The 120266-nt window shown below is 45.4% G+C and overlaps 1 protein-coding gene, 1 long non-coding RNA gene and 1 other non-coding gene across 3 annotated transcripts; 2 read left to right on the top strand and 1 right to left on the bottom strand.

The window, feature by feature from the left end:
* The first annotated feature begins 5089 nt into the window (after nucleotides 1–5089).
* LOC140216835 (uncharacterized) lies at nucleotides 5090–17199 on the top strand. Its single transcript, XR_011893532.1, has 2 exons — nucleotides 5090–5377; nucleotides 8406–17199. It is a non-coding gene; the product is annotated as an uncharacterized lncRNA (long non-coding RNA).
* Nucleotides 17200–19335: 2136 nt separating this feature from the next.
* Nucleotides 19336–64299, bottom strand: Sbat (LSMD1 domain-containing protein Sbat). The gene is made up of 3 exons (XM_050172648.3): nucleotides 64140–64299; nucleotides 40981–41169; nucleotides 19336–19552 (listed from the first exon to the last, which is right to left on the bottom strand). Exons 2-3 carry the CDS (start codon nucleotides 41138–41140, stop codon nucleotides 19452–19454), a joined length of 261 nt encoding a protein of 86 aa, XP_050028605.1. The 5' UTR covers nucleotides 41141–41169; nucleotides 64140–64299; the 3' UTR covers nucleotides 19336–19451.
* A 186-nt stretch (nucleotides 64300–64485) lies between these two features.
* TRNAP-UGG (transfer RNA proline (anticodon UGG)) lies at nucleotides 64486–64557 on the top strand. The gene has a single exon. It is a non-coding gene; the product is annotated as a tRNA-Pro (tRNA).
* The last annotated feature ends 55709 nt before the right edge of the window (nucleotides 64558–120266 follow it).

The raw sequence follows: 120266 nt of genomic DNA, 5'->3' as shown, positions 1-120266 counted from the left end.
GCGTTACCTTACAAGAGGCACCCACAAAGTAAGTTACAATTTACTTTTAAATGAAGCATGGACATCAGAAAAAATATATTTATATTGCTAGTTAGAGTGGTTCGCAGAGTTTTTCCAGATGTGTACTATCCTTTGTTTCTTAACTCATTGCAGCACAGCGTTCTGTTTCGTATACTGGTGTAAGGCTATTGTGCCCCCTGTAGCTGAAAACGGTGTAATTTTTGCCTGAACTGCAGCATCACTCACAAAATTTTTCTTTGCTAGAAACTATTTCAATTTGGTGGAGACCCAGCAGGGCGAAGTTTTATCAATAATGACGTGCTTCATGCAGAGATGTTCTTGTTTAGGTCAGTGGGTGAACATTGGAATGATATCAGCATACAATACAGATCTTCTTTTATTTGCAAAATAATTCTGACAGGCGGCATGCAATTGATTGGTCTAATTAAAAAGCACTAATTGACCAATGAGGCTGTACTACACTATTCCCATGGTTCATATCTGGAAAAACTACCTGTGTATCACTCTATCCGACAACATAAATTTTTTTTCTGATGTCCATGCCTCGTTTAAAATAAATTGTAACTGTGGGCAAACGTCGGGTTACTGTAACAGCTGCCGCAAAAATTTGAGGGAATGTCTAATAAAAGTCTTCAGTTGTTCTTGTCAAGCTGTCCATTAGCCAACTTTTAGCGTAACGTTAGCAGGGCTTACTGAAGTACTTCTAGACGTCCATGGCTACAAAATGTCTTGATCAAGACAGCTACTAGGCTTTTGAATTAGCCGTTCAAGACATTTTTTGGACATCAAATAGCTGCTTGCGTGTTTCGTGGGACCTTTTGTCCTTCTGCTGCTCGCATGAGCATAAGCTCGAAAAACCACAAAATACAGACTGGGCTTGCTGCTGGTTGATTTCTAGCTAGCATTTCGAGACGTCCACGTTGTTTGCAAAAAAGAAATCGGTGAAGTTTCTCGCCCTAGGACGCGGTTCAAAAGGCAGCGTGACCACCTATAATTAAGGCAGTCATAAGCGGCAACGAAATCCACACAAGGTACATCAACTTCCACAAAGCTACTGAGCAACGCCACCAATAACTGGCACAGGGGCCACCCAGGAGCTGGCAAACGCTGCGATGACATCCACACAAACCACGTCGCTTTCCACAAAGCTATTGGGCAACACGATCAGCCACAGGCACAGGTGAAGTCCGCAAAACACTACATGGGCAGAACTACTACGGCCATACTCAATCACTTCGCCACAAGCTCTCACATTTAACGACATCAAACAGCTACAATCACTTCTCCACAGCCACGGACACAGGCGAAGACAGCACGGGCAGAACGTTCATCGCTTTAGCGCCACCTATTTAAAAATAATATACGGAGCCAAGCCAAACCATTATTTAGCGTCTATTTGGGGGAACCTAACGCTTTCGGGCCCTAAGCGTTCGAACGACCAGGGCACTATAACGCTTACCCCCCCCATTCCACTCCGTCGACCGGGTCGCAGGAACGGCGGCCATTGAGATTCTCTCTCAACAGCTCAAAAGTCAACCTCAACCATAGCCGCCTCCCGCGCATGACGCCTGTGTTGTGTTTCACTGCTTTAAAGAGTTTATTTTGGTTTGGATGAGGGACACTTGCATCTCGGCATCAGCCAACACTGTTTTTTGAGCTCAATTAAGCTCCTTCAAAACGGCGGCAGCACGCTTCCTCTCCCGTTCATTCGCCCCACGGACCATTTGAAGCATCTACTTGGTCAGTTGCACACTCCACGTCCGAGTTTTCGATCTCCTTAGGGGCCGCGAAAACGTCCGAAAAATCGGCCAGTTGTAAAGAAATAAATGTATGTCATTACTGCCCTTAAGGGCTCAGACCGCCACAGGCACAATCAAAAACGCCCTGAAGTCCTGTCGGTAAACTTATTAGGCATATCGGTGCTCGCACTGTGAGAGGAAATACAGGGTACACGCGTGTATAATTATATAAGGAATGCATACTGTACGTATCCTGTGGCAGTAGCCCCTTCCCACGCTTGTTATGCTTCACCAAGTGACATTCATGTACGGAGGCATAGCTGACTTTCGGGAACCGGCATTATGCAACGCAACGTGCTTTCCAAGCTTCTAAGCCAATCGCTAGGACCGTAAAGGCAGAGTCCGTGCCATTGCTGACAGCAGCGAATTCTTTCAATAAAAAACACGGCACCCAAGGGCAAGAAGCTTCATAGCGAACGTCGAAGCAGCTAGGCCTAGCGTTGCCGCAGTGGTGGCTACGGCTACCAGCGGATCTGCGTGCGAGAACGCCAGTTTGAGGGGCGAGGAAATCAAAATGGCAGCAGTGGTGGTTTTAATTAATGCCGTTTCGGACCTGCGGTCACGGCAAAGCGTCTCGAAAATCGGACGGCGAAGAGTTTTGCGTCCGGAATTTCAGACGTTTTGATACATTCTCTATGGGGTACTGGCTGCCGTGAAGCCGACCAAATGATCGGGAATCCGGATAGTATGTCGGTGACTGTACTCTGGCAACTCCTCCAGCCGACGACAGGACGTCAAAGACGATTCATTACTATTTCTACTCGAGCGAGCATTACCGCGACTTTCTACCCTTTCAATGAAATTGCAGCTAATTTTCCCTGATAGAGGCACAAATTCCCCCAGTTTTCCCTGAGTTTTTACAGACTACTCAAAATCCCTGAGAATTTCCGGTTTTCCCGGTTGGTAGACACCCTGAAATATATGGGCCACAATCGAATGCCTAATTGGGCACTTAATGTGGCTAGCGAAGGAATATAGAAGAAAACGTGAGACGCTTGGTCCATATAGAACCATATGCATGCTGCTCGTTATCCTACACTGGCAAGGCAAAAAACTCCGGAGAGGTTGCGATAACATCGAAGTGAGGGTAATGCCCTCAAGCGAACGTGTTGCAATCCGTCGAGTCCCCACAGTAGCGGCGTTGAGCGACCATTGCTTCTTTTTTTGGTCTGCTAGCTAGAAAGCGTCCAAAACTCAGTGAGGCCAAATTCACTCGGCCAGAGAAAAACTAACGCACACTGAAGTGCGCCACGTGGTTGTCAGGGCAATACGAGAAAAACGCATGTGCTCTGGCTGGTTCAGCAGCCCGCGGGTAGCGAGAACAAAAAAAGAAAAAGGAGAGGCTCAATGTGTCCTCGCGAATAGAAAAATAACAACGTAGTTACCTTTGCTGGCTCTAGTGTCTTGACATATGGATGCTTTGGTGCAGGTGAAAAAACTGTTGATATTCTTTTCTGTGAGATGACGGCACAAATGAACCATCACACCGCTTCGTCTCATCGGACCTCGCAGCACGCTTTGTCAACTTGTCTGATAGTGAGTTGATTTGGCTTGTCTCGTTGTATGGTCCGATGAATAGCTTTAGAAAAGTCAATGCACCTTTGGAGTCAAATGTTTATAGGCACATTAAACCCACAGAGATCTGGAATTGAAAATCTAAAGCACAACTCTGGAAATGTCAATGCACCTTTCACACCAAAGATTATGTGATCTTTATACCCATAAAGTTTCAGAATTGAAGTCCATGTGCTTCACAGATTCCGCTGCCTCCGCGAGGTGCCGCAACGACACCGCTCACCATCAATATGCCCTTCAAACTTTGTGCTCGGATGGGGCTCTTTGCGTTATGTGACTCCAGGTGCATGGGCGTTGCCACGAAATCCTACCCAAGTTCACAATCTTCGCCCCGAAATGTATTTTCGAGCATGAAAAACACATTCTAGACAAAATGCAGAATGATTTCTGGTGCCGGGGTTGTTTTGGTCGGCGGAGCATGACAGCATTTCGGGGGGAGGCTGAAGCCCCATAAGCCCCCCCCCCCCCCTGCTGTATGCCACAGGCAAACGGGAGAAGTCCCGCCCATCAATAAATAAAAAACAGCAGCAAAGTGTTTGCATGGCAGTTTCGACTTTTTGAAGTCAAAGCATGTGCAACTTGGAGTGATAAAATTCACCTCATGAAAGACTGTTACTGAGAGAATGAGAAAGGTTCCTTCACTGCAAACTTCCACGTCTTTGGGCCTGTAATCAGACACTCGTGGGAACCGTTCCATGATATGTCTTGTTATAACAGGGTGCTTCCCATGGAGGAACTTGGGCACAGCATGATGATGAAGGTCGTACCTGGACGAAAAACAGAAGGAACTGCATCTCTTTCTCTGGAAAAACATTTTCTGCCGAAACTCTCAAAAGCCCTTGCAGGCTACGATAACCACTATTTCCAGCTAAGTAGGCCTTGAGTTCCTTGTTTTTTTTTATTCTGTTGTGTTGTTTTGTGCCAAAAGGGAGGTCCATCCTATACATCTTTACCCACATTTCTTTTACTGAGAGCCATTTACTGCTTACATAGGCTTGTAACTTCTCGTTTTCTTTTCATTGTGGCGACTGCTTCAAGGTTTCTAATGCTTTCGTTAGGTCATCCTCATTCGCACTGGCTGCTACTTGTCTGAGCACAACGTCGACATCTTCCACTTCATTTTCTTTTTTGGAGAGCCACCTGTACCAAGCCTGTTCTCTATGAAAGTCGCACAGGGCTGGCCAACTGTTCGGGAAGGCAGCAGAAAGTGCGCCGGGCTATAGTCCACCATCCAAAACATAGGACTCAGATTTGCGTTCCAGGCCTTAAAGGGCCCCTCACCAGACCCCATAGAAAGTTTTGGTTATATGCTGGAAGTTGTTACATGTCCTCTAGGGAGCGTTCTGCCACCAAAATTTTCAAATCGTCTCATTAATAGCCTAGATAGACATATTTCAGTGCCGTGAACCCATAATTTCAGCAGGCGGGCTCCACTGCCAAGCAAGACGCTCTCTTCACTTGCCCCGTCTAGCCTACGGAAGCGAAATGCCTTCCCTGCGTTCTCCCATACCGGACCTCGAGGATCGCGTGACGCATACGTCACAGGCCCCGCCTTCATTTTTTTTTTCTCCTCAATTTTGTTTCTGCGCTACGCACTTCCGCTGACAGCGTTGCCTGCGAGCTGTTGTCTCGTTGGCACACTGCACGGTGCGAAGAAAAACAAAAAAACACGTAGACATTCTGTTTGTGTTTTACTATTTCTCTAAACTTCAATTCGTCAATTCAAGCAACAGATTGCAGAGATAACAGATGTCTTGAATAATTCTTGCTCGGAAGTCACGTGTCACCACGAGCGAAGTCACACTGCGGGCAGGCACCATCTGGCTTGGAGCATGGCGGCTGCGAGTGAAGAGGGAAACGGCGTTCGGATTGAAATTTCAGATCTTTCCGCGGCGCGTAGTGATGTAATACTTTGCTTGCAGACACGATTGTTATTGCACAATGTAAGCTCTGCGCTTGTCAGCTCAAAATGGCCAGACCTGGTGAGTGGCCCTTTAAAGATGTTTAGTGCCCCTTAGATGCCGTGAGCTGTTTCAAATCGTACAATGAAGGCACCTGCAATAGCATAGGAACTTGCTGTCTTCACCACTATCAGGAAGAGTGGAAGGGCATAATCCGTTGTTTTGTAAGTAGCATCAAGACATGCCACATGATCACTATACTTCAGTATTAACTCCTTCATGAACTCAGTTTGAACGCGAAGCAGCAGTGTCTGCTTGCATTGCTGTGCCACAGTTTTCAAAGCGTCACAATCATGTAACTCGGCCTGTGGTTCCATTTGCCCTTCTGAATCATTTTCCGCAGACTTGATGTCACAGCGTCGAAAGAAAGAATTTGTTCCTGGTGCTTTGTTATTTTTCTCTTTCAGTTGTGCCACGTACTTTGCCACATTCTCTTAATCAACTGAACTTGTGAAGTGCCTTCTGGATACGAGTTTTTGTCTTTCGTCGTAGGGTAAAAAATCTCTGCATGTGGTCAGGGTCTGCTTGTTCGAGAACAGAACAACTTGGCAACTACAGCGTTGATTCTAGGAAAGCTAGAGAGATGCTGGTAGAATTTGCAGAGAGGAATAAGCTGAGAATAATGAACACCCTTTTCAAGAAGTGTAGCAAAAGAAAGTGGACCTGGAAAAGCCCGAATGGTGAGACAAGAAATGAAATTGATTCTGCTGATCCATACCTTCTGCTGATCCCAGCATAGTGCAGGATGTAGAAGTGTTAGGTAGGGTAAAGTGCAGTGATCATAGGTTAGTGAGGGCTACGATTCACCTCAATTTGAAAAGAGAAAGAGTAAAATAGGTCAAGAAGAAACAGGTCCACCTAGAGGCAGTAAGGGTAAACGCAGACATTCAGGCTGGTACTTGCAAACTAATATGCAGCCTTAGAACAGAGAGATGAAGATGACACAGAGGTAATGAATGAAACCATAACTAGGCTGGATTCAGAGGCAGCAATTGAAGTGGGAGGCAAGGCAACCAGTAGGCAAGCTCTCCCAAGTAACAAAGGACCTAATAAAGAAATGACAATTGAATGAAAGTGTCCAACTCAAGAGATAAGATAAAATTCGCAGAACTGTCAAAACTGATGCAAGAATAAGTGACATTCAAAACTATAATGCGAGAAAGACTGAAGAAGCCATAAAAAATGGTCGGAGCCTGAAATCAGTACGAAGGAAACTTGGCATAGGACAAACCAAGATGTGTGCACTGTAAGATAAGCAGGGTAATATTATCAGCAATCTTGAAGGCATAATAAATGAAGTGGAAGAATTCTATACTGACCTGTGCAGTACCCAGAGGACACGGGAGAACTCCATTCGGAACGATAATGAACAGGATACAGAAACTCCTCCTATAACTAGAGATGAGGTCAGAAGGGCCTTGGGCATAACATAAAGCGAGGAAGAGTGGTAGGAGAAGATGGAATAATGGTCGATTTAATCAAAGATGGAGGAGACATAATGCTTGGGAAACTGGCGGCTCTCTATATGAAGTGTCTATTGACTGCAAGGGTCCCAAAAACTGGAAGAATGCAAACATTATACTAATCCACAAAAAGGGAGACCTTAAAGAATTGAAAAATTATAGGCCCATTAGCTTACTCCCAGTATTATATAAAATATTTACCAAAATAATCTCCAATAGAGTAAGGGCAACACTGGACTTTAGTCAATGAAGAGAGCAGGCTGGCTTCAGGAAAGGATACTCTACAATGGGTCACATTCATGTCATTAATCAGGTTATCGAGAAATGCGCAGAGTACAATGAGCCTCTCTGTATGGACGAGAGGATAGATGACGAAAAGGCATTTGATTCAGTAGAGATACCAGCAGTCATAGACAAACTACGTAATCAAGGAGTAGAGACTGCTTACATAAATACCTTGGAAAATATCTACAGAGGTTCCACGGCTACCTTAATTCTACACAAGAAAAGCAGGAAGATGCCTATAAACAAAGGGGTCAGACAGGGAGACACAATCTCTCCAATGCCATTCGCTGCATGCTTGGAAGAAGTATTAAAGCTATTAAACTGGGAAGGCTTAGGAGTAAGGATAGACGGCGAATATCTCGGCAACCTTCAATTTGCCGATGACATTGTTCTATTCAGCAACAATGCAGACGAATTACAACAAATGATTGAGGACCTCAATAGAGAGAGTGCGAGAGTGAAATTGAAGATTAATATGCAGAAGACAAAGATAATGATGGATAGCCGGGCAAGGGAACAAGAGTTCAAGATTGCCAGTCAGCCTCTAGAGTCTGTGAAGGAGTATGTTTACCTAGGTCAATTAATCATAGGGAACCCTGATCATGAGAAGGAAATTCAAAGAATAAAAATGGATTGGATCGCATACGGCAGACATTGCCAGATCCTGACTGGAAGCTTACCATTATCATCGAAAAGGAAGGTGTACAATCAGTGCACTTTACCAGTGCTCACATATGGGGCAGAGACTTGGATACTGACAAAGAAGCTTGAGAACAAGTTAAGGGCTGCACAACGAGCAATGGAATGAAGATTGCTAGGCATAATGTTAAGAGACAGAAAGAGAGCGGTTTGGATCAGAGAGCAAATGGGTATAGCCGACATTCTAATTGGCATTAAGAGAAAAAGATGGAGCTGGGCAGGTCATGTAATGTGCAGGTTAGATAACTGTTCGACAATTAGTGTAACAGAATGGGTACCAAGAGAAGGGAAACGCAGTCGAGGACGGCAAAAGACAAGGTGGAGCGGTGAAATTAGGAAATTCACGGGCACTAGTTGGAATTGGCTGGTGCAGGACAGGGGTAATTGAAGATTGCAGGGAGAGGCCTTCATCCTGAAGTGGACATAAAACAGGCTGATGATGATTTCATTGCATGAAGCATTCCTGAGATTATAAATGTATACTGTCATGATATAAAAGAAAAATTGATCAAGTGGTTACGTTCACAAACTGAATATTGAAGAGTGGGCTCGTCGGTTGGCCACCTGTCAACATGACCAACCCGTTGCTTTTTTACATGCAGTTTTTCCGGCATGACAGCGGTCAGCGCATTGCAAGATTCAGCGTCCTTGGTCATCACCACGGCAGCTTCCTGCAGAGACTGCGCGTACGCACCGCCACACCATGGCCATCGCTGGGCGTCAACGCGTCCAGGTCTACTGACATCATCAAGAGCGCATATAAGAAGCCAGCCACCACCAGCACCTTCCAGTGGGCTCGTTGACTGGCCGCCTGTCAACATCACCAACCCGTTGCTTTTTTACATGCAGTTTTTCCTGTTCGGCACGACAGCGGTTGTAGCAAGTTGTAGACGCTCATTCACACATTGCAGTACATTTTAGGTTTGTCTTTCTCTGGTGGTGTTCCTTTTCACATATCTCGCGTATGTATATATCTCCTTCTTCTGCAGTTAGCGAAGGCTTTGCAGCTAGCCCGTGTTCGCTCCACCTCTCCGTCGTGGGCTTGGGTGGCAGCTCGAAACCGATGTGTGTTCGAACTGCAGGCCATTGATCTAAGAATGCAGTGATTGAGGCACACGATGGTTCTCCAACCAATGTACACACGTACATTGGCTTACTGCTCTCATGATCGCGATCAATGTTTTTTGCGTGAAACGTTTCGCTGGTCACAGGCAGCATGCATTTTCATGTGCCAGCTGCATCCCCAGCTCCTTAGGGTCAAAATGAGAAGCACCATGAGCCATAACAAACTTTATGAAATCAAAGTCCAAGCAGGTCGGCACGAAATTTTACGCGTATGAGACGTACCCGACAACCTGCTTTTTCATGTCTTGTGAAGTAATGACAGCTGCCAACTCATCAATGGTGGGCGACATGATCGCTGCGAGCAGGGATCCTCGAGCTATTGCTTTCGAGTATACAATCACTTACGTGCGATTTCGCGTCTTGTCATTGGACGTGTCAGAAGCCATCTGTTGCGCTGCGCAAAGTGAGGTTGGCCCAGTGTGCGTCCTGCGCAGAGTCGCGCCGCAAAAGTGATCGTATCCCTGAATGCAACTATATATTTTCAAGCTGGCAACGAATAAATGGGCCGACTACGCCGAGCACGCGCTGGCCTCGCCGGGCGCTGCCACGCTGGCAGCATGTTTCCATTTGGCCAGCTGTACTGGCGTTCGATTTTGCAAAGTTTGGGCAGGTTCGGGTTGTCTTGGGATCCCAGCCCACATGACTTCCTATTTATTTATTTATTTATTTATTTATTTTACATGTACTGCCAGCCTTGTTACCAGGCCTTAGGCAGGAGTAGGCATTTGAAATAAAAAACATATATGAAATAAGATCAAACAAGACAACAGACACTGAACAAAAATCTGCATAAAAAAACAACATAAGAGAAACCTTTCACAATCATGATTTGATTAGTAAAAACGAGAGATGAACGCTATGGTTTATTCACAAAGTGCAGAAAGAAAGGATGAAACCGTTGGACATTCGACAGTTGTGGCAGGTAGTGCGTTCCATTCAGATATCGTGCGCGGGAAAAAGGAATTTTTAAATACGTTAGTCCTGCAGGTAAAATCTCTAACCTTTTTGTTGTGATAAGAGCGCGTGTAACGGTGACTAGCCGTTACACGCGATCAGGACTGGAACTAGCTGGCTGCCAGCGGGCTGCCAGAACTCCGAAAATAGAAGAGGCCCAGTGACAAAGGCATAGATTAGTATGTCGCGAACTGGCACGATCAGCATGTTGGCTCCTCTTCTTAGTTTGCGCTTCACATACCTTTTGCTGCACTGCAAGCAGATTGTGACATGGTGTATGATTCTGCGGATTACCGACAGTTTCTATATCTCTGTTGCAGAGATGTTTGCCAAACACAAAGACCTGAAGTCTCTCACAAGGTGGCATTGTTGTACACAAACAGAGGTAACAGAATATAAATACCTTGGTATATGGATAAACGAAGGCAATAGATATATGGAAAAACAGGAAAATACCATAACAGTAAAGGGGAAGAGAAATGCAGCCATAATGAAGCACAGAGCGCGATGGGGATACAATAGGTACGAGGTCCTCTGAGGTATGTGGAAAGGTGTAATGGTTCCAGGACTTACTTTTGGAAGTGCGGTTGTTTGCTTTAAGTCAGGGGTACAATCAGGACTCGACGGGAACCAAAGGTCAGTGGGTTGCCTTGCATTGGGTGCTCACGGGAAGACTACAAATGAAGCTGTGCAGGGTGATATGGGCTGGACTAGTGTTGAAGTGAGGGAAGCTCACAGTAAAATTGAGTATGAAGAACGGCTGAGGAATATGGAAGAAAGTAAATGGGCTGGGAGAGTGTTCAGGTACTTGTACAGCAAAAACATTGATTCACAGTGGAGGAAAAAAACTAGGAAGCTTACCAGCAAGTATACGGCCTGTGGGGTGTGCAACACAGCAACAAGGAAGGTCAAGCGGGAAGTCAGAGAGGCTGAAATAATCGCATGGGTGGTGGCAATGGAAAAGAAACCTGCCATGAGTAACTACTTAAGAGGAAAACACAAAATCAGGAAAGAAACCATTTATGATAACTCGAAGGGAAGCTCAATACTTTTCGAAGCGAGATCGGGATGCCTTAGAACACGCACCTATAAAGCAAGATATAAGAAGGAAGAAGAAGAATGTGCTTGCTGCGGTAAAGCTAGGGAAACGACGGAGCATGCTTTATTAGTTCGTGAGCCAAGTTGCGAGTCATTTTTTTTTTGCAGCTAACAACCGCAGACGCCTTTTCTCTATCATTCCACGTTTTGCAGCATGAATAGAGCACAGTGCGTTGGCGAACCCCGACTTGCATTTTCAACAGCTGATCGCACAGTTACAGGGCAGAAGCAGTAATGGTTTCGTATTCGTGTGCAACCCCTGAGGGAATGTGCGGTGTGCCGCCGAAAGCGTAATGTTGTTCCTGTAGAGCAAACTTCTCCGCAAAAATGGTTAATAAAGCGCGCCATATGAGGGATTCCGGATTAGTTCTCTTCTCTTGGGGTTCTTCAACGTGTGCATCGAATTTATGGTACGCAAGTGCTTTTGCATTCAACAATAATTAGAATGCAGCTGCCGCGGCTGGTATTGAACCTGCGACCTTCTGCTCACTAGGTTTTCTGTGGCGAGACTTTAAAAAAAAAGTTGGCAGTCACTTTAGCATACGCTAAAGAGGACGAAGGCGAAAGCCTGCCAGATCACGAGGCATTCATTACATTACTTGACATTTTCATTCTAATGCGTTGTTACTTCCTATTACTTGTTTACTCCCACCAAAGGTTGTGAGTTCAAGTGCCTTAATTAACTCTGTCTCAATTAACTGTGCCTCGATTAACTTTGCCTTAACACCAGAGGTTGTGCATTTCATTCCAACCAAAGGTCTGGTTCGAGTGCCTTAATTAACTGCTTTAACACCAAAGACTGTGGGTTCGACTCCCACTCAAGGTCGTGGGTTCGACTCTCGACCTTCCCAGTGTTAAATGGTATCCAACTTGGAGATATAGCTGGTTCGCACATATCTCCAAGTGGGTTCGACTCCCACCAAACCTCGTGGGTTCAAGTGCCTTAATTCACTTTACCTTAATCAACACCACAGGTCATGCTGACACTTCCTTGCCTCGGCTTCACGCTTTCTTATAAAGAAAGTGATGGCCTTATTCACCCTAATTAACACCAAAGTTCGTGGGTTCAACTCCTACCAAAGGTCAAGGGTTTGACTCACTACAAATTAAGGCACCATAATGCCGGACATTCGATTTTTCAACCCATGAGCCCTCTGAAGGTTTCTGCCTTAATAGACTTTTTCCCATCGACGTTTTTCTGTTATAAGAAAAAGATTATCATGAGGCTCCGCTCCACAAGTACGCGCCTGATTTTGTATGTGCCTGTAATCTTGTCTTTCGGAGCCTCTGTATTGGGTTTTGCCAGAGAAATGTTTGCATGCTTTTGCTAATCTCAAAGGGATAATTAACTTCAAGCTTTCGGAACACTTATTCTGTTCAAACATTGAGAACAAAAGGCATATGATGATGATGGTGAATCCTCAATTAATGGCACAAACCTACATACATCCAGGCACAAATACCAGTGACGACAAAGAAGACAGGGTGAACTTGTGCGTGGAAACCTACTTCCTTGATGAAAAAGCTGAAAATTCCTTCCAGCAACTTGGCTCACGAATATGAAGCCCACAGCACGCAGTGCGTTGAAGAACAGGAGCTTAATTTCAGCATCTGCAATAAGCTTTTTGTATTTTGCAGTCAACCTAAGATAGTTTAGAACAAAGGTATGCGTTATATTACGATAGCAACTCCAAGCGCATTTCCACCATCGGCGTGAGGTTCTGTATAAAGTCCAAGGGCGATAACACTGTTGCCTTACGCTGCATGTGCGAGTGAAGGCGTGCGAGGGGAGCCGACAATCTCGCCCACGCAAAGAAGACGAAAGCAGGCAGGAAGCCCAGAACCAGCTGTCGGAGGTTTGGACATCTGGCAAAATACTGTCATGGGACATGTTGATGTAAAATTTACCCAAGGGAACCATGAGCATGCTGAATGCAAGTCTGTGAGACAGCCTAAATGTGCAAATTGTGCGGGTAATCATGTGGCTTCTTTCTCAGGATGTCCACAGAACGAGGCCGCATCCATGCTACGCAAACATGAATTAATTCATGGGAAGCAACCACAACACAAGGAGCCCCTTCCGAATCTTGATGCAGTGAGCCCAGCGAATAATCGCCAGTTTACAGCAACTGAACAAAAATCAAAAGAACTATTGTATTCGTCGGCATTAAAGCAGCAAGTTGTGCAAGGGTCTCAGAGACAGTGGAGTCATCATTCTGGTATGGCCACTGGAGGCCACACATCCCAACAATATCAGCGGCCTAACCTAGGTCAACCTCAGCGATCTTCTCAGAACACTCCTCAACGATCACCGCAGACGGCAACTGGAACATCGGCTTTCCAGGATAACACCGCACCACTCAGTGTTGGGGTAGATGATCCTACCCATGCTGTTCGCTGCAGTTCGAGCAATTGTCACAGCTCTACCTCAGGCAAACAAGCTTCCAGAGGTAAAGGCACTGCTGTCTATGCAGCCATTAATGAGCCAGCTGTTCACATCAGTGCTACCAGATGGCAATCCTGAATAGTGCTTGCAAAAATGTCGCAATATTTCAGTGGAATGCTAATAGCCTTCTATACAAATCTGCTGATTTTTGCAAGTTAGTTGCACATTACAGCTTCCTTGTGCGTACAAGCGGCTGGAGTATGTGATGACTTCCGTCTTGCTAATTACATAATATATGAATCCTCTCGTCCAGCTGGAAACAGTAGAACAATGCTCTGCATTCGAAAAAATTTGCCTTCTCACCTCATTCAATCAAAAAGTTCAGATTTTCCTGAATATGTATGCTGCAAAGTATATCTCACAAAACTATGTGTAACAGTCGTAAGCACATACCTACAAGCATTGAGACATATTACGATTTATAATTTGGTAAATATTCTTAGCAACACAGGATCAAACATTACCATATGTGGGGACTTTAACGCACACAACATAACACGGGGGAGTAAACACTGTGATGCCTGTGAGAATTCATTCAATGCGCCGCAGAAAGACGCAATTTCTCAGTATTGAATGATGGATCTGTTACATTTGTGAGGGGTTATCGCTGCGCCAGTTGCACAGACATAACACTGCTCTAATGATCTTGTTACTGACGCTGGGTGGACAACAGATGCAGAAACATGTGGAAGCGATCACTTCCCAATTCTTATATCACATCCGCATTTAAAAAGTAGTGCGAAATGAAGATAAGTAGATGCAACAAACTGGCAGCTCTTTCATCAGCACTTGTCCAGTCGAGTAAATTGTGAAGCTGACATAGAAAAACTCACATCAGCGATACAAGAAACAATGAAAATGTGTACGAAACAAGTACCCCTTCCTGACGAGTATACATCAGTTGATGGAGAATGTGAACATTTGAGAGCTGTAAGACGAAGAGCAGGAAGAGCTTGTCACCAGAGCGGAAAAACAAAAGCATATAGAAATTCGCAGCAAATACACTCAGTCATGCGGAGACTACAAAAATTAGGGAGATAAGATGGAGTAAACTTTGCAACACGTCTCCCCTGACACCAGTTCCACGAGTATGGATGACTATTCATGCATAAAGCGGCCCTGCTGTTCAAACACAACCATTTCATGCTCTTGCAATAGCCAAGGATACTTCAGAATTAGTGACTGCTGAAGAATTCTGCAAAGTTATAACTAGAACAAGCGTATCTATTACTAGTGCTGAGCTTCAATGTTTGGTTGAAAGGACAAAACAAAAAGTTCTTGCGTGTATTCATGCGCAGCATGTAGAATTCGACTACGAATTCTCTATGATGGAGCTAAAATGTGCGCTTGCGTCTTCTAAGACAAAGACTGCTGCAGGTCCAGATTTCATTACATGTGGTATGTTGCAAAACATGGGAGCTAATGGTTGATTGGCGCTTTTGGAATTACTTAATGACTTGTGGAAAAATGAGTCTGTCCCCGACTCTTAGAAAACGGCACATGTGATACCTATATAGAAGCCTAGAAAAACACCTCTTTCTCTTGAACCTTTCCATCCTGTAAGTCTGACAAGCGGTTTATGCAAGGTGATGGAAAAAATGATTGACACTAGGCTACAATGGTGGTGTAAGCAAACAGAAGCACTTCCGGATCACATGACAGGATTTCGAAGGCGGCGATGTCACATTAGCTGTTTTTTTTAGACATTAAATGAGCCTTTGACACAGTCAGCCATGCTCATATATTATGTGGCCTGCTAGAACTGGGAGTCTCTGGAATGGCGCTACAGTGGATATCCAACTTCTCGAATCTTAAGTCCGTTTCTCTTTAACTGTGTGAGGGTGGATTTACCGTGGGGATTTCCACCTGCACTACACTACTCTATATGTGCAGATGATGTTTGAATTTGGGCCTCTGGTTCAAGTACCAGCCTTGTTCAATCGACTTTGCAGGAAGGCCTAAACATTGTGGACAAATTCTTAAAGGAAAGAGGAATGCAACTGTCTTACAGTAAGACGGCTGTGTTGCCTTGCACCAGAGGACATCGAAAGGATTTTCAGCTATGCCTTGAGGGACAACCTTTAGACATAGTGAAACAACACAAATTTCTGGGCGTTATACTAGACAGGCAACTTTCTTGGAATTCTCATATTAAGACCCTGGAAGAACAAATAAACTTGTTAATAAATGTTCTTCGCTGTGTAGCAGGCACGACACGGGGAGGGTCGGTTTCATCCTTACGAAGAGTACATAAACCACTTATAAAGCAAAAGATAGCATATTCTTCACCTGTTCTGCATGGAATCTCCCGTTCATCTGAAGAGAGACTCTAATGATTAATAGCTAGGAGCCTAAGAGTATGCTTAGGCATTCCTTGAGCAACCTCAAGTTCCTTAGTAATTGCAGAGGCACGTCACCCTCCATTTCCTATTATGAGGATGGTTGAAACCTGTTGACATTACTTTTGCGTTTCAGTGCAGCACAAAAGGCACCCACTAGCAAGTGCACTAATTGAGAGAGACAGGGCGAACATCAATTCGGCGATTCAGGTGCACAAAGATCTACTACCACATCACGAATTTTGGTTCGCAGATATGTTTTAGACTCCATGGCGACTCATAGCTCCAAAAATTGAACTTTCGGTTGAGGGAATTATTTGCAAACGAGATATCTTAATGCTAGCAACACAACATCTGGCGTTATACCAAATATACTTTTGATACCCTGACCATATTCAAGTGTACACAGATGGTTCTTGCCAAAGAAATTCTTTATCATTCCAGAATGGAACCAAATACAAATGTTTAAACTATCTCACACGACGTGTTTAACAACAGCAGAGCTTTTTGCAATATTGTCTTTGTTACACTGCATAAATTCAATGAAGATAGGGGAACAATGGGTCATCCTTTGTGACTCGCAGGCAGCTTCGTTTTCACTTCATAGTGACATCATCAATTCACAAAACATGGCATTAGTTAACGAGATACTTAAGAAACTCACAAAAGCAAGTGAAAATCGCACAGTAATGTTCCAATGGATACCTGGCCACTGCAATATCCCTGGGAATGTTGCAGGAGGTAAGGCAGCTGGACAAGCACGTTAATAACGCCACATGAATTCTCCCTCTAACGCAAGGCGAATTGCACCGCACACTAAGACAGATATCAGCCCGAGGTTGCAAAGTGACATGGTTTGATCAGAACACTACATTTTCCGATTTATTTCACATTGACCCATCACTTCAGTTTAAAATCCCATCCACATTAAATATAACCAGACCCTTTGAAACACTCATTCACCATCTGCGGCTCGGTATTGCGAACACAAAACACTTTCTACATAAAATTTCAAGAATAGGGTGGGATGCACTTGTGGCCATGAAGATGTACAGCATCTTCTGCTAGAATGTCCGTGACACAACACACAGAAATAATGCTTAGCACTTGATTTAGTGGCGTTATATCACAGGCTTTTCGACTTCAGGAAGATCTTGGGTCCTTGGCCAACATACTCATTGCAAAGACGAGCGTCACTGCCCCTTCAAAGATTTCTAGAAGCAAGCAATATTCTCAGAAAGTATTGAGTAGAGTGTTTAAGCGTGATAGCGCATTCTATGTTTTTCTTTTAACCGACTTTGGCCAATCCAATGCCTGGTTTTTTGTAACTTCATAAGAATGTAATCCGTGATTTCTTATGTGCCCTTATTTTAGTCTAGCTAAGTGACCAGACTTTGTGTTTACTTTAGTGCACATATGTGACTGGACATTGTGTTGCTGTGTTTCGGAGTTGACTTTCAGTTTTAGTGTCGCATTAGTCTACTCACGTGACTGGACTTTGTGTTTTTATGATTTGGAGTTGACTTTCATTTAGAGTGTGTCATTCGTGACTTATGTTACCGGAATTTGTGTTATGATTTCACTATTTTTGTTACGAGTTTTTTTTAATCCCTATGTGAAAAGGAGTAGCCGGCGCCAATTAAAGGCGACATCTCCTAAATACCATATAATAATAAAAAAAGATACGTGGTAACACTCAGCCAGTACAGCATTCACGTTTGTAGATTTATTGCAGGATGCCTTTCTATATAGACGTTTTTTCCTGTTCAGTAGAGATTTGAGACGTTTGGAAAACCATGGGTTGTTGGAATAAGATTTGACAATTATTGTTGGAATGTATTTATTTTTTAAGTTGAGAAGCACATTCTTGAACTCCCAGTTAGTATTTATGATTGAAGTCAGATACCAGTGTTCAAGACTGTCAAGAAAAATTGCAAGTTCAAGGTTAATAGCATCAAAATTTCTTCTGTTGTTGTCACAATTAGTTTATTCATAAGCGACCGCTCTTTGATTGGGAGTGAAATACAGATGTGCAGGAAATTATGGTCACTAATACCTGGTAACTTGTTGATTCTGGTAATGTCATCAGGATTGAATGTTGATAAAACGTCCAGGATATTTTTGCCCCCACTAAGGTGTGTTACTACTTGCAGCAGATTGAAGTCGTGCTAGGTTGAGGAATCGTTGCGCTTTGTTAGACAGTGAAGTGTTCGGATCTCAGAGCACGGTCCAGTTGATGCCAGGGTAATTAAAGTCACCGAAGAGGTAGATTGGTGCATTGGGAAACTGCATTTTAATTCTGGTTAGGCTGTTGGAAAGGTTATCACAAAAGGACAGTTGTCTATAGGAGGGCTGATAGCAGATACCAAAGACCACTTTCGACGACCTGCTGCGTACACAGACAAATGAAAGTTTGAGGTGATTGGGTGATTGTCATGGAAGATAAGTAAAGATGACAATGTGCTTCTTACAGCAATGAGGAACCCTCCTCCTCTCTTACGACTCCTGTCATGGCGATGTAGGATGAAGTTTTCATAAGTGGGGAAAACCTCATGGTATGCAATATCTGGATTCAACCCCGTTTCAGTTAGCATAATAATGTCGGCATTGGTGTCATCGATGAGGTTGCTAATCTGATCACACTTGTGTATTATGCTGCGAATGTTGGTAAAAGCAACGTTAAAGAGCTTGAACGATGAAGTTCGGCAGCATGGAAAATTGAAGATCCTCATGGTTGGTGATCATGGCTCATGATTGAACACTTTTGTTGAACTGCATTTATTCTGTTGTTTTCCTTTTTCAAATGGCTGTACCATTGTTTACATGACGTTATTCCTAATTATGCACTTTCGTTTGCACCTGTTTTATGTATTCATTTGTATTGTATAGCTTGCCCGCTCCCCTCTGTAATGCCATAAGGCCCCAAGGGTACAATAAATGAAATGGTGGCCATCATGCCGCTTGTTCATGACATGAAAAAAGTGAAACTCCAGCTGGCTGTTGAAAACTGCCTCGTGGCACAACAAAACTCTTTCGACTTCGACAAAGTTTTCAACTGTAAGAACATTTTAGACAATGTAAAATGCCTAATTAATTAAGACAGTACGGCTATAGAAGAGCCTCCATGCAAAATTTGACGCTTGAAAACGAGCTGAAGGGCCAAGAAAAGCTTGCAAAAATAGCCATTTTTGATAACCAAAACTGAAAGTTTTTTTTAAATGCGGCCATAACAGCTTGCCAGAAGGGACACATGACCCTTTAGAAGGCAGCGTTCCTTTCAATAGATGAAGCGCAAATAGTGACGGCACACTAGGAAGGAACAAAGAAGGCAGCACCTGCATTGCCTGCTTTGGCGCTGTTTAAAGGCTGCTAACAAGACAACAATGCAATTACCAGCCCCGTGGCTTTGCCAAGATTGCTTTTATACTACTCATTTATGACAAATTTAGGCAAAGCGAAATTTCTTTGCAGTTGGCCTTTAAACTAGGCTTTTTATGCAGTTTATCATTTCATTTCAGCAGGCCTTTAAAGCTTGTGCACACCGACATAACAATTCACAAAACAGTGACATCAGGCATATAAACAACTGAGGCAACTTTATATATGTCCATTCCAAGCACTCAAACAACAAAACAGGTGCCGAGGTATGTACAGCATACGACATGTCCCACGGTGTGAAGTCCTATCTAGCCACTGCACTGTTCATCCACATGCACTGAGATGATGTGCTGGCCGGGGACCATTGCCAGACCAAGGATGCGTGGTTCCACAGTGCTGCTGCTGCTGTCTGCACGGAATAATAACGTGGAGTGCTCATGAGCATATCACAAGTAGGCCAGTGATGTGCGTGTAAAGGAGTATTCAATATCCAACAGCGAGTGAATTGCTAGATGATCCTCAAGTAGCATAACCCTGCGCCGAGTGGACATAAATGGAGAATAAACATGCAGCACCAAGGGCTTAAGAGGAAGATTTACCTCGGGTGCTCCTATCTAAATACATCTAAAAGGAGAATTCGTTTTTCTCGGCAACCACTGCAGCAAACTTGACGAGGTTTGTTGCATTTAAAAGAAAGAAAAAAGTTCGTGATTGTTGGCTTCGAATTTTTTATTTAGATCATATTTTTTACTGACAATTGGCAAAAACTGCAAACTTTCAGAAAACGAAACTAATAAGTTTACAACTCTGTAACTCGGCAAAGAAAAATGATATCACAATTTTGTGAATTGCATCTGATAATACATCTAAAGTGGACAAAATTGATATGTAACACATGAATGTCAGAACATTTAGGAATACAGCTTTTGCAGAACCCTTGTACACAATGTAACAAATTCACGTAAGATATAAATATACACATCGAATTTGTCTGCTTTGAGTGATCTAATGGTTGCCGTTTACAGAATCACGATATCTGTTCTTGATGGTGAGCTATTAAAGGGACCCTGAAATGATTTTGACGATTTTCTACAAACGTGCTGAGTCGTTAGAGTAGGTCCTTCTGATCATTAATTGACACATCTAAGTGCTCCACGTATAGTGTGTAATTTATTATAACATTTTAAAAATGCACATCGCTGCCGATCGCAGCACACTGCTCGGCGGAATTTTAAGCCCCCCCTACCCATATGACGGAAATCGCCCATATGGCGTCAGTGGGGCGAGCTATCCGATTGGCTGACCAGGGCGCGTGATCGATAATTTTTCCAACTTTATGGTAAACAAATGATGGTTGTAATAGTTGGAATGTTAGTTAATTTGTTTTTATAAAAGGAAAGTAACATAAAGAGAATGCACAACAACAATTTTTCAGTACACTTAAGCACTTCCAGCACACAGCAAGTGTCGTCTGCTTGTGTTACAACGTGCTCAGTCTTTGACGAGAGCTCCACAGTCAGTGTCGGTTGGTCTTTTCGCGAGCACTATGATTCGACTTTGTTGCGTTGTGGACTGCAAACGTAGCGACTGGCAATATGTCAAGCCGCGACATCGTGTCCTTCTGCAAGCCAGTAGACGGGCAGACTGGCTGCAGCGCATTGGACAGCCACTATCCGACGGGCGCCAGCATTTGCGCGATTGCGGCCGTCGCTTTATACCGGAAGATTACTAACACAAAAGCGTTTCGCGAGTCCGGCCGGTATTAGGGTAAAGGCAAGCGCAAGGGGACAGGGCCTCGCCGTGTCCCCTTGCGTGTCGTTTCAGGGGACGAACAGAAGCGCAAATGTGAATGGTCTGCACGGTGCAGCTACCTGGTGGCATAGAGCTCAACCACACACAGTAGCAGTAACAAACTGTATTCTTCTTTGCTGCTGGTGTAAATTTTTCGCGGGAGTGTAATCATTAACACATTGTTTTTGTAAATGTTTAAAATATTTTACACTTGGTTAGAGCAATATTGGCTCTTTCTTTGGCTGGTTAAGCTCTGCGCCAGTGGGTGGCTGAACCATGGAGGCCGATCAGGCAGCTCACGTACGTCTACGCTAAAGTTCCTTCATCAGCTTGAGTTTATGCCTTCACCGTTCCGTCGAAACGTTCTGCTAGTGTGTGAATACCGGAATACGAGACACGTTCGACGCTACGACAGAATGCTTACAACGCACACTGCTTCGATAGCTCTCGCTTGGGGTTGACAGCCAAGCCGCTAGGGGAGACGCTTCGCGCGGGCGGGCTCCAAAACAACCGGAAGTGGACGATGTGATGTCGCATTGTGACACAGAACCAGTGAAGGCGGAGCTTAGCCCTGATCGCTCGGTGAACGAGTTGAGGAGGAAAAGCATGGCTAGGGAGGAGGGTAACTTGCAATCGCTTGTAGCTCCATTAATACGTAACGCTTCACTTAAATTGTGGTGCGAATATTCTACTTAAGCTGTACCCTACGCGTCTACAAAATTTGGCCGGACCGTTTCAGGGGCCCTTTAATTTGTAAACTTCATGCTTCCATTTTTTTTAACTTTCAAATTTTTGAAAACTTCCAACAAAATTCAAGCCCTAAATCGAAATTCCGTTTTCGACTGTCACTAGAATTTAACTTTCTCATTTAAACGCAACAAATTTCATAAGATAAGTCCAGGGGTTACTTCAGAAAAACGTTTTTGCATTTTACAAGTATTTGAATAGGCCACATCAGATTTGCGCCCGAGCTAAAGCTTCCTCTTGATCTTGCAATTGACAAAAGTTTTACCGATGCCAGTCTGACAACTAATCCGTCAAAGACAGCAAAGCTGTACAAGCCAGTTCTCGCACCCTTTGGAATTACTAGGCATCTGTTTGCTGGCTCACAGTCTCACTCGTGGCTGGCTGTTCTTAGTGATGACTCCCACACAGGCTGCGTTGCAGTGCCATGGCATCGACCTTCACCGCTGCAGCCGTACTAACTCCTAGCTGACGTCCGACATGGAGCAGGTGTAACGAGATGTGAGATGTTGCATTGCAGTTACACTTCGTATCGACAACTCTGTTGCACAGCATGCAACATAGACCGGTTTGGCCTATGTAAACTCTTTTGCATGTGAGAGGGTCATCGTGTTCTGTCGATGTATTAATGACCACCTGTGTAAGCACCACTCCTCCCTGGGGTCCGATAACGGTGCAAACTTGCCTCGCCATTGCAATGAATGTGGCTGTTACCCTTTGTTCAGCAATGCAATGATTCTTGGTAGGGGCAAGGGCAAAGAAGAGCGAGAAATCCTGGAACCATACTACATCAGTCTATTAGGTGACGGCTGCATTAGTACAACTTCGGTGTGCTTACTCGAAAAAGAATTTGCCTTTTTAGATCGGTTACAATAGATGGAATAACTTGACTTTTCATGCTCTATGATTTGTGATGGTGTTGTTGTGCATGCTCTGCTGGCCTTGCTGGGACTACACTGTTTCTAATAAAGCTCAGTTGATAGTCCAGTCGTTGTGGTGTGAACCTCACTTCTTGTCCTTTGTGTTTTGTGACTTGTTTTTTCTTTCAACTATGTACCAACTGGCCCCAATTTCAACCCTTCTGCATAAGATTTTGCTGGCTGGTTTTCTAGAGGGTGCTGCCAAATACAGCATTTACAATGATGAACTAGTGACATTGCTTCATTTAACTAGTTATTCCTTTTAAATACTCATCGACTCAGTGTGTCTTGTGTTCGTGAACCAGAGCAGCCATCCTACCCTCTATCCACCCAGTTTACCCAGTACCTCTACCCAGTTTTAATATTTATCAACTTCTCTACGTTAACTCCCATTAGCTGCACATTGCACTGTAAGGATAATGCACATGTGTTCACTTTGTGTTAGCAATCCATGCATTGGCTCCTAGCTTGTGCACCAGATATTTCTTGTGAAAGAGCTTCCTCAAACCAGAGTGCAGGATTGTTTACCAGTGTGAATAGCAAAGCTCATCATACCAACTTGTCATTTGAGTATTTGTAGAACACTAGCTTGGCTAACATACATCCTAAATCACAGTACAGAACAGTAAGCCACTACGTAAGGTGTGTTTGTAGACCATTTTATCCAGGCCTGTATGAACCTCTATGAGCACAAATGAACCATAATCAATGACATTAACAAAAGGAAATGCAATAACAGCTCAATTTCATGACAGATATTTGTTTCCAGCTTGATCACACAGTGAGTACGACACAATCATACCAATACTTTATTCCATACACAGCAAGCGATGCTGCAGAGACTACAGCGGTAACTTCCTTTATTCATATTCACAATCAAAAAACAGTATGTGCTATATAACAGCAATAAATAGGAATGTGCCACAAGTTTGGCGCAAGGTTGACTTCATACATTATGGCCACAATACATGAAGCAATTGTCACGCAGGAGACACAGCAGATCTGAACCAATTAACCATGGAACGACAAGCAAAGTGACATGTTTTAAGTTTCGCACAGCAGCACTCAGCCTGCACAGCGCACTGCCAGCATTCAAGATCAAAATATGATGCATTACATACTGCAAGCTCAAACATACAAACAATACATTATTTGATGTGGCATTAACTCGATACATTATAGTTCTAGTGTATCAAGAAGTTATCCTGGAGAAAGCCCATCGTAGACCATAGGCTAGTTCACTACGAAATGCGTGAAGTGATAAATATCTGTGACCACCTTACTTTCTTGCACAACTTCAGCAGCACTACTTGCTATGTATGAAACAAAGTATATAATTTACAGAATCGACAAAGTATAGAATCAACAGCAGTACTGGTCTCCTCAGTGGTGAAGGGCGAAGTCAATGACGGGTCAAGAATGCACTGGCAAATGCCTATAGGAGAAAAGTGGTATTCATTCACCAGGCAATCATTGCTGTCCATAGATTCTCATGTTCCTGTATCATGAAAAAAACCATTCATCGTCCCTCTTTTCCTACTTGCTGATGTGTACCATAAGCACTAGTTGAAATGCTTGACATAAAAATTGTTACAGCACAAACACATGCAACCACAAAGTATCAAGGACGGGACACAAGCGCTGACTGTCAACTAAATTTTATTTACAGAAGACGGATACCTTATATAAGGGGAAAGGCAGAAATGAAGGGGGAAGGGAGTGATACAATCGGGGAAAATGACATTGCGCATCCATGAACGAACGTGCCAGCAGATAACGGAATCAAGCGCAGAAAAAACAGGAAAACGAGAAAAAAACTAGAGAAACACTAGAAAAAAATTTGTTTTCTAGTGTATCTCTAGTTTTTTTCTCGTTTTCTTGTTTTCTCAGTGGAACCCTCGACGACTGCCCCGTTCGCTGTCGCCAGGCCGCTACCTGTCGCCGCAGCGCCGTCCATACACTGGGCCCAGCCCGGGGCTGGTCAGTGAGCCCATATTCGGAAAACTAAAAGCAGCAACCAATGGAGGTGCGGTTGCTGTTCGTCGAACTGACGAAGATCCTCCGCCGACGAAACAACCTCGATGACATAACAACACGCCGCCGTCCCGACGAAGTGTGGAAGCAAAGAATACGACGACGAAAGACGACCTCCCATACCAGCCACAGGTCAACACGACACACCCGTGATTCGACGCCAAGATCTAACTGTAACGCAAGATAAAGAACCACTGACCTCGACATGCTTCTCGACGGCCACGCAGTCACCGCCTTAGTAGACACTGGGGCCGATAACTCCGTCATGAGTGGACACATCGCCGCCCAGTTGAAGAAGGTTAAGACTGCATGGGAGGGCCCTCAAGTTCGAACCGCTGGAGGGCACCTCATTACGCCGACTGGAATCTGCACGGCAAGAATTACTGTTCATGACCGGACTTACCCTGCCACCTTCGTTATCGTCCAACAGTGTTCATGAGACGTCATTCTCGGCATGGACTTCCTGAACCAACACGGCGCAATCATCGACCTGAAGTCGAAGTCGATAACACTGTCGGAAGATCGAGCGACACCGCCAGAGAGCTCTCGTAGTCACCATGCCTTAAGCGTGCTCGAAAGTCAAGTCAGCATCCCGCCTCACTCCAGCATTGTCATTTCCGTTGGCACCAAAACACCTGCCGACGCAGAAGGCGTCGTCGAGGGTGACCAACGTCTACTGCTGGGCTGCGAAATTTGCGTCGCCAGAGGGATTGCTCGACTGCACGAAGGAAACACTAAAGTGTTGCTGACAAATTTCAGCCAGGAGTTCAAACACATCAACAAGGGCACTACGATCGCATACATCGAGAAAATTCTGGATACCAGTAATGCGTTTGTTCTCTCCGGTTCTGCCGCATTTACCCCGATGACCATAGTTCCGGAACCAGACTTCGACGTAAATCCAAGTCTCCCCATGAGCAAGCAGCAACAGCTCAGAAGTCTTCTCCGACGATACAAGGACTGCTTTTCGATGTCATCGAGGATTCGACAAACACCAGTTGCAAAGCATCGCATAGTAACGGAACAGTGCGCACAACCACTCCGCCAGAGCCCTTACCGAGTTTCGACGCGAGAATGTGAAGCTAATAGGCAACAAGTCGATGAAATGCTCCGTGACGACATTATCCAGCCGTCGAAAAGCCCATGGGCATCTCCAGTTGTCCTGGTGAAGAAAAAGGACAGGACCCTACGTTTCTGCGTCAATTATCGTCGACTGAAAAAAATCACGAAGAAAGACGTATACCTCCTTCTACGGACAGACAACGCATTGGATTGGCTCTGCAACGCTAAATACTTCTCGTCGATGGACCTCAAGTCTGGCTACTGGCAAATAGAAGTCGACGAGGGAGATAGCGAAAAGACTGCCTTCATCACGCCAGATGGCCTCTACGAGTTCAAGGTCATGCCATTCGGACTGTGCTCGGCACCTGCAACGTTCCAGCGCGTGATGGACACGGTGTTAGCTGGATTGAAGTGGCAGACCTGTTTTGTTTACTTGGATGACGTCGTCGTCTTCACCGGAAATTTCGACGATCACCTTAGACGGCTTGCGACAATACTAGAGGCCATCAAATCATCAGGGCTCACTCTGAAGCTAGAAAAGTGCCGCTTCGCTTACGATGAGCTTCTGTTCCTAGGCCACGTCATCAGCAAATCCAGAGTACGCCCTGACCTGCAGAAAACAGCTGCCATCGCAAAGTTCCCGCAGCCCATCGACAAGAAGGCAGTGCGTAGATTCCTTGGCATGTGTGCCTACTACAGGCGCTTTGTCAAGGATTTTTCACGCATTGTGGAGCCGCTAACACATCTAACGAAATGTGATGTCGAGTTCAAGTGCGAAACGCCGCAGGCCGACGCATTTCAAGAACTCAAACGACGCATGCAGTCGCCACCGGTACTGGCACACTTCGACGAGGACGCCGATACCGAAATCCACACTGACGCCAGTAGCCTAGGCCTCGGTGCGTCCTAGTCCAGAAGAACGACGGACATGAACAGGTGATATCTTATGCTAGCCGGTCGCTGTCAAAGGCGGAAGGCAATTATTCTACGATTGAAAAGGAATCGTTGGCAACGTTTAACGCTAGAACGTCATCTAGTGAGGAGAGTCTAGCAGTGCTATTGGAGGAATTAGAAGGCAGTAAATGGGATATAATAGGGCTCAGTGAAGTTAGGAGGCCAAAAGAAGCATATACAGTGCTAAAAAAAAATGGCCTGGCTTAGCTTGGTTAAGCCAAAAATGCGTTGCATATTGCGCGGTCCGTGACATCATGCACCGGCGCAGCGCCCCTAGCGGGAGGAGTGGGAGTCAGGTGGTGGCTGCGGCCGCGCGCGACCGCGCGGGTTGGGGCGCAGCTTTTCCTCCATGACGTCACGCGCCGGTGCAGCGCCCCTAGCGGGAGGAGCGGGTGTCAGGTGGTGGCTGCGGCCGCGCGCGACTGCGCGAGTTGGGGCCCAGGTTTTCCTCCGGCTGTCGTGACGTCACGTCACGTGGTTGCGCTAAAGGTCAATGGTGGCTGCCCGGCCGCGCCCAAGGGCTGAACTGAGTGATTGCAATATGCAACGCATAAAACTCTAGTGTAGGGGTATGAGCCACTATGATGGCTCATACCCCCAATGGTGGCTGCCCGGCCGCGCCCAGGGGCTGAACTGAGTGATTGCAATATGCAACGCATAAAAGCGGGCACGTCCTGTGCTACCGGGGCTTAGCGGAGAGACGAGAACTAGGAGTCGGATTCCTGATTAATAAGAATATAGCTGGTAACACACAGGAATTCTATAGCATTAATGAGAGGGTGGCAGGTCTTGTTGTGAAACTTAAGAGGTACAAAATGAAGGCTGTACAGGACTACGCCCCTACATACAGTCATGATGACAAGGAAGTCGAAAGCTTCTATGAAGACGTGGAATTGGCGATGGGTAGAGTGAAAACAAAATACACTATACTGATGGGCGACCTTAATGCCAAGGTAGGCAAGATGCAGGCTGGAGACAAGGCAGTGGGGGAATATGGTATAGGCACTAGGAATAGCAGGGGAGAGTTATTAGTAGAGTTTGCGGAACAGAATAATATGTGGATAATGAATACCTTCTTCCGCAAGCGGGATAGCCGAAAGTGGACGTGGAGGAGCCTGAACGGCGAGACTAGAAATGAAATAGACCTCATACTCTGCGCTAACCCTGGCATCATACAAGATGTGGACGTGCTCAGCAAGGTGCGCTGCAGTGACCATAGGATGGTAAGAACTCGAATTAGCCTAGACGTGAGGAGGGAACGGAAGAAACTGGTACATAAGAAGCCGATCAATGAGTTAGCGGTAAGAGGGAAAATAGAGGAATTCCAGATCAAGCTACAGAACAGGTATTCGGCTTTAACTCAGGAAGAGGACCTTAGTGTTGAAGCAATGAACGACAATCTTGTGGGCATCATTAACGAGTGTGCAATAGAAGTCGGTGGTAACTCGGTTAGACAGGATACCAGTAAGCTATCGCAGGAGACGAAAGATCTGATCAAGGAATGCCAATGTATGAAAGCCTCTAACCCTACAGCTAGAATAGAACTGGCAGAACTTTCCAAGTTAATCAACAAGCGTAAGACAGCTGACATAAGGAACTATAATATGGATAGAATTGAACATGCTCTCAGGAACGGAGGAAGCGTAAAAGCAGTGAAGAAGAAACTAGGAATTGACAAGAATTAGATGTATGCGTTAAGAGACAAAGCCGGCAATATCATTACTAATATGGATGAGATAGTTCAAGTGGCTGAGGAGTTCTATAGAGATTTATACAGTACCAGTGGCACCCACGACGATAATGGAACAGAGGAATTCTAGTCTAGAGGAAGTCTAGAGGAATTCAAAATCCCACAGGTAACACCGGAAGACGTAAAGAAAGCCTTGGGAGCTATGCAAAGGGGGAAGGCAGTTGGGGAGGATCAGGTAACAGCAGATTTGTTGAAGGATGGTGGGCAGATTGTTCTAGAGAAACTGGCCACCCTGTATACGCAATGCCTCATGACCTCGAGGGTACCGGAATCTTGGAAGAACGCTAACATAATCCTAATCCATCAGAAAGGGGACGCCAAAGACTTGAAAAATTATAGACCGATCAGGTAACTGTCAGTCGTCCAGAAACTATTTACTAAGGCAATCGCAAATAGAGTCAGGAACAGCTTAAACTTCTGTCAAACAAAGGACCAGGCAGGATTCCGTAGAGGCTACTCAACAATAGACCATATTCACACTATCAATCAGGTGATAGAGAAATGTGCAGAATATAACCAACCCTTATATATAGATGAAGGAAAAAACCAGTAAAGAAACACAAAGGACAAGAGGAGAGGCTCATACCCCAACGACTGGTGTTGTCAAACCACAACAGTCGTTGTGGTGTGAACCTCTCCTCTTGTCCATTGTGTTTTTTTACTGGTTTTTTTATTCAAGTATGTACCAACTGGCCCGGATTTCAACCCTTCTGCCTTATATATAGCTTTCATTGATTACGAGAAAGCGTTTGATTCAGTCGAAACCTGAGCAGTCATGGAGGCAATACGGAATCAGGGTGTAGACGAGCCTTATGTAAAAATACTGAAAGATATCTATAGCGGCTCCACAGCCACCAAAGTCCTCCATAAAGAAAGCAACAAAATCCCAATAAAGAAAGGCATCAGGCAGGGAGATACGATCTCTCCAATGCTATTCACAGTGTGTTTACAGGAGGTATTCAGAGACCTGGATTGGGAAGAATTGAGGATAAGAGTTAATGAAGAATACCTTAGTAACCTGCGATTCGCTGATGATATTACCTTGCTTAGTAACTCGGGGGACCAATTGCAATGCATGCACACTGACCTGGAGAGGCAAAGCAGAAGGGTGGGTCTAAAAACTAATCTGCAGAAAACTAAAGTAATGTTTAACAGTCTCAGAAGAGAACAGCAGTTTACGATAGGTAGCGAGGCACTGGAAGTGGTAAGGGAATACATCTACTTAGGGCAGGTAATGACCGCGGATCCAGATCATGAGACTGAAGTAATCAGAAGAATAAGAATGGGCTAGGGTGCGTTTGGCAGGCATTCTCAGATCATGAACAGCAGGTTGCCATTATCCCTCAAGAGAAAAGTGTATAACAGCTGTGTCTTACCAGTACTCACGTACGGGGCAGAAATCTGGTTGCTTACGAAAAGGGTTCTACTCAAATTGAAGACGACGCAACGAGCTATGGAAAGAAGAATGATGGGTGTAACGTTAAGGGATAAGAAAAGAGCAGATTGGTTGAGGGAACAAACGCGAGTTAATGACATCTTAGTTGAAATCAAGAAAAAGAAATGGGCATGGGCAGGACATGTAATGAGGAGGGAAGATAACAGATGGTCATTAAGGCTTACGGAATGGATTCCAAGGGAAGGGAAGCGTAGCAGGGGGCGGCAGAAAGTTAGGTGGACGGATGAGATTAAGAGGTTTGCAGGAACAACATGGCCACAATTAGTACATGACCGGGGCTGTTGGAGAAGTATGGGAGAGGTCTTTGCCCAGCAGTGGGCGTAACCAGGCTGATGATGATGACATGTTTACAGAGCCTTGCCAGCTTTTCCGGGGCTGACAAAACGACTGCGATTCCTGCACGCTGCCCAACCTTTTTTAGCCTATGTGAGACATTATACACATATGGTAGCACTGCAAACCTGATAACATTGGGTGTAGAAATAGTATAATTCATTTCTTTTTTCAAGTGATCATGTTTTTAGTACAATGACTTGCTGTTAGAACACCCCTTGTGACTGCCTTTCATTTTCTGTGCATGCCCCCTTTTGTATATTATATACATGATGTGGCAACACAATAGAATAGTGTTGCAAGTCAGCGCAGTGTATGTCGTTCTCTCACAGTCCTTGTCCTTCGCGCTCTACATTGTCTTTATCATGGATTACCAACTTGCCCAAGCAACCACCCTAATTCTGGGGTTGTACATGCGAAAGCAACGATCTGATAATGAGGCATGCCGTAGTGAGGTACTCTACATTAATTTTGACCACCTGGTGATCTTTAACATGCCCCTAATGCACGGCACATGGGTATTTTTGCATTTTACCCCCATCGAAATATGGCCGCCACGGCTGGGATTCGATCCTGCAACCTCATGCTTAGTAGCGCAACCCCAAAGCCGCTAAGCCACCACAGCGGGTTCAGCCGTAAAAGGTCCGTCTTTAAAAGTGCGGCACTTTGGGCGAGTTGGTATGTCATGACTTTTTTAGGCTTGTAGCGCAGCTCAGAACGAGGAAAAAAGGAAGGTGGAAGGGGTAATGGAAAGGAACGAAGAACAGAGTGAGCGCTAAAAGAATGTCTTGCCCCCCTTGACGTTACCCACGAGCTCCCATAGAATGACGCAATCTGGTTTTTGGATCTGTGCTTAGCTTGTTCCGATATTCACACGTGTTGGTACCATGAACCTCATGCCAACAAACCACTTCCGTTTCATTCTGCTCATTCTAAGTTGGTCATGAGAGGCATTGCTAAGCTTTGCCTAAATAACGCTTTGCAAAAATTGTGCCATCACACCATTTTGTATAGCTTTGCTTCTCAGTGCGAATGGCTTTCGCAGGCTGGCTATCCCGTGTCCCTACAAGTGTCAGTAGCAGAACGGATTCTAAGAGAGTTTAGAAAAGACAAGTGGCACGAAGATAATCCTGCAACTACTCGGGGTAGGACTAGCATCATTCCTTATATTCACACCATCTCACATAATCTTAAGAAAACGCCAAGCAAGCGAATATTCGTGTAGTGTTTTCTGCCCCTAACAAGCTTATGAGGATTTGCAAGCTCACTAATTCGAATAAGGAGTCCTCCTAGCTGTGATAAGAATCACAAAAAGAAGTTCATTAATTGCATACATTGTGTTGTTTATTGTTTTCCACTGAAGTGCAGAAAACGTTATGTCGGTCAGACTGGCCAATGTCTGAATGATAGGCTGCGTGAACATTGTTGCAATGCTAAGAATTGTATTACAGCTGGGCGGTTTCTTGTGCAGCACTGCAAAATGTGTGGATGCGTACCTGTTTTAGAAGAATGCACCATTCTAGGTCGTAGTCATAATCAGCTCACAAGAGAAATTATTGAAGCAAAAGCTATCGTAGGCCTTGGGATGTGTAAGCCCACCTTCATTATCGTTATCAAGCAATGAATCAGCGTATCTCGGACTGTCGCCACAGGCTGTCCGAATGATTTTTCACATGGTTCCTTTTGCTTTTGTTGCTTAGTTTTGTGTTGTTGTCTCTTCATGTCACATGGTTCGCTGAGTGTATAAGTATAGCCTTCTGAGTCCCAAAATAAACCATCAGTTGGAAGTTAGCGCTCGCCCTGTTCTCCGTTCCTATTCATTACCCATTCCACCTTCCTTTTTTGCTCGTTCTGAGCAGCGCTACAAGCCTAAAAAAGTCCGTCTTTAAGTTTGCGTACACTATTTCTGCTGCTGTAATTCCCAGGGCATCTATTATAAATATCTTGGCATTCATCACTGCTCTAATATTTCTTGGTCTGCTCATGCTGAGAAGATATGTGCTAAAGGTAATACTGTAAAACTCTAGGATTTCTACATCAGCCTCTGGGTCAATCTACACCTACCAATTGACAACTGGCCTGCCAAAGCTGTTCGTCCACAACTTGAATATGCTTCTTGTCTTGAACTTGTCTTGTCAACTTGAATCATCTTGTCTCCTCATCAAATGTATTCAGTAGATAAGTTGAAGTCCATCCAAAATCATGCTGCCCATTTTATAACAAGCTATTACAACTGCCAATCTACCATTAGTCAAATTAAATACCATGTTATGCTTACTAACCTGGCATTCCTGGCATTCTATTGCTATTCTGTTCTTTTTCTAACAAGTACTTGTACAACTTGTGGCCCAGTCATCTCTCGCTTGAAATACCTTCGTGTACATCTGTTCAACTCCATAGTAATCTCAGGTTCAGGTGCATTTTTGGTCCTACAAAGTCTGTCAACAAATCAACAATGCCACGCGCCATAGCACTATGAAATATTCTACCAAATGATACTGCATCAATAAGTGATCCTGTTAAATTTCGCAAACAATTGCAACTTCATGCGTTATTTTGATTTTGTTGAGCAATGCTTACTTCCATTTCATTTGTTCTGCACTTGCATATACTTTCCTTCTTTTTTTTTTCAATGTACAATTTGTTTCTTTGCTTGTGTGAATGAATTTGCACTTCCTGTACTTTTACATGTTGTTTGTTCTTTTTTAGGGGGGGGGGAATTCATTGTTAATTATTTTGCAATTGCCCCCCCCCCTTCCCTTCTCAATGCTCCTTTGGGGCCTGTAGGGTAGCATAAATGAATGAAAGAAAGAATGAATGAACAAATGAATGAGTAAATAAATAAATTTGTGTGCGGGCATCCTTCTGCTTCTCCTGTTGCATCAACACAACATGGTAACACATATGCACTTTGTTCTGTATCCTGATTCATTTGAGTCAGTGTAGAGAACTACCCGATCTCTATCCCTATATGGTGCCAAAGGTTTGCTCATCCTTATTTGTGCACCATGCAACCTCTCAATTTAAAAATACTACAGTCAAAACCAAGAAATACTAAAAATTTTACAAATTGTACTAAAAATTTGTATGCTACTCAATATGTTTGTTTATTAAAGAATCATTGCCAAAATGATATAAGTCACTGCAAAATATAAATTTTTATTAACCCTTTGAGGGTCGACTTTTTTTGCCACATGCAACCGCCCAGGGTCGATTTTTTTTATTGCAGATTCCAATTCTTCTTAGGGACTTATTTCGAAAAAAATTGAATGTAATTTTTCTAGGGTGATCGTAAAGTGAGAAAAAAAAAAATTTGCGTTGGTATGCGTTGGTAATGCCGCGAAAACTTGGTCACATTCAAGTTGCACGCCCTTCGTATTGGACACTGCACGCCGAACAGCGGTGTTGTTCAGCAACAACAGGCAGCGATCTTCGTGGCACGAGTAGCCGGTTGGACCCGGCTCGCATGCGCCACCCGCGCATGAGGTATCATGAGGGAAGAAAGAAGAAGACGGTTCGTCACCAGTTTGAGAACACGACTGCTGGGGATTCTTCACGACCGCAGTGACTTTACGTTCTGGGCACAGGTTCGCCCTTAATAAATATTGTTGTTTTGTTAACCTGTATTCCTCAACATAGTTACATTTTTGGTGGAAGTGCGGGGTATGAGTCGAAGCCCCACGAACTAAAGTCAGCGTAGCCCCGACCACCAGTGAGTCCATCCCGCGGAACTGACACCTGTGCCCACAACTTAAAGTCACTGCGGTCGTGAAGAATCCCCGGCAGTCGCATACTCAAACTGGTGTCGAACCGTCGTCTTCTTTCTTCCCTCATGATACCTCATGCGCGGGTGGCGCATGCGAGCCGGGTCCAACCAGCTACTTGTGCCACGAAGATGTTGTTGCTGAACAACACCGCTGTACGGCGTGCAGTGTCCAATACGAAGGGTGCGCAACTTGAATGTGACCAAGTTGTCACGGCATTATGTACTCTTCATTCAAGAATAACAACAATAAAATAGGAAATAAACTTATAAGAATAAAAAATTTGATGCATTGTTATACATATAGTTCAAGGCTTTGAAACTGCGCACACGAGAATATTTCGCAAGAATGAAATTTATTTATTTATTTCACAATAACCCTAAAGGCCCTCAAGGGAGGGTATTACATAGGGTAAAGGTTACATTGGTGAGGCAAAGAAGAGTGCGTAAATGTAAATACAATACAAAAACAAAAGTGGGACAATATTAATTACAGTGCATCAATGTATAAACACAATAAGAAACAAAAATATTAAAATAAAGATAGTTATCAGTACAGCAACTTTAAATGATTTGCATAAACTATGACGTCTCAGAGGCTTTGGTTATCGGCTCATGAAAAAAAAAAAAAAAGTCAGTTTACAAATCAGAGAGTGAAACATTATATATTAGGTATGCATGGTACTGCATAAGGCGCCTGTAAATTTCGAGGCATTTGTTTCCGTGACAATGTGTGATGGCAGATTATTCCACTCTATCGTGGTGCGAGGTATAAATGACTGACCAAACGCGAGGGAACAACACATGATGCATTTGACTTTGCAACAATGATCCCGACGCGGAAAAATGGCTGAGGGTTCACACATGAACTTGTTATGAAGAGATACGTGATAGTAAAGCTTATGAAATAGTGTTAAACAAGATATATTACGACGAAGGGACAAGGCTTCAAGCTTGGTGCGATTTTTTAATGCTGTTACACTGGTTTCTCATGAATAATCTGAAAAGATGAAGCGTACAGCACGATTCTGCAGGGCTTCCAAGTCAGTTATTAAGTATGTCTGATGGGGATGTTATATGGCTGCCGTGTACTCTATTTTAGGGCATATTAGTGTTGCGTGTGCCAATACGTTAAGTGTACGGGAGCATGTTTGAGGTTATGTTTAAGGAAACCAAGCGAATGGTTTGCAGATGCGAGGATATGGTTAATGTGATTATTCCAAGTCAAGTTAGGAATTAGGTGTACGCCAAGATATTTGTAGCTGGAAACTTGTTCAACAAGGCTGTCGTTTAAGATGTAAGACGTTGAAGTTCAGGGTGCCTGATTAGTAAAGGACATGAATTTAGTTTTAGCAAGATTTAGAAGCATTAGCCAGGTTGAACACTATACGTTTATTGCGTTTAGGTCAGATTGAAGAATGTCATGATCACAGTTAGAGTGAATATTACGATATATGACGCAGTGGTCAGCAGATAGTCTGATATTGGATTTGATCCTGTCTGGTCGATCATTAATATAAATTAGAAAAAGTAGGGGCCCAAGCACACTTCCCTGTGGTACACCAGGTGTTACGGGGACTAGAGATGAGTTGTGTTTGTTAACTGATGTAAATTGCATCCTGTTAGAAAGAAAGTCTTTTATCCAAGTGACAACAGTAGAGTCGATGTTCCGCTGTGTAAGCTTGTGAATAAGTCGACGATGAGGGACACGGTCGACTGCTTTTGAATAATCTAGGAATACAGCATCTACTTGAATTCCGGTGTCTATTGATGAATGTATGTCATGAATAAAGCCAGCGAGCTGAGTGTCACATGAATAGCCTCTGCAAAAACCGTGCTGTTGCTAAATATGAGGATATGTTCTTCAAGGTAGTTAATGACCTGGGAGTGTATAATTTGTTCAACTAATTTACAAATGTTACTTGTTAAAGAAATTGGGCGATAGTTAAGTGGTGAAGAACGATCCGCAGACTTGAAGAATGGCACTACCTTAGCCACCTTCCAATCGTGAGGGATGACACCTGTTGATAGTGATTGTAAAAATAAGGCGGATAGTATTGGGAAGATAATTGGGGCTATATTTTTAGAATTGTTTTATTTAAGCCAGTATTGTCAGCGGAAGATGAAATCTTTAAGATTAGTAAGGAGAGAATAAATTCCAGAATCAGTAATTATTATTTCTGGCATAAACGAATCAGTGCAAGTTATGGTAGCTAACCGCTCTAAACATTCACGCTTGAATACCGATGAAAATGTTTCGTTCATTAGTTGGGAACAATCAGTCTCAGTTAACGCTGTGCTGTCATGATCAGTAAGGATGATGTCAGCATTATGCTTGGGATTAATGACACGCCAAAAGCGCCGAGGGTTAGTTGTTAACATCGATGACAGATCCTGTTTATGGAATTGCCTGTGTGTGGCTTTGAGTAAACTTTCGTATTCTTTGTCACATGCTTGGTACCGACGCCAGGATTCAGATGATTTATTTCTGTCAGCTCGCCTGAATAATTTTTTTTCTTGTTATTTAGGCGATGAAGGTTCTGCAAAAACCAAGGAGCAGTGTTATAGGATTTTATGGAAATTATCGAGATGTATTTATCTATGAGATTAGTGGGTGCATTTTTAAGTAGTAACCACTTTTCTTCTACTGTCTGTGACAAGTTATCTCTCAGAAAGTCAACAGAAAAAAGCGATAGTTCATCGTTAATACGATCAAAGTTAGCTCTTTTGTAACACCTAATCTGCTTGCTGATTGGTCTTCGTCGTCGGCGGAGAATCTTCGTCAGTTCGACGAACAGCAACCGCACCTCCATCGGTTGCTGCTTTTAGTTTTCTGAATATGGGCTCGCAGACCGGCCCCGTGCTGGGCCAGTGAGTGGTTGGCACTGCGGCGATAGGTAGCAGCCCGGTGACGGCGAACGGGACGGTCGTAGAGGACTCCACTGAGTGGTGGCGAGGTAGTTGGCAATGTCGCGAGGTTGTTCACCAAGCTGTGGTCGCGGCGCGTTAACGGCAAACCCTCGCAGTCCCATCTCCTGATATGGGCATCGGCGGTAGACGTGACCCGCTTCTCCACAGTGGTAACAGAGCGGGCGGTGGTCAGGAGCGCGCCAAATGTCCGTCTTCCTCCCGTAGCGGCGCTGGGCAACGGGCGGGCATGTTGGCAGTGGCGGATGACGGAATTGTGGCATTACAGGGCCCTGGTGCAGTTGTGCAGGGGGGCCTTGATGGCAGGCGACGGCGGCGTAGGTCATCGCTTCTGGCTGGGGCTGCGGTGATTCTGGTTGCACCTCAGGAACTCCAAGGGATCTCTCAACATCATCTTTGATGATTTCGGTGAGTGAGGCTACTTGAGGCTGTGACCTGGGGTACAACTTCTGCAGGTCCTCCTGTACGACCGCACTGATAGTCTCATGCAGATCGTCAGTGGCCAGTGATTGAATTCCTACGTAGTTTGCAGAGTTCGTGCTGCAGTTGAATTGCCGGTTCCACATTTAAAGTGTCTTCTCAATGCTGGTGGCTTCACGGAGGAACTCTTCTACGGTCTTCAGTGGGCTTCGCATCATCGCGCCAAAAAGTTCTTCCTTCACACCACGCATGAGAAGGCGGACTTTTTTCTCCTCGGGCATATCCGGGTGAACGGGGCAGAACAGATGGCTCATTTCTTCCGTATAGATCGCAACATTCTCATTAGGTAGCTGCACTTGGGCGTCCAGCATGGCTTCGGCCCTTTCCTTGCGCACAACGCTCGTAAAGGTGTGCAGGAAGCTGCTACAGAACAGGTCCTATGTTGTCAAGGTTGACTCCCGGTTCTCAAATCACGTTCTGGCAGCGTCTTCTAGCAATGTATACGTGTCGCAACTTGTCGTCGGAGTCCCAGTTGTTGAAAGTTGCGGTTCGTTCGTAGGTCTCCAGCCAAGATTCCAGGTCTTCAGTCGCTGCTCCATGAAAGGTCGGTGGGTCCCGAGGTTGTTGCAGGACAGCGGAAGATGCTGGGGCAGCCATTGGGGTTTTCTTGGCCACGGTCTTCTTGGTCGTCTCGGGTAGAAGTCCATGTTCCGGGGGTAGCTGTTGCAGTCGGCGACTTGCTCGATGAACCGGGACAACATACCGTATTTACTCGCATAATGATCGCACTTTTTTGTCAGAAAAATTGGCGCAAAATCAGGGGTGCGATGATCATTATGCGGGTTAAATTTCCCGCGAAAAGAAAAAGACAATTTTCGTTCGTCCCGCGTTTGCTGCGGGACACCAAAACAAAAATGACGGCCAGCAGAGCAAGCCGAACACGCCGAAAGCGATTTTTTTTCTTTTCTTCTCGTGAGTACATTACGTGCATTGAAACAGTTTCTTCCGTATCAGTAATGAATGATATTGTTAATATCGGCAAGTCTGCGGCAATAACGTAGCCATGTCCACTTTGAGGGGACAGAAACAGATGGGCGCGCTTAGCTGCCAGTGACATAGAAACACATGGCCGGCATGCTGCGGAAACTGTGGCATCTGTCTTCACTACTATCCTAATACGGCATGTTTCCGCTAAGGGTGGGTGAATATCTTAGCTGTGTTACAAGCGTCGGCGTATGAATAGGGTACACTTTTAACGTATCAGTGTATACGTGGCCACTATCGTTGCCGCTCGCGATTTGTTGCGTGCCCACGAGTGCTGATGAGAAGAACCGAAAGGCGCCTTTTTTTTGTTGTTGTTGACCACAACCATTATAAAGCCTACACATAATAAAGGCAAGTTTGGTTGCAGCTTTTTTTCTTATAGTCAGGGAAGTGCGGAAAGTGATGAAAGTAATAAAATGAGGCATCTACTTAAGAATGTTTGGTACGTGCAGACCGCTTGGTTTGTCTAGGAAGAGTCGTTCGCGTAGCATTTGACAGATGGTAAGCGCGATCATTATTAGCTAGACTTGGCACACGACATACTGCTGCGGCAAGTTCGGGGTGTGATCATTACACGGGAAATAAAAAAAATCGAATTTTGACGATAAAATTCAGGGTGCAATCATTACGCGAGTGCGATCATTATGCGAGTAAATATGGTAGGTTTTGTCTTTGCGGTCCGGGCTTAGATCATGGCTTGTCAGGGGCGTGCGGTACATGAACGAACCAACACCTCCACCAGATGTCACGTGGTAGTGATGGTTAAGAAGGCAGCCAAACTGTGATTAACGAAACTAGCGTTTTATTGGGCGAACTTGTGCCCTCAAGAACAGGCTACACTCAAAGAACAACGATAGCGGCGAACACACTCGGCGATCGTCGAAAATCTCATCAGTGGGTCAAGCGCGTCGGCTTTTATACATCAGTCGTGGAATGTTCCAGAGTAATTGCTAGGACCCGCGTGCCTTCCACAAAGTTCTACACTATTCGCGACGCGCATACATGCAATCAGATTACACAAGGTTCAGTGACAGACATTAGATGGAACCATCGATAACATTCCAGAAACTTCCTATACATGCAGGCACGTCTTGCACTGTGCGATAACATTTGTTAGGCGGTGAAACGTGGTCGCCCGATAAAGACAGGCAAATACATGTGTCAATATTCTCTGGCTGTATCTAGACCTTGTCTGATTCCTAATGTTATTTGACCTTGTTATCCAAATAAATGTCTTGCTTTATGTTTGCCATGGTCTACACAACCCATGTACCTATAAAGCACAACTGTTGCAGCTTGTAACACCCAACACAAATGTGGCTGCCATTCACACTTCATGCAAACACCCTTGTGGTTGTTCCATAAAAAGACTTGTGCCACTGTGTGTGGTCTGCTTTTGAGTGATCAATCAGATTGTCTTCCATCTGGCTAAAACAAAATCTCACATGAAAGGATAGAAAATCTAGTGTAAACACTGCCATTCTTTTCACAGCCAAATATTTTTTGTCAACGTCAAGTAATGCTACTAGTGCAGGTACAAAAGAAGAGGGAAGGAAAGTTAGACAGGTCGGGCCAGTACATTTCATATACTATATAGGGGTGAGGCTGTATGTGTGTGCAGCAAGTTCTTGTATAAGCAAATATTGGATACAGCTTTGCACATGATTCATGCAGCTATAGTCATGTGGCAATGAGTGTGTTACAAAAGCTGAGTAAAATCATTTATCAATGAGACAATATGCATAAAGAATACGCAGTATAAGCATGAAAATATTTTGTAGATTGAAAGATGTTAAGTGTTTCTTTCTTTGCACTCTTTCAGTGTGCACTTATGCTCAACAAGCTCAGAAAAAGCTAGCATACATAAATTTGTCAACTTCAGTGCAATAGAATCATAGCTCTATCTGTCATTGCTCAGATGTCAGTATGTTTTGTCGTTGCAGCAAGCAATGGTCCCACCATTGTAATTTTACAAAATCAATGTTACTAATATGACTTTGCCAAAGAGCATGTGCTTCTCATTTACTCTAAATGAAAAGGGCGAGTAGTCGACCGAAACGTGGTAATACACTGCATGCACCATGAAATGCCACCTCTGTCCAAGGTTTGTGCATGACCATGCTTAGCCCAAAGATTTGTGCAGTATACCTGGTGATTCTATTTGGCAAAATTTGGTACAGAGGACAGGGACGGTGCCATGTGCATCTACCCTGCTTATTTTTGTTCATTTCATGGTCTTGGATTTGGAAGCCTTGATGCCATAAGCTAACCCAAGAGGGTTGATTGGCCTGTTGCCTTTTCTTTGCATGCATGATTGCTGCACTTGAACGGATGATTTGCCTCTGCTGCCATGACTGAGTGGTGCTGGCTAACACTCCCCGGGCTGTATCTAGCACCTGTACACAAATACACAAGAAAGAATAGGGTAGGATGGCTGCCACGGTAGCTCACTACGTAGAGAATCGCATGCGTAATGCAGAAGATGTAGGTTTAGTTCCCAATTGTGACAAACTGTCTCTCTTCCCACTCTCATTTCAGTTTCCTTCATTTAAATTAAAAATAAATGGTCAAATTCCCCCATGGTTTCCCTGGCCTCATTGTACGTTGGCTTCAATGAACCGAGCCCCTCCCTTCTGACCTGGCTGCAAGTACTCCGAGCAGGATCCAAGGATGATGTTCTGGTCACGGTCAGTGCAGAGGAAGCTGCCCACCAGGGTGCGCCCATCACTCATCTCCACCCGCAGGCTTTGGTTGAGCCACCGGCGTAGCCGTGCTCGACGTTCCTCCCCCGCGGCCATGCTGCCCCCCACCAGCCTCGTCGGTGGCCCTGCATCAGCACAAGCCGATGGAAACAACATCAGAAGCCAAGCAAAGTATAATCAAAGGGTGTGTTCCTATTTTGACCAGCATTGAAGACAGTCTACAATGACAGGTCGAAAAACAATTCTGTCTAAAGTATGTAACAAGGGTGGAGGCTTGGGCCAACTGGTTATTCATAATTCATATCGCGTACAGTGTAAAGGACAAGGGCTAAGAGAGACAACACTCCAAGTATGATGGAAAGCATTTGGAACCCATGTCGTGTCAAGGAAAAAAATATGAATTCTACACTTTAAAGTTATGTGCAAACTGAAGGAAAATGCAATGTGGCTTACCGTTATTGCAAAAGAAAGACAGAAAAAACATGCAGGAAAAGCTTGGTTACACTTTCTTCTGCACAAACTAACTTTTACAATGCTTTTTTTTCGGGCAGGCTTGCCATCGTGGTTGCACAGCAAAAATAAGCCTGCATAATTTTTTACTTTGACGCTGTCCCCTGTAAGCTGCCTCTTTCACCGACTTTGTCGAACTGGAGACTTAAGATGGCTGCTATCCACATAGCTGCTTATTTAGCCATCTACGGTGGGTATTAGACTACAGCCATAATTGATGGTGTCGTATGTAGCATAGCCCACAGCTTGGCTATGAGCATAGGACGTTGACCACAGCACAGTACACTCGTGAGTACACTGACTCGTACTCGCCTCACACTAGTATCACAGGTGGGAGATTGAGCGTTAATGGCTGACAAAGGATCTGAATGGACACGAGTATGACTGGGAGTGAGTGCCGGTTAATGTGAGCATGAGCGAAACTTAGTCACAATGATGTTGAGTAGACGCCAGTATGAATGCAAGTTGTAGGCGATATCTGGTTATCGCTTCTGCCACAGTGGCAGTATCTGAAAAACCTTCAGCTGATTAATTCACCTCATCTTGCAAAACTTACCATTAAAAATAGTTATCTAACAATTATATGCTGCAAGCAAAATTCTTCCAATTCATTATTCTCTGACGAATGCTCTGATGGTGCGGAATGTCAGCAAGTGTGTATGTGAATTCCGGCAAGTGGGGAGTTGATGTAAGTATGAGCATGAGTGGGTGCTGGCAAGAGTGAATGGAAATGAGTACGAATGTGAGTGAGTGTTGCTGAGTACAAGTTGGCATGAGTAGGAGTGAGTGCACAGCCTGTGAGAATATAGGTGAACGAGTGTAAGTATCAGCTTATTTCGCTGGCCTGTGGCTATGAGGCATGCTGTAGTGAGAGCACACAGATTGAAAAGATGCTTTACCTTGGAAGCTCCTATTTAAATACATCTGAACACAGAATTATTCCGGTATGTATTCACTAAGCCAATTTAATGAGGCTTGTAGCATTAAAAAAAAAAAAAAATCATGCAGAAACACCTCTGGGAGTTGCCTAACTATGTGTAAGCATTGTGCTACTTGCTCGTCTCCACACAGCCCAGTGTCATTATGAATGTAATGAAACTTGACCCGGCGAGTACAAATGACAGCACTGCGGCAACACGAAGTGTTACGGACGGCGCCACAATGAGCATTGATGGCGCAAGCAAAGTACTACAGGGGGTGGCGCCAGTTGCGCTGATGAAATTCCGATCATTATGAGCTGTTATAGCTCTTGAGTGTCTTATCGATCTGTGTTGAACCATTGCGAACCATGATCAAACGTACTCGGACGGGGCACCGCCACGTGGACCGTACCTTGAAAGCGATCTGCAATGCCAGCAAAGAGTGCTGACTGCTGATAGCTTCGCGTGCTGTGTTCTCACTGCTTACTTAGCTTTAGAGAAACGCGGGCCCATATCCTGAAAGCGATCTGTGAAAGTGGCTGAATGCGGCATGTGCTGATAGCTCCGTGACCACTGCCTTCTCGTCGCTTTGTTGGGGTTGAAGTGAGAGGCAGAACGAAGGTGAATTCGCTCGCTGCTGTGGGTGTTATCTTGAAAGCGCCTGTCTTATGGGATGAACCGTTTTCTCGTAGGGTAAGCACAGAAATGCTTACGCATTTAAAAAACTTAAAATATACCATCTGTTGGGGCAGATTTTTATTTCTGCGATTGAATTTCTTTTTAATCGTAAATTGCCACTGCAAGTTGAAAAATACAAGGAAAGGGATATCAAGCTTACAACACTAATTCGGCAATAAAAAACCATATTCTAAATCTGTAAACAGCATCCATTAAAACATCCAAAGAAACTAAGACACTCCAAGAAACTAGTACACTACTTTGAAACAACTCTAATTTGTGAATGGAAGTTTGCTAATATTCACATAGAAAATGTAACAATTTTGTGTAAGTTGAGAGCTAGCACATGATATTTTTCCAATTTAGATTATCTAACAGGTGTATTTGAGATGATAGTGATATAGGACTCTGGTGCAGAGTTACAAAGCTGTAAACTCCTGTGCTACCTTCTTTAAGTTTTACTAATCTTCAGCCATTTTTCCCTAAAACTTTAAAACCTGAAATCAAACTTGTGGTTCCACCAGTTGGTAAAACAGCTTTCTTCACTAAAATGCAATAAATTTTGTTCACATATACTAGGGCAAAACTTCCTATGGCAATATCGGGAGAGCTACAGGCAAAGCGCACACAAGTAAGAGTGTTCCTGGAAACAGTCCCACATTTTTATCCACACTAGTTTAAGTTGGGGAAGAGAAAACATAATAGTCCTATATTTAAAACAGTAAAATAAGATGAAATGCACGGCGCAGTGTAAGCTTTGACTTACTTTCCTGCTTTTCTCTTCCGTGTTCAAGCGAATGTGAAACTGTCACACTGGAAGCCACACTGATTCAGTATCTGTTCCAGAAACAAAGTGTTGTTAGATGCTGCCGGACTACTTCATGTAGGGAAACATGCGCTTTCCCTTCATTGCCGCAGAAAGTTGCCCACGAGTATAGATTTATCATCATCTTCAGCCTATGTCTTACATCCACTGCAGGACGAAGGTCTCTCCCTGCTGTCTCCAATTACCCCTGTCTTGCGCTACTTGATTTCAACTTGTGCCCGCAAATCTCCTAATTTCATCACCCCACCGAGTTTTCTGCCATACTTGACTGTGCTTTCCTTCCCTTGGCACCCATTCTGTAACCCTAATGGTCCACCGGTTATCTACCCTATGGATGCCCAGCTCCATTTTTTTTTCTTAATGTCAACCAGAATACCAGCTGTCCCTATTTGTTCGCTGATCCACACTGCCGTCTTCCTGTCTCTTAATGTTACGTGTAACATTTTTCACTCCATCGCTCTTTGCGCTGTCCATAGCTTGTTCTCCAGCTTCTTTGTTCATTTCAAGTTTCTGCCCCATATGTTAGCACCAGTCAAATGCAATGATTGTACACATTTCTATTCAACGACAGTGGTAAGCGCCCAGTCAGGATTTGGTAATGCCTACCATATGTACTCCAACCCATTTCTACTCTTCTGTAAATTTCCTTCTCGTGATCACGGTGCCCTGTGAGCAATTGACCTAGATAAACATATTCCTGTACATACTCTAGAGGCTGACCAGCAATCCTGAATTCTTGTTTTCTTGCCAGGCTATTGTACATTATCTTTGCCTTCTGCATTTCAATCTTCAACCCCACTCTTACAATTTCTCGATTAAGGTCCTCAATCATTTGTTAATTCCTCCCCAGTGTTGCTGAACAGGACAATAGAGAGTTTTAGCTTGTCTGGTACTCTGGCTAACGCAGGCGGACTAGGCATTTTACCGGAGGAGCGTAGGCGTAAACGTGAGGGGCCAAATTGGTGCAGCCACCTGGCGGCGCAGAGCTCAACTAGACAAACACAGAGCTAATACGCAGTAACCAAGTGTATTCTTTTTTGTTGTTGGTCTAAATTTTCACAGAGGCGTAATTGTGTGCCGATTCGCCTCTGCCCCACGAGGTGACAGCACCTGTCAAGTCGCTCACATTTACGCCTCCCGCCTGTCTGGTAAAATGCCCAATTTGCCTACATTTACCAGAACGCTGGACAAGCTAAAACACTCTAATGTCCCCTCCAAACTGAAGGTTGCCAAGATATTCACTGATGATTCTCACTCCTAAGCCTTAAGAGTCTAATAGCTTGAATACTTCTAAGCACGCAGTGAATAGCATCGGAGAGATTGTGTCTCCCTACCTGACCCTTTTATTAATACTGTTTGGACTTGTAAGGAACGCACCCCTAAGTTGGCAGCCCAATATTTCGAAAAAAAAAAAAAAAACATCAGAAGCAATTGTGTTTGGTGATGCATTGCAGTGCACGTGCACTGGCGAATTGCCACCCGCTGCGCACTTCCACGCACTCCTACTAGATGGCGAGAGCTGCATGTTGACCTCTGATACAATGGTTTATTTGGGGATCTGGAATGTTCAGTAGTTGCCGGCAGCACCGACACCATTTAAAAGATTCAGTCTCGTTGGGCACTTCATCAAAATTATGAAACATAAGTGCGGCCCTTACATGAGTCTGTATGGTAGGTAACTTTCTACTTTTCTTGTGGAATCCTTGTACAGTCAAATCTCGATATAAAGAATCACGCGGGACCACCGAAAATCTTTCGTTATTTTGAAATATCGTTGTAATGAAAAACTTGCGGTTATAAGCCAGTAGACAAACCTAGTAATCAAAATGATGTACCTTGGCAGTAGATGCGTGTGCAGACAAGCATACTCTCAAATATGTTTCACTCATTTCAAAGCTGCTTTATTCGAAGAAATCAGTGATTTTCTTTGGCACATGCAGCACACACGACTGGTTAGGAATGCGTCTGTGTCTTCCTCTTCGTGCATTACCTCATCGGATATGTCATTGCACCAAGCGATGAAAGTGTGGACTTTGTGCATGTGTACTCAAACATCAATGTTCGACAAGATCTCATCTTCTGTGTTCCGAAGGAAGACGACTGTGGGTCGTCTTCCTTCGGGTCGTCATCATCACTGGGGACGTCGTGAACGCAGTTAACAATCTCTTTGGTTGTCAGGTCCACCGACGTTAGTGCTATGCTGTCGCTCTCCACATAGTCATCAAAGAAAGAGACGGCGGGCAGCAGTTCCGCAACCTCCATCCACAGGTCCCCTGTGTTGTTGTCGGTCGCCTCCAGGTCATCTTCAAGCAGCACAGGCGCTTTGACAAGCCCTGCTTTTCGCCATCAGTTGCTAATGGCGAACACCTTCAAGGTCCACCAAGATCCTGTGAGCATTTCCGCTGCCTGACGAATATTGATTGCAGTCGGTTGGTTTAGATGGAGGTTGATAATCAACCGCTGCACCAGGTGCTTACGAAATTCTGCTTTCACACTCTTTATAATGCCTTGGTCTAGGGGTTGCAGCAAGGACGTGTTGTTTGGCGGCAGAAACTCCAAGCGAATGTGCGTCAAGCGAACATTCACAATGTGAGCAGAGCAGTTGTCGACAACCAGTAGAATTCTTCGCTCATCCCTCCTCATTTGGTCGTAGAATTTGATGAGCCACTTGGAAAACAGTTCTCTGGTCATCCAGGCTCGTTTGTTGGCGCGGTAGTTGTACGATAGCAGATTGACATTTTTCATGCAGCGAGGCTTCGCGTACTTGCCGATGACGAGCGGTTGTTTTCTTCGTGCCTGTTGCATTGCAGCAGAGCGGGACAGTCATGTGAAGATGAGACTCCTTCCCTCCTTTGCACTGCTGCCCTTTGAAGTGCATCGTCCAATCTGGAAGGAGCTGATAAAACACATGTGGTCTCATCCATGTTGAAAATATCCTCTTCAGAGTACGATTCAGCCACCTCTAGAAAACGATCATTGCACCAGGAATCCGCGCCTTCTCTGTCAGCAGCCTTTTCCTTGCCCGACACTACCTGCCAAGTTATTGCATTCCTTTGGTGTAAAACGAAAAAGCCAACCTACACTGGCATCGAACCCAGTTATTTGAATTGAATAGGCAAATTCGCGGGCTTTTTCTTGGAGCATTAGGCCAGACACGGGAGCGTTTTGCAGTCTGGCATCTTTGAACCACATAAGAACAGCTTGGTCCACATTTTTGAAAGTTTCCCAGTCGCAGCCATTTCCTTGTAGGAGCGAGTTGCGATACCCAGTGAAGCTTGACAATCTTATCTCGGTCTTTCAAAATGGTCACATCGGTCGATGGGGCAATGCCACGCTGTCTGCACACATAGCTTTGCTTTTTTCCCTGCATCGATTTCCTGCAATACGTCCAATTTGTCCTGCAGCGAAAACTGCTTTTGCTTCTTCTTGGCGCCTTCGCTAGCTGCATTCATCGTTAGAACTCGCGCGAACATCGCCATACCTTGCCCTCGTGGTTTCTGTTTCACGCGAGAGTTGCGGCGCTGTTACTTTTAGCCAAATTCGTGATACTGATGTTCCTTGGTTATAAAGGGGAAAATAAACTATGTGCGTCATTCTGAAATATGCGCTGTACTGAAATTTGTAGTTCTGAAATATTTTTACACTGAAATTATAAGCAATCTGGAGGGGATTTTTAAAATATTTGTAAATTTGAGAAATTCGTTCATGTGGGGTTCATAGTAACGAGATTTGACTAGATATTTCCTAAGATATTTACAGCGCAGCTGCATATGGCTAGCCAATTCATCTGTCTGTCGCCTGTATGCTGAAAACTCCTCCGGCACAACCCCACGCGCATGTGCAAAAGAGAGAGGTGTGCGTTTGGCTGCACCAGTAGTATCGTCGTTGCTCTCCATCGCAGCCAAGCACACATGCAGTACTTCTCTCCGGCTCCGAATCAGGAGGCCACGCATCCTACGTACTCCTGAGGAACAGTAGCTTTACAGTAGTAACCGAGCAGTAGTAACCGAGAACGAGCTTGTTGACGCCGTACCAATGCTGAAGCCTGGACACAATAACAGGCTCGTGCAGCCGAGCACAAGCAGCAACTGCATACCGAAGATCCAGCAGCCTACCAAGCCCTCGTTTAATGAACCGTCGCGATTAACCAACCCAGTGATGAACACTGGGGCTGCACGTTTCAGCTTCGCTAGTTGACTATCTGTAAGGATTACTTGGGAGGTTATTTTTTTTCATGTATGCCTCCTGTACTTCTCGATTACACAATGCCTCTATGACTGCTGGTGTCTCTACTGAATCAAATGCCTTTTCATAACCTATGAGAGCCATATAGAGAGGTTGACTACTCTGCAGATTTCTTGATTACCTGACTGATGACGTGGATGTGATCCATTGTAGAATATTTCTTGCCGAATCCAGCCTGTCCTCTTGGTTTATTGAAGTCAAGTATTTCCCTGGCTCTACTGGAAATTGGTGAATATTTTATATTATACTGAAAGTAAGCTAATGGGCTTATATTCCTCAATTCTTTAACGTCTCCCTTCTTAGGGATAAGTATGTTGTTGGCATTCTTCCAACTCTCTTGTATACCTGAAGTCGTGAGGCATTGCATATAAAGAGCCGCAAACTTTTCAAGCATGTTACTTCCTCCATCTTTGAATAAATTTACTGTTATTACATCTTTTCCTGTGTTTATCCCCAGGTCACGTCTTGCAAGGCCCTTCTAACTTGACTGCTAGTTATAGAAGGAGCCTCTGTATGCTGTTAATCACTACATCGAATGAAGGCAGCATGGCTGCTCTAGGTACTGTACAGGCAAATCTAGAATTCTTCTGCTGCTTTTACTATAGATAATAGTATTGATTATGAGATGCATAATGTGAGCATTTTTGCGTTTCATGTCTATTCTGACCACCTGAGAATAAGCACCCAGGCTCTATACAGGTGCATTTTTACATTCCACACCTACCAGAATGCAGCAGCTGAAGCTGGTGATCGACCGCGTGGCATCGGCAGAACAGTGCAGCTACTGGTCATTGCAAGGCTGCACTTGAGTATGCTGATGTTGCGTGGAATCCACACACCAGAAAACACATAAGATTTTAAAAATTCAGCTACAATCAACATGGAATATCTGCAATTACTATGAATGTCATGCCACAAGTTGTGTTAATAAAATTTGAATAGCTACACATAGAAATGATGACCAATGAAAAAGAAACTCAGCAGAGTATGCTGGGAAACTGAAGCTATTATTTGTCCCTGTGGCTTCGTGACTGCTTTATTTTCACTTGTGAACTTCTCCGTGCGGGGATTTTTCTGTCAGGACGAAATGGGCTGATCCCAAATCTTGAATAGGAAGAAAGTGAGTACAAAGGCTCGAGTTGCCCGATAAGTTTACCTGAATTTGGGATTTATTTATTTATTTATTTATTTCACGTACTTTCAAGGCCCGGAGGCGTTACAGAAAGGAGTGGAGTCAAAACAAGAAGTAATCCAGAAAAAAATACAAACAAAAAAGTATTAACAAAAATACTAACAAAAGGCATTTCGAACGGCGGTCTTGAAGTTAGTAGGGTCGGTGATGAGTGCGATTGAGGCGGGAAGGCGATTGCAGTCCGTGCTCGTCCTGGGGATGAATGAGTCACTGTACCGGTTAGTACGGCACAATGGCACCCCGATTTTAAGGCTGTGGTCAGTGCGGGCAGAAATATAAGACGGAGGGGCAAGAAGGGTCTCTTTTAACAGGGGGTTCAAGTGAAAAACTTTGTGAAAAAGGGAGAGACGGGAAGATTTGCGGCGTGACGAAAGATCAGGTAAGTTAAGAGTTCGTTTCATTGAAGAAATACTTGCATAGCGAGAATAATTAGATAATACAAAGCGTGCACTTCGATTTTGAATACTTTCAAGAGTAGAAACTAATGAAGACTGAGTCGGATCCCAAATGGCTGAAGCATACTCCAATTTGGAGCGAACTAAAGTTTTATAAAGAGTTAGCTTCAGGGAAGAAGGGGCAGAGCTAAAATTACGGCGTAAGTAACCAAGCATGCTATTAGCGTTTTTAGTAACATAGTCAATATGCGAGTGCCAAGAAAGGTTATTTGATATGTGAAGGCCGAGATACTTGTAAGAGCTAACTGACGTCACAGGTGCACCATTAATAAAGTAGGTGTGTGTGGCAGCGTTACGAGATATACGCATGGCCTTGCATTTATTTGAATTTAGTTGCATGCACCAATTAGAACACCACTCAATTACGCGGTTAAGGTCGTCCTGCAGCTCTTGCGAATCTGATGGATTAGTAATTTTACGGTAAAGAACACAGTCATCCGCGAAAAGCTTTATGGAAGAGTAAAGAACGCAGTTCGGAAGATCGTTAATATAGATTAGAAAGAGAAGTGGACCCAGGACTGACCCTTGAGGAACACCTGCTGGTACGTTAGAAAACCGAGAATTACAGTTATTAGTGTTTACAAACTGCGTCCTGTTAGAAAGAAAGTTTTTTATCCATTCGAGTACATTAGCGTCCAAGTTAAGTTGAGACAGCTTAAGCAGAAGTAAATCATGGGTCACAGAGTCAAAGGCTTTGGCAAAATCAAGAAATACGCAGTCAATGTCGGTACCTAGATCAGAAATTGCAAAGAGATCGTTAGTAAATGTTAAGAGCTGTGTTTCACAGGAAAAGAACTTACGGAAACCATGTTGACAGGGGTTGAAAAAGGAGTTTGATTCTAAAAACTCAGCCAAATGAGAATATATTATATGCTCAAGAATTTTACATGAAATGCTTGTTAGTGAGATAGGCCTGTAATTGCTTGGTAAGTGTGTGTTACCTGATTTATGAACTGGAATCACCTTTCCCACGCACCAGTCGTGTGGAAGAACAGACTGCTGTAATGACTGAGTGAAAATGTGCGACAAAATAACAGCAGAAAATACATTAGTACACTTCAAAATTTTTGAGTTCAGGCAGTCTGGGCCGGCAGAGGAGGACGTTTTGTGATTGTTAATTAGGCAGCTAACACCAACCCAGTCAATAGAGATTGGATCCATGGGCGAAAAACCAGAATTGGATACAAGCGGTAATCCACGTGGCATTGTGGTAACATGTGAAGAGAAAACATCATTAAATACATTACAGCATTCTTCAGGAGCAACAGGTTGATCATTTGGGTATGTTAATTGGATTATTTTGCTTGGTGTACCGTTAACTATGGTCCAGAATTTGCGAGGATTAGTTTGTAAGATGGGCGGAAGGGTAACAGAATAAAAATGCTGTTTCGCACTAGCGGAGGCTGTGTTGTAGTCATTTTCAGTGAGGTAGTAAGCGGACCAAGCAACGTCACTGCATGAAGCTTTTGCGCGACGAAACAACCGCTTTTTTTTGTTACGTAGTCGCTTCAAAAAGGGGTTGAACCAAGGGGACCGTGGCTTGCAAGCGACTGTTCTTTGCGGTACGAAACGTTCGATTAATGACAACAATTTATTTTTGAAAATGCACCAGTTTTCTTCAACACAGCGCTGATCGCAATTAGTGATGTAAGAAGCTGCGAAATTTTCCATTTCAGCGGTGATGGAAGCCAAGTCGGCTTTGCTGTAATCGCGGATCACCTTCGTAGTTTTCTTAACAGGAGCCCGTGCGTTGATATGAAAAGTGAGTGCAAGGTGATCACTTAAGCCTTTTATGTAAATAATTGGGGAAACTGTGTCAGGGTTCGTAGTGAGAATCAGATCTAGTATGTTAGATGAAGAGGCAGACACGCGCGTTGGTTTCAGTACAAGCTGGGTGAAGTGGAAATCCAAACAAGTGTTTATGAACTGGGTACTCTGAGAAGACTGGGACGTTGCCATGTCGTTACGCCAAATGATATCGGGAAAGTTAAAGTCACCAAGAAGAAAAAGGGGAGTGTTAGGGTATCTGACAACTAATTTGTTCAATGCGTCGTGAAGGTCATCGCAAAATGATGTCGAAGCAGTAGGAGGGCGATAGCATGTGCAAAATATAACATCTCTGTTGTCGAGTACAACGCGCACGCAAACAAGTTCAAGTGGTGTTTCTATGGAAACTGAGCTTGAAGTGAGCGTTTCAGATACTGCAATCAAGACACCTCCACCTGATCGCACACCACGATCGCAGCGATAACATGAATACAATTTTTCACAATCAAAAATTTCGCTATTTTTTATCCGAGCAGAGAGCCATGTTTCAGTGAGACATACTATGTCAGCAGCGCATGAATCAATCAGTGAGGACACCGCAGCACGTTTATTTAGTAGACTTCGCACGTTAGTGAAAAAGACAGATATGGTGTTATTAGATTGCGCATGTGCTAGCTATGTCGAACCATTTCCTTCGATAGCTTGACGCGACTGAACAGAAGAGCGTGCTGCACGTGGCATGTTGACTTCGCATACATTGTCAGTGGTAGAACAGTAAACGTAGCACTTCTTGTTCAAAAACAACTTATTTAGCCGTATTGAGTATGTCTGTCCTGATGCCTTAGCAAAATCAAGCAGCTTTTTCCTAGACTGGCGCGTTGCTCGGCAGAAATCTTCGCCCACAGATACCCCGGTGGATTTCAGATTAGATTTTAGTGCCAGAATTTTATCCTTCAGTTTTGAGCAAGAAAATTTCATTATAATCGGGCGAGTCTTATTAGCAGTATACGAGCCAAGTCGGTGGGCTCTACATACCATATTCTCGGGGACCTCAAACTTAAGATGATGAGATAAAAATTCGCACACCAATTTTTCGGACTGCGCCCATGTTTCTGACGGAGTGTCAGAAATACCATAAAATATTAAGTTATCCCGGCGGGAGCGATCTTCTAGATCATCGAGACGTGTCAGGAGGGAGGCATTTTCAGTTTTAACGGCGTGAGCTACAACTGCAGGTATGTCAGCTGACGATGGGTTAAGCTCAAGTGATTCAACAAGCGATTCAACTGTCGTTAATCTAGTGGTTAAATCGGACACTTGATTAGTTAATTGAGCCTGTTTTTCCTTTAATTCGGCGAGACCACTCATTACCTCTGTGTGTCGTGAATCTATTTTTGCTGAAAGGGCAGAAATGGCTGCAAGAAGTTCTTTGTACTGCGCGTCAGTTGCGGGTCCCGGATTAAGTTCAACGTCACCAGATAGGATGAGTAGCCTTGCAACAAACGCACATTCACACAGTGAGGCAAAAAATACACTTGGGCACGGGAAAAGCAGCAGACAGACGTTACTCGTACGTTTAGAGTAAAGAGACGGAGCTTCACAGACCTGCATGAAGAAGCAAAAAGGGTTTAGCGGCGACTGCATGGTTGCCGCTATCCCGTGCCCACTGAAAGTGGCCGGACGAAGGCAGCTGCTTAAGTAGAGCCAGAAGGGAGATGTCGCTCCTGGCGGCTGTGAATCCGTGTGCAAAGGTATGAAGATGGCGCCCTGGATTACTTGCTGGCACCAAAGATCTTGACTTGCGTCAGATAGCCGGACTGGCAACGGTGTCGGTGAGTCATTATAGATGAGCACTGGTGAAACCGCACATGCGCAGGTCGAGGGATACAGCCATACTCCAAGGAGCACGATGAACTGCATGAAGAAGCAAAAAGGGTTTAGCGGCGACTGCATGGTTGCCGCTATCCCGTGCCCACTGAAAGTGGCCGGACGAAGGCAGCTGCTTAAGTAGAGCCAGAAGGGAGATGTCGCTCCTGGCGGCTGTGAATCCGTGTGCAAAGGTATGAAGATGGCGCCCTGGATTACTTGCTGGCACCAAAGATCTTGACTTGCGTCAGATAGCCGGACTGGCAACGGTGTCGGTGAGTCATTATAGATGAGCACTGGTGAAACCGCACATGCGCAGGTCGAGGGATACAGCCATACTCCAAGGAGCACGATGAACTGCATGAAGAAGCAAAAAGGGTTTAGCGGCGACTGCATGGTTGCCGCTATCCCGTGCCCACTCTTGACCTGACAGTCTAGAAAACAAGCAGCAAGAGTCCTTTGTCACAAAAGCATGCATAATGCCAGATCCATGCTTCTTCCCACTGATTTACATCATGGTAGGCAACTGATCAAGTAACTGTCTGATTAATATATTAATGCTTTAATCACGCTTAATTCTTGTACTTCAAATAATTGGTTCATGTGATGTGAGCAAACTCACGCAAGTTTCAGCACCGATGTCCCCACTTCACTAGCTCAGTGGCAAAGAAGGGAATGACCGACTGAGCTAGAAATTTCAAACAAAGACAGCTTCTATGATTTTCTTAGGTCAAAAGCCACTTCTGCTGGACTAGAAAAAATTGTCTCTACGGCCAGCGCATAATTGCTGAACAAAGGGCCAATGTCATGCTAAGGCTAGGGCGTTCTACGATGAGACTGGAAGAGAATATTAACATGCTACTTGAGCTTGCTTTGCTTGGTAAACCCTGGTTTACAAAACTGTTGTACAGACTAACACAGAAAAGGCAGAGATGCGATGGCAATTTTCAAGAGGTACCTACAGAAGAGAATAAAAGAAAATTGCAGGACATAACATGTGAAGTGAAAGTTGCTATTCACAATGCAAAGGACTGTTATTCCAGCTCTATGCACTTTAGATTAAAACGAAATCCCAAAGAATTTTGGAAGCATGTTAAAAAAAACTGGTAAGGACAAGGTAGCTGTTCCATTGTTGGTCGTTGGCGGTAACACGGTACATCACGACATTGCCAAGGCCGAAAATTTTAATCAATACTTCTGCTCTGTCTTCACCCCAGTGGTCAGAACTGATGGGAAGACACAGGACCCTCGAAGCGAAATAGGAGAGATGGATAACATTAACTTTTCCGCATGTGGCATTGAGATGTTTTTGCTGGGATTAAATGCGTCAAAGGCCTGTGGCCCTGACGACTTGCCTAACAGACTTCTCCAGCTCTGTGCAATATCAGTCTCGCCATATTTAAAGATAATTTATGACAAATCTCTAGAACAGTCCTGTCTTCCGGACGAGTGGAAAGTTGAGAGCGTTGTGCCCATCTATAAGTCGGGCGCACGCAGTGAAGTAGCGAATTACCGGCCAGTGTCCTTGACATGCATTTCTCGCAAGATTTTAGCACGTCAACCAAGGACACAATAGCAGAAGCACGGGCTTGTCCAATCGACATATACAGGTGTTGTGAACCTGTGCGAACCTATCTTCGCCTGCTAACCAGACACCCACACCATCCACTGTCAACACTTCCAAGCACCAACCTTGACTGTGGTTTTTCTAAAGCTATTGCATGTCACGCAAGTGTTATACCTGCAAGATTCCAGGCCACCGATATTCCCGCAACACCTCCATGGACATTGCCAAGACCACTAGTGAGGCTTCAGATACCCGGAATCATGAAGAAATCTCATGTTTCCTCCATTGGCTTGAAACAGCTCATCCTGTCCCATATATTTACATTATATAGTGGGACTGTACAAGTATATACCGATGGTTCGGTCACGCCATCTGCCACAACGGCCGCATTTGTCATCCCACAACTTGGAATTACTCAACGATTTAGATTAGACCACAAATCGACATCTACGGCTGCGGAACTTGTGGGAATACGGGAGGCTGTCCGTTTTATGAGAACGCAGACACCTCATAAATGGACGATATTGTGCGATGCCAAATCGGCGCTACAGGCGCTAAAATGTTTTTTAAAGAAAGGACCATACTACCTGCTCGTGCTGGAAATCGTCGAACTTCATCACAGTGCCGAGTTAAGTGGCCACGTGATCACCTTTCAATGGGTGCCTAGTCATTGTGGTGTTTTTGGCAATGAACTCGCTGACAGTGAGACAAGATCGGCGTCCTCTTCCTCTGATGAAGTACGGATTGCCTACTCGCGACCTGACACCAACTCCATGATTAAGGCACTCATGCAGGACCTTACAAAAGCTTACACAGCCCACTATAACAACGTTCACAGATGTCTACACATGATTGACCCAGACGGTAAATTCTGTTTGCCCCCGAAGCTTACACGGAGCAAAACATCACTGTTACACAGGATTCGGCTCGGCATTGCTTTCACCCGTCGCTACGCACACCTTATGGGCCAATCGAACAGCCCTGATTGTGATCACTGCCAGACGCCTGAAACACTGCAACACCTACTGTGCGACTGCCCAGCATATATGCTGGAGTGAAGGACGCTAGAAAGTTTCTTAGCCAGCGTTGGCAGGCAACCACTGTAGGAGGAAGCTATCCTCGGCCCATGGCCTGACACTGCAACTTCAATACGTGCAACAAAAGTATTGTTGAAGTTTCTGCAGGACACCAAGCTCGACGAGCGGCTCTAGCAAGACAGCTGTCTTATGTACATAAGCACTCACCACTTCTCTTATCATCATCATCCATCCCAGTACTTTCACTCCCCTTCCCTCTTCCCCAGTGCAGAGTAGCAGACTAGAGCGCACTAGCTCAGGTCGACCTCTCTGTCTTTCCTATCAATAAATCCAATCTTCAATCTTCAATCTTGCAAGATTTTAGAGCATATTTTGTATACTACAGCTGTAGTGCATATTAATGAACATTGTCTGTTTAATCCAGCCTAGCATGGGTTTCGGAAAGGCCTTTTCTGTGTTACACAATTAACAGAATTTACACACGACATAGCAGAATCCCTCGATCATCGACTCTCACTAGACTGCTTTCTTGGACTTCCAGAAGCCATTCGACACTGTACCCCATGCTTCCTTAATTGAAAAACTTGGAGCTTCCGCAGCATATTGGATAAGATCATATCTCGCATCACGAAAGCAGTTTGTCATTGTCAACGGGGCTCAGTCCCAGATCGCGAGTGTCACGTCCGGTGTACCTCAAGGATCTGTGTTGGGCCCACTGTTATTTCTATTATGCATAAATGATATAACTGATGATATCCAGTCTCATATGCACTTATTCGCTGATGATTGTGTGATATACAGGGAAGTAAAATGCGTTGATGATGTGGCTGTTCTCCAACAAGATCTAGACAAAAAGTCATGGAGGCATTGCGGAATCAGGGTGTAGACGAGCCATATGTAAAAATACTGAAAGATATCTATAGCGGCTCCACAGCCACCGTAGTCCTCCATAAAGAAAGCAAAAAAATCCCAATAAAGAAAGGCGTTAGGCAGGGAGATACGATCTCTCCAATGCTATTCACAGCGTGTTTACAGGAGGTATTCAGAGACCTGGATTGGGAAGAATTGGAGATAAAAGTTAATGGAGAATACCTTAGTAACTTGCGATTCGCTGATGATATTGCCTTGCTTAGTACCTCAGGGGACCAATTGCAATGCATGCTCACTGACCTGGAGAGGCAAAGCAGAAGAGTGGGTATAAAAATTTATCTGCAGAAAACCAAAGTAACATTTAACAGTCACGGAAGAGAACAGCAATTTACAATAGGTAGCAAGGCACTGGAAGTGGTAAGGGAATACAGCTACTTAGGGCAGTTAGTGACGGCGAATCGGGATCATGAGACGGAAATAATCAGAAGAATAAGAATGGGCTGGGGTACGCTTGGCAGGCATTCTCAGATCATGAACAGCAGGTTGCCATTATCCCTCAAGAGAAAAGTGTATAATAGCTGTGTCTTACCAGTACTCACCTACGGGGTAGATACCTGGAGGCTTACGAAAAGGGTTCTACTTAAATTGAGGACGACGCAACGAGCTATGGAAAGAAGAATGATGGATGTAACGTTAAGGGATAAGAAAAGAGCAGATTGGGTGAGGGAACAAACGCGAGTTAATGACATCTTAGTTGAAATCAAGAAAAAGAAATGGGCATGGGCAGGACATGTAATGAGGAGGGAAGATAATCGATGGTCATTAAGGGTTACGGACTGGATTCTAAGGGAAGGGAAGCGTAGCAGGGGGCGGCAGAAAGTTAGGTGGGCGGATGAGATTAAGAAGTTTGCAGGGACGACATGGCCACAATTAGTACATGACCGGGGTTGTTGGAGAAGTATGGGAGAGGCCTTTGCCCTTCAGTGGGCGTAACCAGGCTGATGATGATGATGGATAATATATAAGTGCAATACACAGTTGAAAAACTGTGCACTTCTCTCAGGCCTGTAGTCTAATTTCTACTGCTATGTTGAAAGATTGTGATTGATTTTGTATCGTCTTCTTACTTCGCATTTCTGAAAAGAAACAAGCACATTTGTTGCACTAATTTTGTTCATTTCCTTGGAACCACCTCGGAATTTGATTGCAGTGCTAGAATGCTGACCACAAATAACAAGAATGCCAATCTGAACTCTCTCACAAAAACAGTGAAAAAGTAAACCAAGCATTGCAGGAAGTGAAACAATTATTAGTTCATGCAAAATGAATAAGCCCACACAGCTCTCTCTGTCTGGCACTGAAACAATAAAAACAGGTGCAAGAGTGAAGGATTAGGAAAGTAAATGCACCCACAACAAGATTCATGAGTAACAACTGTGTTGGAAATACACTGTACAAGAACCAACAGGTAGAATACTTTGCACAGCTGTATGGCCTAATAATTGAGCTCTGTATTTAAGGGAATAATGAAAAACATAGATACCGGTAGAACGCATCTTATGATGGATTTCAACGTTAATGCGATTAGCATTGAAGCAATGTAGCGACAAACCGTATTGCCGCCCCCGCAGTGTGTCGTGTATGAGGTGCCACACTTCGCACTTCGTCGAAGTGTCGCCCACACCCGGTGGCACATATTCAGTGGCCCACACTGCCATCAAAGAAGCTGCACACATCGAGTGACCCAAGTGGCCTGGAAAGGAATGCGGTTACACACCAGAAAATATGTGAAATACGCTAAACTCAAAACAAGTGTTCATTATGTCAATGTTCCAGCTAGCGCCTGACCTTTCTCAAGACCATATAACAAAATATATCGGAAAGGGATTTCATTTTCATACCATTTTCCATGGGTAGAAAAATGTGACAAGACAAGGTAGAGGGAGGATTCACGCCAACACTCATTGAAGAGTAGGAAGGCTGAGGAAAGAAGGATGCATTGTCGTAGACGCACCAGGTGCACAGAGCACGGTGCTCAATAAGATACGTGGGTAAAAAGCCAGTTGTCGATGTTCAGATGGGCTGGTGTGGTTGATTGTGGCAAGATGTTTGTGAAGCTGAGGACAAAGGCAGGCCATGGTTAGTTTAACAAGTGTGCAATTTTGTTTTACGAGAGCCACGTGTTAGTCTAAGAAGATCAACATGCACCAAAACAGGTCTCGACATATTGTATGTTTTTCATCTGATAACCATAACGGACACTGTGAAACACAACAGTGAATATGGCTAAACAGTGGGGGAGTGTTATTCTGTAAGTGTCCACCTAGTGGACTGTCTATTTCGGCCGCTGCTGATTGGGTGGAGCTGAACTAGCGAGAAAGAAACTGACTGTAGGTTCTGGTGTCCTTCTTGCTGGTCCAGCCAATCAGCACTTCAGAAGTAATCGAAATGAACCTGTCCGCTAGGTCATCACTTCCTATATTCTTTTCAATGCCAGCCAGGTGTGGCTGATCCAACCGTTCACCACCCTCTCCTGTCACCTCTCCTACTCTCCCCGGCAGCTAGCATTCGCACCTGCTTTATGGTCGTGGAGAGTACGGCCTGGGTGGCGCCTCATGACGGAAGTTGGAAGACGACTGACAGACGCATGATGCAGGGACAGTGCATCTACCGCTTCCCTAAAGGAAAGGCAGTGGCACACACTCAGATGCACCCATGACGCAAGCAGTCGTGTGCCATCTGCATAGCACCATATTGCAGCACTGACTAAGGCGCACCAATGGCTTGCACTCACTGGCATTGAAAAAACAGACGAGGCAATGACTAGGTGGACATATAAATACCCACCGCCATAGTTTTGATGAAAGGAAAAGATTGTCATCAGAGTCAGAATTTTCCTTCAACTGTGTAGCTTTGTGCTAATTGGGTGCAGGCACGTACCCAGGGGGGGGCCCGCCCCACCCCCGCCGAAATTAAGCAGCATACGCCCCCCCCCCCCCCTCCCCTACTCCCCGCCCACACCACCACTTCTCACGCACATTCCTAAAGCACTGACAAATCAATCTATTCGGCAGTCAACATTTTGATGCCTTTTACAGCGAGAGCTGTATATGACTAACCTTACAGAGTTTTTTCATCATCCATCAACAGAAAAAATCATCATGTGGGCCAATCCTGGTGATAGTGCAAAAAGAGTCCAAGATCAATGGCAGATACCCCTGTGGACTTGGAAACCTGTAACGCACCCTTCGAAATTTTCGGGATGGACCCACTCAGGCTGAGCGCTCAACGCCTGCTTCACCTCCGCCGTGGGTGGACCCGGCATTGCACTACCGTCGGGCCGACCCGCGGCGGAGGTGAACCAGGCGTTAAGCACTTCCCATACGTGGGTGAAGCCCTTTGCTTTTCGTTTGAGAGCTTTGACTGTCGTCAGCTCTTGCTGCCATTCCATCTTCACAGAGTGGAATGGTTGTCAATTCTTTCACTCCTTTTGGATGGTGATAGTTATCGGCATCTCCTGGGACGTGAAGGCCAGTTTTCTCATCGATTCGGTGCCCGCGCAATTACCTCGAGACGAGTTCAGTTGTCACCATCTATTCAAGGATCAAACGCATCGCTGTTGCTTTGTTGATTCAACCTTCTTTGTTTAGACTGATCCAGGGATCAGGAAAGGGATTCGGTTCGTAGTCAGCTGGTCTGTATGCTCGAGGAACGAGTTGCGGCCAGAGAAAACACCAGTTGCGTTAAACTTTTCCTTTTGCTTCATTATTTCCTCAAGTCACGGCTCGCCGCGATGCTGGCAGATCCTCGGAAGTATATACCCACGATATGGGTTAGATAAGGTGGAAAATAAGATAATGTCAAACAGCGTCCGTCATCAGACCCTGCAATAACCGGCAAAACTATCAACAATATGATGGTCACCTGTTACCTCATCTGGCTTTTCCCCAATTGTACAGCACTTTTCGTGCAAGATTGGCAACTGGAAAGAACTGTCGCAGAGAGTTGAGAAATTAAGCGATCTACTAAGGGAGAGAGCCAAGGCAACAGCTAAACAAGAAGAAAAACTGAAAAGTAACGAATTTAACTGTTGTTTGTGAAAATATGGACCAACCTCTCTTTATTGAAAAAGGAAGTAGAGAAAAGGCCGCTGGAAGTGGAGACTAATTCCGTGTGTTTTGAATCACACTTCTACAGTTATCAGTAGAGCCGCCTGACGTAGCCACTTCTCTGCTGTTCTAGTGTGAGTGTTTTTCCAACCTTCCGCAGTGGGCACAGTACATCTAGAACCGCAGCGTCCTGCATACGACGCGGTTGTACGGTACTGGTGACCATGCAATGTTATGCAACTTCCCACATAGCAACACGGGTCGGTTTTGGCACTTAAATTGGTAGAGCAGTAAACGAGGGATCCAAAAGAACTCTGATTCTTCCGCAAACATATATATTTCTCTATAATTCTTCCGGGGCTAATTAAAAAGACGCTACTAGAAATCTTAATTTTTTACTTTCGCTTGTTTACTTGTTCTTGGCAGCGTTCTTCCTGCGCTTCTGTCATGTTCAAGTCCATTTGATGTGCTTCCTTGTTTGCCAAGTAAAGGAGTGGCGTATCTCACAGGCGTACCTGTGAGGTACACCTTATTTCAATTTTATTTTGCAGATTTATGTGCCTTCATGGCGAATGGTGGGCATTATTTGCATTTGTACTAGTAAAGCTAGCCCCCCTCATTTGCATAGGAAGTTACCTTTGGTTGGGCCCCCCCGTGAAAAAATATCCTGGGTACGTGCCTGCTTGGGTGGGTGACAATTTCTTCATTTACCAGCAATTCTTGTTTGACAACAATCAAGTGAAACAATACCCAGCAAATCAAATATGGATGTCGCATGCATACCTTGCCAAAGGAACCTTTACACATTTATTTTCTTAAGCGTCAATAGTGATTGTTTGTGCGTATGTAGTTCTGGTCTGTCCTAGGAATAATACAGAAAATTTACTTTTACCCGCTGCTTGATGCACAGCAATTCATTTAAAAGAAAAGCTCCAGTTATGCTGCACAGCTCAGTTTTACTGTTTTGCTCATTTACAGGTTGCACCATAATTCTTGTGACATACTTTGATAGATAATTGTCCCTCTGCTTTTTAACATTTCTCCACATCGTTTTGTCAAACATTGTTTCAGTCTTTCTGCAGAATTTCAACCATGTTTAATACTGGTTTCTTTAATTTTTCTGAAGATGGCATGCCCTGGACCACATCAAACAGCATCATTGAGTGAAGCCGGACACTCTACTTCTGAGGTCATCAAAGTTCTAAAAAATTCACGGCAAGATTGTCCAACAGGCTTTCAAACGTGGCACTGTTAAGGACATAACCTGCAGTGGCTGCCCTGTCTCTGTGGTCACTTCTCACCTTAGAGATATTGTGAGGAAGAGAATCCGATGCCAGCCACGGAGAACGATCAGAAGGCTGGCCTTGGAGCTGAGTGTGTTGGACACAACAATGAGAAGAGTGACGCAAAGGGACCTCAAAGTGTTCCCCGACAAGTTCCAAGGACACGGACTGATGGAGGTGCAGAGAAAGGGAAGGTGGGAAAAATCCTGGCTGCTGTTGGCACAAGCCATGAATCGGCAACGCTTGGCAAATGTCTTCACCGATTAGAAAATTTTCATGTCACAATCTTCAGAACTCCCGTGTGCTTTTTCCGACGTCAGAGCTTGCTGATGCAGCCAGCTGGACAGCTTTTCAGAACTCCCATGTGGTGTCTGTAATTGTTTAAGCTGGGGTAACGACCACTTGTCCCATTCCTCTTGTTTTTAGGTCAAAAGGCACAGAGATCGACACTCACACATACTTTAACAATATTCCAGAGCCTCATTCGCTGCCCTCATCCCTATCCAACAATTGAAGAGCCAGTCAACTCCACAGCAGTGGTGGTGCGCTCTCTCGCCCTACTTCATTCCAGCTGAAGAGTGGCTGGCAAGCTATCCTGAACCCAATGGACTTCTGTGTGCGGGCTATTTTTGAAAAGGAGGCTCGCACCTTTCAGCACACCAGCATGGTGGGCCTGAAAGCATAGCTGGAGTGAGCATGGAGAAAAGTTGTCCTGAGGATACTTTATGGGCCATGACTGAAGCATACCCAGAACATGTAAAGGTCGCAAGGCCAAGAGTGTAGACATTCGATAAAAGATTTCGTGTTGCATTCATAATATATCGGGTAAATGGCCTACAAGATATTTCCTAACATATTTTTATTCTCAACTAAAGCATTAGGCATAAACCGTGCGACAATATTTATGGTGCACTCTGTACGTGCTACAATGAAAAAGTCAAATGTGCACAGGGCAAATTAAACTAGAACAGAAAAATAAGAAGCTTGCGGTTGAAACAGGATGACATGACAGAATTAGTAATTGGTTATAATCTACACCCACCATGTGGGTACCCACACTAAGGAAGTGAGAACTAACGGGGACTTAATTACCCCCTTCAACCACAGTGCTCTTCTTCTCTCCCCCCCCCCCTCCACTTCTTTTCTATTTTACTTGGCTCTTCACGTTTTTGACGTTCAGGTTGACAAATCGAGTCCACGGATATACAAACGCACGTTTGCCCACAAGGCACGGTACAGTGTCTTCTGCTTGCGTACGAAGGCAACAATGGCAACATTAATCACGGCAATACATAGTAAAAAAGAATCGGAAGCGCTGAAGACATCTATATAGTTGCATGCATGTTACAGATCGGTCACGTTGGCGTCACGATCGATCCGCCCGCGCAGTTACTCTGCTGGTATCAAGAGTCAACTACAACGACCGATGCTCACATAATATTGTGATGAGATCGTGTGACAAGAAAATGACACGCACAGCGGGAAATTGTGCACGCAACTAAATGGATAGCGCGCTACAATCCGCACTACTGCACATAATTCGTAGCGGTTTAGAACAACATGAGCACAGCTTTAGTTGCAGAAATTGCACGACAAGCAAACGCAACAACTCAGTTGCGCGAGATTTATAGCTATATGAAAACAAGATGCGCTATTGTACCAAAGAAACGCGAACACACCACGATGAACCGCGTTCTCGATCCTACACGTAGTGCGAAAGTAGTCCGCTCTGGACAAGGGAATTTCTCGGGATGCTATCGTGGCACATACCTCACAGTACGTATGAGCAGGTCCCGACTATTCCACCGATTGAAGAAACTCAAGGATGTGATCTATTTCTTGTGTTGCGAGATTCCCACATTGTACGATCGATTTAGACAGAATGCGCACGCTACAAGTTGATCATGTCGATTTCCACTGCAGAACGTACTCTCGCAAATCTCGTGTGTAAAGCATAATATGTCCTGGTCTTTTAGATATATAATAAGAATTGTAAAAAATAAAACAAAAGATACAATAGGAAGTCAGAATGACTAAAAAACAACGCTATAAAACACAATTTTGTTGAAAAATTGCTATGTTTTAAATATGGTTATTAAAGCCTTATGATTATCTCGGCCCGTTGGTCTAGGGGTATGATTCTCGCTTTGGGTGCGAGAGGTCCCGGGTTCAAATCCCGGACGGGCCCTATTTTTTTTTCTACATTTTCAACGCGAATAGTGCAACTGCGGCGGTTTGACTAGTACAACGCAGACCTACGTGTTTTGTATCACGTAGGGAATTTTCGTGCGTTAAATCAAAGAAACGTGTCTTACGCATAACTTTTACATAACGCTCCTCGTGCAAAAATGAAAGATTTCTGGGATTAAGGTGCGAGAACCACGAGCACCACCACCATGATAAGGGACGCCGTAGTAGCGGGACTCGAGTTAGTTCTGACCATCGCGTGCACTTAAACCTAAATACAAGGGTGTTTTCGCGTTTTCGCCTCTATCGAACTTGCGGCCTCGGGGAGAAATATATCGCGTACGTGCAATACCTAGGTCGCTGTTTATATTAGCTGTACTCTCCGAAGAAATTACAGGTGGAGCGCCTTTCGTAAGTGGACCACGTATGGCAGACTGCCTTGTAACCAGCCGGATTTAGTGGACAGTTTAACTTCAGTATGGACTTGAAATACCACTACTGTGTAAATTGCCTCTGGCGAATAATTTGTACTAAACCTCAGATGCTTGTATGCATTCAATGCATATGTATGCAAATTAGGTGTGAAAAATCATGTGTAACTGTATTGGTGTTCTTGTTGTCTAAGTTGCACAAGCTTTCTGTGAGCACGTGTTATTATGTACAGTCGTGAGGGGACCACGACACCAGCAAAAAATTAAAATATATTCAAGCACATCTCCGTGGCCCGTAATTGGTTTGTTACATTGTATTGTTCAAACAGGCACGCGTACGCATGCTCTAGCTATTGATTTCAGTTGGAATGCCCAGGCTGCGAAAAAGAAAGAGAAAGAATCTTCGGTTCCCTAACTTTTGATCGCGACTGTACAAGCTATGCAGACCGAAGCTATAATTCTGCTTTTTTAACACATGAAAAGATCCTTCGTGTTTAAGTTAAGCGCGGAACGCTGTTCATTACAAGCATCAAGGTTTGTGATATAAAAAAAAAACAAAAGGGAACACACATGGTATCGTCAGGGACTTGAACTTGGGATCACTCGCACTCAATGCAAGAATCATACCCCTAAACCAAAGCTTTTTTATTTCTTCTATTGCATATTTTGTACTACTTTATCAAAGAACAAATGACATTTGAGAAAACAAGATAAATTAGTATGTGTCCAGCACCAAGTGTTAGCCTTAGAGTGCTGATTATTTTAGAATGCTTTGAGCGCGGTCAAGGGTTCCACCCTTGACAGCCATGCAGGTATACAATCTTGTGCTTTCTGAATTTCTACAAATCTCGACATGCATTCTCACGAAAGCATTCGTGCAGGCCGAGCATCCGGATCGCAGTGATACCCCGCCATATGGGCGCGCCATAGACAGTAAAGGCCAATTAGCATAATAAGGTCAAACGGCAGTTCATCATCGTTTTCTATAGATAAATACTAATACCCTGTGGATCTAAAGGAAAGTCTTTTTTGATAGTCCTCTGAAGTACATCCCAAAAGAAGACACCCGCCCAACAATCTAGAAATACATGATCTATAGTTTATGGTTTCTTGCAGATCAAGCAATGTGACCCCCAGGGTAAGAAAAAACCACGATCTTCGAAAAAGGTTTTGGCAGTCAACGTACCCGTGTGAAGCTTAAGAAAGAAAAACTTGATCCCTGGCGTTACTTGCATTCTTTTCACCCGCTTAAGCACGTCTTGCCCTTGGCCTCCACTGTATATGGCCCTGTACATTGGCACAGGGAGAACTACATCGCATACACCTTTGTACAATGTTTTACGTTTCACTGAAAAAAGGTACTCATTTGAAAATCTAACCGACAAAAACTGTACACTTAAAATAACTTCTTTAAGAAATCCACAAACCGGACCGCTGATATTGTCTGTACAGACTACATAGCCAGGTAACGCGCTCCTTAGCCTCACTTGGCACACCGTGCGCAAGAAAAGATCGCTTAAGTCGCGGAAAAATAAAAACCGGTTTACGACCTGTCGTATAAAAAGGTGCGTCATTCCCAAACCTCCGTCTTTAATTCGCCTGAACAAATTCGTCCGACTGCATCGTTCCCAATTCGAAGCCCACACAAGTACTGCGAATACTCGGTGCAACTTCTGTATATTTACCCTTGAACAATGCAATACCTGCATTACATACTAGATGTCCTGCCCAGGTCATTCGGGAAGCACATACTGTATTATAATACCAAAGAAAGAACAGACAGAAAAGTTAAAATTGGTTTCCTCATACAGGCCTATATCACTAACTAATTGTGATTATAAAATCTTGATGAAAGTGCTAGCAAGGCAGCTACAGAAAGTAATTAAGGAATTGGTTGGTCCTCAGCAAACATGTGGCATTATGGGGCATTCGATTGTGACTAATATGCACAATATGCAGTGCATGATGGAGTGCTGCGACATTTTGAAAGCAGGGGTAGCAATTCTACAGCTCGATCTTGAGAAAGCCTTTGATTGTGTACCTAATGGTATTTTGCTTGCCATCCTACGCCACATTAATGTCAGATCCATCATTAGAGATGGAGTAGCTTTGGCATACCTGAACTGCACTACGTGTTTAATTGTTAACAAGTCAGTGGGGGCCGCCATTAACCTTAAGCGTTCTGTACGCCAAGGCTGCCCCCTGAGTTCCCTTTTGTTCAGTATATACATATAGAAACAATGTGCCTAGCGATCATTGAAAACAGCAGTATTCACGGCTTCAGATTAAATGCATCGGAAGTTAAAATTCTGGCGTATGCGGATGACATCGCAGTTTGTTGTATAGATAAAGAGTGCAGCTGCAGTTATTGCTATAGTGAAGGGTTTCGGCAAGGTAACTGGAAGCTTGGTAAACTGGGGAAAGTGCCTTGGCTTCTGGCACGGAGAATGGCTTACTACCCCGGTCACTTTCGCCAACGTCAGGTGGCTTACGACACCCGTTACATACCTAGGCTGGAATATTAAAAAAATAATGATGAGTATTGGCAAGATCAAACAAGAGAATTACAGATAAAAGTGAACAAGTGGAAAGGTGGATATCTGTCAATGTTTGCAAGAGCTACAGTTTGCAACCCGTAGACCAATGCGCCTTTTTTTTCTTTATTTCCAGCTTGGCTACAAGCCTCAAAAGAGCACGTGCGGACCTCTTAACGCAGCCGTGAGCCCATCGTAGTTTATATACAGTTGTCTGAGCGGAACAAATCGTAAATTTCACGAGTCGGTCATTTGAGGGATTGCCAGCCGTTTGCGCGCACGCAGTAAGAGTGGGCGTGAGGAGAGAAAATATGAGGGCTTTTGCTCCTTGAATATATGACTGCCTAGGCACTACGGAGGAGGTTTCTTAGGGCGTGTTGTATGCATTTGTCCCTTAGACATGATGGTGGTGGTGGTAAACCTTATTGAACGGGGGAAGGGGAAAGGGGGAGGTGGCCGAGGGATCTGGCTCAAGTAAGGCCTGGGCCTGCTTCTCCGCCCTCCTGGGCCTGCTTCTCCGCCTTCTCCGCCCAGTCCAACAATTCAAGCTGTTGGTCTACGTCCCCGGACCTGAGCCAGGCTGTCCAGTCAGTCTCGCTGCTGAACGGGGGATGAGAAAACGGGAGCGAGGTGCATTCCCACATTAGAGACTTATAGCGTGTCCGCTATTTCGGCGAACCGGCGTGGTTTGGGCGGATTTCCGTATGGTCGGCGGCGTACATGTGAGCGGCCCATGGAGGAAGGAAACTCAGGAGAGGTCCTGACGTCACTCTTTGTGAAGCTAAAGTGAAGCCGGAAGTTGGCGTTGCTCATGGCGTTGCTCCGCCTCTCGGGCCAGCTCTCCTCTCTTGTTTAGTTTTCTCGCGCCGCGCCGCGCTGCGCGCAACCGGGCTGCTCGGACGCGCACGCTTCGCAGCAATACTAAACAAAATCACGTAATCGCGATGTCTCAATGCATTACCGTTGCCGAAGTCATGTTGAAAGAGGTTCATAATGAACTTCGCAAATTGGGCCGTGGGTCGAATCGGCTGCTTTTACCGGCTTTTATGAAAATAAACATGCTTTATCAGGCCAGCCAAATGAGCTATCATCAACCGCGGGTACCGGGGGCTGCCCAGTTCTTGCACGATTTTAAAAAGAAGGTCACCTTTATCGCTGCCTTCTACTTGCTTTTCTCTGCTTGGACTTCCTGGGGCTCTCACGGTCTTGCGAGCTAGACGTCTGGCGATACGAAAAAAATGTACGCATTCTCACTGCACTGCAAGAACGCACTGGAGACACGTACGTATGACAGACGGACCCATTTGCGATCCATTTGGAGTTTGTGAGCACGAACACATTCTCGCTTGAGGAATCGTCGTGCTTTATTGAACAAAGTTCGGGTGGCCGCGCATCACTACGACAGCGCGCCGGCGAGGAGGCAGAATGCCATTTCTGGCTCCGTGTTTAGATTCATTGACTGCGGCCTGAGGTGCCTTGTTACCACGGTAAGTGAAGCATCACGCAACCAAGTTTTGCGATAGCCGGTGCACGGTGCAGAACAGTACGCGCGTAGAACCGGCCTACGTGCGACCATGGAATCGCCGTTTGATGTGATCGCAGGCGTACGTTCTGTGGAGCCTTCGACTCTTGCAGCGCATCCGCTAACCTTCACTTCCCTGCGCTTCTCGCGCGCACAGATAAGATACGCCCGGGGTAGGGAGGATTCGTTCCTTAAGTCAAAGCAGCCGCTTCCCATCTTCCAGGGTGAAGCGTCGGCTGGCAGGCGCACGGTGCCGAGGGCAGCAAAATGCACATATTCTGCGTAACGCTCTATCAGCACGTGTATTGAGGTACACCTGTGCAGGTGTGCATGAACCCCGAACGCGCTCTGCTTACAAGACTTCGTGCTGTCGCGAGTACTGCGAGGAACAAGCATGCACAGGTGTACCTCAATACACGTGCTGATAGGGCGTTACGCAGAATATGTGCAGTTTGCTGCCCTCGGCACCGTGCGCCTGCCAGCCGACGCTTCATCCTGGAAGGTGGGAAGTGGCTGCTTGTGTTTTAATATGCACAAAAGCAAGTTGCTACTGAACACGAACTATGCATTCATAATGTACGTCTACGTACGTGCCGCAAATGCACCATATGCGCTGTCAAAAGTAGGAATCACTGACCTGTAAGGCGTTCATTGTACAGATTCTGAAACGCATCGGTTTCGGCCTGCGATGGCACGTTAGCATGATTCCGCCAGAGGGCAATATTTCCCGCGGATATTCCTTCGTCCGTTGTCATTGCCGTGGCGCAGTACATTGCGTACAGCGTTGCATGCGCGTTCATTTCACGAACTTTAGTTCCTCCTGTTCCACCTGGCCACAGCAACATCCGGGAGAGCACGGTCCAGATAACACAGCGCAACAAAACACGGAGACCAACGCAAACCTGCCCGCACGGCGCCTTTGCCACGGTACGAAACATACGGAGCAACACGTATGAACGCACAGAACAAAAACGAAGCCGCCATTGTGGCCCAAAAGACGTGGCCGCTACGGCAAAGAAATAAAAAAAAGTCATGAAAGAGTGTAGGTTATATAGGGCGTGTTGGTATTCCAAAACAGGTTTTTTAGCGCACGAAAAGGGACGAAAGACAGTGGCAAGACGCGGACACAGCGCTAACTTCCAACAATTGTTTTATTCCTCGAAGCGGTACACATATATGTAGGTAACGCACACGCCCGTGCGCATGCGCATATGTACTGATTTCTAATCAAATGAGACAGCAACGAGACATGTGTAATGGAAAGTTAAGATGATATCAAAGATGAAGGACGTATAGCCAAAAAATGTTTTTGTAATTGCAAGGTTAAAATTTCATCTGCATCAGGCCACCCTTTGTGTGACGTTTAAAAAATCGAATTGTTCTTTTGAAAGATCGATTGAAGGCGCGCTAACACAAGCGCTCCCCAAACTAGCGATCTTCGCCGCTTCAATAATCTCACATGTTGTTTGCGCTGGGCTTCTTCCTATCAACGTGCACTGTTTATAAATGGGACTGCACCCATGCTTTCTGCAGTGAAAAGCCAGATGCCCCACTCCTCCAGTTCGCACATTATTTGCGTGTTCATGCAACCTGTCATTGCACCTTCCCGTTTGGCCGATATATTTTTTGCCGCACGACAGGGGCAGCTCATACACGATATTGTTCTCACAATGAACGTAGCATTCCTTGTGATTTGTCCGGCAACTGGGCTTCTCAGAACCACAGTAGCTGGCCTTGCACAAGTTGTACAGCTTGATTGGCGCTGAAAAGATGACGCTGACATTTGCGCTATTGCCAATCTTCTTCAGTCTGTGCGAGATATCGTGGACGTACGGTATTCTTGCGCGTTTCTGCTTCACTCGCGCATTTTCCGGTGAAGTAAACTGCTCCCCAATGGGCATGTGAACTCCTCTGGACATCCACTGGACTACCGATTCTGGATATCTTGGTCATCCATAGGACGTCCGCAGATCACCTAATGGCGTACGGCAGACATCCACAGGATTACCAGGCGCATACTAATTGGCAGTCCGAGGGGTGTCCCGCGGATGTCTAGAACGGATATACGGATGTTCCACGGATGCAAGAATTTGTTTATGTTTTCATTGCTAAACGTCCGTCAGACATCCGTACGACGAACCGTGGACCATTAAGGGATGTCTGCAGGATGTTCATTTTTATTTAAATGGGCCGTTTGTGAACGCACAGTTAGCGTAAACATTGGCCTTCTGTAGAATCTGTGCTGCAAAGATGATGCAGTACTGACATGTACTAATGAAAATACAACTTGCACCCATGGAACGCAGATTCCAAAGCAAGCTAAGTTTACATAAAATGGAGAGACAATCACTTTCACAGATATTTTTATTCATTTCTATTACAAAAGCTCGATTTAATACTGAGTCGCTAGTAATGCAAGTGTTACAAGTATTCAAATACAGAACTGGTCACGAGACAAGATACAAACCTATAAGATTCAGAGACAGAATGCATGTGACAGTCCTGCATTATAATAAATGTCAACAACTTATTACCACAAACTAAGACAAAGGCTGCAGGTGACAGCTTTTACAGCAGTACATTAAAATTTCCAGCCCCCAAGTGCTACAAGAGTGAAATGAGATCACATAATATAAGAATGTCTACTAAGCACCACTATCGGTAACACATATTTAGAAACATCAAGGTAGGCAGGACCAGGTGTAGCCCTCAGTGTACTTCAAAAGCATGGTACACTTCTTTCACTGCAATACACTTATTCTTCACCTTAACATCAGGGAACATGAAAAAAAAAAGCACAGAATGCCACATGCAATACGAGACACGAAGAGAGCACAGGCATTGACTGTTTCATTAGCGTGAATGAATCGTGAGGTGAGGCTCGTCGAATCCCCGAAAAAAGTTGGCAATCAGTACGCTATCACATTTCACTACATTCAGTAATGACTAAGGAACATAAAGGTACTGGCAATCATCACACCTAAAATATCACAAAGCTGAGACCTGAATTATTTGGACCGAGCCTTTTTTCGAATTCTAGCAATAGCTTGGAAACAGCAAATGAACTCAGGCTCATAGAAACTGAATGGCACTGTTGTCCCCACAGAGCTCTCTTGCACAGATGGACAAAACATTGGACACATTCACAGATGTTAGACAGAGCAAGCAATCATAAACTACGAGAAAGCTTTAAAGGGGCACCATCGTACGAATAAAGTAATCATTATATTTTATTTACAGCAGCTACATTTTTTGCGTTACAAAGCTGTAGTGACCACATTTACTTCACTCTGCGGAAAATCTTCGGGAACCTCTGGGATTCGCAGCTGCTTCACAGAGCTTGGAGAAGGTTGCGAGTCACTTTAATCCGAGTCTGTGTATACAAATGGTGCTCGGCAGCCTCTTTTTTTTAATCATGTCAGGGTCAGTGCTCAGGTTCGATGTGAACTGACTTTTATTCAACTTTTTACGTGCATGATCGTATGTGGCTGAACAAGAAATGACAATGCAATGGTCAAGTTTTGACTCTCATTGTGTTCTAAAAAATCACCATACCAAAACATGGCTCCCACCAATAACCCTTTTACAGAAATGTCAAACTGTTTCCATGTTGATTCCACCGGGTGTGATTTTTTCACCATTGACGTAAGCTTTTCGGGCTTTGCGTGAGCTGGCCACCAACACTTGTTGTCGGAGATCCAACTTGTAGGAACAACTTCGATCCACTTCTTCAGCTTTGGTGAATTCAATAGTGGCATAACGCATCTGAAGAAAGAACACATGCTTGAACAAGTTCGAAAACTGTGACCAGTAATAAAATCTCAATGTTGTCACCACCATAATATGGCAAAACACCTCCTATTTTGTACTAGGAAAGATACATAATAAATTAACAAACCTGACTGCGAGCTCAAAAATTACCTGCCTGCAACAACCACGCCAAAACAAAAATAAAAATATTTCTTCCATGGAACGAGTTACCAATTTACAAAGCAAAAGACTGCAAACACTATTCTATGAGAATAGTTTGTTTAATGTGAATAGTGTAAACTTACAATCACCTGACATTGCAATACAGCGCGCATATTTTAAAAGTTTGCTCCAAATTAGTCTAGGTCTCAAAGCTGCTAATTTTAGGATTTCTTTACTAATTAGATACATTGACGGTGGGGTAAAGGCTCAATTATACAGCTGTGCTGCATGTTTAGGCATATACAAGCCAGTAGTCATGTTTAGGAGATCCCAAAGTATTACTTGTATTAAATGCCACATTTACAATCTCACCAGCTAATACACAAATTTTCAATTTTATCATGTGTTACTATAGAAATTAAATATGCATACATTGCTGCTTGACTCACGAAGTGGAAAGCCATCCGCACCGAATCTCAATCGCCCGGAGTAATCGCGGTCACAGAATGTGGAGTCTTCTGAAAGTGTGTCATATTCTGACTACTCGGGTTTCTGAACGATTTCGTTCACGTTAACACAAGGTACGGTTTCCAACCGTTTGCACAAGGACTGCGAAACAACAGATGGACTGGTCGGAGAACACTCCTGCCCGGTGCACGGAGAATGGAGAAGTTGAAAGGATTTCTTCGTCTCCCGTGCCGCTGTCTCTTCAGCAAATCTCTTGCGAGGTCTCTGCATACTTTACGTGCGCTACAGAGTATTAATAGTGAGTAGCAGCTCCCAGCGACGTATGTGACCGCAAGCAATCGCGTACAGCAGCACCTCCTTGCATATATGCGACTAAAGGAAAGCCGCTCACGCGAACTACTGCGCATATGTGGCCTGTAGAACATACCGACAACACATAGTATAGTATAAAGTCCAGGCACGCTTCAGCTTACCTTTTCTGTGGGGCCAACCCGGCCGCGCAAAAACGGCCAGGAGCCCAGGAGAAAGAAACAACAGCCTTGAGCACCTTGCGCAGCCGTAGTGACAACTGAAAATGGCGCCTATGCACTCACAAACGCGCGAAACGCTCGCATTCGCGCCTTTTTCGCACGCCAAGTTTCATCCTAGACGCCAGCGCTCGCATGGCGCTCGTTTCTCTCCTGGCGGAACGATTGCACCTCCCACAGGTGTATGTTTTCGCTGCTTCCATTCAAGGTCGCGCCCGCGCTTAGCTCGCGCTGCGCGCGAAACGTCTCTAGTTTCCGACGGCGCCTCCTCGGATGACTGGAAATAATTATTGTGTTGTTAACTGTCACAACAGCAGTGTATACAAAAACAGGGTTAATGCCACCAGTGAAATTCTGCCGATCCACACTTTCAAAAATACTGCCAGAAGGATGCCCCAAACGATAAATAGAAATAGTCTCCCGCGAAAAAAAATGCAGGGTATGCTAAGCTTCAGAAAAGATTGCGCTGGTAGCATAATTGGTATGCTTGCGACGCGTTTTCTGCGTTTTTAGGGATGATAGAAATATTTCTGAAGTTTCCAAATGAGAGGCTGCTGTTCATTATTATTTGAAAAGCGTCGTAAATGGACGTCAACTATACAATGGGACAGTCGGTCTCTGGTCACATCGATATCTGGCGAGCGTGATGGTCCGAAAAGGATATGTTTGATAACGCGTAAGCACTCTAAGCACAGAAATGTTTCTGTGGCTCTGCAAGTAATAATAATGAGACGGCCACACAAGCTTGGTAGCTTTTACGATCACGCTGTGCTTTAGAACCAGTCCACTAACCTGCCTCCGCGGTTGCCTGTATGCTCTCCACCAGAAGAAAAAAATCCCATGGGCAGTGTTAAGAATGGCCATACGGGGTGGCAACGTGCCAGCTTTCAGCCCGCTGCACGTGTTCCAAGCCCACCAGTCGAAGCGCCCTTCCGAGAGCTGCGGTCGGCAGGCAGCCACGTGGCGCGCGATCAACTCCGGAAATTGGTACTTGGCCGCACCACCCGAGACGGAGCAGTTCTACGAAGCCCTCTGACGTCGGCACTGAAAGCTGGGCGGTACCGAGAACTGCGGACGACCGGCAGCCACGTGGCGCGCGATCAACTCAGGAAATTGGTACTTGGCCGCACCACCCGAGACGGAGCACGGTTCTACGAAGCCCTCGGTCGTCGACTCCGGAGCCTTTGTGTGTATGGGTTCGCACCTGTGTGTTTGCGTGTGTGTGGGCGTAAACGATAGTGCGGGGCGGCGGCAAGTTTACAATGCTTGGACGAACCTTCCCGACCATTCCTGCTCCGACCCACCTCATCCTCCAAAAAGGCGGGTCATCTTGAATGACGTCGAACTATGACGTCGAGCAAGGGCTTATAAGCAGCGTTTGCCGGCTGCTGGGGTGTGCTCGTGTCGTGATCGTTGTCGGGAGCTGAGTGCTCTGTCATGCTAGAAATGTACTAGTGAGCTGTGTGCTCGTAAACTGTTTGCTGTATGTTAGTTTTGCGGGCTCCATATGGGAGTCGCGCTAGTCTGCCAATGTATCCTGCTTAAACTGTTAATATGTAAATAAATCCTGTTCACCGAGCTCCTGTCTACGACCTTCATCTCCTTCAAATGGTGGCAGCGGCGAGATAGTCCGACGACTCCTACATCTGGTCGACAGCGGTAGGACCGTCCGACGAATCTAATAGCAGGTAGAATTCAATCGAATTTGGTTTATTTTATGCTGCATGTTTGAGGACTCATTGATATTTCGCCGACAAACGTTGATGCCTCTACTGAACAAAGTTAGCTGAAGTTAGCTTGAATGAACTCAAGGCCGGTTCTACGTTGATATTTGCAAGTGCAGAAATGCTCAGCAACACAGCAGTTCGTCACTCAAGTCCGAACGAAGTCCTGCTCGGGACATTGGCGAAATGTCCAGCACGAATGACCTAAGGATGTCTGCAGGAGGATAAGAACTGGGTGTTGAAATTAGTCCGATAATGATATCCACTGGATGTCCCCAGGACGACTGCTCTAGGACTTGGACGTCAGGATCTTATTCGGACGTCCGAGGGAGTTTCAATGCCCATTGGGTCATCCTGTCGCCCGCGTTTTGCGGTCGAAGGTCTTAAGGAGACCTTCGACCACAGTTGTGAAGATATGCTGCGGGAAACCGGCCTGTTTCAGGCGATCCACTTGCGCCAGAAATCTGGACAAACACTTGTGAGGACATAATCGGCGAAGCGCATTCATTAGGCTTGACTTTGCGATGCCCCTCTTAACCAACTTAGAGTGGCCCGATGAAAATGGCAGTAGAGGTTTGTTCGCCCTTGGTTCATATGCCCAGCACGCCTGGTGCCCCTCAAAAAACATTTTTATATCGAGAAATCGCAAAGTACCATCCTGTGGCGTTTCATGCGTAACAGTGAGCTGTTGTAAACACTTGTTGAAAAGATCTAGCACTTGCGTGACATCAAGACAAACCTCCCCGCTAGGACTTGGATCGAGAAGCACAAGGTAGTCGTCAACGTACCTATATACCTTTATTACATTTGAGTTTTCTAATTTGGCACCCAGTATCCTCTTTACACGAGCAAGATAAAGGTCACTTAAAATTGGCGCAATAGAGGAACCAATGCAAATTCCTGGTTTTTGAAGATAAACACTTCCATCCCACTTGGAGAACGTCGAGCGCAGGTACATGGACAATAGTTCAAAAAAACCCTGTGTAGAAATGCAGATGGTGTTCACAAACTTCAGTTCATCGTAAGCATCAATAGTCTCTTGAACACATACTAATAACTCATCATGTGGCAGTGAATAATATCGATCTTTTACATCTATAGAGAAAGCTTTCAAATTACTGCCTACATGCGTTTTCAGGTAACCTATTACTTCATCTGAGTTCTTGGTCAGAAAAGGATCATTTACTGCAAGCAACTTCAACTTGCGCTGAAGAAAAAGGCCTATGGAATTTTGCCAAGTTCCACCTTCCGACACTATAATACGCAGTGGCCATTCTGGTTTATGGGTATTGATCGAAAAAAAAAACATTTCAAGGCTGCCAGATTTCTTTCTTTCGATTTCGTGGACCAGTTTACTCAGGTTTAATTTCTGACCAAGCATCTTAGCTACTACTTTCACTTTCGCAAGTGAGACATCTTTCCTGCTATGAAAAATGGAATCCAAAGCTTCATCTGTCTTCTGTTTCAACGAGTTATGTGGGATGACCACAAAAGCACCTTCTTTATCTGCAGGAAGCAGTGTCCCGCTATTTTCGCGAAGGAAATGTTTCACACGCTTTAAGGGCACGACTGGCCTGGATGGCTTCCTGCGGATAAAGATGGCTTCCTGCGGATAAAGCGTTCAGGCACTCCGTGAGACCCTATGGTGAGACCATTCGTCTGCGGGTGGTAGGCAGTTGTCCTCCTGTGGCTTCTCTGGCTGTGTTGCAGAATGGCTTGAGTGAGCTCTGCTATAAAAGCCATTCCTCTGTCGGTGATGAGGACTTCTGGAGCACTATGTCGCTGCAGGATGTTCTCGACGAAAAATTTCGCCACTTCGGCTGCGCTGCCTTTAGGTATATATAGAGCTTCAGTTTCAGCGAAGCGGGTGAGATAGTCTGTCGCCACGACGATCCACTTATTTGCGGAAGTTGATGTCGGAAACGGTCCCAACAAGTCCATCCCGATCTGCTGAAAAGGTCGGTAAGGAGGCTTGATCGGCTGTAGTAATCCCACTGGCCTTGTGGGTGGTGTCTTGGTCGCTGACAGTCTCGGCATGTCTTGACGTAACGGGTGACATCGGCGTTTAGGTGCGGCCAGTAATACCTTTCTTGAATCCTCGATAGCGTCCGGGAGAAACCGAGATGCCCAGCGGTCGGATCGTCATGTAGGGCGTGCAGTACTTCTGGACGCAGCGCCGACGGAACAAGAAGGTAGTTGGCGCGGACTGGTGAGAAGTTCTCCTTCACGAGTAGGTTGTTTTGGAGCGTGAACGAAGAGAATCCGCGCTTTATTGCCCTAAGGACAACGTCGGTGTGCCCTTCCAAATACTCGACGAGGCCTTTTAGGTCCTGGTGTGCTCGTTGCTGTTCAGCGAAGTCTTCCGCGCTTATTATTCCAAGGAAGGCGTCGTCGTCCTCGTCGTCTTCCGGCGGGGGATCGATGGGGGCGCGTGATAAGCAGTCGGCGTCAGAGTGTTTTCTTCCGGACGCGTATATTACGGTGACGTCATATTCTTGCACTCTGAGGCTCCACCGCGCCAGCCGTCCTGAAGAGTCCTTTAAGTTAGCTAGCCAACACAACGCGTGATGGTCGCTGACGACTTTGAATGGCCTGCCATAGAGGTAAGGGCGGAATTTTGCAGTAGCCCAAATGATGGCGAGGCATTCTTTTTCAGTCGTATTGCCTTCCGTTTTTGACAGCGACCGGCTAGCGTAAGATACCACACGTTCAAGTCCGTCTTTCCTCTGGACTAGGACAGCACCGAGGCCTAGGATGCTGGCGTCAGTGTGGATTTCGGTATCGGCGTTCTCGTCGAAGTGTGCAAGTACCGGTGCCGAGTGCATGCGTCGTTTCAGTTCTTGAAATGCATCGGCCTGCGGCGTTTCGCACTTGGACTCGACATCACATTTGGTTAGATGTGTTAGCGGCTTCGCGATGCGTGAAAAGTCCTTGACAAAACGCCTATAGTAGGCACACATGCCAAGGAATCTACGCACTGCCTTCTTGTCGATGGGCTGCGGGAACTTTGCGATGACAGTTGTCTTCTGCGGGTCGGGGCGGACTCCAGATTTGCTGATGACGTGGTCTAGAAACAGAAGCTCGTCGTAAGCGAAGAGGCACTTTTCCGGCTTCATAGTAAGCCCTGATCACCTGATGGCCTCTAGTACTGTTGCAAGCCGCCTAAGGTGATCGTCGAAATTTCCGGCGATGACAACGACGCCATCCAAGTAAACGAGAAAGGTCTGCCACTTAAATCCTGCTAAAATCGTGTCCATCACGCGCTGGAACGTTGCAGGCGCCGAGCACAGTCCAAATGGCATAACCTTGAACTCGTAGAGGCCGTCTGGGGTGATGAAGGCAGTCTTTTCGTGATCTCTTTCGTTGACTTGTATTTGCCAATATCCAGACTTGAGGTCCATCGACGAGAAGTATTTAGCGTTGCAGAGCCAATCCAATGCGTTGTCTATCCGTAGAAGGAGGTATACGTCTTTCTTCGTGATTTTTTCCAGTCGACGATAATCGACGCAGAAACGTAGGGTTCTGTCCTTTTTCTTCACCAGGACAACTGGAGATGCCCACGGGCTTTTTGACGGCTGGACGATGTCGTCGTGCAGCATTTCGTCGACTTGGTGCCTTATAGCTTCACGTTCTCGCGTAGAAACTTGATAAGGGCTCTGGCGGAGTGGTCGAGCACACTCTTCGGTTATTATGCCATGCTTTGCGATTGGCGTTTGTCGAATCCTCGATGACTTCGTAAAGCACTCTCTGTATCCTCGGAGTAGACTTCTGAGCTGTTGTTGCTTAATCGTGGGGAGACTTGGATTTATGTCGAAGTCTGGTTCGGCAACTACGGTCGTCGGGGTAGATGCGGCCGAATCCGAGAGGACAAACGCATTGCGGGTTTCCAGAATTTCCTCGATGTATGCGATCGTCGTGCCCTTGTTGATGTGCTTGAACTCCTGGCTGAAGTTTGTCAGTAACACTTTCGTGGTCCTCCGTGCAGTCGAGCGATCCCTCTTGCGACGCAAATTTCGCGGTCGAGCAGTAGACGTTGGTCGCCTTCGATGACGCCTTCTACGTCAGGGGGTGTTTCGGTGCTGACCGAAATAACAATGCTGGAGCGAGGCGAGACGCTCACTTGATCTTCCAGTATAGACTCAAGGCGTGGTGACTACGAGGGCTCTCCGGCGGTATCGCTTGATCTTCCGACAACGTTATTGACTTCGACTTCAGGTCTATGATTGCGCCGTGTTGGTTCAGGAAGTCCATACCGAGAATGACGTCTCGTGAACACTGTTGGAGGATAACGAAGGTGGCAGGGTAAGTCCGGTCATGAACGGTAATTCTTGCTGTGCACATTCCAGTCGGCGTTATGAGGTGTCCTCCAGCGGTCCGAATTTGCGGGCCTTCCCATGCAGTCTTAACTTTCTTCAACTGGGCGGCGATGGGTCCACTCATGACGGAGTAATTGCCTCCTGTGTCTACTAAGGCGGTGACTGCGTGGCCGTCGAGAAGCACGTCGAGGTCGGTGGTTCTTTGTCTTGCGTTACAGTTAGGCCTTGGCGTCGGATCGCGGCTGCGTCGCGTTGACCTGTGGCTGGTACGTGGCGTCGTCAGGTTGTCTTTTGTCGGCGTATTCTTTGCTTCCAGATTACGTCGGGATTGCGGCGTCTCGTTGACATGTCGTCTAGACAGGATTTTCGGCTTATTCGTCGGCGGCGGAGGATCTTCGTCAGTTCGACGAACAGCAACCGTACCTCCATCGGTTGCTGCTTTTAGTTTTCCGGATGTGGGCTGACGAACCGGCACCGGACTTGGCCAGTGTATGGACGGCGCTGCGGCGACAGGTAGCGGCCTGGTGACGGCGAACGGGACGGTCGTCGGTCGCCGCTACACTGAGTAGCGGCGAGGTAGTCGGCGGTGCCACGAGGGCGTTCACCTTCCCGATGCGCAGTGCGTTGACGGCGAACCCTCGCAATCCCAGGTCGCAGTATGGGCCTCGGCGGTACACGTGGCCGGCTTCGCCACAGTGGTAGCAGAGCGGGTGGTGGTAGGGGGCTCGCCAAATGTCCGTCTTCCTCGCGTAACTGCGCTGGGCGACGGGTGGGCGTGCTGGCGGCGGCGGTGATGGACTACGGAATTGCGGCGTTACAGGGCCCTGTCGTTGTCGCGGAGGGGGACCTTGACGGCGGGCGACGGCGGCTTAGGTCATCGCTTCCGGCTGAGGTTGCGGTGATCGTGGTTGCACCTCAGGGACTCCAAGCGATCGCTGAACCTCTTTGACGATTTCAGCGATTGAATCCACTTGGGACTGCGACCTTGGGTAGAACTACTGCAGCTCCTCACGTACGACTGCTCTGATAGTCTCGCGTAGATCGTCGGTGGCCAGTGATTGAACTCCGGCGTAGCTTGCAGAGTTCGTGCGGCGGTTGAATTGCCGGTTTCGCATCTCGAGTGTCTTCTCGATGCTGATGGCCTCGCGAAGAAACTCTTCGACGGTGTTCGGCGGGCTTCGTACCATTCCGGCAAAAAGTTCCTCCTTCACACCACGCATGAGTAGGAACACTTTCTTCTGCTCGGGCATTTAAGGGTCGGCGTGGCGGAATAGACGGCTCATTTCCTCTGTGAAGATCGCGGTTGTCTCATTAGGTAGCTGCGCCCGGGTTTCTAATAGCTCTTTGGCTCGTTCTCGGCGTACCACGCTTGTGAATGTCTGCAGGAAGCCGCTTCGGAACAGGTCCCAGGTCGTTAAGGTGGCTTCTCGGTTCTCGAAACACGTTCTGGCAGCGTCTTCCAATGCGAAGAAGACATGTCACAGTTTGTCGTCGCTGTTCCAACTGTTAAATGTAGCGACTCTCTCATACGTCTCAAGCCAGCTTTCCGGGTCCTCGAACGTTGAACCACGGAACGTCGGAGGCTCCCTGGGCTGCTGCAGCACGATGAGGGACGCTGGGGCTGTCATTGGGGTGGACTTGGTGACAATCTTTCTGGTCGTATCATGCAAAAGTCCGTGCTCCAGGGGCAATCCTTGCAGCCTGCGGCTACCGCGCTGGTTCTTGTTAACGTTGGTGATGTCTTCCGCGTTCGGGCTTGGGTCACGGCTTCGTGGGGGCGTCCGGTACATGAACGCAAAGCGCCTCCACCAGATGTCACGTGGTAGTGACTGTGAAGAAATCAGCCAAACTGAGAAAGACGAAACTAGCGTTTTATTGGGCGAACTTGTGCCCTCAAAACAGGCTACACTCAAAGAACGGCGACAGCGGCGAACACAGTCGGCGATCGTCGAAAATCTGATCAGCGCGTCTATCAAGGTCAAATAGATCAAGCGCGTCGGCTTTTATAGATCAGTCGTCAAATGTTCCAGAGTAATCGCTGGGACCCGCATGGCTTCCACAAAGTTCTACGCCATTCGCGTCGCGCATACATGCAATCAGATTACAGAAGGTTCGGCGACAACAGACAGCGGATGGAAGCGTCGATAACATTCTAGAAACTTCCGATACATGTAGACGCGTCCTGCGCTGAGCTATAACATTTCGTGGACGGTAAATGCACTCACCCGTAAAAGATAAACGAGTTCACGTGTCAATATATATGTCTCAGATCTCGGCCTCCTACCACCGAAATCAAAACTCTTTCAATACGCTGATGACACTGCGATAGCGCCACAAATGAGTGACTATAACTCGGAATGTCAGATCTTCCAAAGAGACATATCAGTAATCGTAGACTGGTTCGCACACAATTCAATTTTTATAAATCATCAAAAAACTAAATTAATCTGCTTCAGGAATCCACATAAGGTGCTTTCATTTAACATGAATGTATATCTGCACGCTCCACATTGCCACGGATGTATTTGTCAACCATTACAGTTTGAGCGTGTGGTTAAGTATTTAGGATTTTTTTTTTATCAGCATCTAACCTGGAATAACCATGTCATACACGTTTGTGGAAGGCTAAGAGCCGTCGCGGCCATGATGTATAGTCTTATCGGGAAAACGCCTATCAACCTAAGAGTTACTATATATAAGGCATTAGCAGAATCGGTAATTACATATGGTATAACGTTATATGGTACATGTTCTGACTATAAAAAGCAAGCGATTGATCGCGTAGTCAAACAAATTGTCAATAGCATAACTTATGGATCCGGACTAGAACAATCAGACAGAAAAGTATAATATTCTAGGAATACTTCCAGTACAGGAGCTATTTAAGTATGGGGTTGTAACACGCTATTATTATTCAAATTCGTTTAAAGTATTGGTAAAAAAAGATGTTGCCTTACGCAAAACACAAAGGTATTTTAGGCCAAGGGCGTTAACAAACTATGGAAAGAAAACAAGAAAGTATTATGTCCCTGATATTTTTAATGAACTTGATGCAACACGTTATGATATCAATTCAAAAGGTAAAATGGTGAGAAATGTGAGGAAGTGGTATTGAACTGTTTATTGTCTCATGTGATTTTTTATTGAGATTCTTACGTGACTGGAAAACGTAGTATTTATTCTTGGTGTGTTAGAACATTTCACTTTGAAGTCGTATAATTTTGAACGGTAATTGTATTTTTCATATCTTCATTGAAAGCTGTACCACCTGCTGCTTGGTCTTCTAACAAGCATGATGTGCTTAGATTGACCAGCAAACAAGATCTGTCAAAAATGTATTTGAAATAAACTGATTTGATTTGATTTCAGTCTGCCTGCGCTACAACCATCTACAGATGACCTATCAACAAGTTCATGTAGCTACCCTCACCGCATATGCAGTATTTGGAATTCGACTGCCACGAAGTCGTCGTGTCAGCCCTACAAGATCCTCGCGCTACCCGTGCTCAGCGTCAGCTTCTGGAGAAAGGATGTGTGCATATTGCTCGTGATTGCGCATATGCGGTGCCTGCTCCTAGCCATATTCTTGCACCAAACGTAACAACAAGTACCAACCCGAAAGCCCGTATCTGCCGCTGAACGAAGCCGAAAGTTATCTGTGTGATTGCTGAACGTGGAATGAAAATTGTGTTGTGAAATTCAACCTTAGCGCTAGCCTGGTTCGTCCATCGCAGTGGCTATGCTGTGAATATATATATGGGAGTCTTCTCTGAATATTTCTAAAGGCGCATAAGCCGACGCATCAAATTCGTTGAGCAGTTAACGTCACGTTTGTAGAAACCTGTACGTGGTATCATGCCATTCTAAAAGACACGCTTCTCGTCCACTTTGTTGTCCTATGTCTCTTGGCTAACCACTCTCAGCAGGCTAACCGCTCACGGTTAGCTTGTTTTGTGGAAATAGGTCACAACCTTAATGTCATGTAATGTTTATGCAGTACACTGTTCACAAACTATACCAAAATGTAAACGGCAGTTAATGTAGATGCCCACTGCGAGACACGGTGGTTTGCAGAAATGTTTCCCTCTGATTGTTTATCTGTTCACGTGGCTGGGATTTATGTTGGCTGAGTGTATAAGTAAGACCTGGTTTTCGATAGTAAACATTGTCTGAACTTTAGCGCTGTGTGTGTCACTGTGTGTATTCTTTTGTCCCGTCTTTTAATCGCGCTACTGTACACCCTTAAAGAATCAACACGGGTTCGTTTGTTGAGAAAGGGATGGTGCGAGGTTTATGTAGATGAATGAATGACATGTGCTAATGTACTTATTTATCTATTTACCTCGCAGGCTGCAAGGTGGGAGTATTAGGTGAGGGGGAATAAAAAAAGTAGTTACAAAAGGAAGAAGGGCACAACATTAAGAAAAAACCAACAACAAAAAAGCAGCACCAATACAATGCACCAACTAACCCAACAACATGTTTTACTGACACAACATTACACAATACTTAAACAATAACCGAAAAAAAATTACCGCCCATGCACCCTGTACAGATGGCAAACAAGTGAAGCTGAAATATACGGCCCCGGTGTTTATCACTGGGTTAATTCCGACGGTTTATTAAAGTCTTTCTGAATTATTGGTTATGTCTGTGTTTCCTTATGAGGTTACGCACATGTTTGGCTTGTGTTTATTACACTGTGTATTTTAAATGCCACACATTGCCCTTCGCACAATCACCATCATGGAGAGTGCAATGAGTGGTTCATTGTGTTAATACAGCGGGTCAATCAAAGTGTTTCTGAATTATGTTACGCGTTTGTGTTTTGTAATGCGTTAATCGTAGTATTGTTACGGAAGGATGAGAGAAGGGAAAAGAAGAAGAGGAAGATGCAAGTTCAGTATGCAGTCTACTAAAGGTGGTACTTATTCTCCATGGTGGAATCCGGACTGTGCACGCGAATATAGAAGAAGAAAGGCAGCCTGGAGAAAGTTACTGTATAATCAATGTCCACGTAATTGGAATGACTATAAGTTTGCTGCAGCTACATTCAGGCAAACAGTTGACAAAGCGAAAGAAAATTATAACACCAAACATTACAGTTACCTATCGCAGTCTAGTAATAAAAAAGCCCTATTTCGATTTCTTCGGTCTAAAAAGATTGTTTCAGCCCCAGTTAATGCAGAGTCAGTTAGTTTAACTTCCACTGAATTAGTGCAGTCACTGGAGGATATTGCAAAAGGCTTAGAGCGTCGATTCACATCACTTCGCCCCTATCATATACCGGCACCTGAACCACCTAATGAGTACGTAACGGTCACATTAGAAGAATTAATGAGTGAGGTAAAGATGCTGCCAGCTTCGGCCCCAGGCCCTGATGGCATAACTACAGCAATGATAAAAGTATTATTCGAATTGTCTCCCCAAGATTTGCTTAATTTCATAAATTACTCGATTAAGAATGCATGGATTCATCCAGATTGGAAGGTTGCCAAAATAATTCCACTACTCAAAAAGCCAGGCGATGGACATTCAATAGACAACATTAGACCTATTTCTCTAACCTCAAATCTTGTAAAGTTAATCGAGAGAGTTCTCTATGGTCACGTTGATAGGTGGATAGGCGAGAACCAAATATTAAATGATTCTCAAATAGGATTCAGGCCCGGCTGCTCAATTTGGTGTGCTCATGTTGACTTGGAGAGTAGAATCCAACTCGCTCGCCGCAACAACCAGTACGCGGCCCTAGTGACATTAGACATTGCGAAGGCGTATGACAGTGTCGACCACAGTACTTTAATCAACAGACTTAATAGTGTGAATCTTCCACAGTATATAATTGCATGGATTCAAAATTTTCTAAGCGGACGAACATTTTATTGTTATCAAAACGGTGTTTCTTCTAAAAGTTACAAACAGACAAGGGGCGTCCCTCAAGGTGCAGTACTTTCCCCAGTATTATTCAATATTCTACTAAATCACATCCCGACACATCATGACGTACAGGTATACGTATACGCTGATGATATCGCATTTTTCACGGTATCGAATGATATACATAGCCTATATAAAACTTTGCAGTCGTATCTGAATCAGATTGAAACCTGGCTAAAAGGAATACAAATGTCGCTAAATGTCAACAATAGTGCGATCATTGTCTTTCCCTTGACTTTTCCTATCCGAATAACACTGTCATATGGCCAGGAGATTATTCCGCAGGTACATTCTTTAAAATATCTGGGAATGATTTACACCGAAAAGCTAAATTGGCAGACAAACATAGAGTACATCGCATCTAAGAGAGCACACGCTGTTGGTTTATTACGAAGAGTCTGCAGCAGTCGTTTCGGAATGCGCAGGGAGACCTTGCTGATGATTTATTGTATGTATGTCCGCCCCATCCTAGAGTTTGGATGCGTGTTATCTTCAGGAGGTCCTACGTATAAGTTACGTCCTCTGGTTCTTTTAGAACGCGAATCACTACGTCTGTGTCTCGGCCTTCCAAAATTTGTAGCAAATAATATTTTATATCATGAAACTCACCTGCCTTCTCTTCAAACTCGATTTCGTATACTGACAGTCCAAACATTTCTAAACATCTATGCTTCTCCCCAGAGACGCTCCTACTATATTTTTACTCGAGAACCAACTGCATTCTTTGAGAATCAATGGCCCAGACTGCATTGTCCCCAGGTTGTTTTTGTGCAGAAGCTATTACAGCCATTACAAATATCAATCCGTGATGTGGCTTTTCAAAATTTACCTACTTCGACAGCAAGTGTTGAATTTGGCGATATATTTCCCAATAACGCTAAGCTCCTACCTATTGGATTCCTAAAAGGTTTTTTAGATGACCACCTTGACACCCTCCAAATAAATGCAGTAATAGCCACAGATGCTTCTGTCAGTGAGGAGAAGGCCGGAGTGGGCATTTTTTCGACATCATTAAATTGGTCTTTCTCTCTTCGACTACCCGATTTTACGCCAATATTTCAAGCAGAGTTATTGGCAATCATCCTAGCTCTACGCAAACTTCCCACATCTATTTCTTCAGCCGTAATCTTAACCGACTCCTTGTCTGTTTGCTCCGCTTTATCTGTGCCCAATCCAAGTATCATTCTCCGAGAATTTCATTCACTGGTTCCCCAACATCTACGCCTCATCCACCTGGTATGGGTGCCAGGGCACGTGGGGCTCACTTTAAACGAGTCAGCAGACGCACTAGCAGCGGCATCTCTTAAAGGCCCGGTACTGAGGATCTTAAAACCTTCGGCATACGTCACTTCTGCAAGATTTAAAAAATTTTCCATTCAAGAAGAACATGCCAAATCATGTGTATTAGATAACGCCGATTTTCAGCACCTTAGATTTCCTTGGCACAGCGCATGGTGTGCAACAAGAAAATTTGAAGTTTCATTTACGCGTCTGCGTTGCCGAATACCACGGCTTAATTTCTATTCCCATAGGTCTGGTTTGGCACCTTCTCCTAAATGTTTTTACTGCAATGAACCCGAAACTATGGATCATTTTTTTATTGAGTGTCGTAGGTTCAAAGTGCATAGAAAACGACTTCTAGAAGGTCCCTTCCGCCAACTTGGATTAGCCATCACGCTACCTATCATTCTGTCTCTGGGGGCGTCGGCACTAGGACACTGTAATAGGAACGTATGTGATGCCATATATAATTTTATAATGGAAACAAGGAGACTACCATGCTAATTTTACTGTTTTATTTTCCAAAACAAGAAACCAAAAAAAATATTAACTTCTAATTTTAAGAAACTCTAGCATGAAAATTATTATTAACGATTAGAATTAATTTATTATCACATTTTCAGTAAAAAAAAATCCCATTTAGGCATTTATTCTTTTTGAACCCACTTACGCCCGATTCATGGCCAATCCCCCGTAGTGGGTTGTGCTATATCTACAGGCTCCAAACCAAACCAAACCAAACCAAGCTGGCTGCTGCGTGTTGTTGGTGGTCAGCCCTCTTAGATATTCTGACTCATCTTGTATATATATTGTAAATATAGTTTTTATATACTCGCAACATTCCCGTAACATATTGGTGAGTGGTGCGGGGTACCACGGCTGGAAACAGAGCTCTGCAGTGGACGTCGCATCACCTTCCACACAATGGATGACGGTGAGCACGCGGGATCATCGTCGTTGCCGTCTTCAACGTCACCGTCGCCAGCTATGTCGCTGTCACCTTCGGTTGTCGTTGTGCAACCCAAGGATCCTGGAACTTTCTGCGGGACCGATGGCGCAGACGTTGAAGAGTGGGTGGCCATGTACGAGCGCGTGAATGAAATCAACAGATGGGGCCCTACGCTTATGCTAGCTAACCTGTTGTTCTACCTAAGAGGTACGGAAAAAGTGGGGCACGAAAACCACGAAGAGGAGCTAACCAGCTGGGACCAATGTAAAGAGAAATTGACAGAGTTGTTTGGCAAACCAGCCGGCCGTAATATTACCGCAAAGCAGAAACTGGCCTCCTGTGCCCAATCCCCCACGGAGTCCTATTTTTCGTATATCCGGTACGTGCTGGCGCTTTGTCGTAAAGCCGATCACGACGTGACAGAAGCTGAGAAGGTCGGGCACGTGCTTAAGGGCATTGCTGACGACGCGTTTAATCTCCTCATGTGCAAGAGCTGCGCTACAGTTGACGTAATCATTAAAGAGTGCCGACAATTCGAGCAGGAAAAAAGCCGACGCGTCCTGCAGCCATTCGCCAGACTTCCCAACACTGCCGCAGCGTCGATGTGGGAAGATCAACCCGCACAGAAGCATGCGTCGCCATCAGAGGACGTGGTGCGAATCGTTAGACGTGAACTGGATGCGATGGCGCCCGCAGCTTTCTGTTCGCGCAGCCCTGATGCTACTACATTTTCAGTTCACCTCGTACAAGCCATCGTTCGCCAGGAACATGAAAACATTAGTTTGCAGTCTGGGTGTGCTGTCGCCAATCCCAGAGCTAACAAATGCCCTTGTACTATTTTCGCTTCACCCCGACGCTTCTCTTCACGTTATCGCAACCCGACTGAGTGGAGAACTGCGGACGACCAGCCGATATGTTTCACCTGTCGCCGCATTTTTCATGTCGCCCGATACTGTCGCAACTCGTGGCCGTCAACACTTCGCACGCCGACCAACCTGAGTCGTTTTGATCGAAATACCCGTGATGTTTCGCCCACCGCCGAGTCTAACAGCGCCGCCAACTCTGCTCGGAACACGTGGTACAGCCGCTCACCATCACCGCCCGGACACCAGTCTCGTTCACCGCAAACACGTCGCCCATCTTCCCGTTCGCCGCAGCCACGTCGCCTTTCGTCCCCTGTGGCTTTTGGCCGCACCCTTTCGGAAAACTAGGAAATGCAACCCTCGGAAGTGGTGCTGCATTGCCGACTACTGCAGCAAATCCTCTGTCTGTGCCCACAAAAAGAAGTGTAATTGACGTTAAAATAGATAGCGTACCCGTCCAAGCACTCGTCGACACTGGAGCCCACGTATCTGTGATGAGTGCTAGCCCACGTAGACATTCAAAGAAGGTCCTCATCCCAGCAGCTGCCCGACTGCTTCGTGTGGCTGGCGACGGCGTGCTGGTTGTTCTTGGAATGTGTACTACGCGTTTAATTATAGCCGGCCGCCCTAATTCTGTTCTCTTTGCTGTGATCGACAACTGCCCTCACGACGTTATCCTTGGATTGGACTTTTTATCCACTCATTCTGCTCTCATCGACTGCGCGACCAGCGTTCTTCAGTTAGAACTGCCTCAACTCGCCGATGCTCCGAGTACCGCCCCACCGCGCTTGTGCTTGCTTCACGATGTGCGTCTGTCACCCGAGGCAGTTACTTACGTCACTTTGACCGCCCAGCTACTGGTTCCTGACGGTGAATATGTGCTTCGCCCCATCATCGACATGCTTTTGAACCGGAACGTTGCTGTTCCGCATACGTTAGTCACGGTTACTAATAACGACGTCGTTCTACCGCTTCTTAATTTCAGCCTGCGCCTCCAAGTGCTTCCGGCCGGCATGTTCTTGGCCAGGGTTTCTAGTGGTTGCGAATTTGACATTGAGAGTTTGAATGCGGAGAACGCTTATTAGCGCCAATTGCAGCTGAGAGCTATGGTTGCTTAACGGATGACTTCGCGAAAATGATTGCGCCTGACCACCCCTCTGCACAGACCACGGACATACGACTCCTGCTTGAATCGTACAGTGACATCTTTGATTTCGGCCAAACCATTAGGCCAAACATCTGATGCTCATCATCATCCTCATCATCATCATCCTCCTCCTCCTCATCATCATCAGCCTGGTTACGCCCACTGCAGGGCAAAGGCCTCTCCCATACTTCTCCAACTACCCCGGTCATGTACTAATTGTGGCCATGTTGTCTCTGCAAACTTCTTAATCTCATCCGCCCACCTAATTTTCTGCTGTCCTCTGCTACACTTCCCTTCCTTTGGAATACAGTCCGTAATCCTTAATGACCGTCGGTTATCTGCCCTCCTCATTACATGTCCTGCCCATACCCATTTCTTTTTCTTGATTTCAACTAAGATGTCATTAACTCGGGTTTGTTCCCTCACCAAATCTGCTCTTTTCTTATCCCTTAACGTTACACCAATCATTCTTCTTTCCATCGCTCGTTGCGTCGTCCTCAATTCAGGTCGAACCCTTTTCGTAAGCCTCCAGGTTTCTCCCCTGTAAGTGAGTGCTGGTAAGACACAGCTGTTATACACTTTTCTCTTGAGGGATACTGGCAACCTGCTGTTCATGATCTGAGAATGCCTGCCAAACGCACCCCAGCCCATTCTTATTCTGATTATTCCAGTCTCATGATCCGGATCTGCGGTCACTACCTGTCCTAAGTAGATGTATTCGCTTACCACTTCCAGTGCCTCGCTACCTATCGTAAACTGCTGTTCTCTTCTGAGACTGTTCAACATTACTTTAGTTTTCTGCAGATTAGTTTTTAGACGCACCCTTCTGCTTTGCCTCTCCAGGTCAGTGAGCATGCATTGCAATTGGTAGCCTCAGTTACTAAGCAAGGCAATATCATCAGCGAATCGCAAGTTACTAAGTTATTCTCCATTAACTCTTATCCCCAATTCTTCCCAATCCAGGTTTCTGAATACCTCCTGTAAACACGCTGTGAATAGAATTGGAGAGATCTTATCTCCCTACCTGATGCCTTTCCTTATTAGGGTTTTGTTGTTTTCTTTATGGAGGACTACGGTGGCTGTGGAGCCGCTATAGATATCTTTCAGTATTTTTACATACGGCTCGTCTACACCCTGATTCCGTAATGCCTCCATGACTGCTGAGGTTTCGACTGGATCAAACACTTTTTCGTAATCAATGAAAGCTAACACTGGAGGTACGAAACCTAATCGTCGGCGTCCCTATCGTGTATCGCATGCTGAACGTCGAGTCATCCAATCAGAAGTGGGCAAAATGCTCCGCAAAGGGGTCATCGAGCCATCAGCCAGCCCTTGGGCTTCGCCTGTCGTCCTTGTGAAAAAGAAAGGTGGTACTTGGTGTTTTTGCGTCGATTATCGCCCCTTAAACAAGATCACGCGTAAAGACGTCTATACCCACTATCACGCATCGATGACGCCTTGGACTGCTTGCACGGAGCTAAATACTTCTCGTCCGTCGATCTTGGATCCGGCTACTGGCAGATTTGAGTTGATGGAATGAACTGCGAGAAGACGGCCTTCATCACGCCGGATGGCTTATATCCGTTCAAGGTCATGCCCTTTGACCTATGCAATGCTCCTGCGACATTTGAACGTACGATGGACTCTCTTCTGCGAGGCTACAAGTGAACGAACTGTCTTTGTTATCTTGACGATGTTATTGTTTTTTTCTCCAAGGTTCGGCAGCCGCCTTATCCGACTCGCTGCAACTCTTGCGGTCTTCCGAAAAGCCGGCCTCCAATAGAACTCCACGATATGTCAATTCGGGAGCCGTGAGATCCCCATGTTGGGACACCTCGTTGACGCATCCGGTGTCCAACCAGATCCGGAAAAAGTTCGCGCCGTGCGCAGTTTCCCTGCGCCACGTTCTGCGTGTGACGTGCGCTGCTTCATCGACCTGTGTTCTTACTTTCGCCGTTTCGTCAAAAACTTCGCCGATGTTGCTCGGCCTTTGACCGATGTTCTCAAGAAGAACACGCCACTATCATGGGGCCCGGAGCAGGCTCACGCGTACGCCGCTCTCATCGGGTTTCTGACAGCCCCTCCCATACATGCCCACTTTGATTTGTGTGCACCGACCAAAGTCCACATTGACGCAAGCGGCTATGGCATCGGCGCTGTTCTCGCCCAACACCAGAATGGTACCGAGTCCGCGATAGCTTACGCCAGCCGCCTACTGTCACGTGTCGAGAGAAATTACTGCATCACCGAGCGGGAGTTTGGGCTGTTGCCAAGTTCCAGCCATATTTGTACGGCCGCACGTTTTCGGTCATCACAGACCTTAACGCACTCTGCTGGCTGTCTTCCCTATGGGACCCGCCTGGACGGCTGGGTCGCTGGGCTTTGCGGCTCCAGGAATGTTCATTTAGTGTCCATTACAAGACTGGACGCCTCCACAAGGACGCTGACTGCCTTTCGCGTCACCTCGTAGATCCTCGCGATCCTGTTGCGCATGATCCGGTGACCTGCGTGATGTCTTCGACTGACATGACCGACATGTGCGCTGAACAACAACGCGACGCATCCTTACAGTCCATCATTGCCGGAGTGCAATCTGGCAGTACCGACGACACGTGCCGCATGTTCGTGCTGCATGACGGCATCCTCTACCAACGCAATATCAACCCTGATGGCCCCGAGTTGCTGCTTGTCCTTCCACGTCATCTGCGACCCGTCGTTCTCGAACAACTTCACGATGCACAGACGGCGGGATCCCTTGGAGTTTTGCATACATACGACCGCGTACGACGTTGGTTCTTCTGGCAGGGTCTCTACCGCTCTGTGCGTCGTTATGTCGCCACTTGCGAATTGTGTCAGTGCCGGAAGAAACCTTCTGATGACTCCATCCCATTGAACTTTCCTCTGAACCGTTCTTTGGTGTAGGCCTTGACATGCTTGGCCCTTTTCCGAAAACGACTAGAGGGAGCAAGTGGATCGCCGTCGCTACTGATTACGCGACACGCTACGCGATAACAAAGGCGTTGCCGACTAGTTGCGCAACTGACGTAGCCGATTTCTCCTTCACGACGTCATTCTCCAGCACGGTGCACGTCGACAGTTACTTACAGACCACGGCCGCTCTTTCTTGTCTCGAGTTGTCGACGACCTCCTCCGCTCTTGTGCCACTGAGCACAATCTGTCCACCGCCTACCACCCATAAACGAACGGTCTTACGGAACGTCTCAACCGAACAATCACAGAGATGCTCTCGATGTACGTCTCCAACGGTCACCACGACTGGGACGCCACGCTGGCTTACGAGACGTTCGCGTATAACTCGTCCCGACATGACACCACAGGATATTCACCCTTTTATCTTTTGTATGGTCGCGACCCCACATTGCCCTTTGACATCACCCTACCTTCTGTACCCCGCGTTGCCACTGAATACGCTCGCGAAATCATCGATCGCGCTCACATGGCATGTCAAGTCGCCCGATTTCGTTTATTAGTCCCACAGCATATACAAAAAGAGTGTTACGACCGCTGCCTTTGCGATGTTAAAGTCGCACCAGGTACTTGGGTGCTCCTCTGGTCACCATGTCGTCGGGTTGGCCTCTCACAGAAGCTTCTCTCTCGCTGCACATGGCCTTATGAAGTCCTACGCCAAGTTAACGACGTCAATTACGAGATTTCGCCACTACACTTTGATGCATGCTCAAGTCAGACGCCTGTCGACGTCGTGCACGTTTCGCGGCTGAAGCCATACTTCGCTCGCAATTCTTTGCCTGCCATGCGCCAAAACGGCGCTTCGCTACCCGGGGGTCCTGTTACGGAAGGATGAGAGAAGAGAAAGAAAGAAGAAGATCAGAGACGCTGGCTGCTGCGTGTTGTTGGTGGTCAGCCCTCTTAGCTATTCTGACTCATCCTGTATATATATTGAAAATATAGCTTTTTTATACTCGCAACATCCCCGTAACAGTATTTATGACTCGGTTATGCACTGTAGTTACCAAGTGACGTACCGAGGCTGCACATTTCATTTAATGAAATACAGGGACACATTTTTGAACCTATTGGAAAGCCTGAGAGAGACTGCTGCACGTGCGCTCTGCTGCGAGAGAGAAACGACCTCACTATCGGTGTAGCCAATGGTCCGCCACACCTTTGCTTCGAGATAATTGTCATCATGGTCTTGTCTTAACCCCGTCTCCTTATGTGTCCCTTCCGTGCAATAATACGTAGATAAATGGATATGTTTGAAGTGTCATCATCATCATCATCAGCCTAGTTACGCCCACTGCAGGGCAAAGGCCTCTCCCATACTTCTCCAACTACCCCGGTCATGTACTAATTGTGGCCATGTTGTCTCTGCAAACGTCTTAATGTCATCTGCCCACCTAACTTTCTGCCGCCCCCTGCTACGCTTCCCTTCCCTTGGAATCCAGTCCGTAGCTCTTAGTGACCATCGGTTATCTTCCCTCCTCATTACATGTCCGGCCCATGCCCATTTCTTTTTCTTGATTTCAACTAAGATGTCGTTTACCCGCGTTTGTTGCCTCACCCAATCTGCTCTTTTCTTATCCCTTAGCGTTACACCCATCATTCTTCTTTCCATAGCTCGTTGCGTCGTCCTCAATTTCAGCAGAACCCTTTTCGTAAGCCTCCAGGTTTCTGCCCCATATGTGAGTACTGGTAACACACAGCTGTTGTACACTTTCCTTTTGAGGGATAGTGGCAACCTACTGTTCATGATTTGAGAATGCCTGCCAAACGCACCCCAACCCATTCTTATTCTTCTGGTTATTTCAGTCTCATGATTCGGATCCGTGGTCACTACCTGCCCTAAGTAGATGTATTCCCTTACCACTTCCAGTGTTTCGCTACCTATCGTAAACTGCTGTTCTCTTCCGAGACTGTTAAACAGTACTTTAGTTTTCTGCAGATTAATTTTCAGACCCACCCTTCTGCTTTGCCTCTCCAGGTCAGTGAGCATGCATTGCAATTGGTCTCCTGAGTTACTAAGCAAGGCAATATCATCAGCGAATCGCAAGTTGCTAAGGTAATCTCCATCAACTTTTATCCCCAATTCTTCCCACTCCAGGCCTCTGAATACCTCCTGTAAACATGCTGTGAATAGCATTGGAGATATCGTATCTCCCTGTCTGACGCCTTTCTTTATAGGGATTTTGTTGCTTTCTTTGTGGAGGACTACGGTGGCTGTGGAGCCGCTATAGATATCTTCCAGTATTTTTACATATGGCTCATCTACACCCTGATTCCGTAATGCCTCCATGACTGCTGAGGTTTCGACTGAATCAAACGCTTTCTCGTAATCAATGAAAGCTATATATAAGGGTTGGTTATATTCTGCACATTTCTCTATCACTTGATTGATAGTGTGAATATGGTCTATTGTTGAGTAGCCTTTACGGAATCCTGCCTGGTCCTTTGGTTGACAGAAGTCTAAGGTGTTCCTGATTCTATTTGCGATTACCTTAGTAAATACTTTGTAGGCAACGGACAGTAAGCTGATCGGTCTATAATTTTTCAAGTCTTTGGCGTCCCCTTTCTTATGGATTAGGATTATGTTAGCGTTCTTCCAAGATTCCGGTACGCTCGAGGTTATGAGGCATTGCGTATACAGGGTGGCCAGTTTCTCTAGAACAATCTGACCACCATCCTTCAACAAATCTGCTGTTACCTGATCCTCTCCAGCTGCCTTCCCCCTTTGCATAGCTCCTAAGGCTTTCTTTACTTCTTCTGGCGTTACCTGTGGGATTTCGAATTCCTCTAGGCTATTCTCTCTTCCACTATCGTCGTGGGTGCCACTGGTACTGTATAAATCTCTATAGAACTCCTCAGCCACTTGAACTATCTCATCCATATTAGTAACGATATTGCCGGCTTTGTCTCTTAACGCACACATCTGATTCTTGCCTATTCCTAGTTTCTTCTTCACTGTTTTTAGGCTTCCTCCGTTCCTGAGAGCCTGTTCAATTCTATCCATATTATAGTTCCTGATGTCCGCTGTCTTACGCTTGTTGATTAACTTAGAAAGTTCTGCCAGCTCTATTCTAGCTGTAGGATTAGGGGCTTTCATACATTGGCGTTTCTTGATCAGATCTTTCGTCTCCTGCGATAGCTTACTGGTTTCCTGTCTAACGGCGTTACCACCGACTTCTATTGCGCACTCCTTAATGATGCCCATGAGGTTGTCGTTCATTGCTTCAACACTAAGGTCCTCTTCCTGAGTTAAAGCCGAATACCTGTTCTGTAGTTTGATCCGGAATTCCTCTAGTTTCCCTCTTACCGCTAACTCATTGATTGGCTTCTTGTGTACCAGTTTCTTTCGTTCCCTCCTCAAGTCTAGGCTAATTCGAGTTCTTACCATCCTGTGGTCACTGCAGCGTACCTTGCCGAGCACGTCTACATCTTGAATGATGCCAGGGTTCGCGCAGAGTATGAAGTCGATTTCATTTCTAGTCTCACCATTCGGGCTCCTCCACGTCCACTTTCGGCTAACCCGCTTGCGGAAAAAGGTATTCATTATCCGCATATTATTCTGTTCTGCAAACTCTACTAATAATTCTCCTCTGCTATTCCTAGAGCCTATGCCATATTCCCCCACTGACTTGTCTCCAGCCTGCTTCTTGCCTACCCTGGCATTGAAGTCGCCCATCAGTATAGTGTATTTTGTTTTGACTTTACTCATCGCCGATTCTACGTCTTCATAAAAGCTTTCGACTTCCTGGTCATCATGACTAGATGTAGGAGCGTAGACCTGTACAACCTTCATTTTGTACCTCTTATTAAGTTTTACAACAAGACATGCCACCCTCTCGTTAATGCTATAGAATTCTTGTATGTTACCAGCTATTTCCTTATTAATCAGGAATCCGACTCCTAGTTCTCGTCTCTCCGCTAAGCCCCGGTAACACAGTACATGCCCGCTTTTTAGCATTGTATATGCTTCTTTTGTCCTCCTAACCTCACTGAGCCCTATTATATCCCATTTACTACCCTCTAATTCCTCCAATAACACTGCTTGACTCGCCTCACTAGATAGCGTTCTAACGTTAAACGTTGCCAGGTTCAGATTCCAATGGCGGCCTGTCCGGAGCCAGGTATTCTTAGCACCCTCTGCAGCGTCACAGATCTGACCGCCGCCGTGGTCAGTTGCTTCGCGGCTGCTGGGGACTGAGGGCCGGGGTTCGATTGTTGTATTCATATAGGAGGTTGTGGCCAAGTACTGCACCAGGGTGGCCAATCCTGCTCTGGTGAGAGAGTGCGTTACCGGTTCTGGTCACCGGGATCAGGCCGCACTCCAGGCCTGTTTGTGCAATTTTCTCAACACACGGTTTTTTTTTTGTATTTTCCGGTGGAGAATAGCGCGGCACCGGGATTTGAATCACGGTCCTCTTGCACTGGAGACGGATACTCTACCGTCCCCGTAGGAGTTAAATTAAAAATTAATTTATGGGGTTGTACGTGACAAAACCACTTTCTGATTATGCACGCCGTAGTGGAGGACTCCGAAAATTTCGACCACCTGGGGTTCTTTAACGTGCACCTAATTCTAAGTACACGGGTGTTTTCGCATTTCGCCCCCATCGGAATGCACTCGGCTAGAGAACCTGGTATTTATGACCTGCACATGTGAGTGTGAGGCCATACATATTTGAAGATATATATCTTTCTTTTTTTTTCTTTTTAGGAGGGTTCCCGTACAGTGATAAAATAAAGGAAAAGACATTAAAAGAAAGAAAAAAAAGAAGGAAAAAGGGGCGAAAAAAAAGGAACATAACAGGTGATTTGAACTCGTGACCCTTCGATGTTGCCCGGAAAGATAGCTCAGTCGGTTGGTTCGTCAGGCCCCAGGCTACTTTCAAGCACCACAGCTCCTGCTCCGAGCCTCACACTTACGTGGAATACTTTCTAGGAAAAATGGCCGCTCGAGGAGAAGAGCGAACTCGAGCGGCTTTAGAGGCTAGGAAAACTGCCTTAAAATATTTAGACTTGAGGGAAAGCTTCGTTAACAAACTATAACACGGCAATCAGCACTCGAATACGACGAGAGAAATTACTGAGACGTGGAAAATTCCCTTGAAAAAAAATCTGGTTTGCGAGACAAATGCTTGTATGTATTGAACCTCGTAAAAGATGAGGGGGGGAAATATGCGCTCAACGAGAGGGCATCGTGAGCACGAGACATCCACAAGGCACCTTACAGAGATGTGGAGAGCTTCGCGGCCGGAACGAAGCCTCCCTTCTCCGCCGGCCAAGAGGGGGAAACGCGCTTTCCGATCGCTCAAGGTTGCGCGGACAAAGCATAACTCTAGCGTCTAGGAAAAGCTTAACCAGGTGCGATGGCGGCACGCATAGCGTGGGAAGCTAGCCGCCAGAATAACTATACCAAGGACTGCTGCTGATGAGGGCGAAATACCTTCGTGTAATTATAATAACCCTAATAGGACTACTTTCAAGAAAAAAAAAGGGAAACGGCCCAGAGGGCTATACTACGAGAGCTATGACTGATAGTTTTCTATATATATATATATATATATATATATATATATATATATATATATATATATATAATATATATATATATATATATATATATATATATATATATATATATATATATATATATATATATATTCATCTCATCTATGGGGTCGCATGCGCGCGCTGTTGCTTTGTCTCTGCGTGTAGTATGGTTAAGAGAGCCAGTTTAAGGGCGGAGAAGAAGAAAGAAAAGAAAAGCAAAAACTGCAGCGCCGTGGTTTTAAAGCGCACCCGTGGTAGAGAAACGGAATGCGATATAAGCGTGCGTAGCCATGATACGCACACGACAAACTGCCTTAAAATATTTAGACTTGAGGGAAAGCTTCGGTAACAAACGATAGCACAGCAATCAGCACTCGAATATAATTATAACCCTAATACTAATTGTAAATATTCATCTCATCTATGGGATCTAATGCGCGCGCTGTTGCTTTGTCTCTGCGTGTAGTAGTTGAGAGAGCCAGTTTAAGGGCGGAGAAGTGGGAAGGAAAGGATAGTCTCTGAAGCAAACTTGCAGCGTCGTGGTTTTAAAGCGCAACCGTGGTAGAGAAACGGAAGGCGATATAAGCGTGCGTGGCCATGATACTCACACGACAAACTGCCTTAAAATATTTAGACTTGAGGGAAAGCTTCGTTAACAAACTATAACACGGCAATCAGCACTCGAATACGACGAGAGAAATTACTGAGACGTGGAAAATTCCCTTGAAAAAAAATCTGGTTTGCGAGACAAATGCTTGTATGTATTGAACCTCGTAAAAGATGAGGGGGGGAAATATGCGCACACCGAGAGGGCATCGTCAGCACGAGACATCCACAAGGCACCTTACAGAGATGTGGAGAGCTTCGCGGTTTGAAGTGTATAAGTATTTATATGCCTACCCAACAAGGAATTTGTCTGTTCGTCACGTAAGACGAATGCAATGGCTCATAACCCCCTAAACAATGGCTCATACCCCTGCAGTAGAGAGAGAGAGAGAACTTTATTTACAGAAAGGCAAAGAGGTCGGCCTGAGCTATAACTTGCTCTGGCCTGCTATTCTACACTGGGGAAGAGGGACGGGGAGGGGTTTCTGTGGTCGGACTAGGAGTGTTTCGCCTAGGCATATAGAGCTTTGCTGTAAAAAGAATGAGCACGTTCCTGCTAGAGACCAAGACGGTTATAAGGTGCACTAACAAATAAAAGTCTATTGAACATGCCGAGTAAGTGCTCGTTGACAAACAATAAATCGAAGTTACACAAAAAGGAGAAGCAAGAACAGGTGTGTGTCCATGCAGATCCCAACAGGAAACGCACCCATCTATAAAAGTGTAACACCGGTCATGCTGACACAAGATTCTCCCACTGTCTTTGCATCTACAGCTTCCATAATTTCTCTGGGCAGCCGATCTCCACAATATGCTAGCTCTTCCCTCTACAATGCACTCTCGACATCTGAGCATTATTACGGTTGGTGTGTAACACCCCGGAGAAAAAGGATGCTCAAAAACCCTGCTCAACCGAAACGGAGCATGGATTCCTAATTTGCTATGCTTGTCTCGAGTGGTTGCCGGTCTGGCAGGCACCCCGCAGTGATGACAGACCCCTTCGTGTGTGCGACCGAGGGGAGCACCCTTTCCGCCATCTGTCCAACTCTAGGGGAGAACGCTTTCCGCGAACCACACAGGACCTCCGGGTTGCCATCAGCGGAGGCAAGTACGTGAAAACGTCACCTGGGAGAAGGGATCAGCCACCCATCCACATCCAGACACAGTGCCCGTCACGTTACGTTGGCGTGAGCAAGGTCCTGCCTAAGATTTTAGTGGGCCTATTTAAGGAGCCCCGCAATGTACTTTTCCAATTCAATCATTCTCTTCTTTTACACCTTTCACCAACCTTTGAATAAACAGTGCAAGTTTCGCACTAGAATGACAAGAGCAAGGCGCAATAGACCAGGACAGAAGAAGAACACAGACGGCAGGACCGGCGCCGGTCCTGTCGATTGTGTTCTTCTGTCCTGGTCTATTGCGCCTTGCTCTTTTCTTTCAAGCATGAACCAACTAGCCCAAACAAGAGTTTTACTTTCGCACTAGAAATCGTCTCGTCCTTGCCGGGTCACCATAGTCTACCGGACACCTGCAGCCCGCCGACAAAGCTATGCTACCAAACATTAACGTCGGTCGAGGTTCGAGAAACGGCATCGCAACAGCATGCATTGTAGAGGAAGAAGCTAGAAGATCTTTGCAGGTCTGCTGCCTAGAGAAATTATAGAATATGTAGATCTAAAAACGCTGGGAGAATCTTGTCAGCATTGCCTCCGTTAGAAATGTATGCATTTCCCGTCAGGAAACACACATTAATTTTTGCTTCTCCTTTTTGTGTATGTCCGGTTTATTGCTTGTCAGCCAGCATTTACTCGGCGTGTACATTATACTTTCGGTTGTTAGATCATGTCGGTTTTCTTGTTTGTCCTATGTGTTCTCTGGTGCCGTTTGCAGCCAGGCAATTCTTTATTCTTTTATACTGCAACAAGTCACTTTAATGGCCCTTTGATGCTTCTGTGTACCTTATATAATTTTTTATTTTTGCAATGTTGCAATAGCATGTTGCAAGCAGTAAGAACAGGGTACGCTAACTTCTAATTAAAAGGCTTATTGTGAAAATGCATCGACTTATAAAAGTTACCAGAAATTAGTACAGCAAGAAAGCATGATAGAAACTAGTGCTTGATGAAACCAAACATAATCCACATCAGGAAAGAGAGAAAATACAAATAAACATACATTTAATTTCTTGAGTTTCTTCCTTTAAAATGTAATCCCACCTTCTGTGATGCCCGCATGGGTGATGCAGGTATGTAATAAATAAATAAATAAATAAATAAATAAATAAATAAATAAATAAATAAATAAATAAATAAATAAATAAAAAGTCCAGGAAGAAAAACGGCATCATCAAGTGCGCATGAGGCTACCTTCTAAGAAACTCGTCTTTTTTTTCAATGGCATGAAACTGGAAGAGTGTGCTTGTATAAGCAAGCTGTCAGTCTGTCTATTGGAATAAAAACAGTGTTTCTTGAAAGGTGCTGGCATGCATGATTGGCGATTGTAATGATTTTTTTTCCTGCACTTGGAATTTTTTCTGTATTTTCTTTCTGTAGCATATTTATTAATGTTTGGTTGCATCAAGCACCAATTTTTATCTAGCCTTCAAAGCTGTCTTTTTTTTCTGGCAAGCTGTATAAACCGTCACATTTTTACAAGGAACCTTAGTTGGAATTTAGCCCTCATCCGTCTACGCGTGCGCGCGCGCGTAGATTTGGATGTGAAATCACGGCCTTGGGCGGGTGTATTGTTTGTCTCCTGTGCTGCCTCATGAATTCATTAACTAAAGTGCAACAGAAATACGATGCACAAGAACGAAGTGAACACACACAGCGCTTCATTCTTGTCCGTTGTCTATCTGTAGCGCTTTAGTTAATAATGAATACATACCAACTCGTCCAGTTTTCAGTTCTGATGTCGGGATCGTAAGCCTGCTTGTGTCCTGGAATATCTGCATGACTATGCATCCTGTAATTTAATTTTTGGCCATGTGCTTCTAAGTCGCATGCCAATCTCCTGATTTTCCCGACAATCTTGTGGGACACAAGCGCATACAAGCACCAGGTGCAAAGAGAAATGGCATCTACCCCGAATTCGCACAACGTATGGCTCCCGAATGTTGCATTTCCGGGTTCCGAACACCCTTAACACAAACAAATGGTGCACTGAAAATATGAACCTAAACACACAAAAATTGTTCAGCAATTTTTTGAGCATGTGGTCGGCTCAAACTCAAATTAGGGTATTCTTTTTATATATTTTTTTGCCATGGTATAAAAAGAAAAATACTTCTATGTATTGTGTTTGAACTTCATTTACTATATCGTAGTGTTGAACTGTAATTATGTTTTAAACCTTCTGTTTCTGCTATACCGTTGTTTTATGCTTTTTGCTTGCTTCTCAGTGCATTGTATATTTTAATTTTACGTTTGTCTTACATTAAGTTTAATTGTAATTCTGCATTGTGTATGGTTCCTTGATTATTGATGTATGTGAAATTGTATTTTTTTCCCTTCACTGCTGCCATCTTGTAAATGGGCACCGGACCCCGTCAAGCTGCTCCAAGACAGCTTTTTGTCCCGGGCCTTTTTCTCTTGGAGAAATAAATGAATCTTGAATCCTGATGTGCAGGCCCAGACAGTCTCTGGTGAATCTATGCAAGTGTGCAGGGTGTCGTAGTCTGCAAATTTGCACTGCAAGTGCCGCTTTGATTGTTTTTCAGTTCAGCTTTTCTAGGTGTAGGATGACCTGGAATGGTAATCACTTGTATGAGGTTTAATTTTACGTAGTGTTGTGCTGCTGTTGCCACATCAGTGTACTATATGTGCCTGATGTTTGCTTGCATCTTCATGATTAGCAACCACCTCAATGTGTTCGGCAGTTGCATATAGTCTCCTGGCCTAATTATTTACCCCCATATTGCACGGTATGAGCCTGTTGTGTTTCAAGTTCAGGTACTCCTGGGGTTGTGTTTCTGAAGGGAGGGGTAGTCGTCTTTGCATCTCATATGCTAGCTGTCATAGTATCTTGGGACCAGGTTATGAGCTCTTGAGGCAAAGAATTTGTGCTGAAGGCTGCAACTCTACTTTGTCTAGGTGTTTGTTCGTTTGCTCTTTCTCATAGAAGTCTTGAAGCATGGTAAAGTTGGAAAGACCTGTTCCTACTCGATGCCTGTATTCAATGAGTTGTCTTTTTTGTGTGCTGCTGGTAATTCATACCGTACAATACCTTGGACACAAGCACAGCACCTGCGATTTTCCATAGTATCCGCTCGTCCACCCCCTATGATTTCGAGGTTATTTTTTTCACCAGACGTAGAATTTGCATCCAGGCATGACATAATTGTTTCACCCACGTGTTGGCACTGCCGTCATGGTCTTACACTCACTGGGGATTTGTGGATGCTGACTTGCGGATATATTTGTCCAGCTATGTGAAATACAATGTGCAATCTCGGGTAGTTCTTGACTCTAGTCTTTTTTCCGACGTCGATGTAAGCTGACTTATCGGAAAGGGAGAGGCCAGACTGGCCAAGAAAGTCTGCAGTGTTGTCGAGAGCTTGTTGCATCATTCTTGATTTCTGTATGATATAGCTTTCCCATAAACTGTAGTACACCATAGACTAGTACTTCTTGTAGTATGCCTGTGTTGATGGTGTGGTTGGGCCAAATATACCTTGAACTCTCACCTGGAATTTTCTGTCTTTCAAATTGTTACTGCTGAACTTAAGTGCTCTACCAGAAATTTTCTTGCTCATCATTCCTCTTACTAGAGTAGCATGAGTTACTGCTGCTAAAAGCCTCTTCACTCTCTTCATTATTTCATAAGCGATATTACACAATGCCCTTTAATAAAGTTTCTGCCACTTATGGCCCACTCATATCTACCAGAAGGGACAACTCTTGAAAAAGGTTTTCTTTGTGCTGTGTGCAAGGTGTAGTATGAGCGTTCAGGTCTTTTGACATTTATAAATCTGTAAAATCAGCTACCTGATAGATTAATTTTCATTTTCATTTATTTACTCTCAAGGCCGTACAGGCATGACAGGGAGGAGTGGCTATAGAAAAAAATATAGCTAATGAGGCAGCACATGGTCACAGATAGCCGTCTTGAACACATCATGGTCTGTGATAGTGATGGTGGATGCGGGAAGGCGATTCCATTCTTTACTTGTTTTCGGGATGAAGGCTTCGAGGTATACATTGCTTTTACACTGAGGCACCCCAACCTTCATTCGATGATCAATACGGAATGACAAATGGCTCGGTGGCGAAAGAAGTGTCATTTTTAGCTCATTATTAGTGTAGTATATTTTGTGAAACAGGCATAAGCGGGAAATTCGACGTCTAGTAGAAAGGAGAGGCAGTTCAAGCATTTGCTTCATGCGAGAAACGCTGGCTAAGCGATAGCAGTTAGAGAGGATAAGCCTAACTGAGCGGTTCTGAACCGATTCTATGGACTGTGTTAACGAGCTAGTATACGGGTCCCATATCGATGAAGCGTACTCGAGTTTAGAACGCACGAGTGTTTTATGTAGTAGTAGCTTCAGCGGAACGGGAGCGAGGTGGAAATTCCGCCAGAGAAAACCAAGGGAACTGTTAGCTTTGTTAATAACATGGTGGATATGCTTCTGCCATGACAGATTATTAGTGATATGGACGCCTAGATACTTGTAGCTGTCGACGAACTGAAGAGGGCAACCATTAAGATCATAGCCCTGAGAAATGAACTGGTTAATCTTTCGAGACACCCTCATTGCTTTACATTTGTTAATGTTTAGTTTCATAAGCCATGCATCACACCAAGAAGAAATTTTATTTAAGTCAGATTGAAGAACGGAGAAGTCAGACTCATTAGAAATTACGCGGTACAGAACGCAGTCGTCTGCAAAGAGCTTTATGTTAGAAGTAACAGAATCAGGCAGGTCATTAATATAATTTAGAAAAAGAAGAGGCCCTAGGACTGATCCCTGAGGAACACCGGATGTTACATTGCATGATTTAGAGTCATGATCATTAACAGAAACGTACTGTGTTCTATTCTGCAAGAAACATTCAATCCACTTAAGCAAGTTACAATCAAGATGGAGTGTGCTAAGTTTCAGTAATAGTAGTCGATGTGAGATGGTATCGAAAGCTTTCGCGAAGACAAGGAAGATGCAGTCAATAACTGAAGCTCGATCTAAAGCGGAAGACAAATCATTAGTAAAGGTTAATAATTGAGTCTCACAAGAATAATTTTTGCGAAAACCATGCTGCTGTGACGCAAAAAAATTATTAGACTCGAGAAAGCTAATCAGGTTGCATTCGCATTCCATGCATTCCATGCATTCGCTCATTGTGAACAAGGCACCCGTATTGGGCGCCGAAACGTCAATCCGTGTTCTGAATTTTTTTTTCAGTTGGCGAGTGTACGTTTATTCAGCCATAATCAGGTTGCAGTAGATTATGTGCTCTAATAATTTGCATGGAATAGAAGTTAAGGAGATCGGCCGGTAGTTTAAGGGGTTATGTGTATCACTGGATTTGTGGACTGGAATCACCTTCGCCGTCCTCCAGTCGTCCGGAAGTGTTGAACTCTGCAAAAACTGCGTAAAAATATATGACAAGAAAGCAGATGAATACGCTACAGTACTCTTAAGGAATTTGTAATTTATGGTATCAACACCTGCCGATGAAGAAAGTTTAGCTTTCTTAATCAAATTGTATATGCCATCTAAACCGATCGAAATCGGCTCCATCTCAGGGTACGTAAAGGCACGTGCGGACGGGGAAGTATCTATTAGAGCGTCAGAAAAAGATAGCGAGAATGTGTTGTTAAAAACCGTTGAGCAAAGCTCACGGGGGACAGGAAATCCATCGTCAGTTTTCAGAATGATTTCTGTGGGTTTGCGTACGTTAATAATGTTCCAAAACTTCTTAGGATTAGTTGTGAGCAGATGAGGTAGTGTTTCAGAAAAAAAAGTAATTCTTGGCTGAGCGAATGGCCATTTTATATTCAGATGCGATAGCTACATAGGCAGCTTTTGCTTTTGTTTCCCCAGATAGCTTGAAGCGTCGAAAAATGCGTTTTTTCTTGTTAAGAAGCTGTTTTAAACTCAAGTTAAACCAAGGAGCCCGATTGCATGGAGATAACAGGCGAGTCAGAACATATTTTTCAGTTAGCGTTTACTGAGATTACTGAGATACTGATCATGCTTATTTGTGCAGTGCTGCTGAACAATGCATATTCATGCAATCAATGGTAACACATTTGAAGTATAAAAAAATGCTTGTTTTGCAATTGTGCCCTTTGCTTTCGGTTGGTGTTAGTATTGCTTGTTAGATTTTACATATGCATGCCCTACTTTGCAATGGCCTTTGGGTTCAATAAAGGATGAGCTAAATCTAAGTACAAGAGCTTTTTTTTACTTGTGACTCACATCGAAAGGCGACTGCCATGGCTGTCTACTCAACCCCTCACCTTGTGTTAGCAGCAGAATGCCATAGCCACAGTGGCAGGTGAATAAATTGAAGCACAAGACAGATTTGTGGTTTTTCTTGCCTGTATATAGGTGAAAAGTGCAATAAATTAGTGCGGCAGAGCAAGAAAGCTGTTTGTGGCCCTTTATTGCATAAACTGCATATTGCGTATAGTTGAAATGCAGAAACTTCTTTAAAATCCCAGTTCTTTCAAGTAGCACGGTACTTCATTACTTATAAAGGTAGTAATCACAGTGGGTATCGTTGTATGGGTTTACACACTAATATATGTGATCACGAACTTCTTAGAAATTGTTATTAGAAACATGTAAGGCATGGATGTTTCTGCACACTTGATCAGCTGTGAACATGCAAGAACCGTTTGTACTTAAAAAAATTCGAAGATTCACAGGAAGGGATGCAACTGGCTGATTTCACTGCACAGTTTTGATTTACTTTTCTTTAACGTGCCTTCTACTCTTTCATCGCCACAAGAACAGGCTCTTTGCCTGTTTTTCGCATTGTTGCACGAGTTTTACATGAGGGTGCAGGATGGTACGTTGTCACTGTGCCACTATAGCAAGTAAATAATTTACTTTTTTTTGTGAAGTATAATTGTACAGTCGGAGGTCGCGAAGTAAAAACTGTGGGGGGGACCTCCTAAACAGGAAACAAATGGGGGTTACTACAATTGTGGCAATAGTAGCAGCCTACATTATACAACGGTTGTGCTTCGTCAGCAAAAAAAGAAAAACTGGATAAAGAAAGAAGAAAAGAAAAAACAGAGCTTTGAATACAAAAGTGTGATTGTAGTGTGGGGAACATGTGTGGAGAATCCGGAATGCGACACAGGTCATTTACGTAAATGATAAATAACAGTGGACCGAGTATAGATCCTTGTGGGCACCTTTGTTGACCTTAGCACGCGAGGATGTCTCCTGATTAATAACTACATATTGGTAACGGTCTGTCAAGTAATTTTGTAGTAACCTATTGTCAATACCACGGACGCCGTCGTTATTAAGTTTTCGTAGAAGAACGCTGTGGCACACGGTGCCGAATGCTTTACGGAAATCTACAAACAGTCCCAGCGTGCAAAGCTTTCCCTCGAAATTACTTAGTATCTCACTTTTAATATCGAGTAAAGCAAGCTCGGTGGATTTGCCTTTTTGAAAGCCAAACTGGGCCTCACTTATGATATTATACTTATTAAAAAGAAATAGTAATCGGATATTAATAACACTTTCAAACACTTTCGACAGTATCGGAAGTACCGATATTGGTTTGCAATTTCTTTGTCATTACCACCTTTGAAGACCGGACACACACGAGCTATTTTCAGTTGATCAGGAAAAAAACCCAGTAGAGAAAGTTAGGTTAATAATGTATGAGAGCGCGGGCGATATCACATCAGCAACGTATTTTGTTGGCACAGGCTTGATGTCATCATGTCCTGCCCCACAGTTGTTTTTAATCTTGGTTATTAATTCTTCAGTCTCACGACATGAAATAGAATGCAAAACTTTGGAGTTAGGTAAACCACGGTCATTTATCGATAATCTTGGATCATCGTCATCACATATTTTATCGTAACCACAACTAGTAATGAAGTAATCGTTCATTTCAGTTGCAACCTTTCTGTAGCCAAGGCCGCTAGAGTTAGCTAGAATGCTAGGGACGTGGTTTTGTTTTATTCGAGGAAAGATTTCTAACCTCGTTCCAAATTATCCTGGGATCATTGCTTATTTAAAAAAATAAATTCTCATAATATCTTAACTTTGCACACCTCAGCTGGTTTCTGTACTTTCTAAACTCAATAAATAAATTTATGTCGCGTGTCTTTACAATTTCGTGCTACATGCTATTCTCCCTTTTTTATTTTTTTAAGTAAGATATTAGTTATCCAGGCTTTTCTAATTTTCTGCCGTATTACGGATCTTACAGATACCGGGAAAGCACCATTATAACATTTTATCAGTTTAGACATGAATACGTTGTCTGCCAAGTTAGGATCCTTTTCCCGGAACACGTGATTCCACTCGGTTTGAACAACATGAAGCCGGAATATTTCTAGTGTCCTAGCGTTGATGTGGCGTGACCTCACTTTTTCATTAGCTTCGCGACTATCATTGGAAGAAGGGAGGGTAGAAAAGATAGGTAAATGGTCGCTTACTTCTACAACCAACACTCCAGCAATGCAATGAGGCGGGCGTACGTTCGTCAAACAGATTAAAAAAAATTAAATTATGGGGTTTTACATGCCAAAACCACTTCCTCATAATGAGGCACGCAGTAGTGGGAGACCCCGGAAATTTCGACAACCCAGGGTTCTTTAACGTGCCCCTAAACCTAAGTGCACGGGTGTTTTCGCATTTCGCCTCTATCGAAATGCAGCCGCCGTGGCCGGGATTTGATCCCGCAACCTTGTGCTTAGCAGCCCAACACCATAGCCACTAAGCAATCACGGCGGGTCAAAAACAGGTATCAAGCAAAGTCGCAGTCTGTGCTGTGAGATGGGTTGCCTTAGAAATTACGTTATTGCAAGCAAACGATTTCGCTAGTACTGTTAACTGACGTGACGATGCATCCTGAGATAACATATCGATATTCACGTCGCCAATTACCACAAATGGAAAGCCAGTGTGACACAAATATTCCAGCAAATCTTCCATGAACTTGGCAAATCCAGATTTAGTCCCAGAAGGTGGTCGATAAACGACCACAGCAAATGCTTTTTCTAGGCGTATCATAAGACAATCTACAGCCTCGCTAACAATGGAGAATCGGGAGATAACGTCATGTTTTAATGATTGCTTAACGTAAATAGCCACACCACCTCCTCTTCATAAAGAACGCACTAACGCACATTGTAACTATAGTTTTCAAAATATGGTGGATCTTAGAGATAGCCATGTTTCAGAAAACAATAGCAAGCGAAAACTAAATGAAAAGGAGCCAAGGATATCAAGGATCATGTCACTCCTGTTGCGTATGCTGCGTGTGTTTAGCTGAAAGGCCTTGATGCGCCTGCGTGGATCCCGAAGCAGACTATTCGAGGAATGGCTGTCATGATCATCATCGCTAGGCGTCGCTCTAACAGCGTTCATGAAACTTGCGAACGTCTGTCAATTTGGGCGTATTCAGATACCGTGTTTATTCTCCACTCAGCCATGAGCTCGATGCGTTGAAGCATCGAGCTCATGGCTGAGTGGAGAAGAATCTAGCTCATGGTTGAGTGGTAGCGTCTCCGTCTCACACACCGGAGACCCTGGTTCGATTCCCACCCAGCTCATCTTGCAAGTTTTTATTTATGGAATTGCCTTCCGCCATTTTTCGCTCACGGCCAAAACCGCCGACGCCGACGACACTGGCTTTTCTGCGACACGAGCTCCTTAACGCTATCGCGTTAAAATAAGCCCTGCAATGTTGTTCCGGGTGCTTAATGACAACAGGTGAGCGCGCAGCCCCAACGACATCAGAAGGCGCATGTGCATGAACACGGCTCTGTCCATGTGTGTTCCATGATTCTCCGGACGTCGCTGCGCCTTGATTGTGGTACACTTCCCTCTTACCTGTAGAGAAAGCTGACACATAGATGTTCCTCCTTAGTGTCACCTTGCCTATGACTTGTGTTTTTCGGTGCCAAGTCTCATTCTGCAACTTCAGTAACTTGCCCAGTTTTGCATTCCGCCCTCAGTGCTTTTTCTGTGTGTCACGTTCTACAAACGTAAAAAGGGCTGAAAAATTACTGTTCGTGTTTCTGAATTATCTCAGTAAGCGCCGATGGGAAAATCGCGCGAACAATTTATGTGTAGACATGACACGCTTTTTTTTTCTTCTCGGAAGCATGGGTATTGCAAGAGTAGTAAATGCAAATTTTTGCAGTTCGTGTTTATTACACAAAGGAGTGCACAGTACGTCGACTTCGTGCCTTAAGTGACGTAATTTTACTGCTAAGCAGTGCATTCGGGGTGAAAGAAAAGCCGTGTTGTTGGCGTATTTTACCTAGTCTTTGATTGAGCAATAGGCCTTTCTGCGAATGTTTTCTATGTGCTGCTGCAAAGGCTGACTACCTTCTGTTCCCCCTTGCGACCGTTACTCAAGTTGTGACCAAGTGCAAAATAATGTAATAATGTGTATTTAAATTTTTAGTATAATGTTATTTTTGTTCTGTCATGTCTTTTTCATTTTGTTCAGTAGTAATGAACATGCCACGCATTCCATATATTCTTGTGCAGGTTTATAAGTAAGCTATTGTTTTTTTTTGGTATGGCTGTCAATCAATCAATCTTAGCATTTTATTCTATTTTTTAGGTATTTCGTGAGTAATTGTTTTTGCCATTACCTGTGCGTTTTATTGAGTTTTATTTTTTTGTTAGTCCACTGTCGGTGAACTTTTGTGGTGTTTAGTAATCATATACATGTCATGCATTTTCGCCTTTTTATTTTCTGAGCGTGTATCATGCCAAGTTATGTGAAAATATTTGTTTTCGGAAACGGTACTCAATAAAACGAGGCCAAAGGTCTGTTGTGTTGGAAATGGAATTTATATATGCGCTGGCATATGCTGTCATAGTCCACGTTTGTCAAAGCTGTCTAAGCTGTGAAAGTTTGGACAAGACTGCGTGTGTGCTAACGCATAAAGAACCCACGGCGCACCACGCGCCAGTTCACAAACAATGCCTGGGGTAGCGCACAGGCTCGATAAAAAAAGGAAAACGTGCCGCGGACAGAAAAAAGAAAGCAAAAATAAAGACGCGCCGGGCATGGGGAAGTGTGGAGAAGGAGCGGAGTGGGCCGTCATAATAAAAACAAAGGGAAAACAAAGTGCTAGGGTGAGGAGGCGCCACGTGCCCGCTGTTTCTGTTGCCAAGACAACGTAAACAATCGTGTGCACCGCCATATTGCCAAAGAATCGCCCTCATGCTAGGGCCGTAACTGAAGGGGACCTTGGCGCTAGCGTCGAAAGAGCGTCTGCTTAAAAAGAGACAATAGCGGCCATGCCGAGACTCATCCCTTGGTTTTAATCTCGGAAAACGGGTCCCGGCCATAGCCACCCATGTTCGGCGAGGGACGACAATACGAGCAGACGACAGGCGCATCGTCTGCCACTAGCACACACACACACACACACACACACACACACACACATGCACACTATGCTGTAAATATATATATATATATATATATATATATATATATATATATATATAGAGAGAGAGAGAGAGAGAGAGAGAGAGAGAAACAGATAGCTTTCAGTGACTCCAGCCGGACTTCAGCCGAAACGCAGATAAAAAGTAAACGCTTCGTACATTCGTTGTATCCTTATGTCCTTTTCAAAGGACGAGGCATAATCTTTAGACATTGTGGTGCAGCGCGAAGCGGGACAGGGGACACAGAAAAAAACGAGGACAAGCGCTTCCTGTGTCGCCTGTCCCGCTCTGCGTTTCACCACAGTCTAAAATGGAAAACGGACTAGTAAACACAATATAACAATATATATATATATATATATATATATATATATATATATATATATATATATATATATATATATATATATATATTTATATAGCTAGAATAGAACTGGCAGAACTTTCGAAGGTAATCAACAAGCGTAAGACAGCTGACATAAGGAAGTATAATATGGATAGAATTGAACATGCTCTCAGGAACGGAGGAAGCCTAAAAGCAGTGAAGAAGAAACTAGGAATTGGCAAGAATCAGATGTATGCGTTAAGAGACAAAGCCGGCAATATCATTACTAATATGGATGCGATAGTTCAAGTGGCTGAGGAGTTCTATAGAGAGTTATACAGTACCAGTGGCACCCACGACGATAATGGAAGAGATAATAGTCTAGAGGAATTCGAAATCCCACAGGTAACACCGGAAGAAGTAAAGAAAGCCTTGGGAGCTATGCAAAGGGGGAACGCAGTTGGGGAGGATCAGGTAACAGCAGATTTGTTGAAGGATGGTGGGCAGATTGTTCTAGAGAAACTGGCCACCCTGTATACGCAATGCCTCAGGACTTCGAGCGTACCGGAATCTTGGAAAAACGCTAACATAATCCTAATCCATAAGAAAGGGGACGCCAAAGACTTGAAAAATTATAGACCGATCAGTTTACTGTCCGTTGCCTACAAAGTATTTACTAAGGTAATTGCAAATAGAATCAGGAACACCTTAGACTTCCGTCAACCAAAGGACCAGGCAGGATTCCGTAAAGGCTACTCAACAATGGACCATATTCAGACTATCAATCAGGTGATAGAAAAATGTGCGGAATATAACCAACCTTTATATATAGCTTTCATTGATTACGAAAAAGCATTTGATTCAGTCGAAACCTCAGCAGTCATGGAGGCATTGCAGAATCAGGGTGTAGACGAGCCGTATGTAAAAATACTGAAAGATATCTATAGCGGCTCCACAGCCACCGTTGTCCTCCATAAAGAAAGCAACCAAATCCCAATAAAGAAAGGCGTCAGGCAGGGACATACGATCTCTCCGATGCTATTCACAGCGTGTTTAGAGGAGGTATTCAGAGACCTGGATTGGGAAGAATTGGGGATAAGAGTTAATGGAGAATACCTTAGGTACTTGCGATTCGCTGATGATATTGCCTTGCTTAGTAACTCAGGGGACCAATTGCAATGCATGCTCACTGACCTGGAGAGGCAAAGCCGAAGGGTGGGTCTAAAAATTAATCTGCAGAAAACTAAAGTAATGTTTAACAGTCTCGGAAGGGAACAGCAGTTTACAATAGGTAGTGAGGCACTGGAAGTGGTAAGGGAATACATCTACTTAGGACAGGTAGTGACTGCGGATCCGGATCATGAGACTGAAATAATCAGAAGAATAAGAATGGGCTGGGGCGCGTTTGGCAGGCATTCTCAGATCATGAACAGCAGGTTGCCATTATCCCTCAAGAGAAAAGTTTATAACAGCTGTGTCTTACCAGTACTCAAGTACGGGGCAGAAACCTGGAGGCTTGCGAAAAGGGTTCTACTTAAATTGAGGACGACGCAACGAGCTATGGAAAGAAGAATGATAGGTGTAATGTTAAGGGATAAGAAAAGAGCAGATTGGGTGAGGGAACAAACGCGAGTTAATGATATCTTAGTTGAAATCAAGAAAAAGAAATGGGCATGGGCAGGACACGTAATGAGGAGGGAAGATAACCGATGGTCATTAAGAGTTACGGAATGGATTCCAAGGGAAGGAAATCGTAGCAGAGGGCGGCAGAAAGTTAGGTGGGCGGATGAGATTAAGAAGTTTGCAGGGACAACATGGCCACAATTAGTACATGACCGGGGTAGTTGGAGAAGTATGGGAGAGGCCTTTGCCCTGCAGTGGGCATAACCAGGCTGATGATATATATATATATATATATATATATATATATATATATATATATATATATATATATATATATATATATTGTTACGGTGAAGGGAAGGAAGAAGTTGGATTGGACGAGAGGAAGACGAAGTCTGGCAGTTGCCTGAACGTCATTAACCTCAGTTGTAAATGTTTTCACGTGGTGGTGACGTTGAAAGCCGTTCCTCTGTCGGGGATGAGGACTTCTGGGGCACCATGTCGCAGCGGGATATGCTCGACGAAAAATTTCGCCACTTCGGCTGCGCTGCCTTTTGGTACAACGTTAGTTTCAGCGAAGCGGGTGAGGTAGTCCGTCGCCACGACGATCCACTTATTCCCGGATGTTGACGTCGGAAACGGCCCCAACAAATCCATCCCAATCCGCTGGAATGGTCGACGAGGAGGTTCGATCGGCTGTAGTAATCCTGCTGGCCTTGTCGGTGGTGTCTTGAGTCGCTGACAGTCTCGGCATGTCTTGACGTAACGGGCGACGTCGGCGGTCAGACGCGGCCAGTAATACCTTCCCTGTATCCTCGACAGCGTCCGGGAGAATCCGAGGTGCACAGCGGTTGGATCGTCGTGTAGGGCGTGCAGTATTTCTGGACGCAGCGCTGACGGTACAACAAGAAGGTAGTTGGCGCTAACTGGTGAGAAGTTCTTCACGATCAGGTTGTTTTGAAGCGTGAACGAAGACAACCCGCGCTCAAATGCCCTAGGGACAACGTCGGTGCTCCCTTCCAAGTACTCGACGAGGCCTTTTAGCTCCGGGTCTGCTAGCTGCTGTTTAGTGAAGTCTTCCGCGCTTATTATTCCAAGGAAGGCGTCGTCGTCCTCGTCGTCTTGCGGCGGGGGATCGATGGACGCGCGATAAGCAGTCGGCGTCGGAGTGTTTTCTTCCGGACTTGTATATTACGGTGACGTCATATTCTTGCAGTCTGAGGCTCCACCGCGCCAGCCGTCCTGAAGGGTCCTTTAAGTTAGCTAGCCAACACAACGCGTGATGGTCGCTGACGACTTTGAATGGCGTGCCATAGAGGTAAGGGCGGAATTTTGCGGTAGCCCAAATGATGGCGAGGCATTCTTTTTCAGTCGTATAATTGCCTTCCGCCTTTGACAGCGACCTGCTAGCGTAAGATACCACCCGTTCAAGTCTGTCTTTCCTCTGGACTGGGACAGCACCGAGGCCTAGGTTACTGGCGTCAGTGTGGATTTCGGTATCGGCGTTCTCGTCGAAGTGTACGAGTACCGGTGCCGACTGCATGCGTCGTTTCAGTTCTTAAAATGCATCGGCCTGCGGCGTTTCGCACTTGGACTCGACATCACATTTGGTTGGATGCGTTAGCGGTTTCGCGATGCGTGAAAAGTCCTTGACAAAACGCCTATAGTAGGCACACATGCCAAGGAATCTACGCACTGCCTTTTTGTCGATGGGCTGCGGGAACTTTGCGATGACAGCTGTCTTCTGCGGGTCGGGGCAGACTCCAGATTTGCTGATGATGTGGCCTAGAAACAGAAGCTCGTCGTAAGCGAAGAGGCACTTTTCCGGCTTCAGAGTGAGCCCTGATGACTTGATGGCCTCTAATACTGTTGCAAGCCGCCTAAGGTGATCGTCGAAATTTCCGGCGAAGACAACGACGTCATCCATGTAAACGAGAAAGGTCTGCCACTTAAATCCTGCTAAAATCGTGTCCGTCACGCGCTGGAACGTTGCAGGCGCCGAGCACAGTCCAAATGGCATAACCTTGAACTCGTAGAGGCCGTCTGGGGTGATGAAGGCGGTCTTTTCGTGATCTCTTTCGTCGACTTGTATTTGCCAATATCCAGACTTGAGGTCCATTGACAAGAAGTATTTAGCGTTGCAGAATCGATCCAATGCGTCCTCTATCCGTGGGAGGGGGTATACGTCCTTCTTCGTGATCTTGTTCAGACGACGATAATCGATGCAGAAACGTAGGGTTCCGTCCTTTTTCTTGACCAAGACTACAGGAGATGACCACGGGCTTTTTGACGGCTGGACGATGTCGTCGTGCAGCATTTCGTCGACTTGGTGCCTTATAGCTTCACGTTCTCGCGTAGAAACTTGATAAGGGTTCTGGCGGAGTGGTCGAGCGCACTCTTTATTTATTTATTTATTCCTCAAATGCCCCTGGAGAGGGGTTTTACATGAGGGTTGGGCTGCTTCAAAGGAAAATGCGTTCGATGGCAGTCCTGAACGCAGTCACACTGGAGTGGTCCGCTGCTTCTTCAGGCAGATCATTCCAGTCTCTCGCTGTACGTGGAAAAAGCGAATAAAGATGGGATGATGTGCGCGCATGCGGGAGGTACACTGACTTTGAATGATTGGTCCGGGATGAATGGCGGTGAGCTGGCGATATGACGCTGTTACCAATCGGGGCGTGATAAAACTCTTGATATGCGGTTATTATGCGATGCTTTGCGACTGGTGTTTGTCGAATCCTCGATGACGTCGAAAAGCAGTCTTTGTATCATCGAAGCAGACTTCTGAGCTGTTGCTGCTTAATCACGGGGAGACTTGGATTTATGTCGAAGTCTGGCTCGGGAACTACGGTCGTCGGGGTAGATGCGACAGAATCCGAGAGGACAAACGCATCGCTGGTTTCCTGAATTTCCTCGATGTATGCGATCTTCGTGCCCTTGTTGATGTGCTTGAACTCCTGGCTGAAGTTTGTCAGCAACACTTTCGTGTTTCCTCCGTGCAGTCGAGCGATCCCCTTGCGCCGCAAATTTCACGGTCGAGCAGTACACGTTGGTCGCCTTTGATGACGCCTTCTACGTCAGCGGGTGTTTCGGTGCCGACCGAAATAACAATGCTGGAGCGAGGCGGGATGGTCACTTGATCTTCGAGCACACTCAAGGCGTGGCGATTACGAGGGCTCTCCGGCGGTATTGCTTGATCTTCCGACAGCGTTATTGACTTCGACTTCAGGTCGATGATTGCGCCGTGTTGGTTTAGGATGTCCATGCCGAGAATGACGTCTCGTGAACACTGTTGCAGGATAACGAAGGTGGCAGGGTAAGTCCGGTCATGAATGGTAATTCTTGCTGTGCACATTCCAGTCGGCGTTATGAGGTGTCCTCCAGCGGTCCGAATTAACGGGCCTTCCCATGCAGTCTTAACTTCCTTCAATTGGGCTGCGATGTGTTCACTCATGACGGAGTAATCGGCTCCGGTGTCTACTAAGGCGGTGACTGCGTGGCCGCCGAGAAGCACGTCGAGGTCGGTGGTTCATTGTCTTGAGTTACAGTTGGGTCTTGGCGTGGGATCACGGCTGCGTCGAGTTGACCTGTGGTTGGTACGTGGCGTCGCCAGGTGGTCTTTCGTCAGCGTGTTCTTTCCTGCCAGAGTTCGTCGGGACGGCGGTGTGTCGTCGTTGTTACGTCGCCGAGATAGTCCTTTCGGCGTCTTCGCCGGCGGCGGAGAATCTTCGTCAGTTCGACGAACAGCAACCGCACCTCCATCGGTTGCTGCTTTTAGTTTTCCGGATATGGGCTGACGGACCGGCCCCGGGCTGGGCCAGTGTATGGTCGGCGCTGCGGCGACAGGTAGCGGCCTGGTGACGGCGACGGGACGGTCGTCGAGGGCTCCACTGAGTAGCGGCGAGGTAGTCGGCGATGTCACGAGGGCGTTCACCTTCCCTCGGGCGCTGTGCGTTGACGGCGAAGCCTCGCAATCCCAGGTCGCGGTATGGGCATCGGCGGTACACATGGCCGGCTTCGCCGCAGTGTTAGCAGAGCGGGCGGTGGTTGGGGGGGGGGGCGCGCCAAATGTCCGTCTTCCTCGCGTAGGTGTGCTGGGCGAAGGGTGGTCGTGCTGGCGGTGGCGGACGACGGAAATGCGGCGTTACAGGCCTCTGGCGCGGTCGCGGAGGGGGGGGGGGGGACCTTGACGGCGTGCGACGGCGGCGTAAGTCTTCGCTTCTGGCTGGGGCTGCGGTTATTGTGGTTGCACCTCAGGAAGTCCAAGCGATTGCTGTACCTCTTCTTTCACGATGTCGGCGATCGAGGCCACTTGAGGCTGCGGCGATGGCAAGACCTTGCGCAGTTCTTCGCGCACAATGGCCCTGATGGTCTCGCACAGATCGTCCGTGGCCAGTGATTGAATTGCGGCGTAGCTTGTTGGCTTTGTGCGTCGGTCGAATTGCCGGTTCCTCAATTCCAGTGTCTTCTCAATGCTCGTCGCCTAACGAAGAAACTCGTCGACGGCCTTCGGTGGGCTTCTTACCATTCCGGCGAAAAAGTTCCTCATTTACACCACGCATCAGTAGGCGGACTTTCTTCTCCTCGGACAGTTCTGGGTCGGTGTGGCGGAACAGACAGCTCATTTCCTCAGCGAAGATCGCGATCGTCTCATTGAGCAGCTGTGCTCTGGTCTCCAGTAGAGCTTGGGCTCGCTCTTTTCGCACGACGCTTGTAAATGTTTGCAGGAAGCCGCTTCGGAAGAGGTCCGACGTCGTCAAGGTGGCTTCTCGATTCTCGAACCACGTCCTGGCGGTGTCCTCCAATGCGAAATAGACATGTCGTAGCTTGTCGTCGCTTGCCCAGCTGTTAAACGTAGCGACCCTCTCATACGTTTCCAGCCAGCTTTCCGGGTCCTCAAATGTGGAACCGCGGAACGTCGGCGGTTCCCTGGGCTGCTGCAGCACGATGGGGAACGCTGGGGCTGCCGTTGGGGTTGCCTTGGTCACAATCTTCTTTATCTTCTCCGGTAGAAGTCCGTGCTCCGGGGGGCAGCTATTGAAGACGGCGGCTTGCTCGATGGTCCGGGACTACGTTGGTGTTCTTTTGCGGTCCGGGCTTGGATCACGGCTTGTCGGGGGCGTCCGGTACATGAACAAAAAAGCACCTCCACCAGATGTCACGTGGTGGTGGCGTTGAAGAACACAGTAGCAATACTGTGAAGGACAAAACTAACTTTTATTGGCCGAACCTGTGCCCACAAAAAAACAGGCTACACTTATAGCACAAAGATAGCGGCGAACACGGTCGGCGATCGTCGAAAGTATGATCAGCGGCTCCAGCGCGTCGGCTTTTATACAGTAGTCATCGAATGTTCCAGACTAATCGTTGGGTCCCGCGTGCCTTCCACAAAGTTCTACAGCATTCGCGTCACGCGATGAAATCAGATAACACAAGGTTCGGCGACAACAGACAGCGGATAGAAGCATCGATAACTTTCCAGAAACTTCGGATACGTGCAGGCGCGTCCCGCGCTGTGCGATAAGATTTGTTAGGCGGCGAAACGTGGTCGCCCGATAAACATAAGTACACATGTCAATATACATTATTTTACACTCGTGGGCCTGCTTTCTTCCTGCAACATGTTGGTAGAAGGTGCGGGGTACAATCACGGAACTTCGCAGCGGACGTCATCTACCTGCTGCCACAATGGCAAATCAACCGACACAAGCGACAACGACTCAGCAGCCCGTGCCAACGGTCATCCTCACTCATCCGCGGGACCCAGGGACATATTGTGGCACGGACAACGCCGACGTCGAGGACTGGCCTACGATGTACGAGCGAGTGTGCGATAACAACAGGTGGGATCCAACAATGATGCTAGAAAACGTGATATTTTATCTAAGAGGAACTGCGAAGCAATGGTACGAAACACACGAAGCTGACATAACGAGCTGGGATGTCTGCAAAGAAAAAAATATGAGACCTGTTTGGCAGACCTGTCGGTCGTCAGCTGGCAGCGAAAAAAAGAACTTGCGTGCCGCACTCAGACGTCCACAGAATCCTATGTCATGTACATACAGGATGTGCTGGCCCTCTGTCGCAAGGCTGATGACAACATGACCGAGGCAGACAAGATTGGTCACATACTGAAAGGTATTGCAGACGATGCCTTTAATCTCATGATGTGTAAGGATTGTGCCACTGTGGATGCAATTGTAAAGGAGTGCCGGCGCTTCGAACAAGCGAAGGGCCGCGTCGTCGCTGAAACTTTCGACCGTTTGCCCAATACCTCCGCGACATCTTCTTGCGAAGACCCGCCGCGGCTCGTTCAGCCCGCAGGACCGGAAGATATCACGCGCATCGTTCGCCGTGAGCTTGAGGCCATGGCTCCGGCTCCAGTTCGTCCCGACTGTCGGGA

This window comes from Dermacentor andersoni, chromosome 3, assembly GCF_023375885.2.
Source record: "Dermacentor andersoni chromosome 3, qqDerAnde1_hic_scaffold, whole genome shotgun sequence".
NCBI classification, from domain to species: Eukaryota; Metazoa; Arthropoda; class Arachnida; order Ixodida; family Ixodidae; genus Dermacentor; species Dermacentor andersoni.
The sequence above is the reverse complement of the archived record's forward strand: the minus strand, read 5'-3'. Positions and strand labels throughout refer to the sequence as shown.

What these genes read in the sequence shown, in the direction of transcription:
- Sbat (XM_050172648.3), bottom strand. Translation starts at nt 41,140, where the DNA reads ATGGCCGCGGGGGAGGAACGTCGAGCACGGCTACGCCGGTGGCTCAAC. An exon ending in CTCGGAGTACTTGCAGCCAG is followed by an intron (nt 19,553 to 40,980) that starts GTCAGAAGGGAG and finishes TATTCCGTGCAG; the next exon opens with ACAGCAGCAGCAGCACTGTG.